Here is a 120380-nt window from a genome sequence, read left to right on the forward strand (position 1 = left end):
AATGCTTTATTGGGTGGTTGTCCTGCACGCTTAGTAAACAAACTACAGCTAGTCCAAAATACAGCAAGAGTTCTTACTAGAACCAGGAAGTATGACCATATTAGCCCGGTCCTGTCATTGCTGCACTGGCTCCCTATCAAACATCGTATAGATTTTAAAATATTGCTTATTACTTATAAAGCCCTGAATGGTTTAGCACCTCAGTATTTGAATGAGCTCCTTTTACATTATAATCCTCTACGTCCGCTACGTTCTCAAAACTCAGACAATTTGATAATACCTAGAATATCAAAATCAACTGCGGGCGGCAGATCCTTTTCCTATTTGGCGCCTAAACTCTGGAATAACCCACCTAACATTGTTCGGGAGGCAGACACACTCTTGCAGTTTAAATCTAGATTAAAGACCATCTCTTTAACCTGGCATACACATAACATACTAATATGCTTTAATATCCAAATCCGTTAAAGTATTTTTAGGCTGCATTAATAAGGTAAACCGGAACCGTAAACACTTCACATTACATGTACCTTCTACATCATTAGAAGAATGGCATCTACGCTAATATTTGTCTGTTTCTCTCTTGTTCCGAGGTCACCGTGGCAACCAGATCCAGTCTATATCCAGACCAGAGGGTCACTGCAGTCACTCGGATCCAGTACGTATCCAGACATGATGGTGGATCAGCACCTAGAAAGGACCTCTACTGCCCTGAAAGACAACGGAGACCAGGACAACTAGAGCCCCAGATACAGATCCCCTGTAAAGACCTTGTCTCAGAGGACCACCAGGACAAGACCACAGGAAACAGATGATTCTTCTGCACAATCTGACTTTGGTGCAGCCTAGAATTGAACTACTGGTTTCGTCTGGTCAGAGGAGAACTGGCCCCCCAACTGAGCCTGGTTTCTCCCAAGGTTTTTTTTCTCCATTCTGTCACCGATGGAGTTTCGGTTCCTTGCCGTTGTCGCCTCTGGCTTGCTTAGTTGGGGTCACTTCATCTACAGCGATATCATTGACTTGATTGCAAATAAATGCACAGACACTACTTAAACTGAACAGAGATGACAACTGAATTCAATGATGAACTTGTGACGGCTGGTGAAAGGACAGTCTGGAAACAATAGCGAGTACAAATATTTAACCCCTTTCTAGGCACCTCCTTTTTTGGCATGGAGACAGAAATGACATACCCAAAATAAAAAGGTTTCTGCTCATGATTCTTTCTGACTAGATACATATTCAACATATGTTCACAAAGCTGACACTTTAAAGTTTACTGTTCAGGAATCAGAATCACTCAGACTGTTATGATAATAGAGATATATAAGCTCAAACATAAAAACAAAAATAAAAATATTAAAAACATATTTTTTAAATGTATTTAAAAATGTGTTTATGTAAGATATGAGTTTAGAAATAGAGTGTAGCTAAAGCCACAAGTCTTTCAAAACTTCATTAGAAATTTCATAATCTAATCTGTAAAACAGCGAATTTTATGAAATATTTTCTAAGGCCATGTCATGTGTGTTTTTTAGAGAAGGCTAATCAGATTGATTTATGGCCCTTGTCATCTCTGTGAGATCTCACATGTAAACTCTCCAGTGTATTTTGTGTGTGTTTGGCTGTGAAAACTGCCCGATTAATCCCTATCTGTTATTCCATTGTTCTCACCAAACGAGTCTTTCACACCTCCGCCAGGTATGATACATTATCCGCATTATTCTTTTATCATTATTCTTTTGTTTTTATTCCACCTTTATTAGCCTTGATTGTGGTTTTTCAGGCTTTACAAAGACACAAAGCAGCGATCTCACTTCAGTCTCTCTTTGCATTTAGCCCTTATTTATCAAAAGTCTTACTATAAAAATACAACAAAACATTTTCCTACGACCTTACGTGAATTATTGTGACAAAAATGCATTATGAAGAAGAAAAGCACCTGCTATTAGTAGCATCGGAGCTAACGTTAGCATCAAGCTACATCAGACAATTTATAAAATTATTAGTACACTTTTACTCAAAACTCACTTTAAACGCCGATCGAGTGTTTATAATAACTTCCTTTAGCGATCAGGGGTGGAATTTGGTCGTTAACTGTTGTAAAAATATGTTATTTGTAGCCTTTTTCATCGCTGCACAAGTTAGCATTTCCGATGTACATTTTCGATTTTTTTTTATAAAAACGCCCCAGATCTCAATAAATTCTCATACCAAGCTTTACTATCGTAATCGCGGGTTTATTATTCGGATATTTCGTGTGTACAGAGGTGTTTCAGTGTTGTTTTGGCCAGATAACTACCAGGAAGTGTGCAGGAAGCATGTGACACGATGTGGCGGTGTCCATATATGACACTCTAAGATTGACACTGACAAGGCCCAATCAGAGTCTGAGCCACACACAGCACGAGCTGTGACCACTGCGCACACACACAGATCGCTGGGAGAGGCTGTTTATCATCAGATCGCGTAAATCCGTGGAAAATGAATAGAAATGACGATTCTGTCTGAAGAAATATGAAGTAAACATCTGTAAATATATCCATATATCTCCGCAGATATGCATCTTTGGTCTATGAATCCTTATTGACGCTGTTCAGTGAGTCTATATGAACACAAATAAACCGCTACAGACGTGACTGAATATGAGTGAGTGGTGAATTTCTATTCAAAATATGGCATAATACGGATTTATTATTTTGCACGGGTGTATTCTGACATAAATAACTAAATATCTGTCACTGCAACAATGTTTTATCAAAATATTGGTCAAATATCGAGGCTAGAGTCTTTAAACTTTCAATTGATGCACAGTTTGTCCAGATGAAGTAAGAGAGTGATGTTTAATGTGCTATGAAAGTGAAACAATAATAAACTGGGACCGTCAGCGATGTTTGCACGTAAAGGGGTTTTAATGAGAGGATAGAAGATGGTACAAAGACACACAATGACGATGATACAGCAACACTCCAGAGGGATGGTTTTGGCGGTGAGAAGTCCAGACGGTGGTGGAGAGAAGCTGAGGAATCCGGGTGTTGACGGCGTGAGGCAACAGGAGAGAGTGGCACATGAACTGCGGGGAACAGAGCCGAAGGTAAGTGTCCGTGGCTGAGTGATCGTGCGGAGAGTGGATGAGGTTCTGGGGAAACACAGACATCCAACGCAAACTACACAGAAGCCAGACTGGGGTAAACACAACGACATGAAACAACGATCTCACAAACACAGGACGTGAGACAAGCCATTATATAGTGGATGGGTAATGAGTGGCAGCTGTTGCTGATACAATTAACGGAGACGCCCACAACTAATCAGTGCAGACGCAGAACACACAGAATTCACCACAAAGTGTAAACAACCCGAGATCACGGTTTACCAATCGTGACAGTACCCCCCCCCCCCCCCCCCCCCAAGAAGGAGGAGTTCCCAGAAGGGCCTACCCCAAGGGAGTGATCCAATATGTCCCTAGCAGGTACCCAACTCCTCTCCACCGGACCGTAACCTTCCCAGTCCACCAGATACTGGAATCCTCGTCCCCTCCGTCTCAAGTCCAGAATGTGATTAACTGAATAAGTCGGTTCCCCATCTACGAGAAGCGGCGGCGGGGGAACCGGAGTAGGTGGATTAATTCTGCATAAAACACGGGTTTAATTTTGGACACATGAAAGGCGGGGTGTATCCTCTTGTACGCAGGAGGTAGTTTGAGGCCTGTCACCAGACTAATGATCTTGGTGGTAGTGAACGGGCCGATAAATTTGGGAGCTAGTTTATTAGAAACGGATTGCAATGGAATGTTACTGGTAGAAAGCCACACTTTTTGACCCACGACGTAGACGGGAGGCTTTGACCGGTGGGGATCGGCCTTGGCCTTAGTGCGCTCCCTCACCCGGAGCAGAGTCTCACGGGCTCTGGTCCAGGTGTGGTGGCACCTCTGGACAAAAGCGTGAGCGGAGGGGACCGCGACTTCAGATTCCAGACTGGGAAACACTGGTGGCTGGTACCCTACACTACACTGAAACGGAGAGAGGCCCGTAGCTGACACTGGCAATGAATTGTGGGCGTACTCCACCATAGAGAGTTGTTGACTCCAGGAAGAAGGATTCTTGGAGACCAAACATCTCAACGTCCTCTCCAAATCTTGGTTGGCTCGCTCAGATTGTCCGTTACTTTGGGGATGATAACCCGACGACAAGCTAACTGACGCTCCTAATAATTTGCAAAATTCTTTCCAAAATTTGGACATAAACTGAGATCCCCTGTCTGAAACCACGTCTACCGGGAGGCCATGAAGCCGAAAGACATGATCTAAAACAGTAACCGCTGTCTCCTTGGCTTTATGTAATTTGGGCAAGGGAATGAAATGTGCCACCTTCGAGAACCGGTCCACTACAGTCAAAACAACTGTCATGCCATTAGAGGGCGGGAGGGTGGTGACAAAATCTAGAGCAATATGTGACCAGGGTCTCGAAGGGACAGACAGCGGTTGAAGAAGCCCATCAGGAGGTCAGTTAGATGACTTACCACTGGCGCAAACTGAACAAGCCAAAACAAAATCGCGGACATCGCGAGCCATACGTGGCCACCAGAATCGTTGTCTAACCAACCCATTAGTTCTACTTATCCCTGGATGACAAGCCATGTTGGAACAATGACCCCACTGGACAACTTCGGACCTTAACTCTTCTGGCACAAATAAGCGGTTCGGTGGGCAACCGGACGGAGGCATTACCCCTTCTAAGGCCGTCTTGTCCTTCGACTCGACCTCCCATATGAGTGCTGAGACTACTAATCTCTCAGGCAAAATACACTCGGGAGTAGCGGGACAGGCGGAGGGATCAAAGAGACGAGACAAAGAATCGGGTTTAACATTTTTTGAACCCGGGCGGTACGATAGGGTAAATTCAAAACGGCCGAAAAAAAGTGCCCACCGAGCCTGCCTGGAATTGAGTCTTTTGGCAGTTCTGATGTACTCTAAACTCAAACAATAAAGGGAACCCCTGAACCCTCTAACCAGTGGCGCCACTCCTCCAAAGCTAATTTGACCGCCAACAACTCTCTATTGCCAATGTCATAATTACGTTCGGCAGGAGATAATCAATGAGAGAAAAACGCGCAAGGGTGTACCTTATCGTCTGAAGCAGCACGTTGGGACAACACTGCTCCTACCCCCACCTCTGATGCGTCGACCTCCACCACGAACTGCCGTGTGGGATCAGGGGCGACAAGGATGGGAGCCGAAACAAAGCAGGAAGGGTTTTAAAGACAATTTCTGCATGAAGGCCTTTAAATGACAAAAGTATAGAGATTTTACAGACAAGTAAAAAAAAAAAAAAGCTAAGCTTACGGTTTACATTTTTACAGTCTTTGTGGGGATCCATTATCATTTGCATTAAGAGACAGACTAAACCAGTTTTCACTCCCTCCAGAAAATTTGTGGCAATATTTGTGGTTAATGTGAGTAAATTTTCCAACCCTTTACCCTTTGACTGATTTGGACTTGTAGGGAGGAACAAAAGTACACTGTAAATGAAAGGAAGCTTTGTTGGATGGAATGCAACAATACACTTATTTCACCTCATTTGTCCTTTTTCATAATTTTTGGAAGTCTTTGAAAACTTATGTATCATTAATTTAAATGGGTTACTTACCTTGAAATGCTTCAGTTAACAGGCAGAAATTCTATTGTTCCATTTTTTCCTCCACAAAAAAAGTCCATTGTCTAAAACATAAGTATAAAGACATTTAGTACAACACATTTAAAAAAACATATCAATCAATCTAGCTTCATAAGAGAAACTGCTGTAATTATAGGGTATTCCAATAGATGCATAACAATATTCAATAATAAATCATAAAAACACTTTTTACAGTAGGCTACAATTAATTAGTGCTGGTGCGCTAAGAAGAAGGAGGTCAGGAGGTCACCCCAGGTGCCCCCCCTATAAGATGTCTTGTGATTGGTTCATTTTATGGCAAATCAGTCTATAGACTCTACTGAAGTTCGGGATTCAAAGAAGTGCAGCGTCTTCAGAGAAACAACGCTCGTCGCGATCTTGGACTTAATTAATTAATTCTTGACCTGGGTCTTCAGTCTGTGATTAACTCACCTCGTGTCTGACAAGTCTTCGGGTTCAAATCATTCCTTAATCACGTGACAGACCCATGCGCTATTTCTGACATTTATGTCAATGTGTTTTTGTTACTGTTTCTTGAGGATCTGTGATGTTATTATTTTATAAATAAATAAAACCTTTTAATAAATAAAATATTGATTAATTTGTCTTTTTGACTGTCTATCAGTAAATAAACACTAGGCTATATAATAATCTAATAATCTAATAAAGTATTTATAGCCTAGTTTAATTTTTAATCCATTTTTAATAATATATGTATAAGATGCTTGCTCAAAAAGGACATAATGACATAAATTAAAAGCAAACAACATTTTGAATCCTAAACAAGTAACACTACAGTTCTATAGTCTAATCTGAAGGGTGAACTCAAAAGATATGAATCATACAACACGGTCATTTTTGAAGATTAGAATCCACTGTAAAAAAAAAAAAAAAAAACAATCAAAGTGATGTCGCCGTCATAGAGACGACTTGTTCTTCCCTAGTCACATTAAAGATTCGTCGTTCAAGAACGACACATCACAAGACACCAAACAAAGAGCTGGTAGGTAACCTTTATGTATGGTTTAAAATGTTTGTATGGTTTTCTCAGATCAATGTTTTTACCCCGTCAGGCTCTGCTCGCGTTGGTCGTGGTTGATTTCAATCGAATGTTCAGTCAACGTTTAATAAAACACAATAAAAGTAAAATACGATGGGGGGCTATCAAACAATAAACATGTCATGTTGATTTGCATATTTTGTATCAGTTTATTTTGTGACAGTGACCACATATAGCAAGATTGCACCAAATGACAATATGCACAGAATGTTCCATAATAATATTTGTCTGGTGACACGTTACTTGTTAATGCATGAGAGTAAGTCAGTTAGAGAGTCAGTTAAATTGTCAGGCCTAACTTAGCCATTTACACATTAAATGTTGTGGATGCATTCTGTGCATTTAATTTACAATTTGAATTTTTTTTTTGAGATTGAGAAAAACAGACACACATAAGTGTTTCTTTTGAAGGCAGGGAAGAGAGCAGTGGCAAGCCATGAAAAGAAGTAAAGATATAGGGAGTTTCTTTCAATGTATTCTCAAATTTAACTTAATGGATATATACAGGGATGACAAAAACTAAAGTAATCAAAAATGTGCTTTATTACTGCATTTGTTTACAAGTAACTTATTCAAGTTAAAAATAATAAAAAAATCAATAAGATACTTAATACAATTTAGAATTTCGCTTTTTTTTGGGGGGGGGGGGGGGCAGTGGCGCCCACCCCATTAGGAGGCAGTGCCCCAGCATGGCCCCCCCACTGAAAATGCTCTAGACACGCCCCTGTGTAGGAGTAACGTTAACGTTATGTAAATTTGGGGCACTGGTATAAACTTTCGCTGAAAGAGCAGATTACCTCACGATTGCGCGCTTTTCTTTCTTCTGTGTTTTTACCTTTTATAACAGAAAATTGCAGGTTCATTCAAACGATTCTCGCGGAGTCTGTCTGTCGCATGACTGATGTGTGCTCAGCTCGAGCAGCTTCTTTCACAGGTCCGATCCGATAAATGGTCCGTGCGGCTTTTCTAACATTTTTATTAACTCTAAGTAATACTTGTCTAAACATTTTTTGCAGCTTATCTTTTAGTGTATTAATACTGGCGAACAAACATGAATAGCATTCATTTACAATCGATCTGATTATCTGGGGGAAACAAACGGACTAAAGGGAATTAAAACTTTTTAACGTATAAAGAAATTAATGTATCAGAACCATTACTTAATGTTATGAAAGTTATATACATCACACGATTATATTAACAAGTTACTTACTCTTCATAATCAGGCAGGCTGCCACACTGATGTCCGAGCTGAGTCTCTGACTGGACCGTTAAAATTTTAACAGGAGTGAAGCGGGAAACATATTTAACCCAACAGATGGGTTATAAATAAAAATAACCCAATGACGAAAAAAAATTACCCAACAAATTTTAAGATAACCCAACACATTGACCCAATATGTGAAACCCAAATGTTGGGTTAAAAAAAACAACCCAACGTTTTTTGCTGGGCTTAAGTACAATAATCAAGTAAAATTACTCAAGTACCATATTTTACACCCCTGCAAACAGGAAACATCTAAAAACAGGCTGGTATTAAAACAAAATTATGGCTTTACAAAAACACATTAAAATAAAACAGTAAATATGATAACATATGATAAATAAAACAACAAATATGTTATTTTCTAACTGTATTTAACATTTTCACAACTGTTGAAAACCTTTAGAATTTTGTTTATAAAAACATGCTTCTGGAAATGGATCTTTTCTATCCCTAATCAGGGTTAATATTTAGCATTTCAGGCTCATATTGACTACAAAGTATGTGCTTTCTGCAAATGTAATTGTGCAAGTTTAACTGATTAGTTTATTATTTTTTATATCATTCATATCAGAGACTTCAGAGTTTAATAGGCCTATTGTGCAATACAATCCCGCAACCTACATGTCTTGTTATACACTGCACAACGGTATTACTTTGTTTTAATATGTTTATAATGCAGTCTCTTTTGATAACTGATGATAATAGCGCTATGCTCTTGTCCAAGCTTTTCATGGCTACAATAACGGCTTGCGAGATGTGACCAAGTAATCGCAATAGTTGCAATCATATGATATCCAGAAGGCTAAATTGGTCTAGCATTTCCAGTGTGTGCGCTGGTTATTTTGAATGGGGACATCTGGTCACGCTAATATAGAATGCAGATATAAACACTTTGTCTCAGTGTTTCAATCGATTTTATATACAAAAATGTATTTCACAACAAATCCAATACATAACTTTTACTGAAATATGTATGTATTGTCCAGTTTAATGACAATTCAATAAATATATTTTATATAAAATACTAATAAAGGCATGACTTTTGCTTTAATAACTTGTGCAGGCTTCTTCCAAATCAAGATTTATTTCTCTCTCTCTCTCTGTGTGTGTGTGTGTGTGTGTGCTGTCTTTGTGTATCTGCTATAGCCTATAGTGTATTATATCAATCAAGTTGTTAATTTCTCCTGATGTCTATAGCTTTTAACATGTTCAGATGGTACTTTACAGTGTTGCAGTCTGTGGTTTTACTTTGTTTGTTTTTTTACTTTATTTAAAAATATTTTATAGTTTGTTATAGAAAATAAAGTTATGCTCAGAGTTCAGAGCCTCCATCATACGATTATAACAGATGCCTTCCGAGTGGAGACCTGCACTATCGAGTGCGGTGTGGGACACTTGATGGGCGAGTAGAGACTTGTGTGTGCGGGATGCAGGAGAATAAGGGTGTATCTAGTGTGATCACTCCGTGCCGTGGTTCGTTTAGCTGGCCCCGGCTCGGTTGGAAGAGGTGGGCCAGAGCACGGTTCAGTTCGGTTCGGGTGTGGTGCACATGTAGTGTGAGCGGACCGCAGAATTTCTAACACATGCAGCGTGATTGTGTGAACATTTCTGAGCAACAAATGTGATAGATCTGTAAAACAATATATTCAAGATTCAAGATTTTATTTTTCACATAAAAGTTATATAACATACAAAAAGCAGTGAATTGTAGGTCTGGCATACTTTTTATAGACTGTGCCAAAAATAAGAAAATTTAATATACACAATATATTAAACTTCTACTCAGATGATGTGCAGAGATGCTACACAGAAAACTGCTTCACGGATGATTTCAGCAGATTTCTGTGTATTGTGAGAGGGCCGTGTTTTACCGCTTCCCAAAAGACTCAAAACAAATCGATGCACTCCACTGTGCTGAGCGAGAGCGCTTCTCTGCTGCCTTTACGTGTTAACAGAAACTTTGGGTTTCCCACTTATGAAGTCCCGAGCACTTCATGTGAGCTGCTGCAGTCTTAGGCCCACCACAAATGCTCTCATTGGTTGAGACACGTGATGACACCCATCCCAAGCCAGTACTGATCAACATCCCACTACTCCTGTGACCCATGCTTTGACTGTATGTGTATTCAGAGCCAGTGAGCAATGGACTTTCATATTAACAAACAACTGTTAACGCGCGATAAAATAATTGTTGCCGTTAATCAATTAAAACGTTAAGGTGACAATAACATTTTAACTTAATATATATTCTAGTTTAAAACAGCTTTTCTGGGATGTTTTGGACTGCAGGGGACAGACGTGGTAGACTGGGCCTCTGATACTGCTGCAACTATTGCAAGAACCATTGGAGAGCTGAAGATACAACAACTTCTGAGGTGGTCTTATGTGGTGGCCTGAAACAAAACAGAAACAAATACAGTATTATTACAAGTGTTAATACACTACGAATGACATTTTATAAGGTAAAACATACAACTTATTAAATCTAACAATAAAAGCAAAGTGAGAAAACTTGATTTGAAAATTGAAAATTGAAAAGAAAAATGTTAAACATGTCAAATTATTTTAAGGTGATCTTAGGTTTAGTACCGTAAACCACTTGTGGGAAAGGATTTCCTCCAGCTGAATTCGGTTCTTTGGCTTTATTTGCAGGAGAGCGCGGAGCAATCTGCAGCATTCTGTGCAGAAAGATGAGAGGGACATCTGAATATTACTTTAAACTTAACACATGCTTTAATTTAATGATCATATTAGCTGTACGATCTGAGTTCAGGCATCAGAAATCAAGAAAACTTCATGCAATTTCTAACGCCATCTTTCAGAAAGCTACTTGTCCTTGTTTTGTATGTTTAAAATGATAACTGAACTCTTACCGTTTGACAGACCAGTTTTGGACCAGAGATGCAGTTTGAGCATGTGCAGATCTAAGAAACCTGGATAATATCCGGCCACTATTTTAAATAACAGAACCCCCAGTGACCAAACCGTCGCAGGCTTGCCGTGGTACTTTCCCTTTATGTGAAACTCAGGAGGGACGTATGTTGCTGTGCCTGGAAGAAAAAGATTTTGTTAGATGTGCAAGTTCGGTTCACAACAGTGACGAGATCCATGACTGTAACAGTGTCGTAATTCTACTGTATATATATCGGGTGCTTCTTGTTGCTTTGGTGACCCACGCCTGGTCAACTCATAATATAATCGTCACTAGAGTTGTAGCTTTTAGATACAGTACATACCAGAGTATGACATGTAGACAGTTGTCCTCAGAATGTCCCCACACCCAAAGTCAATTAGTTTGACTTCAAGTGTCTGGTTGTTGATGAGAAGGTTGCTCGGTTTGATGTCACGGTGGAACACTTGGCGCTGGCAGCACACGTTCGCAGCTTTAGTCACCTGCATCATGACTCGCCGTGCTAAGCTCTCGTTGAGACGTCCACCCTGACGCCCCACAAAGTCTTCCAAAGTCTCACAAGGAGAGGGACATTCAAGGATCATGACGAAATGGTCATTGTAGTCCTTCCAGTCCAGCAGCTGGATGATCTCTGGCACTCTGGGGCCTTTATTAGCCAGGATTGTGAGGGCGATCTCCAGTGGAACGAGTTGCTGATATCCAGGCTAAAAGAAAGACGTTGGTAAGAAAGAAGTTGTTTTCCAAATAAGCACTTAGTCCAGTTTTCCTACTAGTTAGTGAGAGGAGAACAGAGAGAGTGCATCTTACTTACAATGTATAAACTTGGCCTGTAGGTTTCGGTCTTATTAACATATTTGACCGCCACCTGATCAAGAAAACAAACAACAATTAACTTGTGAAGAGGCCACCAATAAATGTATACAGACAAGTTTTGTAAAGTTGAATTGAATTTAAGTTCAACCAGGACAAAAAGATATACTGAGAGGCCTTGCAAACAATAGCATGACATCACAGAAGTATAAAGATGAGATGGGGCAAAATCACTTCGCTAGATAAGTTTTCATCAAGTTTTCACTTACTTTAAGGTCATCCTCCAAACGTCTCGCCTCATACACAGAACCAAATCCACCTTCACCCAGCAGATCACCCAGCTGGTAGTGGTTGGAAATGAAGTCTGTTACAAGATAAAACAACTGCAGTTTTAAACATTTGTTATAGTTATTATTCCATTTGATTTTATATAAAAATCTTAACAGATTTAGTGATATTTTTTCATCAGTAGACACTACATTGAATGTGTTCATGTTATTATTTGTCACCCCTAAACTATGTGCATATAAAATTACAAAAACTATTTTTTTTTTACATTTCCTGGATGAAAGATCTGATCATGGCCTTAATCTATTTTCAAGTTGATTTATATGTGTTGATGTGGATTTTATTTATTTAAAATTTGAGATTTATCACATTTTATAAATTCTTCATTGAAGAAACCTTAAAAATTTGACCAATCAGAGACCAAACAAGATGCTTAAAAGCTATTATAATCTATAATTTAAAACTAGAATGATTCAATTGATTGATTAATGAATGTCCCAGTAATGGATGTGTAGGAATGAATGATGACTGGTCATGCTCATGTCATTTACCATCACTGCATCTGGCTTTCTGTTCTTTCTGGTTCTTCACTTTCTCTCTCTGCTGCTCTTGCTCTTGTTTCAGCTCTTCTTCACCCTGAACTGGGTTCGAGCTGCGCTTCAGATGTTTCTTCACAGCTCCGTAGAAAGAGGCCACCCTCCACCACTTCTTTTTCTTCTTCTCTTTCTCCATCACCTTCCTCTCCTGGTCGTTTCCCTCAGCAGCATCAGCAGTGCTCTCATGAGGATGTTGTTCCTCTGTGCTGCTGCTGGGGTTTGGGGGGGTGTTGAGATCACATCCGTGGCTATCTGGGCCTCTATTTGCCAGGATGTTGAGGTCCTTCTCCTCTGGAAGACGTTGTGGAGATCCAAGCTAAAAGAGAGACAGTTTTTACAACGGTAAGGTGAAAGTTCTTTTCCAAATGTAGTTTGTAGTTTGACTTAATTTAAATCCAACCAGGACAAAAAGATACACTGAGAGGCCTTCCTAACAGTATAATTATATAACCAAATGATGAAGATAAGACAGGACTAAATGTATTTTCTAGCTGGGCAAGTTTTCATTCATCTTTTACTTACTTCAGGGTCATCCTTCAAACGTGTCGCCTCAGCGTCAAATCCACCTTCACACAGCTGATCGCTCACGAGGTTGTGTCTGACAGTGTAGTCTGTTAAAAGATGAAACAACTGCAGTTAACCTAAAAGTTCAAATATTTGTATTATTCAATTTTAATTCATATATAATCTCATATAATTATTTTTAAACATATCCTGAATCTTGCCCTTGATCACTCTTCAAGTTTCTTTATTTATTATTGTGCTTATGTGAATTTTTTTAATTTAACATTCGCCTGATTTGACTTATCTATATTGAGGAAACATTAAAAAGATAGGAAAAGGGTATTGAAGACTAAATAAGACAACCATTATAATCTATCCTCTAGATTAATTTACTACAAATGGATATCCAGGGATGAATGATGGCATTTGATGTAAAGTACAGAGCTTCAGTAAACTGTGCAACATATTCTTATGAGTTGATCATTGATTTACCATCACTGCATCTGTCTTTACACTGGTTCTGGTTCTTCACTCCCTCACTCTGCTCTTGCTCTTGCTGCAGCTCTACTTCACCCTGAACTGGGTTCGAGCTGCGCTTCAGATGTTTCTTCACAGCTCCAAACAAAGAAGACAACCTCCACCACTTCTTTTTCTTCTTCCCTTTCTCCATCACTTTCCTCTCCTGGTCGTTTCCCTCAGCAGCATCAGCAGTGCTCTCATGAGGATGTTGTTCCTCTGTGCTGCTGCTGGGGTTTGGGGGGGTGCTGAGATCACACACCTGACTCTCCGTCAACGGATGAACTCGACAAGGTCGCTGAAACATTGTTGTCAAAATCGATAACAATCGCTGAAAATAACTGCTCAGTTTCACTCACCACTGCTACTAAACCCACAAAATGATTTCTTGGACTTATAAGTTCTACGAAATCGAATTCTTTCTGTGACGTCACGATAACCTGCGCGCCCTTTTTTTTTTCACGCCGCCCGCGCCAGATTCACGAAGCATTCTTAAGAAAAAAATATTCTTAACTGCCATGTTCTCCTTTTAACGTAAGGGGGAAAAAAGTATGCAATTTCTTGCATTTCCACGAATTTTTATTTTTTTACAAAACAAGTCAGAAAGGGAGTTCATTTTTAATTTAAGCCAACAAATAAATGATCAATCTTTGGCGGTATAAAGCACACTCGTGACAGGCTCTTTATTCAAAAACATGCGCGTTTATTGTGATTTTTACGAAGTGTTTTTCATTGAGTTTATCAGCGAGTCTTCAGCAAGAACCAGCACTGATTCAATAATGCATGTCATTTTCTTCTTCGGAATTTTTTTTTACAAGAATCGCATTTCTTAAGAACTTTTTGGAATTTTTCTTAGGACATTTCTTAACTTATTTTTCTTACAGATTTCTTAAGATGATTTTCGTGAATCAGACGCCTGATTTTAATATTTTAAACTGGGATCATAATGAATCCCAGGAGTCTATCATTCAATGACAATAGTAAACTATACCTAAAAGACCGATTAAACAATTGTTAAACAATTCACAATTAAACTAGTAAAGAAAAACATGTTGCCCACCATATGAAACTAAATATATGTATTAAATGTATTTTATGAATTTAAATATTTAAATTTCATATAAATGCAACTCTTATAATTATCTAGGCCTATCTGTCTACAGATATAGAGTAAGGTGACCAGATTTCTGAAATTAAAACCGGGGGCACTTCAGTGGTCAAAATATCACTGAAATCTCACTTGCCATTATCTACGAATTAAAAAACTGGGACAGTATGTTTTTGTGTTTTTATTTGATTGTTGTGGGTTCCATACATTAATTTCATAATTGATACAGTGGTGTTTGAGGATCAAACCTACCCCAGGGTTTTTTTTTTAAATACAATTCACCAAAAATCACACTGAAAAATAATAACCATTGCAAATATCCTGGGGTGTAAAAAGTCCACTCTGGTAAGAACAACACTAAACATTTAAAAAAGCTGTCATGTCTATATATCAAAACATGAATTATATTTAAATTCTTATATATATATATATATATATATATATATATATATATATATATATATATATATATATATATATATATATATTAGGGCTGTAACGGTACTCAAAAATCACGGTTCGGTACGTACCTCGGTTTTAAAGTCATGGTTCGGTTCATTTTCGGTACAGTAAGGGATAGAAATGCATAAACATTAAACTGCAGGTTGTTTATTACTACAAACTTTTTTTTTAACAATTTGTTTTTTAAAATACTTTTTAATGAAATATATATAAAATAAAATAAAAGAATAAGAAATAAAATACTGCTGCAAAGTTCTCCACTAAATAAAATACTCTCAGTCTTAAACCACGCCACGCTCACGCCACGCAGCCAGTGTGTCACAGACCTTAGAATCAGGGCGGGATTTGCGCTGAACGCGGAGACTTCCGCCACTTAATATGTTCATTTGGAAACACGAAAATGTACCCATATTCTGCATACAAAATATTGCATTCGGTACACACATGCTCCATACCGAAAGCCCTGTACTGAAACGGTCCGGTACCAATACACGTACCGTTACACCCCCAATATATATATTTATATATATAAAGAGAGAGAGTGAGAGATATCTTTTAATTATTTATTTATCTATAAATAAAGCACAGAACTTCTAACACATGCAGCGTGATTGTGTGAACATTTCTGAGCAGCAAATGTGATAGATCTGTAAAACAATATATTCAAGATTCAAGATTTTATTTTTCACATAAAAGTTATATAACATACAACAAGCAGTGAATTGTAGGTCTGGAATACTCTTTATAGACTGTGCCAAAAATAAGAAAATTAAATATACACAATATATTAAACTTCTACACAGATGATGTGCAGAGATGCTACACAGAAAACTGCTTCACGGATGATTTCAGCAGATTTCTGTGTATTGTGAGAGGGCCGTGTTTTACCGCTTCACAAAAGACTCAAAACAAATCGATGCACTCCACTGTGCTGAGCGAGAGCGCTTCTCTGCTGCCTTTACGTGTTAACAGAAACTTTGGGTTTCCCACTTATGAAGTCCTGAGCACTTCATGTGAGCTGCTGCAGTCTTAGGCCCACCACAAATGCTCTCACTGGTTGAGACACGTGATGACACCCATCCCAAGTCAGTACTGATCAACATCCCACTCCTCCTGTGACCCATGCTTTGACTGTATGTGTATTCAGAGCCAGTGAGCAATGGACTTTCATATTAACAAACAACTGTTAATGCGCGATAATATAATTGTTGCTGTTAATCAATTAAAACGTTAACGTGACAATAACACTTTAACTTAATATATATTCTAGTTTAAAACAGCTTTTCTGGGATGTTTTGGACTGCGGGGGACAGACGTGGTAGACTGGGCCTCTGATACTGCTGCAACTATTGCAGGAACCATTGGAGAGCTGAAGATACAACAACTTCTGAGGTGGTCTTATGTGGTGACCTGAAACAAAACAGAAACAAATACAGAATTATTACGTGTAAATACACTACGAATGACATTTTATAAGGTAAAACATACAACTTCTTAAATCTAACAATAAAAGCAAAGCGAGAAAACTTGATTCGAAAATTGAAATGTAAAAAAGAAAAATGTTAAATATGTCAAATTATTTTAAGTTGATCTTAGGTTTAGTACCATAAACCACTTGTGGGAAAGGATTTCCTCCAGCTGAATTCGGTTCTTTGGCTTTATTTGCAGGAGAGCGCGGAGCAATCTGCAGCATTCTGTGCAGAAATATGAGAGGGACACATGAATATTACTTTAAACTTAAAACCTGCTTTAATTTAATGATCATATTAGCTGTACGATCTGAGTTCAGGCATCAGAAATCAAGAAAACTTCATGCATTTTCTAACGCCATCTTTCAGAAAGCCACTTGTCCCTGTTTTGTATGTTTAAAATGATAACTGAACTCTTACCATTTGACAGACCAGTTTTGGACCAGAGATGCAGTTTGAGCATGTGCAGATCTAAGAAACTTGGATAATATCCTGCCACTATTTTAAATAACAGAACCCCCAGTGACCAAACCGTCGCAGGCTTGCCGTGGTACTTTCCCTTTATGTGAAACTCAGGAGGGACGTATGTTGCTGTGCCTGGAAGAAAAAGATTTTGTTAGATGCGCAAGTTCGGTTCACAACAGTGACGAGATCCATGACTGTAACAGTGACGTAATTCTACTGAATATATATCGGGTGCTTCTTGTTGTTTTGGTGACTCACGCCTGGTCAACTCATAATATAATCGTCACTAGAGTTGTAGCTTTTAGATACAGTACATACCAGAGTATGACATGTAGACAGTTGTCCTCAGAATGTCCCCACACCCAAAGTCAATTAGTTTGACTTCAAGTGTCTGGTTGTTGATGAGAAGGTTGCTCGGTTTGATGTCACGGTGGAACACTTGGCGCTGGCAGCACACGTTCGCAGCTTTAGTCACCTGCATCATGACTCGCCGTGCTAAGCTCTCGTTGAGACGTCCACCCTGACGCCCCACAAAGTCTTCCAAAGTCTCGCAAGGAGAGGGACATTCAAGGATCATGACGAAATGGTCATTGTAGTCCTTCCAGTCCAGCAGCTGGATGATCTCTGGCACTCTGGGACCTTTATTAGCCAGGATTGTGAGGGCGATCTCCAGTGGAACGAGTTGCTGATATCCAGGCTAAAAGAAAGACATTGGTAAGATAGAAGTTGTTTTCCAAATAAGCACTTAGTCCAGTTTTCCTACTAGTTAGTGAGAGGAGAACAGAGAGAGTGCATCTTACTTACAATGTATAAACTTGGCCTGTAGGTTTCGGTCTTATTAACATATTTGACCGCCACCTGATCAAGAAAACAAACAACAATTAACTTGTGAAGAGGCCACCATTAAATATATACAGACAAGTTTTGTAAAGTTGAATTGAATTTAAGTTCAACCAGGACAAAAAGATACACTGAGAGGCCTTGCAAACAATAGCATGACATCACAGGAGTATAAAGATGAGACTGGGCAAAATCACTTCGTTAGATGCGTTTTCATCAAGTTTTCACTTACTTTAAGGTCATCCTCCAAACGTCTCGCCTCATACACAGAACCAAATCCACCTTCACCCAGCAGATCACCCAGCTGGTAGTGGCTGGAAATGAAGTCTGTTACAAGATAAAACAACTGCACTTTTAAACATTTGTTATAGTTATTATTCCATTTAATTTTATATAAAAAATCTTAAATTACACATGATAGCATTTACATCAGTAGAGACTACAATGAATATGTTCATGTTATTATTTGCCATCCCTAAACTATGTGCATATAAAATTACAAAAACTATTATTATTTTTTTTATTTCCTGGATGAAAGATCTGATCATGACCTTAATCCATTTTCAAGTTGATTTTATATGTGTTGATGTGGATTTTATTTATTTAAAATTTGAGATTTATCACATTTTATAAATTCTTCATTGAGGAAACCTTAAAAATTAGACCAATTAGAGACCGAACAAGATACTTAAAAGCTATTTTAATCTATCATTTAAAACTAGAATGATTCAATTGATTAATTAAGGAATGCCCCAGTAATGGATGTGTAGGAATGAATGATGACTGGTCATGCTCATGTCATTTACCATCACTGCATCTGGCTTTCTGTTCTTTCTGGTTCTTCACTTTCTCTCTCTGCTGCTCTTGCTCTTGCTTCAGCTCTTCTTCACCCTGAACTGGGTTCGAGCTGCGCTTCAGATGTTTCTTCACAGCTCCGTAGAAAGAGGCCACCCTCCACCACTTCTTTTTCTTCTTCCCTTTCTCCATCACCTTCCTCTCCTGGTCGTTTCCCTCAGCAGCATCAGCAGTGCTCTCATGAGGATGTTGTTCCTCTGTGCTGCTGCTGGGGTTTGGGGGGGTGCTGAGATCACATCCGTGGCTATCTGGGCCTCTATTTGCCAGGATGTTGAGGTCCTTCTCCTCTGGAAGACGTTGTGGAGATCCAAGCTAAAAGAGAGACAGTTTTTACAACGGTAAGGTGAAAGTTCTTTTCCAAATGTAGTTTGTAGTTTGACTTAATTTAAATCCAACCAGGACAAAAAGACACACTGAGAGGCCTTCCTAACAATGTAATTATACAACCAAATGATGAAGATAAGACAGGACTAAATGTATTTGCTAGCTGGGCAAGTTTTCATTCATCTTTTACTTACTTCAGGGTCATCCTTCAAACGTGTCGCCTCAGCGTCAAATCCACCTTCACACAGCTGATCACTCACGAGGTTGTGTCTGACAGTGTAGTCTGTTAAAAGATGAAACAACTGCACTTAACCTAAAAGTTCAAATATTTGTATTATTCAATTTTAATTCATATATAATCTCATAGAATTATTTTTAAACATATCCTGGATCTTGCCATTGATCAGTCTTCAAATTTCTTTATTTATTATTGTGCTTATGTGATTTTTTTTAATTTAAGATTCCCCTGATTTGACTTATCTATATTGAGGAAACATTAAAAAGATAGGAAAAGGGTATTGAAGACTAAATAAGAAAGCTATTATAATCTATCCTCTAGATTAATTTACTACAAATGGATATCCAGGGATAACTGATGGCATTTGATGTAAAGTACAGAGCTTCAGTAAACTGTGTAACATATTCTTATGAGTTGATCATTGATTTACCATCACTGCATCTGTCTTTACACTGGTTCTGGTTCTTCACTCCCTCACTCTGCTCTTGCTCTTGCTGCAGCTCTTCTTCACCCTGAACTGGGTTCGAGCTGCGCTTCAGATGTTTCTTCACAGCTCCAAACAAAGAAGACAACCTCCACCACTTCTTTTTCTTCTTCCCTTTCTCCATCACCTTCCTCTCCTGGTCGTTTCCCTCAGCAGCATCAGCAGTGCTCTCATGAGGATGTTGTTCCTCTGTGCTGCTGCTGGGGTTTGGGGGGGTGTTGAGATCACACACCTGACTCTCCGTCAACGGATGAACTCGACAAGGTCGCTGAAACATTGTTGTCAAAATCGATAACAATCGCTGAAAATAACTGCTCAGTTTCACTCACCACTGCTACTAAACCCACAAAATGATTTCTTGGACTTATAAGTTCTACGAAATCGAATTCTTTCTGTGACGTCACGATAACCTGCGCGCCCTTTTTTTTTTTTTTTTTTTTTTTTTTTTTCACGCCGCTCGCGCCGGATTCACGAAGTATTCTTAAGAAAAAAATATTCTTAACTGCCATGTTCTCCTTCTAACGTAAGGGGGAAAAAAGTATGCAATTTCTTGCATTTCCGAGAATTTTAATTTTTTTTACAGAACAAGTCAGAAAGGGAGTTCATTTTTAATTTAAGCCAACAAATAAATGAACAATCTTTGGCGGTATTAAGCACACGTGCAGCGCGCGCACACTTCATCTCGTGACAGGCTCTTTATTCAAAAACATGCGCGTTTATTGTGATTATTACGAAGTGTTTTTCATTGAGTTTATCAGCGAGTCTTCAGCAAGAACCAGCACTATTTCAATAATGCATGTCATTTTCTTCTTCGGATTTTTTTTTTACAAGAATCGCATTTTTTAAGAACTTTTTGGAATTTTTCTTAGGATATTTCTTAACTTATTTTTTTTACAGATTTCTTAAGATGATTTTCGTGAATCAGACCCCTGATTTTAATATTTTAAACTGGGATCATAATGAATCCCAGGGGTCTATCATTCAATGACAATAGTAAACTATACCTAAAAGACCGATTAAACAATTGTTAAACAATTCACAATTAAACTAGTAAAGAAAAACATGTTGCCCACCATATGAAACAAAATATATGTATTAAATGTATTTTATGAATTTAAATATTTAAATTTCATATAAATGCAACTCTTATAATTATCTAGGCCTATCTTTCTAGGTAGATAGAGTAAGGTGACCAGATTTCTGAAATTAAAACCGGGGGCACTTCAGTGGTCAAAATATCACTGAAATCTCACTTGTTATTATCTACGAATTAAAAAACTGGGACAGTATGTTTTTGTGTTTTTATTTGATTGTTGTGGGTTCCATACATTAATTTCATAATTAATACAGTGGTGTTTGAGGATCAAACCTACCCCAGGGTTTTATTTTTATTTTTATACAATTCACCAAAAAACATACCGAAAAATAATAACCATTGCAAATATCCTGGGGTGTAAAAAGTCCACTCTGGTAAGAACAACACTAAACATTTAAAAAAGCTGTCATGTCTATATATCAAAACATGAATTATATTTAAATTCTTGTCACTGACAGTATTTGCACTCAGCCATTTTGTGCATTCAACCAATATACTACAGCTTAAACATATATCAAAATGAACTATATATATATATATATATATATATATATATATATATATATATATATATATATATATATATATATATATATATATTAGGGCTGTAACGGTACTCAAAAATCACGGTTCGGTACGTACCTCGGTTTTAAAGTCATGGTTCGGTTCATTTTCGGTACAGTAAGGGATAGAAATGCAAACATTAAACTGCAGGTTGTTTATTACTATAAACTTTTTTTTTTTAACAATTTGTTTTTTAAAATACTTTTTAATGAAATATATATATAATAAAAAAAGAATAAGAAATAAAATACTGCTGCAAAGTTCTCCACTAAATAAAATACTCTCAGTCTTAAACCACGCCACGCTCACGCCACGCAGCCAGTGTGTCACAGACCTTAGAATCAGGGCGGGATTTGCGCTGAACGCGGAGACTTCCGCCACTTAATATGTTCATTTGGAAACACAAAAATGTACCCATATTCTGCATAGAAAATATTGCATTCGGTACACACATGCTCCATACCGAAAGCCCTGTACTGAAATGGTCTGGTACCAATACACGTACCGTTACACCCCCAATATATATATTTATATATATAAAGAGAGAGAGATATCTTTTAATTATTTATTTATCTATAAATAAAGCACAGAACTTCTAACACATGCAGCGTGATTGTGTGAACATTTCTGAGCAGCAAATGTGATAGATCTGTAAAACAATATATTCAAGATTCAAGATTTTATTTTTCACATAAAAGTTATATAACATACAACAAGCAGTGAATTGTAGGTCTGGAATACTCTTTATAGACTGTGCCAAAAATAAGAAAATTAAATATACACAATATATTAAACTTCTACACAGATGATGTGCAGAGATGCTACACAGAAAACTGCTTCACGGATGATTTCAGCAGATTTCTGTGTATTGTGAGAGGGCCGTGTTTTACCGCTTCACAAAAGACTCAAAACAAATCGATGCACTCCACTGTGCTGAGCGAGAGCGCATCTCTGCTGCCTTTACGTGTTAACAGAAACTTTGGGTTTCCCACTTATGAAGTCCTGAGCACTTCATGTGAGCTGCTGCAGTCTTAGGCCCACCACAAATGCTCTCATTGGTTGAGACACGTGATGACACCCATCCCAAGTCAGTACTGATCAACATCCCACTACTCCTGTGACCCATGCTTTGACTGTATGTGTATTCAGAGCCAGTGAGCAATGGACTTTCATATTAACAAACAACTGTTAACGCGCGATAAAATAATTGTTGCCGTTAATCAATTAAAACGTTAAGGTGACAATAACATTTTAACTTAATATATATTCTAGTTTAAAACAGCTTTTCTGGGATGTTTTGGACTGCAGGGGACAGACGTTGTAGACTGGGCCTCTGATACTGCTGCAACTATTGCAGGAACCATTGGAGAGCTGAAGATACAACAACTTCTGAGGTGGTCTTATGTGGTGGCCTGAAACAAAACAGAAACAAATACAGAATTATTACATGTGTAAATACACTACGAATGACATTTTATAAGGTAAAACATACAACTTATTAAATCTAACAATAAAAGCAAAGTGAGAAAACTTGATTTGAAAATTGAAAATTGAAAAGAAAAATATTAAACATGTCAAATTATTTTAAGGTGATCTTAGGTTTAGTACCGTAAACCACTTGTGGGAAAGGATTTCCTCCAGCTGAATTCGGTTCTTTGGCTTTATTTGCAGGAGAGCGCGGAGCAATCTGCAGCATTCTGTGCAGAAAGATGAGAGGGACATCTGAATATTACTTTAAACTTAATACATGCTTTAATTTAATGATCATATTAGCTGTACGATCTGAGTTCAGGCATCAGAAATCAAGAAAACTTCATGCATTTTCTAACGCCATCTTTCAGAAAGCCACTTGTCCTTGTTTTGTATGTTTAAAATGATAACTGAACTCTTACCGTTTGACAGACCAGTTTTGGACCAGAGATGCAGTTTGAGCATGTGCAGATCTAAGAAACTTGGATAATATCCGGCCACTATTTTAAATAACAGAACCCCCAGTGACCAAACCGTCGCAGGCTTGCCGTGGTACTTTCCCTTTATGTGAAACTCAGGAGGGACGTATGTTGCTGTGCCTGGAAGAAAAAGATTTTGTTAGATGCGCAAGTTCGGTTCACAACAGTGACGAGATCCATGACTGTAACAGTGTCGTAATTCTACTGTATATATATCGGGTGCTTCTTGTTGTTTTGGTGACTCACGCCTGGTCAACTCATAATATAATCGTCACTAGAGTTGTAGCTTTTAGATACAGTACATACCAGAGTATGACATGTAGACAGTTGTCCTCAGAATGTCCCCACACCCAAAGTCAATTAGTTTGACTTCAAGTGTCTGGTTGTTGATGAGAAGGTTGCTCGGTTTGATGTCACGGTGGAACACTTGGCGCTGGCAGCACACGTTCGCAGCTTTAGTCACCTGCATCATGACTCGCCGTGCTAAGCTCTCGTTGAGACGTCCACCCTGACGCCCCACAAAGTCTTCCAAAGTCTCGCAAGGAGAGGGACATTCAAGGATCATGACGAAATGGTCATTGTAGTCCTTCCAGTCCAGCAGCTGGATGATCTCTGGCACTCTGGGGCCTTTATTAGCCAGGATTGTGAGGGCGATCTCCAGTGGAACGAGTTGCTGATATCCAGGCTAAAAGAAAGACGTTGGTAAGATAGAAGTTGTTTTCCAAATAAGCACTTAGTCCAGTTTTCCTACTAGTTAGTGAGAGGAGAACAGAGAGAGTGCATCTTACTTACAATGTATAAACTTGGCCTGTAGGTTTCGGTCTTATTAACATATTTGACCGCCACCTGATCAAGAAAACAAACAACAATTAACTTGTGAAGAGGCCACCATTAAATATATACAGACAAGTTTTGTAAAGTTGAATTGAATTTAAGTTCAACCAGGACAAAAAGATACACTGAGAGGCCTTGCAAACAATAGCATGACATCACAGAAGTATTAAGATGAGACGGGGCAAAATCACTTCGCTAGATACGTTTTCATCAAGTTTTCACTTACTTTAAGGTCATCCTCCAAACGTCTCGCCTCATACACAGAACCAAATCCACCTTCACCCAGCAGATCACCCAGCTGGTAGTGGCTGGAAATGAAGTCTGTTACAAGATAAAACAACTGCAGTTTTACACATTTGTTATAGTTATTATTCCATTTGATTTTATATAAAAATCTTAACAGATTTAGTGATATTTTTTTCATCAGTAGACACTACATTGAATGTGTTCATGTTATTATTTGTCACCCCTGAACTATGTGCATATAAAATTACAAAAACTATTTTTTTTTTTACATTTCCTGGATGAAAGATCTGATCATGGCCTTAATCCATTTTCAAGTGGATTTATATGTGTTGATGTGGATTTTATTTATTTAAAATTTGAGATTTATCACATTTTATAAATTCTTCATTGAAGAAACCTTAAAAATTAGACCAATTAGAGACCAAACAAGATACTCAAAAGCTATTATAATCTATCATTTAAAACTAGAATGATTCAATTGATTAATTAATGAATGTCCCAGTAATGGATGTGTAGGTGTGAATGATGACTGGTCATGCTCATGTCATTTACCATCACTGCATCTGGCTTTCTGTTCTTTCTGGTTCTTCACTTTCTCTCTCTGCTGCTCTTGCTCTTGCTTCAGCTCTTCTTCACCCTGAACTGGGTTCGAGCTGCGCTTCAGATGTTTCTTCACAGCTCCGTAGAAAGAGGCCACCCTCCACCACTTCTTTTTCTTCTTCTCTTTCTCCATCACCTTCCTCTCCTGGTCGTTTCCCTCAGCAGCATCAGCAGTGCTCTCATGAGGATGTTGTTCCTCTGTGCTGCTGCTGGGGTTTGGGGGGGTGTTGAGATCACACCCGTGGCTGTCTGGGCCTCTATTTGCCAGGATGTTGAGGTCCTTCTCCTCTGGAAGACGTTGTGGAGATCCAAGCTAAAAGAGAGACAGTTTTTACAATGGTAAGGTGAAAGTTCTTTTCCAAATGTAGTTTGTAGTTTGACTTAATTTAAATCCAACCAGGACAAAAAGATACACTGAGAGGCCTTCCTAACAGTATAATTATATAACCAAATGATGAAGATAAGACAGGACTAAATGTATTTGCTAGCTAGGCAAGTTTTCATTCATCTTTTACTTACTTCAGGGTCATCCTTCAAACGTGTCGCCTCAGCGTCAAATCCACCTTCACACAGCTGATCGCTCACGAGGTTGTGTCTGACAGTGTAGTCTGTTAAAAGATGAAACAACTGCAGTTAACCTAAAAGTTCAAATATTTGTATTATTCAATTTTAATTCATATATAATCTCATAGAATTATTTTTAAACATATCCTGGATCTTGCCATTGATCAGTCTTCAAATTTCTTTATTTATTATTGTGCTTATGTGATTTTTTTAAATTTAAGATTCCCCTGATTTGACTTATCTATATTGAGGAAACATTAAAAAGATAGGAAAAGGGTATTGAAGACTAAATAAGAAAGCTATTATAATCTATCCTCTAGATTAATTTACTACAAATGGATATCCAGGGATAACTGATGGCATTTGATGTAAAGTACAGAGCTTCAGTAAACTGTGTAACATATTCTTATGAGTTGATCATTGATTTACCATCACTGCATCTGTCTTTACACTGGTTCTGGTTCTTCACTCCCTCACTCTGCTCTTGCTCTTGCTGCAGCTCTTCTTCACCCTGAACTGGGTTCGAGCTGCGCTTCAGATGTTTCTTCACAGCTCCAAACAAAGAAGACAACCTCCACCACTTCTTTTTCTTCTTCCCTTTCTCCATCACCTTCCTCTCCTGGTCGTTTCCCTCAGCAGCATCAGCAGTGCTCTCATGAGGATGTTGTTCCTCTGTGCTGCTGCTGGGGTTTGGGGGGGTGTTGAGATCACACACCTGACTCTCCGTCAACGGATGAACTCGACAAGGTCGCTGAAACATTGTTGTCAAAATCGATAACAATCGCTGAAAATAACTGCTCAGTTTCACTCACCACTGCTACTAAACCCACAAAATGATTTCTTGGACTTATAAGTTCTACGAAATCGAATTCTTTCTGTGACGTCACGATAACCTGCGCGCCCTTTTTTTTTTTTTTTTTTTTTTTTTTTCACGCCGCTCGCGCCGGATTCACGAAGTATTCTTAAGAAAAAAATATTCTTAACTGCCATGTTCTCCTTCTAACGTAAGGGGGAAAAAAGTATGCCATTTCTTGCATTTCCGAGAATTTTAATTTTTTTTACAGAACAAGTCAGAAAGGGAGTTCATTTTTAATTTAAGCCAACAAATAAATGAACAATCTTTGGCGGTATTAAGCACACGTGCAGCGCGCGCACACTTCATCTCGTGACAGGCTCTTTATTCAAAAACATGCGCGTTTATTGTGATTATTACGAAGTGTTTTTCATTGAGTTTATCAGCGAGTCTTCAGCAAGAACCAGCACTATTTCAATAATGCATGTCATTTTCTTCTTCGGATTTTTTTTTTACAAGAATCGCATTTTTTAAGAACTTTTTGGAATTTTTCTTAGGATATTTCTTAACTTATTTTTTTTACAGATTTCTTAAGATGATTTTCGTGAATCAGACCCCTGATTTTAATATTTTAAACTGGGATCATAATGAATCCCAGGGGTCTATCATTCAATGACAATAGTAAACTATACCTAAAAGACCGATTAAACAATTGTTAAACAATTCACAATTAAACTAGTAAAGAAAAACATGTTGCCCACCATATGAAACAAAATATATGTATTAAATGTATTTTATGAATTTAAATATTTAAATTTCATATAAATGCAACTCTTATAATTATCTAGGCCTATCTTTCTAGGTAGATAGAGTAAGGTGACCAGATTTCTGAAATTAAAACCGGGGGCACTTCAGTGGTCAAAATATCACTGAAATCTCACTTGTTATTATCTACGAATTAAAAAACTGGGACAGTATGTTTTTGTGTTTTTATTTGATTGTTGTGGGTTCCATACATTAATTTCATAATTAATACAGTGGTGTTTGAGGATCAAACCTACCCCAGGGTTTTATTTTTATTTTTATACAATTCACCAAAAAACATACCGAAAAATAATAACCATTGCAAATATCCTGGGGTGTAAAAAGTCCACTCTGGTAAGAACAACTCTAAACATTTAAAAAAGCTGTCATGTCTATATATCAAAACATGAATTATATTTAAATTCTTGTCACTGACAGTATTTGCACTCAGCCATTTTGTGCATTCAACCAATATACTACAGCTTAAACATATATCAAAATGAACTATATATATATATATATATATATATATATATATATATATATATATATATATATATATATATATATATATATATATATTAGGGCTGTAACAGTACTCAAAAATCACGGTTCGGTACGTACCTCGGTTTTAAAGTCATGGTTCGGTTCATTTTCGGTACAATAAGGGATAGAAATGCAAACATTAAACTGCAGGTTGTTTATTACTATAAACTTTTTTTTTTAACAATTTGTTTTTTAAAATACTTTTTAATGAAATATATATAAAATAAAAAAAGAATAAGAAATAAAATACTGCTGCAAAGTTCTCCACTAAATAAAATACTCTCAGTCTTAAACCACGCCACGCTCACGCCACGCAGCCAGTGTGTCACAGACCTTAGAATCAGGGCGGGATTTGCGCTGAACGCGGAGACTTCCGCCACTTAATATGTTCATTTGGAAACACAAAAATGTACCCATATTCTGCATAGAAAATATTGCATTCGGTACACACATGCTCCATACCGAAAGCCCTGTACTGAAATGGTCTGGTACCAATACACGTACCGTTACACCCCCAATATATATATTTATATATATAAAGAGAGAGAGATATCTTTTAATTATTTATTTATCTATAAATAAAGCACAAAACTTCTAACACATGCAGCGTGATTGTGTGAACATTTCTGAGCAGCAAATGTGATAGATCTGTAAAACAATATATTCAAGATTCAAGATTTTATTTTTCACATAAAAGTTATATAACATACAAAAAGCAGTGAATTGTAGGTCTGGAATACTCTTTATAGACTGTGCCAAAAATAAGAAAATTAAATATACACAATATATTAAACTTCTACACAGATGATGTGCAGAGATGCTACACAGAAAACTGCTTCACGGATGATTTCAGCAGATTTCTGTGTATTGTGAGAGGGCCGTGTTTTACCGCTTCACAAAAGACTCAAAACAAATCGATGCACTCCACTGTGCTGAGCGAGAGCACTTCTCTGCTGCCTTTACGTGTTAACAGAAACTTTGGGTTTCCCACTTATGAAGTCCTGAGCACTTCATGTGAGCTGCTGCAGTCTTAGGCCCACCACAAATGCTCTCATTGGTTGAGACACGTGATGACACCCATCCCAAGTCAGTACTGATCAACATCCCACTCCTCCTGTGACCCATGCTTTGACTGTATGTGTATTCAGAGCCAGTGAGCGATGGACTTTCATATTAACAAACAACTGTTAACGCGCGCTAAAATAATTGTTGCCGTTAATCAATTAAAACGTTAAGGTGACAATAACATTTTAACTTAATATATATTCTAGTTTAAAACAGCTTTTCTGGGATGTTTTGGACTGCAGGGGACAGACGTTGTAGACTGGGCCTCTGATACTGCTGCAACTATTGCAGGAACCATTGGAGAGCTGAAGATACAACAACTTCTGAGGTGGTCTTATGTGGTGACCTGAAACAAAACAGAAACAAATACAGTATTATTACAAGTGTAAATACACTACGAATGACATTTTATAAGGTAAAACATACAACTTATTAAATCTAACAATAAAAGCAAAGTGAGAAAACTTGATTTGAAAATTGAAAATTGAAAAGAAAAATGTTAAACATGTCAAATTATTTTAAGTTGATCTTAGGTTTAGTACCGTAAACCACTTGTGGGAAAGGATTTCCTCCAGCTGAATTCGGTTCTTTGGCTTTATTTGCAGGAGAGCGCGGAGCAATCTGCAGCATTCTGTGCAGAAAGATGAGAGGGACACATGAATATTACTTTAAACTTAACACATGCTTTAATTTAATGATCATATTAGCTGTACGATCTGAGTTCAGGCATCAGAAATCAAGAAAACTTCATGCATTTTCTAACGCCATCTTTCAGAAAGCCACTTGTCCTTGTTTTGTATGTTTAAAATGATAACTGAACTCTTACCGTTTGACAGACCAGTTCTGGACCAGAGATGCAGTTTGAGCATGTGCAGATCTAAGAAACTTGGATAATATCCTGCCACTATTTTAAATAACAGAACCCCCAGTGACCAAACCGTCGCAGGCTTGCCGTGGTACTTTCCCTTTATGTGAAACTCAGGAGGGACGTATGTTGCTGTGCCTGGAAGAAAAAGATTTTGTTAGATGCTCAAGTTCGGTTCACAACAGTGACGAGATCCATGACTGTAACAGTGTCGTAATTCTACTGTATATATATCGGGTGCTTCTTGTTGTTTTGGTGACCCACGCCTGGTCAACTCATAATATAATCGTCACTAGAGTTGTAGCTTTTAGATACAGTACATACCAGAGTATGACATGTAGACAGTTGTCCTCAGAATGTCCCCACACCCAAAGTCAATTAGTTTGACTTCAAGTGTCTGGTTGTTGATGAGAAGGTTGCTCGGTTTGATGTCACGGTGGAACACTTGGCGCTGGCAGCACACGTTCGCAGCTTTAGTCACCTGCATCATGACTCGCCGTGCTAAGCTCTCGTTGAGACGTCCACCCTGACGCCCCACAAAGTCTTCCAAAGTCTCGCAAGGAGAGGGACATTCAAGGATCATGACGAAATGGTCATTGTAGTCCTTCCAGTCCAGCAGCTGGATGATCTCTGGCACTCTGGGGCCTTTATTAGCCAGGATTGTGAGGGCGATCTCCAGTGGAACGAGTTGCTGATATCCAGGCTAAAAGAAAGACGTTGGTAAGATAGAAGTTGTTTTCCAAATAAGCACTTAGTCCAGTTTTCCTACTAGTTAGTGAGAGGAGAACAGAGAGAGTGCATCTTACTTACGATGTATAAACTTGGCCTGTAGGTTTCGGTCTTATTAACATATTTGACCGCCACCTGATCAAGAAAACAAACAACAATTAACTTGTGAAGAGGCCACCATTAAATGTAAACAGACAAGTTTTGTAAAGTTGAATTGAATTTAAGTTCAACCAGGACAAAAAGATACACTGAGAGGCCTTGCAAACAATAGCATGACATCACAGAAGTATAAAGATGAGACGGGGCAAAATCACTTCGCTAGATACGTTTTCATCAAGTTTTCACTTACTTTAAGGTCATCCTCCAAACGTCTCGCCTCATACACAGAACCAAATCCACCTTCACCCAGCAGATCACCCAGCTGGTAGTGGCTGGAAATGAAGTCTGTTACAAGATAAAACAACTGCAGTTTTACACATTTGTTATAGTTATTATTCCATTTGATTTTATATAAAAATCTTAAATTACAGATGATAACATTTACATCAGTAGAGACTATATTAAATATGTTCATGTTATTATTTGTCACCCCTAAACTATGTGCATATAAAATTACAAAAACTGTTTATTTTACATTTCCCGGATGAAAGATCTGATCATGACCTTAATCCATTTTCAAGTTGATTTATATGTGTTGAAGTGGATTTTATTTATTTATAATTTCAGATTTAACACATTTTATCAATTCTTCATTGAGGAAACCTTAAAAATTAGACCAAATTAGAGACCAAACAAGACGCTTGAAAGCTATTATAATCTATAATTTAAAACTAGAATGATCCAATTGATTAATTAATGTCCCAGTTATGGATGTGTAGGTGTGAATGATGACTGGTCATGCTCATGTCATTTACCATCACTGCATCTGGCTTTCTGTTCTTTCTGGTTCTTCACTTTCTCTCTCTGCTGCTCTTGCTCTTGCTTCAGCTCTTCTTCACCCTGAACTGGGTTCGAGCTGCGCTTCAGATGTTTCTTCACAGCTCCGTAGAAAGAGGCCACCCTCCACCACTTCTTTTTCTTCTTCTCTTTCTCCATCACCTTCCTCTCCTGGTCGTTTCCCTCAGCAGCATCAGCAGTGCTCTCATGAGGATGTTGTTCCTCTGTGCTGCTGCTGGGGTTTGGGGGGGTGCTGAGATCACATCCGTGGCTATCTGGGCCTCTATTTGCCAGGATGTTGAGATCCTTCTCTTCTGGAAGACGTTGTGGAGATCCAAGCTAAAAGAGAGACAGTTTTTACAACGGTAAGGTGAAAGTTCTTTTCCAAACGAGGATTTAGTTACTCTACTGAAATAAATAACTGTTTGTTTTAAAAGAGAGAAGAAGTGCATCCTACTAACAGTGTATAAACCTTCCACATCTTCATCAGTCTTGTTAAGATGTTTCACAGACACCTGATCAAGAAAATGAACAACTTACCTCATGTGTAGCCGCCTCATCATTCCTGTCATGAAATCTATGCTACATTTTGTAAAGTTTGATTTAATTTAAACCCAACCAGGACAAAAATATACACTGAGAGGCCTTCCTAACAATATAATTATATAACCAAATGATGAAGATAAGACAGGACTAAATGTATTTTCTAGCTAGGCAAGTTTTCATTCATCTTTTACTTACTTCAGGGTCATCCTTCAAACGTGTCGCCTCAGCGTCAAATCCACCTTCACACAGCTGATCACTCACGAGGTTGTGTCTGACAGTGTAGTCTGTTAAAAGATGAAACAACTGCAGTTAACCTAAAAGTTCAAATATTTGTATTATTCAATTTTAATTCATATATAATCTCATAGAATTATTTTTAAACATATCCTGGATCTTATCCTTGATCAGTCTTCAAGTTTCTTTATTTATTATTGTGCTTATATGAATGTTTTTATTTAAGATTCCCCTGATTTGACTTATCTATATTGAGGAAACATTAAAAAGATAGGAAAAGGGTATTGAAGACTAAATAAGACAACTATTATAATCTATCCTCTAGATTAATTTACTACAAATGGATATCCAGGGATAAATGATGGCATTTGATGTAAAGTACAGAGCTTCAGTAAACTGTGTAACATATTCTTATGAGTTGATCATTGATTTACCATCACTGCATCTGTCTTTACACTGGTTCTGGTTCTTCACTCCCTCACTCTGCTCTGGCTCTTGCTGCAGCTCTACTTCACCCTGAACTGGGTTCGAGCTGCGCTTCAGATGTTTCTTCACAGCTCCAAACAAAGAAGACAACCTCCACCACTTCTTTTTCTTCTTCCCTTTCTCCATAACCTTCCTCTCCTCGTCTTTTCCCTCAGCAGCATCAGCAGTGCTCTCATGAGGATGTTGTTCCTCTGTGCTGCTGCTGGGGTTTGGGGGGGTGTTGAGATCACACACCTGACTCTCCGTCAACGGATGAACTCGACAAGGTCGCTGAAACATTGTTGTCAAAATCGATAACAATCGCTGAAAATAACTACTCAGTTTCACTCACCACTGCTACTAAACCCACAAAATGATTTCTTGGACTTATAAGTTCTACGAAATCGAATTCTTTCTGTGACGTCACGATAACCTGCGCGCCCTTTTTTTTTTTTTTTTTTTTTTTTTTTTTTTTCACGCCGCTCGCGCCGGATTCACGAAGCATTCTTAAGAAAAAAATATTCTTAACTGCCATGTTCTCCTTCTAACGTAAGGGGGGAAAAAGTATGCAATTTTCTTGCATTTCCGAGAATTTTATTTTTTTTTACAGAACAAGTCAGAAAGGGAGTTCATTTTTAATTTAAGCCAACAAATAAATGAACAATATTTGGCGGTATTACGCACACGTGCAGCGCGCGCACACTTCATCTCGTGACAGGCTCTTTATTCAAAAACATGCGCGTTTATTGTGATTACGAAGTGTTTTTCATTGAGTTTATCAGCGAGTCTTCAGCAAGAACCAGCACTGATTCAATAATGCATGTCATTTTCTTCTTCGGAATTTTTTTTTACAAGAATCGCATTTTTTAAGAACTTTTTGGAATTTTTCTTAGGACATTTCTTAACTTATTTTTCTTACAGATTTCTTAAGATGATTTTCGTGAATCAGACCCCTGATTTTAATATTTTAAACTGGGATCATAATGAATCCCAGGGGTCTATCATTCAATGACAATAGTAAACTATACCTAAAAGACCGATTAAACAATTGTTAAACAATTCACAATTAAACTAGTAAAGAAAAACATGTTGCCCACCATATGAAACAAAATATATGTATTAAATGTATTTTATGAATTTAAATATTTAAATTTCATATAAATGCAACTCTTATAATTATCTAGGCCTATCTGTCTATAGATATAGACTAAGGTGACCAGATTTCTGAAATTAAAACCGGGGGCACTTCAGTGGTCAAAATATCACTGAAATCTCACTTGTTATTATCTACGAATTAAAAAACTGGGACAGTATGTTTTTGTGTTTTTATTTGATTGTTGTGGGTTCCATACATTAATTTCATAATTGATACAGTGGTGTTTGAGGATCAAACCTACCCCAGGGTTTTATTTTTATTTTTATACAATTCACCAAAAATCACACCGAAAAATAATAACCATTGCAAATCCTGGAGTGTAAAAAGTCCACTCTGGTAAGAACAACACTAAACATTTAAAAAAGCTGTCATGTCTATATATCAAAACATGAATTATATTTAAATTCTTGTCACTGACAGTATTTGCACTCATTTTGTGCATTCAACCAATATACTACAGCTTAAACATATATCAAAATGAAATATATATATATATATATATATATATATATATATATATATATATATATATATATATATATATTAGGGCTGTAACAGTACTCAAAAATCACGGTTCGGTACGTACCTCGGTTTTAAAGTCATGGTTCGGTTCATTTTCGGTACAATAAGGGATAGAAATGCAAACATTAAACTGCAGGTTGTTTATTACTATAAACTTTTTTTTTTAACAATTTGTTTTTTAAAATACTTTTTAATGAAATATATATAAAATAAAAAAAGAATAAGAAATAAAATACTGCTGCAAAGTTCTCCACTAAATAAAATACTCTGTCTTAAACCACGCCACGCTCACGCCACGCAGCCAGTGTGTCACAGACCTTAGAATCAGGGCGGGATTTGCGCTGAACGCGGAGACTTCCGCCACTTAATATGTTCATTTGGAAACACAAAAATGTACCCATATTCTGCATTCGGTACACACATGCTCCATACCGAAAGCCCTGTACTGAAATGGTCTGGTACCAATACACGTACCGTTACACCCCCAATATATATATTTATATAAAGAGAGAGAGATATATCTTTTAATTATTTATTTATCTATAAATAAAGCACAAAACTTCTAACACATGCAGCGTGATTGTGTGAACATTTCTGAGCAGCAAATGTGATAGATCTGTAAAACAATATATTCAAGATTCAAGATTTTATTTTTCACATAAAAGTTATATAACATACAAAAAGCAGTGAATTGTAGGTCTGGAATACTCTTTATAGACTGTGCCAAAAATAAGAAAATTAAATATACACAATATATTAAACTTCTACACAGATGATGTGCAGAGATGCTACACAGAAAACTGCTTCACGGATGATTTCAGCAGATTTCTGTGTATTGTGAGAGGGCCGTGTTTTACCGCTTCACAAAAGACTCAAAACAAATTGATGCACTCCACTGTGTTGAGCGAGAGCACTTCTCTGCTGCCTTCACGTGTTAACAGAAACTTTGGGTTTCCCACTTATGAAGTCCCGAGCACTTCATGTGAGCTGCTGCAGTCTTAGGCCCACCACAAATGCTCTCATTGGTTGAGACACGTGATGACACCCATCCCAAGTCAGTACTGATCAACATCCCACTCCTCCTGTGACCAATGCTTTGACTGTATGTGTATTCAGAGCCAGTGAGCAATGGACTTTCATATTAACAAACAACTGTTAACGCGCGATAAAATAATTGTTGCCGTTAATCAATTAAAACGTTAAGGTGACAATAACATTTTAACTTAATATATATTCTAGTTTAAAACAGCTTTTCTGGGATGTTTTGGACTGCAGGGGACAGACGTTGTAGACTGGGCCTCTGATACTGCTGCAACTATTGCAGGAACCATTGGAGAGCTGAAGATACAACAACTTCTTTCTGAGGTGGTCTTATGTGGTGGCCTGAAACAAAACAGAAACAAATACAGTATTATTACAAGTGTTAATACACTACGAATGACATTTTATAAGGTAAAACATACAACTTATTAAATCTAACAATAAAAGCAAAGCGAGAAAACTTGATTTGAAAATTGAAAAGAAAAATTTTAAACATGTCAAATTATTTTAAGTTGATCTTAGGTTTAGTACCGTAAACCACTTGTGGGAAAGGATTTCCTCCAGCTGAATTCGGTTCTTTGGCTTTATTTGCAGGAGAGCGCGGAGCAATCTGCAGCATTCTGTGCAGAAAGATGAGAGGGACATCTGAATATTACTTTAAACTTAACACATGCTTTAATTTAATGATCATATTAGCTGTACGATCTGAGTTCAGGCATCAGAAATCAAGAAAACTTCATGCAATTTCTAACGCCATCTTTCAGAAAGCCACTTGTCCATGTTTTGTATGTTTAAAATGATAACTGAACTCTTACCGTTTGACAGACCAGTTTTGGACCAGAGATGCAGTTTGAGCATGTGCAGATCTAAGAAACTTGGATAATATCCGGCCACTATTTTAAATAACAGAACCCCCAGTGACCAAACCGTCGCAGGCTTGCCGTGGTACTTTCCCTTTATGTGAAACTCAGGAGGGACGTATGTTGCTGTGCCTGGAAGAAAAAGATTTTGTTAGATGCTCAAGTTCGGTTCACAACAGTGACGAGATCCATGACTGTAACAGTGTCGTAATTCTACTGTATATATATCGGGTGCTTCTTGTTGTTTTGGTGACCCACACCTGGTCAACTCATAATATAATCGTCACTAGAGTTGCAGCTTTTAGATACAGTACATACCAGAGTATGACATGTAGACAGTTGTCCTCAGAATGTCCCCACACCCAAAGTCAATTAGTTTGACTTCAAGTGTCTGGTTGTTGATGAGAAGGTTGCTCGGTTTGATGTCACGGTGGAACACTTGGCGCTGGCAGCACACGTTCGCAGCTTTAGTCACCTGCATCATGACTCGCCGTGCTAAGCTCTCATTGAGACGTCCACCCTGACGCCCCACAAAGTCTTCCAAAGTCTCGCAAGGAGAGGGACATTCAAGGATCATGACGAAATGGTCATTGTAGTCCTTCCAGTCCAGCAGCTGGATGATCTCTGGCACTCTGGGGCCTTTATTAGCCAGGATTGTGAGGGCGATCTCCAGTGGAACATGTTGCTGATATCCAGGCTAAAAGAAAGACGTTGGTAAGATAGAAGTTGTTTTCCAAATAAGCACTTAGTCCAGTTTTCCTACTAGTTAGTGAGAGGAGAACAGAGAGAGTGCATCTTACTTACAATGTATAAACTTGGCCTGTAGGTTTCGGTCTTATTAACATATTTGACCGCCACCTGATCAAGAAAACAAACAACAATTAACTTGTGAAGAGGCCACCATTAAATCTAAACAGACAAGTTTTGTAAAGTTGAATTGAATTTAAGTTCAACCAGGACAAAAAGATACACTGAGAGGCCTTGCAAACAATAGCATGACATCACAGAAGTATAAAGATGAGACGGGGCAAAATCACTTCGCTAGATACGTTTTCATCAAGTTTTCACTTACTTTAAGGTCATCCTCCAAACGTCTCGCCTCATACACAGAACCAAATCCACCTTCACCCAGCAGATCACCCAGCTGGTAGTGGCTGGAAATGAAGTCTGTTACAAGATAAAACAACTGCAGTTTTACACATTTGTTATAGTTATTATTCCATTTGATTTTATATAAAAATCTTAAATTACAGATGATAACATTTACATCAGTAGAGACTATATTAAATATGTTCATGTTATTATTTGTCACCCCTAAACTATGTGCATATAAAATTACAAAAACTGTTTATTTTACATTTCCCGGATGAAAGATCTGATCATGACCTTAATCCATTTTCAAGTTGATTTATATGTGTTGAAGTGGATTTTATTTATTTATAATTTCAGATTTAACACATTTTATCAATTCTTCATTGAGGAAACCTTAAAAATTAGACCAAATTAGAGACCAAACAAGACGCTTAAAAGCTATTATAATCTATAATTTAAAACTAGAATGATTCAATTGATTGATTAATGAATGTCCCAGTAATGGATGTGTAGGAATGAATGATGACTGGTCATGCTCATGTCATTTACCATCACTGCATCTGGCTTTCTGTTCTTTCTGGTTCTTCACTTTCTCTCTCTGCTGCTCTTGCTCTTGCTTCAGCTCTTCTTCACCCTGAACTGGGTTCGAGCTGCGCTTCAGATGTTTCTTCACAGCTCCGTAGAAAGAGGCCACCCTCCACCACTTCTTTTTCTTCTTCTCTTTCTCCATCACCTTCCTCTCCTGGTCGTTTCCCTCAGCAGCATCAGCAGTGCTCTCATGAGGATGTTGTTCCTCTGTGCTGCTGCTGGGGTTTGGGGGGGTGCTGAGATCACACCCGTGGCTGTCTGGGCCTCTATTTGCCAGGATGTTGAGGTCCTTCTCCTCTGGAGGACGTTGTAGAGATCCAAGCTAAAAGAGAGACAGTTTTTACAACGGTAAGGTGAAAGTTCTTTTCCAAACGAGGATTTAGTTACTCTACTGAAATAAATAACTGTTTGTTTTAAAACAGAGGAGAAGTGCATCCTACTAACAGTGTATAAACCTCCCACATCTTCATCAGTCTTGTTAAGATGTTTCACAGACACCTGATCAAGAAAATGAACAACTTACCTCATGTGTAGACGCCTCATCATTCCTGTCATGAAATCTATGCTACATTTTGTAAAGTTTGATTTAATTTAAACCCAACCAGGACAAAAAGATACACTGAGAGGCCTTGCTAACAATATAATTATATAACCAAATGATGAAGATAAGACAGGACTAAATGTATTTGCTAGCTAGGCAAGTTTTCATTCATCTTTTACTTACTTCAGGGTCATCCTTCAAATGTGTCGCCTCAGCGTCAAATCCACCTTCACACAGCTGATCACTCACGAGGTTGTGTCTGACAGTGTAGTCTGTTAAAAGATGAAACAACTGCAGTTAACCTAAAAGTTCAAATATTTGTATTATTCAATTTTAATTCATATATAATCTCATAGAATTATTTTTAAACATATCCTGGATCTTGCCCTTGATCAGTCTTCAAATTTCTTTATTTATTATTGTGCTTATGTGATTTTTTTTTAATTTAAGATTCCCCTGATTTGACTTATCTATATTGAGGAAACATTAAAAAGATAGGAAAAGGGTATTGAAGACTAAATAAGAAAGCTATTATAATCTATCCTCTAGATTAATTTACTACAAATGGATATCCAGGGATAACTGATGGCATTTGATGTAAAGTACAGAGCTTCAGTAAACTGTGTAACATATTCTTATGAGTTGATCATTGATTTACCATCACTGCATCTGTCTTTACACTGGTTCTGGTTCTTCACTCCCTCACTCTGCTCTTGCTCTTGCTGCAGCTCTACTTCACCCTGAACTGGGTTCGAGCTGCGCTTCAGATGTTTCTTCACAGCTCCAAACAAAGAAGACAACCTCCACCACTTCTTTTTCTTCTTCCCTTTCTCCATCACCCTCCTCTCCTGGTCGTTTCCCTCAGCAGCATCAGCAGTGCTCTCATGAGGATGTTGTTCCTCTGTGCTGCTGCTGGAGTTTGGGGGGGTGCTGAGATCACACACCTGACTCTCCGTCAACGGATGAACTCGACAAGGTCGCTGAAACATTGTTGTCAAAATCGATAACAATCGCTGAAAATAACTGCTCAGTTTCACTCACCACTGCTACTAAACCCACAAAATGATTTCTTGGACTTATAAGTTCTACGAAATCGAATTCTTTCTGTGACGTCACGATAACCCGCGCGCCCTTTTTCTTTTTTTCACGCTGCTCGCGCCGGATTCACGAAGCATTCTTAAGGAAAACTGCCATGTTCTCCTTCTAACGTAAGGGGCTAAAAAGTATGCAATTTTCTTGCATTTCCACGAATTTAATTTTTTTTTTTTACAAAACAAGTCAGACAGGGAGTTCATTTTTAATTTTAGCCAACAAATAAATCAATAATCTTTGGCGGTATTAAGCACACCTGCAGCGCGCGCACACTTCATCTCGTGACAGGCTGTTTATTAAAAAACATGCGCGTTTATTGTGATTATTACGAAGTGTTTTTCATTGAGTTTATCAGCGAGTCTTCAGCAAGAACCAGCACTGATTCAATAATGCATTTCATTTTCTTCTTCTGATTTTTTTTTTTTACAAGAATTACATTTCTTAAGAACTTATTGGAATTTATCTTAGGAAATTTCTTAACATATTTTTCTTACATATTTCTTAAGATGATTTTCGTGAATCAGACCCCTGATTTTAATATTTTAAACTGGGATCATAATGAATCCCAGGAGCCTATCATTCAATGACAAGAGTAAACTATACCTAAAACACCCAGATTAAACAATTGTTAAACAATTCACAATTTAAGAAGAAAAGAAATACATGTTGCCCACCATATGAAACAAAATTTATCTATTAAATGTATTTTATGAATTTAAATATTTAAATTTCATATAAATGCAACTCTAATTATCTAGGCCTATCTGTCTACATAGATAGAGTAAGGTGACCAGATTTCTGAAATTAAAACTGGGGGCAGATCCTACTTCAGTGGTCAAAATATCACTGAAATCTCACTTGTCATTATCTACGAATTTACATATGACAGTATGTTTTTGTGTTTTTTATTTGATTGTTGTTGGTTGCATACATTAATATCATAATTGATACAGTGGTGTTTGAGGATCAAACCTACCACAGGGTTTTTTATTTTATTTTTTATACAATTCACCAAAACTCACACTGAAAAATAATAACCATCGCAAATATCCTGGGGTGTAAAAAGTCCACTCTGGTAAGAACATACATCACTAAACATCATTTATAATAAATATAACATACGAGGCTCATTTAAACACGTTTTGGAAATTTGTAACATTTCATTTAAAAAAGCTGTCATCTCTATACCAAAACATGAATTGTATTTGAATTTGTGTCACTGATAGTATTTCAGCCAATATGTACAGCTTAAAAATATATCAAAATGAACAATATATATAGAGAGAGAGAGATTTTTTATATATTTATTTTATTTATTTATTGAGGGAAAAAACAGCAACTTTGTTACCTCAAAATGCTTTGAGCTAAAGTTATGCTGAAATGTGTGTGCTTGATGTGTGAAAATAAACCTCATTGGATTTTGCACATCAAAGGCACATTTGAATTTCTGTTAACCATATTTAATGTACATGAGATAAAATAAAAAAATAAAAATGAATGAGTACTTCTTAAGAGAACGTGTAAAAATACAACTGACATTTTCAAGATTTACAAATGTGTCGATTCATATTCATATCAAAACACACAAATGTGCTAATACAGTTCACAGCTGTGGCCTAATGGTTAAGAGTTGGACCTGTAACCCAAAAGTTGCAGGTTTGAGTCTCGGTGCTGGCAGGAGTTGTAGGTGGAGGGAGTGAATGAACAGTGCTCTCTCCCACCCTCAATACTCATGACTGAATTGCCCTTGAGCAAGGCACTGAACCCCCAGTTGCTCCCCAGGTGCTGGATCTATAGCTGCCCACTGCTCTAGGTGTGTGTTCACTTTTCACTGCTGTGTGTGTGCACTTGGACGGGTTAAATGCAGAGCACCAATTCCGAATATGGGTTACCACACTTGGCAAATATTAAGACTTTCAAATAAAATGAACATAACATATAATAAAACAAAAAATAATCATAAAATCAAGTAATAATAATAAAAAATATACTGCTGGACCTACTGATGATCAATAAAATAAAATAAAAATTACTGATTACTAAATACAAAGTTTTTCAGGAGGAGACACTGTGCAGAAGAAACTATTAAAGACTGTGTGTTACAAAAACTCTCAAATATGAGCAGAGGGCTTTGGGTAGTAGATGTCATATACGAAGAAAAGTTTGAAACACAGATCGACTGCTTGTAGTATCGTCTCCTGTTCCATCGCCCCCCCCCCCCCCCCCCCCGTTTAAATTAATAAAATCTTGGGAGGAGTTTTCCTTGTCACCAAGCACCAGGACATGTGGAAAAATGGTATATGTGAGGATTTCCAGTCAGGATTTAGACCGTATCATAGTACTGAGACTGCTCTCCTTAGAGTTACAAATTATCTGCTCTTATCATCTGATTGTGGGTGTATCTCTCTATTAGTTTTATTGGATCTTAGTGCCGCGTTTGACACAACTGACCACAGCATTCTTTTGCATAGACTTGAACAATTTGTTGGTATCAGTGGAAGTGCATTAGCATGGTTTAAATCGTACTTATATGACCACCATCAGTTCGTAGCAGTGAATGAAGATGTATCATATCGATCACAAGTGCAGTATGGAGTACCTCAAGGCTCAATACTAGGGCCGCTACTCGTCACGCTTTATATGTTACCCTTGGGAGATATCATCAGGAAACATGGTGTTAGCTTTCACTGTTATGCTGATGATACTCAGCTCTATATTTCTTCGCGGCCCGGTGAAACACACCAATTTGAAAAACTAATGGAATGCATAGTCGATATAAAAAATTGGATGACGAGTAATTTCTTACTGCTAAATTCAGAAAAAACAGAGATGTTAATTATAGGACCTAAGAACTCTGCTTGTAATAACCTAGAACACTGTCTAAGACTTGATGGTTGCTCTGTCAATTCTTCGTCATCAGTTAGGAACCTAGGTGTGCTATTTGATCGCAATCTTTCCTTAGAAAGCCACGTTTCTAGCATTTGTAAAACTGCTTTTTTCCATCTCAAAAATATATCTAAATTACAGCCTATGCTCTCAATGTCAAATGCAGAAATGTTAATCCATGCATTTATGACCTCAAGGTTAGATTATTGTAATGCTTTATTGGGTGGTTGTTCTGCACGCTTAGTAAACAAACTACAGCTAGTCCAAAATACAGCAGCAAGAGTTCTTACTAGAACCAGGAAGTATGACCATATTAGCCCGGTCCTGTCATTGCTGCACTGGCTCCCTATCAAACATCGTATAGATTTTAAAATATTGCTTATTACTTATAAAGCCCTGAATGGTTTAGCACCTCAGTATTTGAATGAGCTCCTTTTACATAATACTCCTCTACGTCCGCTACATTCACAAAACTCAGACAATTTGATAATACCTAGAATATCAAAATCAACTGCGGGCGGCAGGTCCTTTTCCTATTTGGCGCCTAAACTCTGGAATAACCCACCTAACATTGTTCGGGAGGCAGACACACTCTTGCAGTTTAAATCTAGATTAAAGACCATCTCTTTAACCTGGCATACACATAACATACTAATATGCTTTTAATATCCAAATCCGTTAAAGTATTTTTAGGCTGCATTAATAAGGTAAACCGGAACCGGAAACACTTCACATTACATGTACCTTCTACATCATTAGAAGAATGGCATCTACGCTAATATTTGTCTGTTTCTCTCTTGTTCTGAGGTCACCGTGGCAACCAGATCCAGTCTATATCCAGACCAGAGGGTCACTGCAGTCACTCGGATCCAGTACGTATCCAGACATGATGGTGGATCAGCACCTAGAAAGGACCTCTACTGCCCTGAAAGACAACGGAGACCAGGACAACTAGAGCCCCAGATACAGATCCCCTGTAAAGACCTTGTCTCAGAGGACCACCAGGACAAGACCACAGGAAACAGATGATTCTTCTGCACAATCTGACTTTGGTGCAGCCTAGAATTGAACTACTGGTTTCGTCTGGTCAGAGGAGAACTGGCCCCCCAACTGAGCCTGGTTTCTCCCAAGGTTTTTTTTCTCCATTCTGTCACCGATGGAGTTTCGGTTCCTTGCCGTTGTCGCCTCTGGCTTGCTTAGTTGGGGTCACTTCATCTACAGCGATATCATTGACTTGATTGCAAATAAATGCACAGACACTACTTAAACTGAACAGAGATGACATAACTGAATTCAATGATGAACTTGTGACGGCTGGTGAAAGGACAGTCTGGAAACAATAGCGAGTACAAATATTTAATGAGAGGATAGATGATGGTACAAAGACACACAATGACGATGATACAGCAACACTCCAGAGGGATGGTTTTGGCGGTGAGAAGTCCAGACGGTGGTGGAGAGAAGCTGAGGAATCCGGGTGTTGATGGCGTGAGGCAGCAGGAGAGAGTGGCACAGGAACTGCGGGGAACAGAGCCGAAGGTAAGTGTCTGTGGCTGAGTGATCGTGCGGAGAGTGGATGAGGTTCTGGGGAAACACAGACATCCAACGCAAACTACACAGAAGCCAGACTGGGGTAAACACAACGACATGAAACAACGATTTCACAAACACAGGACGTGAGACAAGCCATTATATAGTGGATGGGTAATGAGTGGCAGCTGTTGCTGATACAATTAACGGAGACGCCCACAACTAATCAGTGCAGACGCAAAACACACAGAATTCACCACAAAGTGTAAACAACCCGAGATCACGGTTTACCAACCGTGACAGTACCCCCCACCCCCCCCAAGAAGGAGGAGTTCCCAGAAGGGCCTACCTGCTGATTGAATTCATCAATAAGGGAGTGATCCAATATGTCCCTAGCAGGTACCCAACTCCTCTCCTCCAGATCGTAACCTTCCCAGTCCACCAGATACTGGAATCCTCATCCCCTCCGTCTCGAGTCCAGAATGCGATTAACTGAATAAGTCGGTTCCCCATCTACGAGAAGCGGCGGCGGGGGAACCGGAGTAGGCGGATTAATACTGCATAAAACACGGGTTTAATTTTGGACACATGAAAGGCGGGGTGTATCCTCTTGTACGCAGGAGGTAGTTTGAGGCGGACTGTCACCGGACTAATGATCTTTGTGGTAGTGAACGGGTCGATAAATTTGGGAGCTAGTTTATTAGAAACGGATTGCAATGGAATGTTACTGGTAGAAAGCCACACTTTTTGACCCACGACGTAGACGGGAGGCTTTGACCGGTGGGGATCGGCCTTGGCCTTAGTGCGCTCCCTCACCCGGAGCAGAGTCTCACGGGCTCTGGTCCAGGTGCGGTGGCACCTCTGGACAAAAGCGTGAGCGGAGGGGACCGCGACTTCAGATTCCAGACTGGGAAACACTGGTGGCTGGTACCCTACACTACACTGAAACGGAGAGAGGCCCGTAGCTGACACTGGCAATGAATTGTGGGCGTACTCCACCATAGAGAGCTGTTGACTCCAGGAAGAAGGATTCTTGGAGACCAAACATCTCAACGTCCTCTCCAAATCTTGGTTGGCTCGCTCAGATTGTCCGTTGCTTTGGGGATGATAACCCGACGACAAGCTAACTGACAAAATTTAGATATAAACTGAAATCCCCTGTCTGAAACCACGTCTACCGGGAGGCCATGAAGCCGAAAGACATGATCTAAAACAGTAACCGCTGTCTCCTTGGCTTTATGTAATTTTGGCAAGGCAATGAAATGTGCCGCCTTCGAGAACGGGTCCACTACAGTCAAAACAACTGTCATGCCATTAGAGGGCGGGAGGGCGGTGACAAAATCTAGAGCGATATGTGACCAGGGTCTCGAAGGGACAGACAGCGGTTGAAGAAGCCCATCAGGAGGTCAGTTAGATGACTTACCACTGGCGCAAACTGAACAAGCCAAAACAAAATCGCGGACATCGCGAGCCATACGTGGCCACCAGAATCTATTCTATTGTTCTATTTTTTCCTCCACAACAAAGTCCATTGTCTAAAACATAAGTATAAAGACATTTAGTACAACACATTTAAAAAACATGTCAATCAATCTAGCTTCATAAGAGAAACTGCTGTAATTGTAGGGTATTCCAATAGATGGATAACAATATTCAATAATAAATCATAAAAACACTTTTACAGTACAATTAACTAGTGCTGGTGCGCTAAGAAGAATATGGCTTCTGTTTTACGCTCCCCTCTTAAAGGTTTGTTGTAGGAGTAACGTTAACGTTATGTAAATTTGGGGCACTGGTATAAACTTTCGCTGAAAGAGCAGATTACCTCACGACTGCACGCTTTTCTTTCTTCTGTGTTTTTACCTTTTATAACAGAAAATTGCAGGTTCATTCAAACAATTCTCGCGGAGTCTGTCTGTCGCATGACTGATGTGTGAGCTCAGCTCGAGCAGCTTCTTTCACTGGTCCGATCCGATAAATGGTCCGTGCGGCTTTTCTAACATTTTTATTAACTCTAAGTAATACTTGTCTAAACATTTTTTGCAGCTTATCTTTTAGTGTATTAATACTGGCGAACAAACATGAATAGCATTCATTTACAATCGATCTGATTATCTGGGGGAAACAAACGGACTAAAGGGAATTAAAACTTTTTAACGTATAAAAAACCAAGAAATTAACGTATCAGACACATTACTTAATGTTATGAAAGTTATGTACATCACACGATTATATTAACAAGTTACTTACCCTTCATAATCAGGCAGGCTGCCACACTGATGTCCGAGCTGAGTCTCTGACTGGACCGTTAAAATTTGAACAGGAGTGAAGCGGGAAACATATTTAACCCAACAGATGGGTTATAAATAAAAATAACCCAATGACGAAAAAAAAATTACCCAACAAATTTTAAGATAACCCAACACATTGACCCAATATGTGAAACCCAACCGTTGTGTTAAAAAAAACAACCCAACGTTTTTTGCTGGGCTTAAGTACAATAATCAAGTAAAATTACTCAAGTACCATATTTTACACCCCTGCAAACAGGAAACATCTAAAAACAGGCTGGTATTAAAACAAAATTATGGCTTTACAAAAACACATTAAAATAAAACAGTAAATATGATAACATATGATAAATAAAACAACAAATATGTTATTTTCTAACTGTATTTAACATTTTCACAACTGTCGAAAACCTTTCGAATTTTGTTTATAAAAACATGCTTCTGGAAATGGATCTTTTCTATCCCTAATCAGGGTTAATATTTAGCATTTCAGGCTCATATTGACTACAAAGTATGTGCTTTCTGCAAATGTAATTGTGCAAGTGTAACTGATTAGTTTATTATTTTTTATATCATTCATATCAGAGACTTCAGAGTTGTTTCGCTGACTTTCAGGAATGTTTAATAGGCCTATTGTGCAAAACAATCCCGCAACCTACATGTCTTGTGCAATACACTGCACAACGGTATTACTTTGTTTTAATATGTATATAATGCAGTCTCTTTTGATAACTGATGATAATAGCGCTATGCTCTTGTCCAAGCTTTTCATGGCTACAATAACGGCTTGCGAGATGTGACCAAGTAATCGCAATAGTTGCAATCATATGATATCCAGAAGGCTAAATTGTTCTAGCATTTCCAGTGTGTGCGCTGGTTATTTTGAACGGGGACATCTGGTCACCCTAATATAGAATGCATATATAAACACTTTGTCTCAGTGTTTCAATCGATTTTATATACAAAAATGTATTTCACAACAAATCCAATGCATAACTTTTACTGGAATATGTATGTATTGTCCAGTTTAATGACAATTCAATACATATATTTTATATAAAATACTAATAAAGGCATGACTTTTGCTTTAATAACTTGTGCAGGCTTCTTCCAAATCAAGATTTATTTCTCTCTCTCTCTGTGTGTGTGTGTGTGTGCTGTCTTTGTGTATCTGCTATAGCCTATAGTGTATTATATCAATCAAGTTGTTAATTTCTCCTGATGTCTATAGCTTTTAACATGTTCAGATGGTACTTTACAGTGTTGCAGTCTGTGGTTTTACTTTATTGTTGTTTTTTTTTACTTTATTTAAAAATATTTTATAGTTTGTTATAGAAAATAAAGTTATGCTCAGAGTTCAGAGCCTCCATCATACGATTATAACAGATGCCTTCCGAGTGGAGACCTGCACTATCGAGTGCGGTGTGGGACACTTGATGGGTGAGTAGAGACTCGTGTGTGCGGGATGCAGGAGAATAAGGGTGTATCTAGTGTGATCACTCCGTGCCGTGGTTCGTTTAGCTGGCCCCGGCTCGGTTGGAAGAGGTGGGCCAGAGAACGGTTCAGTTCGGTTCGGTACATGTAGTGTGAGCGGACCGCAGAATTTCTAACACATGCAGCGTGATTGTGTGAACATTTCTGAGCAGCAAATGTGATAAATCTGTAAAACAATATATTCAAGATTCAAGATTTTATTTTTCACATAAAAGTTATATAACATACAAAAAGCAGTGAATTGTAGGTCTGGCATACTTTTTATAGACTGTGCCAAAAATAAGAAAATTTAATATACACAATATATTAAACTTCTACTCAGATGATGTGCAGAGATGCTACACAGAAAACTGCTTCACGGATGATTTCAGCAGATTTCTGTGTATTGTGAGAGGGCCGTGTTTTACCGCTTCCCAAAAGACTCAAAACAAATCGATGCACTCCACTGTGCTGAGCGAGACCGCATCTCTGCTGCCTTTATGTGTTAACAGAAACTTTGGGTTTCCCACTTATGAAGTCCTGAGCGCTTCATGTGAGCTGCTGCAGTCTTAGGCCCACCACAAATGCTCTCATTGGTTGAGACACGTGATGACACCCATCCCAAGCCAGTACTGATCAACATCCCACTACTCCTAAAGCGTTAACATGACAATAACACTTTAACTTAATATATATTCTAGTTTAAAACAGCTTTTCTGGGATGCTTTGGACTGCAGGGGACAGACGTTGTAGACTGGGCCTCTGATACTGCTGCAACTATTGCAGGAACCATTGGAGAGCTGAAGATACAACAACTTCTGAGGTGGTCTTATGTGGTGACCTGAAACAAAACAGAAACAAATACAGTATTATTACATTTGTGAATACACTAAAAAATGACATTTTATAAGGTAAAACATACAACTTATTAAATATAACAATAAAAGCAAAGCGAGAAAACTTGATTTGAAAAATTGAAAATTGAAAAGAAAAATGTTAAACGTCAAATTATTTTAAGGTGATCTTAGGTTTAGTATCGTAAACCACTTGTGGGAAAGGATTTCCTCCAGCTGAATTCGGTTCTTTGGCTTTATTTGCAGGAGAGCGCGGAGCAATCTGCAGCATTCTGTGCAGAAAGATGAGAGGGACATCTGAATGTTACTTTAAACTTAACACCAGCTTTAATTTAATGATCATATTAGCTGTACGATCTGAGTTCAGGCATCAGAAATCAAGAAAACTTCATGCATTTTCTAACGCCATCTTTCAGAAAGCCACTTGTCCATGTTTTGTATGTTTAAAATGATAACTGAACTCTTACCGTTTGACAGACCAGTTTTGGACCAGAGATGCAGTTTGAGCATGTGCAGATCTAAGAAACTTGGATAATATCCTGCCACTATTTTAAATAACAGAACCCCCAGTGACCAAACCGTCGCAGGCTTGCCGTGGTACTTTCCCTTTATGTGAAACTCAGGAGGGGAGTATGTTGCTGTGCCTGGAAGAAAAAGATTTTGTTAGATGCTCAAGTTCGGTTCACAACAGTGACGAGATCCATGACTGTAACAGTGTCGTAATTCTACTGTATATATATCGGGTGCTTCTTGTTGTTTTGGTGACTCACGCCTGGTCAACTCATAATATAATCGTCACTATATATATAAAATATAATCGAGTTGTAGCTTTTAGATACAGTACATACCAGAGTATGACATGTAGACAGTTGTCCTCAGAATGTCCCCACACCCAAAGTCAATTAGTTTGACTTCAAGTGTCTGGTTGTTGATGAGAAGGTTGCTCAGTTTGATGTCACGGTGGAACACTTGGCGCTGGCAGCACACGTTCGCAGCCTTAGTCACCTGCATCATGACTCGCCGTGCTAAGCTCTCGTTGAGACGTCCACCCTGACGCCCCACAAAGTCTTCCAAAGTCTCGCAAGGAGAGGGACATTCAAGGATCATGACGAAATGGTCATTGTAGTCCTTCCAGTCCAGCAGCTGGATGATCTCTGGCACTCTGGGGCCTTTATTAGCCAGGATTGTGAGAGCGATCTCCAGTGGAACGAGTTGCTGATATCCAGGCTAAAAGAAAGACGTTGGTAAGATAGAAGTTGTTTTCCAAATAAGCACTTAGTCCAGTTTTCCTACTAGTTAGTGAGAGGAGAACAGAGAGAGTGCATCTTACTTACAATGTATAAACTTGGCCTGTAGGTTTCGGTCTTATTAACATATTTGACCGCCACCTGATCAAGAAAACAAACAACAATTAACTTGTGAAGAGGCCACCATTAAATATATACAGACAAGTTTTGTAAAGTTGAATTGAATTTAAGTTCAACCAGGACAAAAAGATACACTGAGAGGCCTTGCAAACAATAGCATGACATCACAGAAGTATAAAGATGAGACGGGGCAAAATCACTTCGCTAGATGCATTTTCATCAAGTTTTCACTTACTTTAAGGTCATCCTCCAAACGTCTCGCCTCATACACAGAACCAAATCCACCTTCACCCAGCAGATCACCCAGCTGGTAGTGGCTGGAAATGAAGTCTGTTACAAGATAAAACAACTGCAGTTTTAAACATTTGTTATAGTTATTATTCCATTTGATTTTATATAAAAAATCTTAAATTACACATGATAGCATTTACATCAGTAGAGACTATATTAAATATGTTCATGTTATTATTTGTCATCCCTAAACTATGTGCATATAAAATTACAAAAACTGTTTATTTTACATTTCCTGGATGAAAGATCTGATCATGACCTTAATCCATTTTCAAGTTGATTTTATATGTGTTGATGTGGATTTTATTTATTTAAAATTTGAGATTTATCACATTTTATAAATTCTTCATTGAGGAAACCTTAAAAATTAGACCAAATTAGAGACCAAACAAGATACTTAAAAGCTATTATAATCTATCATTTAAAACCAGAATGATTCAATTGATTAATTAATGAATGTCCTAGTAATGGATGTGTAGGTATGAATGATGACTGGTCATGCTCATGTCATTTACCATCACTGCATCTGGCTTTCTGTTCTTTCTGGTTCTTCACTTTCTCTCTCTGCTGCTCTTGCTCTTGCTTCAGCTCTTCTTCACCCTGAACTGGGTTCGAGCTGCGCTTCAGATGTTTCTTCACAGCTCCGTAGAAAGAGGCCACCCTCCACCACTTCTTTTTCTTCTTCTCTTTCTCCATCACCTTCCTCTCCTGGTCGTTTCCCTCAGCAGCATCAGCAGTGCTCTCATGAGGATGTTGTTCCTCTGTGCTGCTGCTGGGGTTTGGGGGAGTGCTGAGATCACATCCGTGGCTGTCTGGGCCTCTGTTTGCCAGGATGTTGAGATCATTCTCCTCTGGAAGACGGTGTGGAGATCCAAGCTAAAAGAGAGACAGTTTTTACAACGGTAAGGTGAAAGTTCTTTTCCAAATGTAGTTTGTAGTTTGACTTAATTTAAATCCAACCAGGACAAAAAGATACACTGAGAGGCCTTCCTAACAGTATAATTATATAACCAAATGATGAAGATAAGACAGGACTAAATGTATTTGCTAGCTAGGCAAGTTTTCATTCATCTTTTACTTACTTCAGGGTCATCCTTCAAACATGTCGCCTCAGCGTCAAATCCACCTTCACACAGCTGATCACTCACGAGGTTGTGTCTGACAGTGTAGTCTGTTAAAAGATGAAACAACTGCAGTTAACCTAAAAGTTCAAATATTTGTATTATTCAATTTTAATTCATATATAATCTCATAGAATTATTTTTAAACATATCCTGGACCTTGCTCTTGATCAGTCTTCAAATTTCTTTATTTATTATTGTGCTTATGTGAATGTTTTTATTTAAGATTCGCCTGATTTGACTTATCTATATTGAGGAAACATTAAAAAGATAGGAAAAGGGTATTGAAGACTAAATAAGAAAGCTATTATAATCTATCCTCTAGATTAATTTACTAAAAATGGATATCCAGGGATAACTGATGGCATTTGATGTAAAGTAGAGAGCTTCAGTAAACTGTGCAACATATTCTTATGAGTTGATCATTGATTTACCATCACTGCATCTGTCTTTACACTGGTTCGGGTTCTTCACTCCCTCACTCTGCTCTTGCTCTTGCTGCAGCTCTACTTCACCCTGAACTGGGTTCGAGCTGCGCTTCAGATGTTTCTTCACAGCTCCAAACAAAGAAGACAACCTCCACCACTTCTTTTTCTTCTTCCCTTTCTCCATCACTTTCCTCTCCTGGTCGTTTCCCTCAGCAGTATCAGCAGTGCTCTCATGAGGATGTTGTTCCTCTGTGCTGCTGCTGGGGTTTGGGGGGGTGTTGAGATCACACACCTGACTCTCCGTCAACGGATGAACTCGACAAGGTCGCTGAAACATTGTTGTCAAAATCGATAACAATCGCTGAAAATAACTGCTCAGTTTCACTCGCCACTGCTACTAAACCCACAAAATGATTTCTTGGACTTATAAGTTCTACGAAATCGAATTCTTTCTGTGACGTCACGATAACCTGCGCGCCCTTTTTTTCACGCCGCTCGCGCCGGATTCACGAAGCATTCTTAAGAAAAAAATATTCTTAACTGCCATGTTCTCTTTCTAACGTAAGGGGGGGAAAGTATGCAATTTTCTTGCATTTCCTCGAATTTTTATTTTTTTACAAAAAAAGTCAGACAGGGAGTTCATTTTTTATTTAAGCCAACAAATAAATGAATAATCTTTGGCGGTATTAAGCACACATGCAGCGCGCGCACACTTCATCTCGTGACAGGCTCTTTATTCAAAAACATGCGCGTTTATTGTGATTATTAAGAGTTAATCAGCGAGTCTTCGGCAAGAACCAGCACTGATTCGATAATGCATGTCATTTTCTTCATCAGATTTTTTTTTTTACAAGAATCGCATTTCTTTAGAACTTATTGGAATTTATCTTAGGAAATTTCTTAACTTATTTTTCTTACATATATCTTAAGATGATTTTCGTGAATCAGACCCCTGATTTTAATATTTTAAACTGGGATCATAATGAATACCAGGAGCCTATCATTCAATGACAAGAGTAAACTATACCTAAAAGACCCAGATTAAACAATTGTTAAACAATTCACAATTTAAGTAGAAAATAAATACATGTTGCCCACCATATGAAACAAAATGTATCTATTAAATGTATTTTATGAATTTAAATATTTAAATTTCATACAAATGCAACTCTAATTATCTAGGCCTATCTGTCTACATAGATAGAGTAAGGTGACCAGATTTCTGAAATTAAAACCGGGGGCACCTTCAGTGGTCAAAATATCACTGAAATCTCACTTGTCATTATCTACGAATTTACATAAGACAGTGTGTTTTTGTGTTTTTTATTTGATTGTTGTTGGTTGCAAACATTCATATCATAATTGATACAGTGGTGTTTGAGGATCAAACCTACCACAGGGTTTTTTATTTTATTTTTTATACAATTCACCAAAACTCACACTGAAAGATAATAAACATCGCAAATATCCTGGGGTGTAAAAAGTCCACTCTGGTAAGAACATACATCACTAAACATCATTTATAATAAATATAACATACGAGGCTCATTTAAACACGTTTTGGAAATTTTTAACATTTCATTTAAAAAAGCTGTCATCTCTATACCAAAACATGAATTGTATTTGAATTTGTGTCACTGATAGTATTTCAGCCAATATGTACAGCTTAAAAATATATCAAAATGAACAATATATATAGAGAGAGAGAGATTTTTTATATATTTATTTTATTTATTTATTGAGGGAAAAAACAGCAACTTTGTTACCTCAAAATGCTTCTTCAGATTCGACATTTGATGCCAGAAATGTACCTGGTTAAAGTTATGCTGAAATGTGTGTGCTTGATGTGTGAAAACAAACCTCATTGGATTTTGCACATCAAAGGCACATTTGAATTTCTGTTAACCATATTTAATGTACATGAGATAAAATAAAAAAAATAAAAATGAATGAGTACTTCTTAAGTTAATATAAAATTTAATGGAGTAAAAAGTACAGTATTTTTTCTTCAGATATGTAATCAAGTAAAAGTACAAGTAATCAGTTTACATTTTGCATGAATAAAGTACAAATACCCCCAAAATAATCCTCACACTAAAAAATGTTGATTTAAAAATAACCCAACCTGTAATCCAGCTACGGGTTGGTATAGCACCTTCCCATCTGTGGGTTATTTCAACCCAACCCATTGGGTTAAAAGTTACCCAACAGTTGAGTTAATTATTTATATTAATTAACATCAGTATTTTTATTTAAAAAAATTACTTAATACAACCATATTTTGAAACTACTTTGTTGTAACTTACAGATTTTATATTGATATGCAAGCAACACATTTACAAATATATTTTAAAATATTTTATTTAAATGTACAAGAACGTGTAAAAATACAACTGACATTTTCAAGATGTACAAATGTGTCGATTCATATTCATATCAAAACACACAAATGTGCTAATACAGTTCACAGCTGTGGCCTAATGGTTAAGAGTTGGACCTGTAACCCAAAAGTTGCAGGTTTGAGTCTCGGTGCTGGCAGGAGTTGTAGGTGGAGGGAGTGAATGAACAGTGCTCTCTCCCACCCTCAATACTCATGGCTGAAGTGCCCTTGAGCAAGGCACTGAACCCCCAGATGCTCCCCAGGTGCTGGATCTATAGCTGCCCACTGCTCTAGGTGTGTGTTCACTTTTCACTGCTGTGTGTGTGCACTTGGACGGGTTAAATGCAGAGCACCAATTCCGAATATGGGTTACCACACTTGGCAAATATTAAGACTTTCAAATAAAATGAACATAACATATAATAAAACAAAAAATAATCATGAAATCAAGTAATAATAATAAAAAAATATACTGCTGGACCTACTGATGATCAATAAAATAAAATAAAAATTACTGATTACTAAATACAAAGTTTTTCAGGAGGAGACACTGTGCAGAAGAAACTATTAAAGACTGTGTGTTACAAAAACTCTCAAATATGAGCAGAGGGCTTTGGGTAGTAGATGTCATATACAAAGAAAAGTTTGAAACACAGATCGACTGCTTGTAGTATCGTCTCCTGTTCCATCGCCTCCCCGTTTAAAATAATAAAATCTTGGGAGGAGTTTTTCTTGTCACCAAGCACCAGGAATTTCCACCATGTGGAAAAATGGTATATGTGAGGATTTCCAGTCAGGATTTAGACCGTATCATAGTACTGAGACTGCTCTCCTTAGAGTTACAAATGATCTGCTCTTATCATCTGATCGTGGGTGTATCTCTCTATTAGTTTTATTGGATCTTAGTGCCGCGTTTGACACAACTGACCACAGCATTCTTTTGCATAGACTTGAACAATTTGTTGGTATCAGTGGAAGTGCATTAGCATGGTTTAAATCGTACTTATATGACCACCATCAGTTCGTAGCAGTGAATGAAGATGTATCATATCGATCACAAGTGCAGAATGGAGTACCTCAAGGCTCAATACTAGGGCCGCTACTCGTCACGCTTTATATGTTACCCTTGGGAGATATCATCAGGAAACATGGTGTTAGCTTTCACTGTTATGCTGATGATACTCAGCTCTATATTTCTTCGCGGCCCGGTGAAACACACCAATTTGAAAAACTAATGGAATGCATAGTCGATATAAAAAATTGGATGACGAGTAATTTCTTACTGCTAAATTCAGAAAAAACAGAGATGTTAATTATAGGACCTAAGAACTCTGCTTGTAATAACCTAGAACACTGTCTAAGACTTGTTGGTTGCTCTGTCAATTCTTCGTCATCCGTTAGGAACCTAGGTGTGCTATTTGATCGCAATCTTTCCTTAGAAAGCCACGTTTCTAGCATTTGTAAAACTGCTTTTTTCCATCTCAAAAATATATCTAAATTACAGCCTATGCTCTCAATGTCAAATGCAGAAATGTTAATCCATGCATTTATGACCTCAAGGTTAGATTATTGTAATGCTTTATTGGGTGGTTGTTCTGCACGCTTAGTAAACAAACTACAGCTAGTCCAAAATACAGCAGCAAGAGTTCTTACTAGAACCAGGAAGTATGACCATATTAGCCCGGTCCTGTCATCGCTGCACTGGCTCCCTATCAAACATCGTATAGATTTTAAAATATTGCTTATTACTTATAAAGCACTGAATGGTTTAGCACCTCAGTTTTTGAATGAGCTCCTTTTACATTAAACTCCTCTACGTCCGCTACGTTCACAAAACTCAGACAATTTGATAATACCTAGAATATCAAAACCAACTGCGGGCGGCAGGTCCTTTTCCTATTTGGCGCCTAAACTCTGGAATAACCTACCTAACATTGTTCGGGAGGCAGACACACTCTTGCAGTTTAAATCTAGATTAAAGACCATCTCTTTAACCTGGCATACACATAACATACTAATATGCTTTTAATATCCAAATCCGTTAAAGGATTTTTAGGCTGCATTAATAAGGTAAACCGGAACCGGAAACACTTCACATTACATGTACCTTCTACATCATTAGAAGAATGGCATCTACGCTAATATTTGTCTGTTTCTCTCTTGTTCCGAGGTCACCGTGGCAACCAGATCCAGTCTATATCCAGACCAGAGGGTCACTGCAGTCACTCGGATCCAGTACGTATCCAGACATGATGGTGGATCAGCACCTAGAAAGGACCTCTACTGCCCTGAAAGACAACGGAGACCAGGACAACTAGAGCCCCAGATACAGATCCCCTGTAAAGACCTTGTCTCAGACGACCACCAGGACAAGACCACAGGAAACAGATGATTCTTCTGCACAATCTGACTTTGGTGCAGCCTAGAATTGAACTACTGGTTTCGTCTGGTCAGAGGAGAACTGGCCCCCCAACTGAGCCTGGTTTCTCCCAAGGTTTTTTTTCTCCATTCTGTCACCGATGGAGTTTCGGTTCCTTGCCGTTGTCGCCTCTGGCTTGCTTAGTTGGGGTCACTTCATCTACAGCGATATCATTGACTTGATTGCAAATAAATGCACAGACACTACTTAAACTGAACAGAGATGACATAACTGAATTCAATGATGAACTTGTGACGGCTGGTGAAAGGACAGTCTGGAAACAATAGCGAGTACAAATATTTAATGAGAGGATAGATGATGGTACAAAGACACACAATGACGATGATACAGCAACACTCCAGAGGGATAGTTTTGGTGGTGAGAAGTCCAGACGGTGGTGGAGAGAAGCTGAGGAATCCGGGTGTTGACGGCGTAAGGCAGCAGGAGAGAGTGGCACAGGAACTGCGGGGAACAGAGCCGAAGGTAAGTGTCCGTGGCTGAGTGATCGTGCGGAGAGTGGATGAGGTTCTGGGGAAACACAGACATTCAACGCAAACTACACAGAAGCCAGGCGGGGGTAAACACAACGACATGAAACAACGATCTCACAAACACAGGACGTGAGACAAGCCATCATATAGTGGATGGGTAATGAGTGGCAGCTGTTGCTGATACAATTAACGGAGACGCCCACAACTAATCAGTGCAGACGCAGAACACACAGAATTCACCACAAAGTGTAAACAACCCGAGATCACGGTTTACCAACCGTGACAGTACCCCCCACCCCCCCCCAAGAAGGAGGAGTTCCCAGAAGGGCCTACCTGCTGATTGAATTCATCAATAAGGGAGTGATCCAATATGTCCCTAGCAGGTATCCAACTCCTCTCCTCCGGACCTTAACCTTCCCAGTCCACCAGATACTGGAATCCTCGTCCCCTCCGTCTCGAGTCCAGAATGCGATTAACTGAATAAGTCGGTTCCCCATCTACGAGAAGCGGCAGCGGGGGAACCGGAGTAGGCGGATTAATACTGCATAAAACACGGGTTTAATTTTGGACACATGAAAGGCGGGGTGTATCCTCTTGTACGCAGGAGGAAGTTTGAGGCGGACTGTCACCGGACTAATGATCTTGGTGATAGTGAACGGGCCGATAAATTTGGGAGCTAGTTTATTAGAAACGGATCGCAATGGAATGTTACTGGTAGAAAGCCACACTTTTTGACCCACGACGTAGACGGGAGGCTTTGACCGGTGGCGATCGGCCTTGGCCTTAGTGCGCTCCCTCACCCGGAGCAGAGTCTCACGGGCTCTGGTCCAGGTGCGGTGGCACCTCTGGACAAAAGCGTGAGCGGAGGGGACCGCGACTTCAGATTCCAGACTGGGAAACACTGGTGGCTGGTACCCTACACTACACTGAAACGGAGAGAGGCCCGTAGCTGACACTGGCAATGAATTGTGGGCGTACTCCACCATAGAGAGCTGTTGACTCCAGGAAGAAGGATTCTTGGAGACCAAACATCTCAACGTCCTCTCCAAATCTTGGTTGGCTCGCTCAGATTGTCCGTTGCTTTGGGGATGATAACCCGACGACAAGCTAACTGACACTCCTAATAATTTGCAAAACTCTTTCCAAAATTTAGATATAAACTGAGATCCCCTGTCTGAAACCACGTCTACCGGGAGGCCATGAAGCCGAAAGACATGATCTAAAACAGTAACCGCTGTCTCCTTGGCTTTATGTAATTTTGGCAAGGCAATGAAATGTGCCGCCTTCGAGAACGGGTCCACTACAGTCAAAACAACTGTCATGCCATTAGAGGGCGGGAGGGTGGTGACAAAATCTAGAGCGATATGTGACCAGGGTCTCGAAGGGACAGACAGCGGTTGAAGAAGCCCATCAGGAGGTCAGTTAGATGACTTACCACTGGCGCAAACTGAACAAGCCAAAACAAAATCGCGGACATCGCGAGCCATACGTGGCCACCAGAATCGTTGTCTAACCAACCCATTAGTTCTACTTATCCCTGGATGACAAGCCATGTTGGAACAATGACCCCACTGGACAACTTCGGACCTTAACTCTTCTGACACAAATAAGCGGTTCGGTGGGCAACCGGACGGAGGCATTACCCCTTCTAAGGCCGTCTTGTCCTTCGACTCGACCTCCCATATGAGTGCTGAGACTACTAATCTCTCAGGCAAAATACACTCGGGAGTAGCGGGACGGGCGGAGGGATCAAAGAGACGAGACAAAGAATCGGGTTTAACATTTTTTGAACCCGGGCGGTACGATAGGGTAAATTCAAAACGGCCGAAAAAAAGTGCCCACCGAGCCTGCCTGGAATTTACTCTTTTGGCAGTTCTGATGTACTCTAAATTCTTGTAATCGGTCCAAACAATAAAGGGAACCCCTGAACCCTCTAACCAGTGGCGCCACTCCTCCAAAGCTAATTTGACTGCCAACAACTCTCTATTGCCAATGTCATAATTACGTTCGGCAGGAGATAATCGATGAGAGAAAAACGCGCAAGGGTGTACCTTATCGTCTGAAGCAGCACGTTGGGACAACACTGCTCCTACCCCCACCTCTGATGCGTCGACCTCCACCATGAACTGCCGTGTGGGATCAGGGGCGACAAGGATGGGAGCCGAAACAAAGCAGGAAGGGTTTTAAAGACAATTTCTGCATGAAGGCCTTTAAATGACAAAAGTATAGAGATTTTACAGACAAGTAAAAAAAAAAAAAGCTAAGCTTACGGTTTACATTTTTACAGTCTTTGTGGGGATCCATTATCATTTGCATTAAGAGACAGACTAAACCAGTTTTCACTCCCTCCAGAAAATTTGTGGCAATATTTGTGGCTAATGTGAGTAAATTTTCCAACCCTTTACCCTTTGACTGATTTGGACTTGTAGGGAGGAACAAAAGTACACTGTAAATGAAAGGAAGCTTTGTTGGATGGAATGCAACAATACACTTATTTCACCTCATTTGTCCTTTTTCATAATTTTTGGAAGTCTTTGAAAACTTATGTATCATTAATTTAAATGGGTTACTTACCTTGAAATGCTTCAGTTAACAGGCAGAAATTCTATTGTTCCATTTTTTCCTCCACAAAAAAAGTCCATTGTCTAAAACATAAGTATAAAGACATTTAGTACAACACATTTAAAAAACATGTCAATCAATCTAGCTTCATAAGAGAAACTGCTGTAATTATAGGGTATTCCAATAGATGCGTAACAATATTCAATAACAAATCATAAAAACACTTTTTACAGTAGGCTACAATTAATTAGTGCTGGTGCGCTAAGAAGAATATGGCTTCTGTTTTACACTCCCCTCTTAAAGGTTTGTTGTAGGAGTAACGTTAACGTTATGTAAATTTGGGGCACTGGTATAAACTTTCGCTGAAAGAGCAGATTACCTCACGACTGCGCGCTTTTCTTTCTTCTGTGTTTTTACCTTTTATAACAGAAAATTGCAGGTTCATTCAAACGATTCTCGCGGAGTCTGTCTGTCGCATGACTGATGTGTGAGCTCAGCTCGAGCAGCTTCTTTCACTGGTCCGATCCGATAAATGGTCCGTGCGGCTTTTCTAACATTTTTATTAACTCTAAGTAATACTTGTCTAAACATTTTTTGCAGCTTATCTTTTAGTGTATTAATACTGGCGAACAAACATGAATAGCATTCATTTACAATCGATCTGATTATCTGGGGGAAACAAACGGACTAAAGGGAATTAAAACTTTTTAACGTATAAAAAACCAAGAAATTAACGTATCAGACACATTACTTAATGTTATTGTAACCCCCACAAACTCCCTCTACCCAGGGTTTACAGGTTCTCTATTGGACTAGATACTTTAAGTGGGACACAATCCAAGAAAACACTCAAATACCCAAAACTCCTTGACTTATAGTTTTATTATTTTACAATCATAATATTAAAACCCAGGGGCAGCAGGTTAATGCAGTCATAACAGGTTGGATTTAATTAAGAAGCAATGAATGATTTCAAAGATGTTAACTTCCAGCATAATAAAAAGTAACAACCAACAGGATCTACTCAGCACAAGATTTCAGTAGTTAGTCAATACATGCATTAAATATATTCACGTGATCACCTCTCACACATAAGTTCATTACACTGCAAAACCTAATAATCATAAACACCACACCAATAAATGTATATCAAATATTAATCACCACAAACCGTCAATCATACTCGTGCTAAATATCTAGCCGTCGTCAACTGTATAGGAGGCGTATGGGAAAAGATAACCTGCCCACCCCCTTACCCACGCACTCACTCTACACACAAATAGCGCCGGGGGACCATTAGGTTCATACATACATCAGGGCCTCCCCGGCAAACACAGCAGAAACAGACATTAACATCCAACACAATAATAAAAACAACATGTACTGCTGGCTTTCTTACCCGCTACCGGACGTGGGTCCCGCGTTCAGTGAACTCAACGGCGGCCGCCAAACGTAAACGGGGAAAACCCCAGCAAGATATCCCTCCCGATCGATTCGCACGGGTCGCACAACAATCCTAAACCCACGTCCCGGCACGGCAGCTCTGGCAAGGAACTCAGCAGTAACAAACCAAACAACCCTCCCGCAACAACAAACACATCATACATTTATAATGCTTCCCTCTAATTACTAATGCCACACAGGTGTTCCTTTTCCCCAGCGCATCATGAGGAACACAGAGGACGCTCTCAGTATTGCCACTCCCTTTCTTTAGGCATGAGCAGCTTACATTATGAAAGTTATATACATCACACGATTATATTAACAAGTTACTTACCCTTCATAATCAGGCAGGCTGCCAATGATGTCATTGAGTCTCTGACTGGACCGTTAAAATTTGAACAGGAGTGAAGCAGAAACATATTTAACCCAACAGATGGGTTATAAATAAAAATAAGCCAATGACGAAAAAAGAATTACCCAACAAATTTTAAGATAACCCAACACATTGACCCAATATGTGAAACCCAACCGTTGTGTTAAAAAAAACAACCCAACGTTTTTTGCTGGGCTGAAGTACAATAATCAAGTAAAATTACTCAAGTACCATATTTTACACCCCTGCAAACAGGAAACATCTAAAAACAGGCTGGTATTAAAACAAAATTATGGCTTTACAAAAACACATTAAAATAAAACAGTAAATATGATAACATATGATAAATAAAACAACAAATATGTTATTTTCTAACTGTATTTAACATTTTCACAACTGTCGAAAACCTTTCGAATTTTGTTTATAAAAACATGCTTCTGGAAATGGATCTTTTCTATCCCTAATCAGGGTTAATATTTAGCATTTCAGGCTCATATTGACTACAAAGTATGTGCTTTCTGCAAATGTAATTGTGCAAGTGTAACTGATTAGTTTATTATTTTTTATATCATTCAAATCAGAGACTTCAGAGTTGTGTCGCAGAGTTTCAGGAATGTTTAATAGGCCTATTGTGCAAAACAATCCCGCAACCTACATTTTAATATGTATATAATGCAGTCTCTTTTGATAACTGATGATAATAGCGCTATGCTCTTGTCCAAGCTTTTCATGGCTACAATAACGGCTTGCGAGATGTGACCAAATAATCGCAATAGTTGCAATCATATGATATCCAGAAGGCTAAATTGTTCTAGCATTTCCAGTGTGTGCGCTGGTTATTTTGAACGGGGACATCTGATCACCCTAATATAGAATGCATATATAAACACTTTGTCTCAGTGTTTCAATCGATTTTATATACAAAAATGTATTTCACAACAAATCCAATGCATAACTTTTACTGGAATATGTATGTATTGTCCAGTTTAATGACAATTCAATACATATATTTTATGTAAAATACTAATAAAGGCATGACTTTTGCTTTAATAACTTGTGCAGGCTTCTTCCAAATCAAGATTTATTTCTCTCTCTCTGTGTGTGTGTGTGTGTGTGTGTGCTGTCTTTGTGTATCTGCTATAGCCTATAGTGTATTATATCAATAAAGTTGTTAATTTCTCCTCATGTCTATAGCCTTTAACATGTTCAGATGGTACTTTACAGTGTTGCAGTCTGTGGTTTTACTTTGTTTGTTTTTTTACTTTATTTAAAAATATTTTATAGTTTGTTATAGAAAATAAAGTTATGCTCAGAGTTCAGAGCCTCCATCATACGATTATAACAGATGCCTTCCGAGTGGAGACCTGCACTATCGAGTGCGGTGTGGGACACTTGATGGGCGAGTAGAGACTTGTGTGTGCGGGATGCAGGAGAATAAGGGTGTATCTAGTGTGATCACTCCGTGCCGTGGTTCGTTTAGCTGGCCCCGGCTCGGTTGGAAGAGGTGGGCCAGAGCACGGTTCAGTTCGGTTCGGGTGTGGTGCACATGTAGTGTGAGCGGACCGCAGAATTTCTAACACATGCAGCGTGATTGTGTGAACATTTCTGAGCAGCAAATGTGATAGATCTGTAAAACAATATATTCAAGATTCAAGATTTTATTTTTCACATAAAAGTTATATAACATACAAAAAACAGTGAATTGTAGGTCTGGCATACTCTTTATAGACTGTGCCAAAAATAAGAAAATTAAATACACACAATATATTAAACTTCTACACAGATGATGTGCAGAGATGCTACACAGAAAACTGCTTCAAGGATGATTTCAGCAGATTTCTGTGTATTGTGAGAGGGCCGTGTTTTACCGCTTCACAAAAGACTTAAAACAAATCGATGCACTCCACTGTGTTGAGCGAGAGCACTTCTCTGCTGCCTTTACGTGTTAACAGAAACTTTGGGTTTCCCACTTATGAAGTCCCGAGCACTTCATGTGAGCTGCTGCAGTCTTAGGCCCACCACAAATGCTCTCATTGGTTGAGACACGTGATGACACCCATCCCAAGTCAGTACTGATCAACATCCCACTCCTCCTGTGACCCATGCTTTGACTGTATGTGTATTCAGAGCCAGTGAGCAATGGACTTTCATATTAACAAACAACTGTTAACGCGCGATAAAATAATTGTTGCCGTTAATCAATTAAAACGTTAAGGTGACAATAACATTTTAACTTAATATATATTCTAGTTTAAAACAGCTTTTCTGGGATGTTTTGGACTGCGGGGGACAGACGTGGTAGACTGGGCCTCTGATACTGCTGCAACTATTGCAAGAACCATTGGAGAGCTGAAGATACAACAACTTCTGAGGTGGTCTTATGTGGTGGCCTGAAAAAAAACAGAAACAAATACAGTATTATTAAAAGTGTTAATACACTACGAATGACATTTTATAAGGTAAAACATACAACTTATTAAATCTAACAATAAAAGCAAAGCGAGAAAACTTGATTTGAAAATTGAAAATTGAAAAGAAAAATGTTAAACATGTCAAATTATTTTAAAGTGATCTTAGGTTTAGTACCGTAAACCACTTGTGGGAAAGGATTTCCTCCAGCTGAATTCGGTTCTTTGGCTTTATTTGCAGGAGAGCGCGGAGCAATCTGCAGCATTCTGTGCAGAAAGATGAGAGGGACATCTGAATATTACTTTAAACTTAACACATGCTTTAATTTAATGATCATATTGTGACGTCACGATAACCTGCGCGCCCTTTTTTTTTTTTTTTTTTTTTTTTCACGCCGCTCGCGCCGGATTCACGAAGCATTCTTAAGAAAAAAATATTCTTAACTGCCATGTTCTCCTTCTAACGTAAGGGGGAAAAAAGTATGAAATTTCTTGCATTTCCGAGAATTTTAATTTTTTTTACAGAACAAGTCAGAAAGGGAGTTCATTTTTAATTTAAGCCAACAAATAAATGAACAATCTTTGGCAGTATTAAGCACACATGCAGCGCGGGCACACTTCATCTCGTGACAGGCTCTTTATTCAAAAACATGCGCGTTTATTGTGATTATTACGAAGTGTTTTTCATTGAGTTTATCAGCGAGTCTTCAGCAAGAACCAGCACTGATTCAATAATGCATGTCATTTTCTTCTTCAGATTTTTTTTTACAAGAATCGCATTTTTTAAGAACTTTTTGGAATTTTTCTTAGGATATTTCTGAACTTATTTTTCTTACAGATTTCTTAAGATGATTTTCGTGAATCAGACCCCTGATTTTAATATTTTAAACTGGGATCATAATGAATCCCAGGGGTCTATCATTCAATGACAATAGTAAACTATACCTAAAAGACCGATTAAACAATTGTTAAACAATTCACAATTAAACTAGTAAAGAAAAACATGTTGCCCACCATATGAAACAAAATATATGTATTAAATGTATTTTATGAATTTAAATATTTAAATTTCATATAAATGCAACTCTTATAATTATCTAGGCCTATCTGTCTATAGATATAGACTAAGGTGACCAGATTTCTGAAATTAAAACCGGGGGCACTTCAGTGGTCAAAATATCACTGAAATCTCACTTGTTATTATCTACGAATTAAAAAACTGGGACAGTATGTTTTTGTGTTTTTATTTGATTGTTGTGGGTTCCATACATTAATTTCATAATTGATACAGTGGTGTTTGAGGATCAAACCTACCCCAGGGTTTTATTTTTATTTTTGTACAATTCACCAAAAATCACACCGAAAAATAATAACCATTGCAAATATCCTGGGGTGTAAAAAGTCCACTCTGGTAAGAACAACACTAAACATTTAAAAAAGCTGTCATGTCTATATATCAAAACATGAATTATATTTAAATTCTTGTCACTGACAGTATTTGCACTCAGCCATTTTGTGCATTCAACCAATATACTACAGCTTAAACATATATCAAAATGAACTATATATATATATATATATATATATATATATATATATATTAGGGCTGTAACGGTACTCAAAAATCCCGGTTCGGTACGTACCTCGGTTTTAAAGTCATGTTTCGGTTCATTTTCGGTACAGTAAGGGATAGAAATGCAAACATTAAACTGCAGGTTGTTTATTACTATAAACTTTTTTTTTTAACAATTTGTTTTTTAAAATACTTTTTAATGAAATATATATAAAATAAAAAAAGAATAAGAAATAAAATACTGCTGCAAAGTTCTCCACTAAATAAAATACTCTCAGTCTTAGACCACGCCACGCTCACGCCACGCAGCCAGTGTGTCACAGACCTTAGAATCAGGGCGGGATTTGCGCTGAACGCGGAGACTTCCGCCACTTAATATGTTCATTTGGAAACACGAAAATGTACCCATATTCTGCATACAAAATATTGCATTCGGTACACACATGCTCCATACCGAAAGCCTTGTACTGAAATGGTCTGGTACCAATACACGTACCGTTACACCCCCAATATATATATTTATATATATAAAGAGAGAGAGATATCTTTTAATTATTTATTTATCTATAAATAAAGCACAGAACTTCTAACACATGCAGCGTGATTGTATGAACATTTCTGAGCAGCAAATGAGATAGATCTGTAAAACAATATATTCAAGATTTTATTTTTCACATAAAAGTTATATAACATACAAAAAGCAGTGAATTGTAGGTCTGGAATACTCTTTATAGACTGTGCCAAATATAAGAAAATTAAATATACACAATATATTAAACTTCTACACAGATGATGTGCAGAGATGCTACACAGAAAACTGCTTCACGGATGATTTCAGCAGATTTCTGTGTATTGTGAGAGGGCCGTGTTTTACCGCTTCACAAAAGACTCAAAACAAATCGATGCACTCCACTGTGCTGAGCGAGAGCACTTCTCTGCTGCCTTTATGTGTTAACAGAAACTTTGGGTTTCCCACTTAGGAAGTCCTGAGCACTTCATGTGAGCTGCTGCAGTCTTCGGCCCACCACAAATACTCTCATTGGTTGAGACACGTGATGACACCCATCCCAAGCCAGTACTGATCAACATCCCACTACTCCTAAAGCGTTAACATGACAATAACACTTTAACTTAATATATATTCTAGTTTAAAACAGCTTTTCTGGGATGTTTTGGACTGCAGGGGACAGACGTTGTAGACTGGGCCTCTGATACTGCTGCAACTATTGCAGGAACCATTGGAGAGCTGAAGATACAACAACTTCTCAGGTGGTCTTATGTGGTGGCCTGAAACAAAACAGAAACAAATACAGTATTATTACAAGTGTTAATACACTACGAATGACATTTTATAAGGTAAAACATACAACTTCTTAAATCTAACAATAAAAGCAAAGCGAGAAAACTTGATTCGAAAATTGAAATGTAAAAAAGAAAAATGTTAAATATGTCAAATTATTTTAAGTTGATCTTAGGTTTAGTACCGTAAACCACTTGTGGGAAAGGATTTCCTCCAGCTGAATTCGGTTCTTTGGCTTTATTTGCAGGAGAGCGCGGAGCAATCTGCAGCATTCTGTGCAGAAAGATGAGAGGGACATCTGAATATTACTTTAAACTTAAAACCTGCTTTAATTTAATGATCATATTAGCTGTACGATCTGAGTTCAGGCATCAGAAATCAAGAAAACTTCATGCAATTTCTAACGCCATCTTTCAGAAAGCCACTTGTCCCTGTTTTGTATGTTTAAAATGATAACTGAACTCTTACCATTTGACAGACCAGTTTTGGACCAGAGATGCAGTTTGAGCATGTGCAGATCTAAGAAACCTGGATAATATCCGGCCACTATTTTAAATAACAGAACCCCCAGTGACCAAACCGTCGCAGGCTTGCCGTGGTACTTTCCCTTTATGTGAAACTCAGGAGGGACGTATGTTGCTGTGCCTGGAAGAAAAAGATTTTGTTAGATGTGCAAGTTCGGTTCACAACAGTGACGAGATCCATGACTGTAACAGTGTCGTAATTCTACTGTATATATATCGGGTGCTTCTTGTTGTTTTGGTGACTCACGCCTGGTCAACTCATAATATAATCGTCACTAGAGTTGTAGCTTTTAGATACAGTACATACCAGAGTATGACATGTAGACAGTTGTCCTCAGAATGTCCCCACACCCAAAGTCAATTAGTTTGACTTCAAGTGTCTGGTTGTTGATGAGAAGGTTGCTCGGTTTGATGTCACGGTGGAACACTTGGCGCTGGCAGCACACGTTCGCAGCTTTAGTCACCTGCATCATGACTCGCCGTGCTAAGCTCTCGTTGAGACGTCCACCCTGACGCCCCACAAAGTCTTCCAAAGTCTCGCAAGGAGAGGGACATTCAAGGATCATGACGAAATGGTCATTGTAGTCCTTCCAGTCCAGCAGCTGGATGATCTCTGGCACTCTGGGGCCTTTATTAGCCAGGATTGTGAGGGCGATCTCCAGTGGAACGAGTTGCTGATATCCAGCCTAAAAGAAAGACGTTGGTAAGATAGAAGTTGTTTTCCAAATAAGCACTTAGTCCAGTTTTCCTACTAGTTAGTGAGAGGAGAACAGAGAGAGTGCATCTTACTTACAATGTATAAACTTGGCCTGTAGGTTTCGGTCTTATTAACATATTTGACCGCCACCTGATCAAGAAAACAAACAACAATTAACTTGTGAAGAGGCCACCATTAAATGTAAACAGACAAGTTTTGTAAAGTTGAATTGAATTTAAGTTCAACCAGGACAAAAAGATACACTGAGAGGCCTTGCAAACAATAGCATGACATCACAGGAGTATAAAGATGAGACGGGGCAAAATCACTTCGCTAGATAAGTTTTCATCAAGTTTTCACTTACTTTAAGGTCATCCTCCAAACGTCTCGCCTCATACACAGAACCAAATCCACCTTCACCCAGCAGATCACCCAGCTGGTAGTGGCTGGAAATGAAGTCTGTTACAAGATAAAACAACTGCACTTTTAAACATTTGTTATAGTTATTATTCCATTTGATTTTATATAAAAAATCTTAAATTACACATGATAGCATTTACATCAGTAGAGACTACAATGAATATGTTCATGTTATTATTTGTCATCCCTAAACTATGTGCATATAAAATTACAAAAACTATTATTATTTTTTTTATTTCCTGGATGAAAGATCTGATCATGACCTTAATCCATTTTCAAGTTGATTTTATATGTGTTGATGTGGATTTTATTTATTTAAAATTTGAGATTTATCACATTTTATAAATTCTTCATTGAGGAAACCTTAAAAATTAGACCAATTAGAGACCGAACAAGATACTTAAAAGCTATTATAATCTATCATTTAAAACTAGAATGATTCAATTGATTGATTAATGAATGTCCCAGTAATGGATGTGTAGGTATGAATGATGACTGGTCATGCTCATGTCATTTACCATCACTGCATCTGGCTTTCTGTTCTTTCTGGTTCTTCACTTTCTCTCTCTGCTGCTCTTGCTCTTGCTTCAGCTCTTCTTCACCCTGAACTGGGTTCGAGCTGCGCTTCAGATGTTTCTTCACAGCTCCGTAGAAAGAGGCCACCCTCCACCACTTCTTTTTCTTCTTCTCTTTCTCCATCACCTTCCTCTCCTGGTCGTTTCCCTCAGCAGCATCAGCAGTGCTCTCACGAGGATGTTGTTCCTCTGTGCTGCTGCTGGGGTTTGGGGGTGTGCTGAGATCACATCCGTGGCTATCTGGGCCTCTATTTGCCAGGATGTTGAGGTCCTTCTCCTCTGGAAGACGGTGTGGAGATCCAAGCTAAAAGAGAGACAGTTTTTACAACGGTAAGGTGAAAGTTCTTTTCCAAATGTAGTTTGTAGTTTGACTTAATTTAAATCCAACCAGGACAAAAAGATACACTGAGAGGCCTTCCTAACAGTATAATTATATAACCAAATGATGAAGATAAGACAGGACTAAATGTATTTGCTAGCTAGGCAAGTTTTCATTCATCTTTTACTTACTTCAGGGTCATCCTTCAAACGTGTCGCCTCATCATCAAATCCACCTTCACACAGCTGATCACTCACGAGGTTGTGTCTGACATTGTAGTCTGTTAAAAGATGAAACAACGGCAGTTAACCTAAAAGTTCAAATATTTGTATTATTCAATTTTAATTCATATATAATCTCATAGAATTATTTTTAAACATATCCTGGATCTTGCCCTTGATCAGTCTTCAAATTTCTTTATTTATTATTGTGATTATGTGATTTTTTTTTTATTTAAGATTCGCCTGATTTGACTTATCTATATTGAGGAAACATTAAAAAAATAGGAAAAGGGTATTGAAGACTAAATAAGAAAGCTATTATAATCTATCCTCTAGATTAACTTACTACAAATGGATATCCAGGGATAACTGATGGCATTTGATGTAAAGTAGAGAGCTTCAGTAAACTGTGCAACATATTCTTATGAGTTGATCATTGATTTACCATCACTGCATCTGTCTTTACACTGGTTCTGGTTCTTCACTCCCTCACTCTGCTCTTGCTCTTGCTGCAGCTCTACTTCACCCTGAACTGGGTTCGAGCTGCGCTTCAGATGTTTCTTCACAGCTCCAAACAAAGAAGACAACCTCCACCACTTCTTTTTCTTCTTCCCTTTCTCCATCACCTTCCTCTCCTGGTCGTTTCCCTCAGCAGCATCAGCAGTGCTCTCATGAGGATGTTGTTCCTCTGTGCTGCTGCTGGGGTTTGGGGGGGTGTTGAGATCACACACCTGACTCTCCGTCAACGGATGAACTCGACAAGGTCGCTGAAACATTGTTGTCAAAATCGATAACAATCGCTGAAAATAACTGCTCAGTTTCACTCACCACTGCTACTAAACCCACAAAATGATTTCTTGGACTTATAAGTTCTACGAAATCGAATTCTTTCTGTGACGTCACGATAACCTGCGCGCCCTTTTTTTTTCACGCCGCTCGCGCCGGATTCACGAAGCATTCTTAAGAAAAAAATATTCTTAACTGCCATGTTCTCCTTCTAACGTAAGGGGAAAAAAAGTATGCAATTTCTTGCATTTCCACGAATTTTTATTTTTTTACAAAACAAGTCAGAAAGGGAGTTCATTTTTAATTTAAGCCAACAAATAAATGAACAATCTTTGGCGGTATAAAGCACACTCGTGACAGGCTCTTTATTCAAAAACATGCGCGTTTATTGTGATTTTTACGAAGTGTTTTTCATTGAGTTTATCAGCGAGTCTTCAGCAAGAACCAGCACTATTTCAATAATGCATGTCATTTTCTTCTTCGGAATTTTTTTTTTACAAGAATCGCATTTCTTAAGAACTTTTTGGAATTTTTCTTAGGACATTTCTTAACTTATTTTTCTTACAGATTTCTTAAGATGATTTTCGTGAATCAGACCCCTGATTTTAATATTTTAAACTGGGATCATAATGAATACCAGGAGCCTATCATTCAATGACAAGAGTAAACTATACCTAAAAGACCGATTAAACAATTGTTAAACAATTCACAATTTAAGTAGAAAAGAAAAACATGTTGCCCACCATATGAAACTAAATATATGTATTAAATGTATTTTATGAATTTAAATATTTAAATTTCATATAAATGCAACTCTTATAATTATCTGGGCCTATCTGTCTATAGATATAGACTAAGGTGACCAGATTTCTGAAATTAAAACCGGGGGCACTTCAGTGGTCAAAATATCACTGAAATCTCACTTGCCATTATCTACGAATTAAAAAACTGTGACAGTATGTTTTTGTGTTTTTATTTGATTGTTGTGGGTTCCATACATTAATTTCATAATTGATACAGTGGTGTTTGAGGATCAAACCTACCCCAGGGTTTTTTTTTTTAATACAATTCACCAAAAATCACACCGAAAAATAATAACCATTGTAAATATCCTGGGGTGTAAAAAGTCCACTCTGGTAAGAACAACACTAAACATTTAAAAAAGCTGTCATGTCTATATATCAAAACATGAATTATATTTAAATTCTTGTCACTGACAGTATTTGCACTCAGCCATTTTGTGCATTCAACCAATATACTACAGTTGAAACATATATCAAAATGAACTATATATATATATATATATATATATATATATATATTAGGGCTGTAACGGTACTCAAAAATCACGGTTCGGTACGTACCTCGGTTTTAAAGTCATGGTTCGGTTCATTTTCGGTACAGTAAGGGATAGAAATGCATAAACATTAAACTGCAGGTTGTTTATTACTATAAACTTTTTTTTAACAATTTGTTTTTTAAAATACTTTTTAATGAAATATATATAAAATAAAAAAAGAATAAGAAATAAAATACTGCTGCAAAGTTCTCCACTAAATAAAATACTCTCAGTCTTAAACCACGCCACGCTCACGCCACGCAGCCAGTGTGTCACAGACCTTAGAATCAGGGCGGGATTTGCGCTGAACGCGTAGACTTCCGCCACTTAATATGTTCATTTGGAAACACGAAAATGTACCCATATTCTGCATACAAAATATTGCATTCGGTACACACATGCTCCATACCGAAAGCCCTGTACTGAAACGGTCCGGTACCAATACACGTACCGTTACACCCCCAATATATATATTTATATATATATATATATATATATATATAGAGAGAGAGAGAGATTTCTTTTAATTATTTATTTCTATAAATAAAGCACAGAACTTCTAACACATGCAGTGTGATTGTGTGAACATTTCTGAGCAGCAAATGTGATAGACCTGTAAAACAATATATTCAAGATTCAAGATTTTATTTTTCACATAAAAGTTATATAACATACAAAAAGCAGTGAATTGTAGGTCTGGCATACTCTTTATAGACTGTGCTAAAAATAAGAAAATTAAATATACACAATATATTAAACTACTACACAGATGATGTGCAGAGATGTTACACAGAAAACTGCTTCACGGATGATTTCAGCAGATTTCTGTGTATTGTGAGAGGGCCGTGTTTTACTGCTTCACAAAAGACTCAAAACAAATCGATGCACTCCACTGTGCTGAGCGAGAGCGCTTCTCTGCTGCCTTTACGTGTTAACAGAAACTTTGGGTTTCCCACTTATGAAGTCCTGAGTGCTTCATGTGAGCTGCTGCAGTCTTAGGCCCACCACAAATGCTCTCATTGGTTGAGACACGTGATGACACCCATCCCAAGCCAGTACTGATCAACATCCCACTACTCCTAAAGCGTTAACGCGACAATAACACTTTAACTTAATATATATTCTAGTTTAAAACAGCTTTTCTGGGATGTTTTGGACTGCAGGGGACAGACGTGGTAGACTGGGCCTCTGATACTGCTGCAACTATTGCAGGAACCATTGGAGAACTTCTGAGGTGGTCTTATGTGGTGGCCTGAAACAAAACAGAAACAAATACAGTATTATTACGTGTAAATACACTACGAATGACATTTTATAAGTTAAAACATACAACTTCTTAAATCTAACAATAAAAGCAAAGCGAGAAAGCTTGATTTGAAAATTGAACAGAAAAATGTTAAACACGTCAAATTATTTTAAGGTGATCTTAGGTTTAGTACCGTAAACCACTTGTGGGAAAGGATTTCCTCCAGCTGAATTCGGTTCTTTGGCTTTATTTGCAGGAGAGCGCGGAGCAATCTGCAGCATTCTGTGCAGAAATATGAGAGGGACATCTGAATATTACTTTAAACTTAACACATGCTTTAATTTAATGATCATATTAATTGTACGATCTGAGTTCAGGCATCAGAAATCAAGAAACTTCATGCATTTTCTAACGCCATCTTTCAGATAGCCACTTGTCCTTGTTTTGTATGTTTAAAATGATAACTGAACTCTTACCATTTGACAGACCAGTTTTGGACCAGAGATGCAGTTTGAGCATGTGCAGATCTAAGAAACTTGGATAATATCCGGCCACTATTTTAAATAACAGAACCCCCAGTGACCAAACCGTCGCAGGCTTGCCGTGGTACTTTCCCTTTATGTGAAACTCAGGAGGGACGTATGTTGCTGTGCCTGGAAGAAAAAGATTTTGTTAGATGCTCAAGTTCGGTTCACAACAGTGACGAGATCCATGACTGTAACAGTGTCGTAATTGTACTGTATATATATCGGGTGCTTCTTGTTGTTTTGGTGACCCACGCCTGGTCAACTCATAATATAATCGTCACTAGAGTTGTAGCTTTTAGATACAGTACATACCAGAGTATGACATGTAGACAGTTGTCCTCAGAATGTCCCCACACCCAAAGTCAATTAGTTTGACTTCAAGTGTCTGGTTGTTGATGAGAAGGTTGCTCGGTTTGATGTCACGGTGGAACACTTGGCGCTGGCAGCACACGTTCGCAGCTTTAGTCACCTGCATCATGACTCGCCGTGCTAAGCTCTCGTTGAGACGTCCACCCTGACGCCCCACAAAGTCTTCCAAAGTCTCGCAAGGAGAGGGACATTCAAGGATCATGACGAAATGGTCATTGTAGTCCTTCCAGTCCAGCAGCTGGATGATCTCTGGCACTCTGGGGCCTTTATTAGCCAGGATTGTGAGGGCGATCTCCAGTGGAACATGTTGCTGATATCCAGGCTAAAAGAAAGACGTTGGTAAGATAGAAGTTGTTTTCCAAATAAGCACTTAGTCCAGTTTTCCTACTAGTTAGTGAGAGGAGAACAGAGAGAGTGCATCTTACTTACAATGTATAAACTTGGCCTGTAGGTTTCGGTCTTATTAACATATTTGACCGCCACCTGATCAAGAAAACAAACAACAATTAACTTGTGAAGAGGCCACCATTAAATATATACAGACAAGTTTTGTAAAGTTGAATTGAATTTAAGTTCAACCAGGACAAAAAGATACACTGAGAGGCCTTGCAAACAATAGCATGACATCACAGGAGTATAAAGATGAGACGGGGCAAAATCACTTCGCTAGATACGTTTTCATCAAGTTTTCACTTACTTTAAGGTCATCCTCCAAACGTCTCGCCTCAAACACAGAACCAAATCCACCTTCACCCAGCAGATCACCCAGCTGGTAGTGGCTGGAAATGAAGTCTGTTACAAGATAAAACAACTGCACTTTTAAACATTTGTTATAGTTATTATTCCATTTGATTTTATATAAAAAATCTTAAATTACACATGATAGCATTTACATCAGTAGAGACTACAATGAATATGTTCATGTTATTATTTGTCATCTCTAAACTATGTGCATATAAAATTACTAAAACTATTTTTTTTTTATATATTTCCTGGATGAAAGATCTGAATGTCCCAGTAATGGATGTGTAGGTATGAATGATGACTGGTCATGCTCATGTCATTTACCATCACTGCATCTGGCTTTCTGTTCTTTCTGGTTCTTCACTTTCTCTCTCTGCTGCTCTTGCTCTTGCTTCAGCTCTTCTTCACCCTGAACTGGGTTCGAGCTGCGCTTCAGATGTTTCTTCACAGCTCCGTAGAAAGAGGCCACCCTCCACCACTTCTTTTTCTTCTTCTCTTTCTCCATCACCTTCCTCTCCTGGTCGTTTCCCTCAGCAGCATCAGCAGTGCTCTCATGAGGATGTTGTTCCTCTGTGCTGCTGCTGGGGTTTGGGGGGGTGCTGAGATCACATCCGTGGCTATCTGGGCCTCTATTTGCCAGGATGTTGAGATCCTTCTCTTCTGGAAGACGTTGTGGACATCCAAGCTAAAAGAGAGACAGTTTTTACAATGGTAAGGTGAAAGTTCTTTTCCAAATGTAGTTTGTAGTTTGACTTAATTTAAATCCAACCAGGACAAAAAGATACACTGAGAGGCCTTCCTAACAGTATAATTATATAACCAAATGATGAAGTGAGACAGGACTAAATGTATTTGCTAGCTAGGCAAGTTTTCATTCATCTTTTACTTACTTCAGGGTCATCCTTCAAACGTGTCGCCTCAGCGTCAAATCCACCTTCACACAGCTGATCACTCACGAGGTTGTGTCTGACAGTGTAGTCTGTTAAAAGATGAAACAACTGCAGTTAACCTAAAAGTTCAAATATTTGTATTATTCAATTTTAATTCATATATAATCTCATATAATTATTTTTAAACATATCCTGGATCTTGCTCTTGATCAGTCTTCAAGTTTCTTTATTTATTATTGTGCTTATATGAATTTTTTTTATTTAAGATTCCCCTGATTTGACTTATCTATATTGAGGAAACATTAAAAAGATAGGAAAAGGGTATTGAAGACTAAATAAGACAACTATTATAATCTATCCTCTAGATTAATTTACTACAAATGGATATCCAGGGATAAATGATGGCATTTGATGTAAAGTACAGAGCTTCAGTAAACTGTGCAACATATTCTTATGAGTTGATCATTGATTTACCATCACTGCATCTGTCTTTACACTGGTTCTGGTTCTTCACTCCCTCACTCTGCTCTTGCTCTTGCTGCAGCTCTACTTCACCCTGAACTGGGTTCGAGCTGCGCTTCAGATGTTTCTTCACAGCTCCAAACAAAGAAGACAACCTCCACCACTTCTTTTTCTTCTTCCCTTTCTCCATCACCCTCCTCTCCTGGTCGTTTCCCTCAGCAGCATCAGCAGTGCTCTCATGAGGATGTTGTTCCTCTGTGCTGCTGCTGGGGTTTGGGGGGGTGTTGAGATCACACACCTGACTCTCCGTCAACGGATGAACTCGACAAGGTCGCTGAAACATTGTTGTCAAAATCGATAACAATCGCTGAAAATAACTGCTCAGTTTCACTCACCACTGCTACTAAACCCACAAAATGATTTCTTGGACTTATAAGTTCTACGAAATTGAATTCTTTCTGTGACGTCACGATAACCCGCGCGCCCTTTTTTTATCACGCCGCTCGCGCCGGATTCATGAAGCATTCTTAAGAAAAAAATATTCTTAACTGCCATGTTCTCCTTCTAACGTAAGGGGAAAAAAGTATGCAATTTTCTTGCATTTCCACGAATTTTTATTTTTTTACAAAACAAGTCAGACAGGGAGTTCATTTTTAATTTAAGCCAACAAATAAATGAATAATCTTTGGCGGTATTAAGCACACATGCAGCGCGCGCACACTTCATCTCGTGACAGGCTCTTTATTCAAAAACATGCGCGTTTATTGTGATTATTACGAGTTTATCAGCGAGTCTTCAGCAAGAACCAGCACTGATTCGATAATGCATGTCATTTTCTTCATCAGATTTTTTTTTTTTTTTTACAAGAATCGCATTTCTTTAGAACTTATTGGAATTTATCTTAGGAAATTTCTTAACTTATTTTTCTTACATATTTCTTAAGATGATTTTCGTGAATCAGACCCCTGATTTTAATATTTTAAACTGGGATCAATGAATCCCAGGAGCCTATCATTCAATGACAAGAGTAAACTCTAGCTTACCTAAAAGACCCAGATTAAACAATTGTTAAACAATTCACAATTTAAGTAGAAAATAAATACATGTTGCCCACCATATGAAACAAAATGTATATATTAAATGTATTTTATGAATTTAAATATTTAAATTTCATATAAACGCAACTCTTATAATTATCTAGGCCTATCTTTCTAGGTAGATAGAGTAAGGTGACCAGATTTCTGAAATTAAAACCGGGGGCAGTTCCTACTTCAGTGGTCAAAATATCACTGAAATCTCACTTGTCATTATCTACGAATTTACATAGGACGGTATGTTTTTGTGTTTTTTATTTGATTGTTGTTGGTTGCATACATTAATATCATAATTGATACAGTGGTGTTTGAGGATCAAACCTACCACAGGGTTTTTTATTTTATTTTATTTTTTATACAATTCACCAAAAATCACACTGAAAAATAATAACCATCACAAATATCCTGGGGTGTAAAAAGTCCACTCTGATAAGAACATACATCACTAAACATCATTTATAATAAATATAACATACAGGGCTCATTTAAACACTTTCTGGAAATTTGTAACATTTCATTTAAAAAAAGCTGTCATCTCTATACCAAAACAGCTTAAAAATATATCAAAATGAACAATATATATATAGAGAGAGAGAGAGAGAGATTTATTTTATTTATTGAGGGAAAAAACAGCTACTTTGTTACCTCAAAATGCTTCTTCAGATTCGAGATATAATAAAAAAAATAAAAATGAATGAGTACTTAAGTTAATATAAAATTTAATGGAGTAAAAAGTACAGTATTTTTCTTCAGAAAGGTAATCAAGTAAAAGTACAAGTAATCAGTTTACATTTTGCATGAAATAAAAGTACAAATACCCCCAAAATAATCCTCACACTAAAAAATGTTGGGTTAAAAATAACCCAACCTGTAATCCAGCTACGGGTTGGTACACTCTAAAAATGGCTGGGTTAAAAATAACCCAATTGGCAACCCAGCACTGGGTAAATATTGGACAGAACACATGCTGGGTTAAAGTAACCCAGCATGCTGGTTTACACATTTTAACCCAGCATGCTGGGTTATTGAGAAAACCCAAGATAGAGTCATTTTTACCATTTGTGGGTTTGCATTTTTATGATTCTGGGTTATTCTTGCTGGGTTATTCTCATAATTTCACTTTTGCTTAACAAAGCAATCATGGATTAATAAATAATGAAGAATACAGGTTATTTAGACTGTAAAAAAATATTTTTAATGCCATCTGACATTAAAAAATTTGTACCAATGACAAACAACATGGAATTTTCCCTTTTTTTGTTTCCAGCAAATGCAAAATAAATAAATAAAAATCACAGAAATAAATTTGCAATAAATAAGAAAATTATTTCTGAATGACCTGTGTCTAGCTGTTTAACTATTACATTTTGAGATTTTTAGCTATTTAAATACACAGTGAAATGACATTGACAATTAACATTCTTTAAATTTAAATGTAAAATCATTTAAAGATGTCCTTAAATTTATATCAAGTTTATAAAGACTCCTACGTAGGTAGATGTGCACTGCTTAGGGTAGTTCAACATATAGTTCACCCAAATATGAAAATTCTGTCATTTATTACTCAACTTCATGTCGTTACAAACCCGTAAGCCCTTCGTTCATCTTCAGAACACAAGTTAAGATATTTTCGTTGATATTCGAGAGCTTTCAGACCAGGGTGAATAATTAGTGACAATTTTCATTTTGGGGTGAACTATTGTCAAACACTTAAGCTCTGAAGCAAAGATCTACACCTCAGAGCAGTGTACTCCGTTATAGAGCCTGTCTATGGAAGGACAATTTTCAAAAGGAATTGCTAATTATATTTTCAATTGCGTTTTCCACATGTGACAAATTGTGACAATCCAAACACAATTGCAAATCTTGAACAAAAACAGTTTCAAAAACACTGAACAAAAATTACGGTTTCAGTTTTCATGAATGCACAGTGACTGCCAAATTTCAAATGGAAAAACAAAGTCAGTTTGTAGCTGTATTTTCCATGTATTATGAGTAATAAGCCTGTCATATTGATCAAATACTGCATCATAGCAGCTTTACAGTATTAAATAGGAAAATAGTGTGTAATAATGCAAAGGGACAAAAGTAAACACTCAGTTTTCAGTTAAAGTCAATTCGTCATTGATTCAGTGATGTATCGTCCCTCTGTGCAATCAAGTGGATGATATCGCTTGATATTAATTGTCCCCAACTAAAGAAAAACAAGGAACCAAAACTCCATCGGTGACAGAATGGAGAAAAATCCTTGGGAGAAACCAGGCTCAGTTGGGGGTCAGTTCTCCTCTGACCAGACGAAACCAGTAGTTCAATTCCAGGCTGCAGCAAAGTCAGATTGTGCAGAAGAATCATCTGTTTCCTGTGGTCTTGTCCTGGTGCTCCTCTGAGACAAGGTCTTTACAGGGGATCTGTATCTGGGCTCTAGTTGTCCTGGTCTTCGCGGTCTTTCAGGGATGTAGAGGTCCTTTCTAGATGATGATCTCCATCTGATCTGGACACAGACTGGATACGGGTGGCTACGGTGACCTTGGAATAAGAGAGAAACAGACTAATGTTAGCATAGATGCATCATAAGAACAAGTACATGAGGTTTTATGAATTACCATGTCTGTTTTTTCACTGTGTCGCACATGTTACCTGCCAAAACTCAAATGGAATCTTTAGCATCTGAATTTCCAATGCCTCACATTGAAAACTGTCAATTTTTGTCAGAGGTGGGACCATACTATGGAGAGTGTTTGTATTGGGAGGTGACGTCACTCAAAGACAATTGTGCCAAATGCTTTGAACAATGGAGGTTAAGGCACTACTAAAGGCAGCTGCCGCTCCGAGAGATGTGTGATAAAGAACAGACAGTGCAACCCGGATCTACCTATATTCTTGGCACCTCACACAATAAATAATTCTGTCATTTTTACCCCAAATGCAGCTACTATCCCCTGCTAACCGTTAGAGCCACATGGTACTATTGGTCAATATTCACCATTAACCAAATGCTTTTCACCGGAGGAATAAAATATAGGGTAAGATGCAGCTAGGTAAATAAGAGTAGAACTGCAATGTTGTTTGCTGACGTGCATCAGAGTGCAAACAGTGAGAGATTTGGGGTAAAAACTACAAAATATCTCCCAATACAAACACGCCCCATAGTATAGTCCCACCCTTGACACAAATTGACAGCTTTCTGTGTAAGGCATCTGAAATAAAAATGCTTTTCAATTGAGTTTGGACTATTTCACAATGTATATGTCCACATGTGGAAAAATACAATTAAATATACAATTTGCAATTCCTTTTGAAAATAGTGCAGAATATCCTTACCTTTCCATTGATTATGATCAATGCCTGAGAGATCTGCTGTCATTTTTAAATCACCACAACAATTGGATGGGGTTTTGTGGACTCTGCTCAGTTAAGGAATTCCATGTTTGTTCCAACCTTTAAAATAAAATTTAAAAAAAAAGAAAAAATACAAATTGTTTTAATAACAGTGATTCAGTTCAATTAACTGTGTGAAGTTAATCATGAAATTGACCCATCATGATTATGAGTTAAATTCACCTATGAGTTGGTCTACAGAAGCAGAATATGATATAGTGATTGGCTGAAAGGTGTGCTTTCAAACTGTCTAATCAATGGGATGTTCCAGTCATTATAAATCACAGTTTTATGTTAATATGCTGGCTATATCAAACACACACAGTCACTGGCACAGATAAGGGAGATCACACTGCATGCGCGCACACAGACATTTCTATGACAAGTCACGTAGGTAAAACAGTCCATATATAAAAACTTATAGATGTACCAAAGTGATAAGGACAAGTCAAAAACACGATCTGGAAAATTAATATATGATGTTTACGCTCATAAATTAGGTACATTCTGGTGCAGCTTTATAGCACGAATTAAAAATATATGTGCGTTTAAGTTACGTGAGGGTTAACGTTAGTTGATTATCACAGACAAACAATTATGTAAAATGTATAATAAACACGAACTTACCGTTAGACGCCTCAATAAGACTGCACTCGACGAGTTTTTCTCTCACAAATGTATCCATGCGCTTTTCTGACAGGAAAAAAACACATTTTGAATTATAATTTGTATGTAAAAAGACTTTATAAACCACAAAAGCATCAAATCACTTCACTAACGCGGCCAGCGTCACTCGCTGTGCGTGCGCGCACTTTGAAATGCCCTGAGACGTCGATTCTTTTCCGGGAATCACTTTGTTCGAGAATTACTGAACCGGTTTACTTGAACTGGGTCGTTGGTTCTTTTAGACCTGCGATCCGACTATATTGTACGTAATTTGTATGATTTAAATGTCGATATGGACAACTGCAGGCGTTTACATTAGAGCAGAAAGTCGTATTCACTTTTTGAACTCATTTGACTCACTTAAATATCAAATTCACTTTTTCAGTGTCAGAAACTACTTTTTCCTCTATTTTCACAGGTATTCGCATATTTCAGCCATCAGTCACTGTCTGAAACTTAATAAAACTTTATTAATCTGTCGTCTCAGATACCTTAACACGATTATGCGAGTCGCGTAGGTTGGCCGTTTGAGGTAAACAGTTCATCATTTAACGTAAATAATGTTGGCCTGTAGACGTTTAACAGTATTGTTGCTGCAAAAAAAAGTTATAATTCTGCCAATTTAAAATAATTATTATTGAAAACATTAAATAAACTTACCTTAAAACAGTTGAAAGCCGTGGCTTTGCCCCATTGTTCTTCCAAAATGACAGTTGGGGAGCGATTTAAACATCTTCAAGGCGCGTTAAATAACCCAGCGCTGGCCTGAAACAACCCAGCGACGCAACCCAGCAGGTTTAACCCAACACCTGGTAAATTGAAACTACCCAAAAGTGTTTAAAAACAAATTAAATAACCCAACAAAATGACCCAACAGACTCAACCCAGCATTTTGGGTTAAAAAATAACCCAGCCGTTTTTAGAGTGTATAGCACCTTCTCATCTGTGGGTTATTTCAACCCAACCCATTGGGTTAAAAGTTACCCAACCGTTGAGTTAATTTATATTAATTAACATCAGTATTTTTATTAAAAATTATTTAACACAACCATATTTTGAAACTTTGTTGTAACTTACAGATTTTATATTGATATGCAAGCAACACATTTACAAATATTTTAAAATATTTTATTTAAATGTACACGACCGTGTAAAAATACAACTGACATTTTCAAGATGTACAAATGTGTCGATTCATATTCATATCAAAACACAGAAATGTGTAAATATAGTTCACAGCTTAATGTTTAGAATTGAACCTGTAACCCAAAAGTCGCAGGTTTGAGTCTCGGTGCTGGCAGGAGTTGTAGGTGGAGGGAGTGAATGAAGAGTACTCTCTCCCACCCTCAATACTCATGACTGAAGTGCCCTTGAGCAAGGCACTGAACCCCCAGTTGCTCTCCGGACGCTCGTGATTCAAATACAGCACTAATTAGTGCCAGCCTTAAAAGAATTTTTAAAAAAAGTTAAGTTAACATGCATTGTGATGATATTTCACTGATCCTCACTTTACGAATGAGTGAATTTAAATGAGTTAAAAGCTATAGCGAATTTAAATAGGTTAAAGTGATACTTCACCCATACATTAAAATTCTGTCATCATTTTATTAAAAATCTCTTCTTGGAACTGTTTGTATTCTACAATGTGTGTCTTATACAAAATAAATAAAGGTGACTTGACTAAACAGGGCACTGTAATTTTAAGCGTTGCTTTTACTTACAGGTTGAATGTCAATGAAGGACCGCTTCATTTCAGTGTATGATGTGCACACCATTTTTCCATTTGTGTGGTATGGTGCAGATGGCAGGAAGGGTTTTAAAGACAATTTCTGCATGAAGGCCTTTAAATGACAAAAGTATAGAGATTTTACAGACAAGTAAAAAAAAAAAAAAAAATGCTTACAGTTTACAGTCTTTGTGGGGATCCACTATCATTTGCATTAAGAGACAGACTAAACCAGTTTTCACTCCCTCCAGAAAATTTGTGGCAATATTTGCGGCTAATGGGAGTACATTTTCCCACCCTTTTGTTGTGTGGAGGGGTTTGGGATGAACTCAGATGCAGACAGGAAGTACCAAAACACAGGATTTATTAAATACAAAAGGGGGAAACAAAACCCACGAGGGGGAAAACAACGACTAGGGCTGAGACTAAACGATTCAACAAGACTTGGTCAACACGATAAACAAAGACTCTTAACACAAAAACACTAACTTCAGATACACAAACACAGGACTCACAACGTCTTCTTCCAGGATACAGAAACATATAGAGACACTTACGATATGGTAAACAATCATATATGTGGAACAATGAACTGACGAAAGACAGAGCACACTATGGGATCTAAATAGGGGAACTAATTAAGACACAACAGGTGGCACAGATAAGGCAATCACGACAAGACTAGGATGACAAGGGGGCGGGGCAAGGGAACGAGACAACACAAGCACATGGCCCAAAGACAAAGAAAAAACCCAACAAGACATAACAAATAACAACAAAGGCAAACATGAATACACAACGGCAGGGTTAGGGTGACAAATCAATAAAAACAAACAGGGAAGGGGAGGAGGCGGGACAACAAAGTTCATGGGGGACAGACCAGGGTGGGTGGGTTAGGAGTCTTAGAAGGACGGGACGAAAGCTGACGGGGAGGGGTCCGGGCAGGTCTGGGTGGTGAGGGGTGGGGAGTGGTCTCAGGACAACTGACAGAGGACATGACAGGAGAAGTCACAGGACACGGGAAGACAACAGCTGGACACGGGGAGACAACAGCTGGACACTCAACAACATCAGCCAGACAAGGGGCAACATCAACGGGACACGGGGCAACATCAGTGGAGACGGAAACTGGGTCAGGAACTGCGCTAACTGCGGCTGGCTCGGGATCTCTGGGGACAGGGTCTGGGGAAAAGACAGGACTGGTAGGGACTTGAAGGATCTGAACAAGACGAGACAAATAATTAGACAGAGTATTGTCAGCGATTACAACAGGCATCTCCTTACGAGATGAGACAGACTGTAGGAATGCTTCTGCTGCAGAGTCGGCCGCGGCTCTCTCCTCCGCCCTCACGACTGCGGACTTGGAAACAGTTCTCTTAGTCGCCGGTTCGGGGTCAAGGGTCACCGCTGCTGGCTCAGGCATGCCAGCGCTCACCGCTGCTGGCTCGGGCAGCCTCGCCGGGTCAGGAGGAGACAGAGACGCAGTGTTAATTTTGACACGAAATTTTAATTTAGTTTTAGTCTTAGTCTTTTGACTATAATTCTTTTTAGTTTTAGTCAAGTTTTAGTCATCTGATTTGTTTTAATTTTAGTCTTATTTTAGTCGACTAAAATTGCTTGGTATTTTAGTCGACTAAAATTGCTTGGTATTTTAGTCGACTAAAATTGCTTGGTATTTTAGTCGACTAAAATAAGACTAAAATCAATAACAGATTTACTAGACAATTTTTTACAGCTGGTATAGGAAACAAACTTAACCAAAATATATAAAACACAAATTCAACTTTATTTCAACACAACTGTGTCTTTATTTCGATTCAAAAGCTTTTATGCAGCAACAAACACTGTCATGATAATGTAAACAATAACTAGCTGCCAATTGACCATCAATAAAAGAAAAATAATGTTAGGTCCAGGACCTTAAAGCTTACAGCTGAGCTGAACAATAAGTGCATACATTTAAAGTAAATATTTAATAAGTTGGCAGCTAGGTGGATAAAAAAAGTAACAAGATTTTATAAGGTATTCATTTGTCTAGCAATATTGTATGTTTTAAATACTACATTATTGCTAGATTTGTATGTATAATGATAGGATGTGAACATTCATGTTTCACATGACTAATATAGAAATATTTGTGATATTGTCAACAAGTGGAACATTATAAAATATACTAAACATTAGTATTAATCAAATGTATTTATCATGATATTACGTATTAGTATTGTGCTCGCATCTAATTTGAAGAAGGGGCTATTTTACAGTACTTTTCAGTTCGTAATATTTAATGCTACAACATCTACGCACTGCACTATTCCAATTTTGCTTAGCTCAATAAACAAAAGAACATCGTTGTGAAATTACATTTGAGAAAATGTCCGGGTGGCTCGTCTGTAAATGTATTTTCAAATTGGTTGTGTTCTTGCCACGAATGAGCGCTCTGCGTGCTTTACACTTTGTTTTGTTTTGTTTGTCGTCAAACGTGAAGTGAGCTGTGGACATTTTGTCGCTCTTTTAAGACAGTAGGGACTTTAAGCAACAGCTGCGAATGGAACGGCTACAGCGACCGGAAGTTTGCCGTCACACCGCTGTAGCCAAGAACGTAAAAGTCACTAAGCAACGGTAAAACAGAACAGCGCAACGCAGCATTAATTCATTTATTGAGATCCAAAAAAATATATAATTTAAAAAAGCAGGAGAAGGATTGCTTTTGGCGTTAAATGACAATCTTTTGTCAGAAGAGGAGTTTTTAATATTGTATGATGTAAATAAGTCTAAAAACATAACATTTATTTACCTAACCTCTCACGTTGTAGCGACTCTGGCAAATCAGCTGTTCTCCCGTAGTAGACCGTTAAATTAGAACGTCACAAAGTAGCAGTTAAATTCGCGCAGGCAATACAACGCCAGAATGGCTTTGCCGTTCCACCAGAGGCTGTTGCTTAAAGTCCCTATCACCTCTTCGAATGCCGACTTCCCGGGAGCTCATAAAAACTGAAAACCTTCGCTTCACGTCTCAATAAGTCAGGCTCTGATTGGTTCTCTTCTCTCATGCAGTCTGTTCTTTTTTGCCGGTTCTTTTGCTCATTCCTCGCATCTCTCCCGTCTGCTGATTTGATTTTCGTCACAGTCTATTTTCGTCTCGTCCTTTATTCGTTGACGATAATGTCAATCAATTTAGTCATAGTTTTAGTCTCCATCAGTGCCTTCTATTTTAGTTTTCGTTTCGTTTTCGTCGGCAAAAATATATTCGTGACGAAAATAATGACGAAAATATTTAGTCAACGAAATTAACACTGCAGAGACGCAGGACCGGAAGACCCATTCTTCCTCTTCCTCCTTGGCCGCGGTGCAGAGGTCATAGCTGGGTCAGAGAAAGGTTGGGGGAGTATTGTCTCAGGCAGGGCAGACTCTGACGCCGACGATTCCGAAGCTGACTCCCACGAAAATAGTCTCACTCGCTTCCTGGGGAGACTGATGGCTGTGGAAGGCGCCTTAGGACTCTGGGAGGGATCTGCCTGTTCCCCCAGTGTAGTAACAGCTAGGAGATGACCTTCTGGGATCACTGGCAGCTGGGTCGATGGTGGGGACCTCTGGGGTGAAACCTGCGGCTCCTCCTGGGAGAACTTCTCCCACAGCTGGGCATAATTGTGAAGGATCCACTCGCCTTCTGACGAACATGGGAGGGCAACCCTCCTGTCTGCTGAGTTCTTAAGTGGTCGGTTCATTCTGTTGTGTAGGGGTTGGGATGAACTCAGATGCAGACAGGAAGTACCAAAACACAGGATTTATTAAACACAAAAGGGGAAAACAAAACCCACGAGGGGGAAAACAACGACTAGAGCTGAGACTAAACGATTCAACAAGACTTGGTCAACACGATAAACAAAGACTCTTAACACAAAAACACTAACTTCAGATACACAAACACAGGACTCACAACGTCTTCTTCTAGGATACAGAAACATATAGAGTAGAGCTGTAGTCAAGTCCAGCTTTGTCGAGTCCAAGTCAAGTCCAAGTCCAGGACTAGTCGAGACCGAGTCAAGACCGAGTCCAAAGAGGTTCGAGTCCAAGTCAAGTCCAAGTCCAAAAGTTTCGAGTCCAAGTCAAGTCCGAGTCCAAATGAGAGAAAAAAGGGTCCTCTTCAAGACCACATACTTAACTACTGATGCGAGAGACAGCATATCTCCTATTCTAAGAAAATAAATGTACATTATTATTTGTAATGATCAAAAAGCATGTGCAAAGTAACAACTCTGTAGGACAGGGGTCTCCAAACTACATCCTGGAGGGCCAATGTCCTGAAAAGTTTATCTCCACCTGGCCTTAACACACCTGGAAGATTAGTGTTTATAGTAAGAGCTTGATTAGCTGGTTCAAGTGTGTATAATTAGGGTTAAAGCTAACAGGGGCGTTACACAAGATCCCGGGCTCTATGCATAGGCAGTCCTGATGGGCCATCATGCCCCCCACCCATGAAAATATCCAGGTAAAATAAAATATATTTCAGATTCCTACTTTTCAAGGGCCCTCTCTTCCTTTGGGGCCCTGGTAATCAGTACTGGTTTTACCCCCAGTCCGACCCTGGGAGCTAAACTATAAAGGACACTGGCCCAGAACAGAGTTTGGAGCTGTAAGGTCAAATTATTTTTATGTACTTTATTTTCATTTTAATTACTTAATAATGCTGCTTTTGCTGACATTATGTCTGTGTTCAAAAATTTAAATGACTGATGCCTTGCCTTGGCACAGTGCACAGACGCATGCAAAGCTCGGGATATGACAAATGCGCGCAGCAAGCAAGGTATACGTTTGGCTCTACTGGGCATGCGCACATAAATACATCGACATACTGTACTTAGTGCTTGCATAGACTACTCTGCGCTGTCGGAAACACTCAACTACTCCAGCATGCATTAACCATAATTCACACAAAGTGTTTGCAAGTGCGACGTGAATTTTAGAATTATAATATTGCGTGGAGCTGTTACTATATGACCCTAATCTATGTTGCATGTAAAAATAAAATATGTAATGTAATAATTAGGGTTGTGCCTGAAGCCGAATACCTTATTCGGAATGGCAAGGATAATGGCTTAAAAAACGAATAACGCACAAGGAATAATTCTGCCTGAATACTCGGCTGAAGCTGACACAGTCTGGTGTTTGCTAGATAACAGGTGAGCATGGGCGTAGGTTTGGTCTCAGCTTAGGTGGGGACACCCCCCAGTGATTTAATGGTAAAGATACCAGTTATTTAATGGTGATTAAGGCTAGTATAACTGTATAATCTCAAAAATGCATTCTCAAAAAATAAACATCTGAGACTGTGTAATGCTGAACAACCAAACGTTTTATTAAGATAAATTATTACGTACATTAGTATTTACACTAACAAAAAATACTCTGCCACAAGGAGTTAAGGTAACTTCCAGGCTAATTGACATTCAGTTACTTGCTAACGTAGCATTCTATCATCCTGGGTAATACTATCATCAGTTAATACTATTTTCCACAGAATAAGCATTTGAAAGTCACTACTGCTAGTTTATTTGTGTGGCTAGCTAGTTATTTTGCCTACTTACACTCTGACTCTGCTTTATGAAAAAGCTTTTTATGTCCCCTTTCTTCTTCTTGGGTGGCATCTACAAAGTACAAAAAGGGGCAAAAAAAACCCCCCGGAATATTAAAATGTTTTTACTCTGGCCTTTGTATGTGGCAGAGAGACAGCTCTTGTAACTTAACGTCGGCGTCGTCAACGTCAACATGCGCGCGCACACAAACCACCCGCTCGCTGCTAGTGCAAGCACAAAAGCAGTCCTGGCCCTCGCGTGTAGCCTGTCAGATACCCCGTCGCCAATCAAATTACGGTGTTTCTTGTACTGTCGTCGTCCTGGCCGCTAGAATCGATCCAAATAGCAGTTCAAAGTAACTTGCTAAATATTGGTGGGGACAAATTTGTCATCTCAAAATATTGATAGGGACTAGTAGTACCTAGCGTCCCCCCCTAAACCTACACCCATGCAGGTGAGCCAGGGGATCAGCGCCAGAAGTGAATGAATGTAAACTGAGTGAAAAGAGCGCAAATCAAACACCGCATTGTTGTCGCCTCTCTGTGCATCTCTCAGAAATCAGAGCGTTGCAAAAGTAATTTTACCTATAATAATACATCATACACGTTATAGTATTTGTAAATATTTAAAAGGCAATGCTTTAAAGCTTAGGCTACGATATGATACAAATGAATGGAATAAGCACAGCGCGCTCACCAATCAAACAGCAACGTTGCGCGTCTCAGTCTCTCAAAAACCAAACCATTTCCCTCTCAAGAGTAGGCTAATAATCAGCTTAGATACGGATACATTTTCTACTGGTCCTACATGTTTGCATCTTTACCTTTTGCTGGTTTGCGCGGCACACACACATTTGTTTAGTGAAGTTCACTAAACATTATAGACTCGCTTAAAGTGTTCTGCGTACTGAAAGTGTGCCCATTGAATGGATTCAGTCGTGTTCAAATGATCACTAAACATTTGTCATGACATCTCTCTGCTTGCATGATAAATATTATTTTAGAAATTACTAATTATTTTAGTTTAACACGACATACTTGTTCAGTGATAACTACGAAAAAAATATAAAAAGTCATAACAGTCTTATCAAGTAACTGTACGATGTTGTATCCGAATGCAGATAGGAAAAATTTTGTGATTGTTACAGATACAAATACTGGGTGTTACATGACAATTTAAATATGTAATGTCATAATTATAAAGTTTTTAAAATTTATATATGTAACTGTTGCATAAGGCTATACATTAATAAGCGTTTATCAATTAAAAAAAAGATTTAGTGTTTTCATTTACAATAGCATGAACCACGAGTCGAGTAGCTTACTCAAGCATATTTTTTTATAAAAAAATCGACTAGTAGAAATCAGTAGTCTTGCAACCCCTATACTGTACAACAATAATTAGTATTTCATTATTGTAAAGGGGACGTTTGAGGCGATCTAGGTGTAGACGTAAATAAAACACAATCTAACATATAGAAAATTAAATTAGAAACATCTAAACTTTTCAGGTCGCAGTAAGTGCACCGCTGGTCATGCACATCCTTTCCCGGAACAATACTGAAAGCTAAGATGGAGAAACAGATGATAATAGCTGTACAAGGATAGCCATTTTTTAAAATGAATTTATTATCAGAGCTGGAAATCCATTTATTCTTTGCTGAAACTTCTGCGTCATCATGGAGAGCGGGTCATGGTTGCCCAGCAACAGCAGACGCCACTGGAGCGCAAGCACAGATTACAGTGCTTTGGAAATAAGGAGAGCGGCGCGCCTAGCGTTTTCCACACGTTTTCAGTCGCGACATCATGCAAAAGTGGTTTTGTTTTGAAGGATACTTTTTTTTTTTTTTTTTTTGCTGGACTCGGTCGAGACCAACTAGAAGACTTGGCGAGTCCAATGGCCAAGTCCGAGAGCAAATGCAACGAGTCCGAGACAAGTCCGAGACGACAGAAAAATGTCTCGAGTACTACAGCCCTAATATAGAGACACTCACGATATGGTTAGCAATCATATATGTGGAACAATGAACCTGACAAAAGACAGAGCACACTAGGGGATCTAAATAGGGGAACTAATTAAGACACAACAGGTGGCACAGATAAGGCAATCATGACAAGACTAGGATGACAAGGGGGGCAGAGCAAGGGAACGAGACAACACAAGCACATGGCCCAAAGACAAGGCCATGTGCTTGTACACAAAACACGGGTCTGTCATGATCCTGCCTCAAGATTAGAAAAAAGTCAGGACATGAAGGCAGAATCATGACACCTTTACCCTTTGACTGATTTGGACTTGTAGGGAGGAACAAAAGTACACTGTAAATTAAAGGAAGCTTTGTTGGACGGAATGCAACAATACACTTATTTCACCTCATTTGTCCTTTTTTCATAATTTTTGGAAGTCATAGGTCTAAGTAAAATTAAAAACTTATGTATCATTAATTTTAATAGGTTACTTACCTTGAAATGCTTCAGTTAACAGGCAGAAATTCTATTGTTGCATTTTTTTCTTTCACAAAAAAGTCCATTGTCTAAAACACAAGTATAAAAACACATTTAGTACAACACATTTAAAAAACATGTCAATCAATCTAGCTTCATAAGAGAAACTGCTGTAATTGTAGGGTATTCCAATAGATGCATAACAATATTCAATAATAAATCATAAAAAAACTTTTACAGTACAATTAACTAGTGCTGGTGCGCTAAGAAGAATATGGCTTCTGTTTTACGCTCCCCTCTTAAAGGTTTGTTGTAGGAGTAACGTTAACGTTATGTAAATTTGGGGCACTGGTATAAACTTTCGCTGAAAGAGCAGATTACCTGACGACTGCGCGCTTTTCTTTCGTCTGGGTTTTTACCTTTTATAACAGAAAATTGCAGGTTCATTCAAACGATTCTCGCGGAGTCTGTCTGTCGCATGACTGATGTGTGAGCTCAGCTCGAGCAGCTTCTTTCACAGGTCCGATCCGATAAATGGTCCGTGCGGCTTTTCTAACATTTGTATTAACTTTAAGTAATATTTGTCTAAACATTTTTTGCAGCTTATCTTTTAGTGTATTAATACTGGCGCACAAACATGAATAGCATTCATTTACAATCGATCTGATTATCTGGGGGAAACAAACGGACTAAAGGGAATTAAAACTTTTTAACGTATAAAGAAATTAACGGATCAGACACATTAATGTTATGAAAGTTGTATACATCACACGATTATATTAACAAGGAACTTACCCTTCATAATCAGGCAGGCTGCCACTGATGTCATTGAGTCTCTGACTGGACCGTTAAAATTTGAACAGGAGTGAAGCAGAAACATATTTAACCCAACAGTTGGGTTATAACTAAAAATAACCCAACGACGAAAAAAAAATTACCCAACAAATTTTAAGCTAACCCAACACATTGACCCAATATGTGAAACCCAAATGTTGGGTTAAAAAAACAACCCAACGTTTTTTGCTGGGCTTAAGTACAATAATCAAGTAAAATTACTCAAGTACCATATTTTACTCCTCTGCAAACAGGAAACATCTAAAAACCGGCTGGTATTATAACAAAATTATGGCTTTACAAAAACACATTAAAATAAAACAGTAAATATGATAACATATGATAAATAAAACAACAAATATATTATTTTCTAACTGTATTTAACATTTTCACAACTGTTGAAAACCTTTCGAATTTTGTTTATAAAAACATGCTTCTGGAAATGGATCTTTTCTATCCCTAATCAGGGTTAATATTTAGCATTTCAGGCTCATATTGACTACAAAGTATGTGCTTTCTGCAAATGTAATTGTGCAAGTGTAACTGATTAGTTTATTATTTTTTATATCATTCAAATCAGAGACTTCAGAGTTGTGTCGCAGAGTTTCAGGAATGTTTAATAGGCATATTGTGCAAAACAATCCCGCAACCTACATTTTAATATGTATATAATGCAGTCTCTTTTGATAACTGATGATAATAGCGCTATGCTCTTGTCCAAGCTTTTCATGGCTACAATAACGGCTTGCGAGATGTGACCAAGTAATCGCAATAGTTGCAATCATATGATATCCAGAAGGCTAAATTGGTCTAGCATTTCCAGTGTGTTCGCTGGTTATTTTGAACGGGGACATGTGGTCACCCTAATATAGAATGCATATTGTGACGACCTGGGTATTCATTGGGCTTTTTTCCAGTAGACGTCGGATGACTCCGCCCCCCGTAACCTGGTTGCATCCGTGACACCTGTGCCCAATTTCCCTTGCCTCTTTATAAGAAGCAAGCTTGATGGCAGAAGGGGGGCGGCCAACTTGATTGTTTTTCGTTATAGTTTGATGTTTCTTTTTTGCACACATCACGAGACCACACCACAGGATATTACATTTTCGCACATATCTTTAGGATGCCATTACTGACTTTGAATACTATCTGAAGACGTTTTGGTATATTTGTTTGAGCTAAATAAAACGTTTTTTTTACGAATTGGCTTTCTTATGTCCCAGTTTTTGTTGCGTCCCCTTTTTGAGTCACGGGACGTAACACATATATAAACACTTTGTCTCAGTGTTTCAATCGATTTTATATAAAAAAAATGTATTGCACAACAAATCCAATGCATAACTTTCACTGGAATATGTATGTATTGTCCAGTTTAATGACAATTCAATGAATATATTTTATATAAAATACTAATAAAGGCATGACTTTTGCTTTAATAACTTGTGGCTAGTTTACATTTTCATTTGTCTGCAGGCTTCTTCCAAATCATACCTGTCAAATTTTGGTTTTGAAAATAAGGGAAGACAGGTGTTATAGCCCAAATGAAAACACAAAAGGGTATATATGAAGAGCATTTATTTAAAGGCTTATTTGCATATTTTCTGTTAATTTAACATTGCTTGTCTTTACATTTACATTTTATTTTCATTCCACACATTCTTTTCATTTCATATTGCTTTTCTTTTACAGTTTTTCTTTTTATTTCACATAACTTTTCTTTTACTCTTTTAGTGAGTTGTTGTACAAATTTGTTGCAGACTTTGCATGCTTTAAAAAAGTAAATTCGCTGTCCCATTTATCCTGGTATTTACAAATGGGGTTTGGTTCTTTGGCAGGTGTGCCTTCACTCTCTATCGTAGCATCCTTCATCCGTCTCTGTTTTTTCTTTTGTTGTTGTTGTTTTTCCCGCGTTATAACTCATGTCATCTGACCTCACACACTCCTCGCGACAGGCTACTACAGGTGGCAGTTATCGCTAGACTAGTAACAGAGCTCAGATTGGGAATGTTTTTTTTATTAATATTTTATTAATAACGCAGGTTAAAATAAAAAAATTAAAAATTAAAATACAGGAGATTTACGGGAAAATACTAATACGGGAGGACGACGGGAAAGAAGGGTAAAATATGTGACTTTCCTGGCCAAAACGGGATACTTGACAGGTATGTAAATCAAGATTTATTTTTCTCTCTCTCTGTGTGTGCTGTCTTTATGTATCTGCTATAGCCTATAGTGTATTATATCAATCAAGTTATTAATTTCTCCTGATGTCTATAGCTTTTAACATATTCAGATGGTACTTTACAGTGTTGCAGTCTGTGGTTTTACTTTATTGTTTTTTTTTTTTACTTTATTTAAAAATATTTTATAGTTTGTTATAGAAAATAAAGTTATGCTCAGAGTTCAGAGCCTCCATCATACGATTATAACAGACGCCTTCCGAGTGGAGACCTGCACTATCGAGTGCGGTGTGGGACACTTGATGGGCGAGTAGAGACTCGTGTGTGCGAGATGCAGGAGAATAAGGGTGTATCTAGTGTGATCACTCCGTGCCGCGGTTCGTTTAGCTGGCCCCGGCTCGGTTGGAAGAGGTGGGCCAGAGCACGGTTCAGTTCGGTTCGGGTGTGGTGCACATGTAGTGTGAGCGGACCGCAGAATTTCTAACACATGCAGCGAGATTGTGTGAACATTTCTGAGCAACAAATGTGATAGATCTGTAAAACAGTATATTCAAGATTCAAGATTTTATTTTTCACATAAAAGTTATATAACATACAAAAAGCAGTGAATTGTAGGTCTGGCATACTCTTTATAGACTGTGCTAAAAATAAGAAAATTAAATATACACAATATATTAAACTACTACACAGATGATATGCAGAGATGCTACACAGAAAACTGCTTCACGGATGATTTCAGCAGATTTCTGTGTATTGTGAGAGGGCCGTGTTTTACCGCTTCACAAAAGACTCAAAACAAATCGATGCACTCCACTGTGCTGAGCGAGAGCGCTTGTCTGCTCCCTTTACGTGTTAACAGAAACTTTGGGTTTCCCACTTATGAAGTCGTGAGTGCTTCATGTGAGCTGCTGCAGTCTTAGGCCCACCACAAATGCTCTCATTGGTTGAGACACGTGATGACACCCATCCCAAGCCAGTACTGATCAACATCCCACTACTCCTAAAGCGTTAACGCGACAATAACACTTTAACTTAATATATAGGATTTCCTCCAGCTGAATTCGGTTCTTTGGCTTTATTTGCAGGAGAGCGCGGAGCAATCTGCAGCATTCTGTGCAGAAATATGAGAGGGACATCTGAATATTACTTTAAACTTAACACATGCTTTAATTTAATGATCATATTAGCTGTACGATCTGAGTTCAGGCATCAGAAATCAAGAAAACTTCATGCATTTTCTAACGCCATCTTTCAGAAAGCCACTTGTCCCTGTTTTGTATGTTTAAAATGATAACTGAACTCTTACCGTTTGACAGACCAGTTTTGGACCAGAGATGCAGTTTGAGCATGTGCAGATCTAAGAAACTTGGATAATATCCGGCCACTATTTTAAATAACAGAACCCCCAGTGACCAAACCGTCGCAGGCTTGCCGTGGTACTTTCCCTTTATGTGAAACTCAGGAGGGACGTATGTTGCTGTGCCTGGAAGAAAAAGATTTTGTTAGATGCTCAAGTTCGGTTCACAACAGTGACGAGATCCATGACTGTAACAGTGACGTAATTCTACTGTATATATATCGGGTGCTTCTTGTTGTTTTGGTGACTCACGCCTGGTCAACTCATAATATAATCGTCACTAGAGTTGTAGCTTTTAGATACAGTACATACCAGAGTATGACATGTAGACAGTTGTCCTCAGAATGTCCCCACACCCAAAGTCAATTAGTTTGACTTCAAGTGTCTGGTTGTTGATGAGAAGGTTGCTCGGTTTGATGTCACGGTGGAACACTTGGCGCTGGCAGCAAACGTTCGCAGCTTTAGTCACCTGCATCATGACTCGCCGTGCTAAGCTCTCGTTGAGACGTCCACCCTGACGCCCCACAAAGTCTTCCAAAGTCTCGCAAGGAGAGGGACATTCAAGGATCATGACGAAATGGTCATTGTAGTCCTTCCAGTCCAGCAGCTGGATGATCTCTGGCACTCTGGGGCCTTTATTAGCCAGGATTGTGAGGGCGATCTCCAGTGGAACGAGTTGCTGATATCCAGGCTAAAAGAAAGACGATGGTAAGATATAAGTTGTTTTCCAAATAAGCACTTAGTCCAGTTTTCCTACTAGTTAGTGGGAGGAGAACAGAGAGAGTGCATCTTACTTACGATGTATAAACTTGGCCTGTAGGTTTCGGTCTTATTAACATATTTGACCGCCACCTGATCAAGAAAACAAACAACAATTAACTTGTGAAGAGGCCACCATTAAATATATACAGACAAGTTTTGTAAAGTTGAATTGAATTTAAGTTCAACCAGGACAAAAAGATACACTGAGAGGCCTTGCAAACAATAGCATGACATCACAGGAGTATAAAGATGAGACGGGGCAAAATCACTTCGCTAGATACGTTTTCATCAAGTTTTCACTTACTTTAAGGTCATCCTCCAAACGTCTCGCCTCAAACACAGAACCAAATCCACCTTCACCCAGCAGATCACCCAGCTGGTAGTGGCTGGAAATGAAGTCTGTTACAAGATAAAACAACTGCAGTTTTAAACATTTGTTATAGTTATTATTCCATTTGATTTTATATAAAAATCTTATAATTTAAGATTTTTATATAAAATCAAATGGAATAATAACTATAACAAATGATGATAACATTTACATCAGTAGAGACTACAATGAATATGTTCATGTTATTATTTGTCATCCCTAAACTATGTGCATATAAAATTACAAAAACTATTTTTTTTTATATTTCCTGGATGAAAGATCTGAATGTCCCAGTAATGGATGTGTAGGAATGAATGATGACTGGTCATGCTCATGTCATTTACCATCACTGCATCTGGCTTTCTGTTCTTTCTGATTCTTCACTTTCTCTCTCTGCTGCTCTTGCTCTTGTTTCAGCTCTTCTTCACCCTGAACTGGGTTCGAGCTGCGCTTCAGATGTTTCTTCACAGCTCCGTAGAAAGAGGCCACCCTCCACCACTTCTTTTTCTTTTTCTCTTTCTCCATCACCTTCCTCTCCTGGTCGTTTCCCTCAGCAGCATCAGCAGTGCTCTCATGAGGATGTTGTTCCTCTGTGCTGCTGCTGGGGTTTGGGGGGGTGCTGAGATCACATCCGTGGCTATCTGGGCCTCTGTTTGCCAGGATGTTGAGATCCTTCTCCTCTGGAAGACGTTGTGGACATCCAAGCTAAAAGAGAGACAGTTTTTACAATGGTAAGGTGAAAGTTATTTTCCAAATGTAGTTTGTAGTTTGATTTAATTTAAATCCAACCAGGACAAAAAGATACACTGAGAGGCCTTGCTAACAATATAATTATATAACCAAATGATGAAGATAAGACAGGACTAAATGTATTTGCTACCTAGGCAAGTTTCATTCATCTTTTACTTACTTCAGGGTCATCCTTCAAACGTGTCGCCTCAGCGTCAAATCCACCTTCACACAGCTGATCGCTCACGAGGTTGTGTCTGACAGTGTAGTCTGTTAAAAGATGAAACAACTGCAGTTAACCTAAAAGTCAAATATTTGTATTACTCAATTTTAATTCATATATAATCTCATAGAATTATTTTTAAACATATCCTGGATCTTGCCCTTGATCAGTCTTCAAATTTCTTTATTTATTATTGTGCTTATATGAATTTTTTATTTAAGATTCCCCTGATTTGACTTATCTATATTGAGGAAACATTAAAAAGATAGGAAAAGGGTATTGAAGACTAAATAAGACAACTATTATAATCTATCCTCTAGATTAATTTACTACAAATGGATATCCAGGGATAAATGATGGCATTTGATGTAAAGTACAGAGCTTCAGTAAACTGTGTAACATATTCTTATGAGTTGATCATTGATTTACCATCACTGCATCTGTCTTTACACTGGTTCTGGTTCTTCACTCCCTCACTCTGCTCTTGCTCTTGCTGCAGCTCTTCTTCACCCTGAACTGGGTTCGAGCTGCGCTTCAGATGTTTCTTCACAGCTCCAAACAAAGAAGACAACCTCCACCACTTCTTTTTCTTCTTCCCTTTCTCCATCACTTTCCTCTCCTGGTCGTTTCCCTCAGCAGTATCAGCAGTGCTCTCATGAGGATGTTGTTCCTCTGTGCTGCTGCTGGGGTTTGGGGGGGTGTTGAGATCACACACCTGACTCTCCGTCAACGGATGAACTCGACAAGGTCGCTGAAACATTGTTGTCAAAATCGATAACAATCGCTGAAAATAACTGCTCAGTTTCACTCGCCACTGCTACTAAACCCACAAAATGATTTCTTGGACTTATAAGTTCTACGAAATCGAATTCTTTCTGTGACGTCACGATAACCCGCGCGCCCTTTTTTTTTTTTTTTTTTCACGCTGCTCGCGCCGGATTTACGAAGCATTCTTAAGGAAAACTGCCATGTTCTCCTTCTAACGTAAGGGGGTAAAAAGTATGCAATTTTCTTGCATTTCCACGAATTTTTTTTTTTTTTTTTTTACAAAACAAGTCAGACAGGGAGTTCATTTTTAATTTTAGCCAACAAATAAATCAATAATCTTTGGTGGTATTAAGCACACCTGCAGCGCGCGCACACTTCATCTCGTGACAGGCTCTTTATTCAAAAACATGCGCGTTTATTGTGATTATTACGAGTTTATCAGCGAGTCTTCAGCAAGAACCAGCACTGATTCAATAATGCATGTCATTTTCTTCTGATTTTTTTTTTTTTTTTTACAAGAATTACATTTCTTAAGAACTTATTGGAATTTATCTTAGGAAATTTCTTAACATATTTTTCTTACATAATTCTTAAGATGATTTTCGTGAATCGGACCCCTGATTTTAATATTTTAAACTGGGATCATAATGAATCCCAGGAGCCTATCATTCAATGACAAGAGTAAACTATACCTAAAACACCCAGATTAAACAATTGTTAAACGATTCACAATTTAAGTAGAAAAGAAATACATGTTGCCCACCATATGAAACAAAATTTATCTATTAAATGTATTTTATGAATTTAAATATTTAAATTTCATATAAATGCAACTCTAATTATCTAGGCCTATCTTTCTAGGTAGATAGAGTAAGGTGACCAGATTTCTGAAATTAAAACCGGGGGCACCTTCAGTGATCAAAATATCACTGAAATCTCACTTGTCATTATCTACGAATTTACATAGGACAGTATGTTTTTGTGTTTTTTATTTGATTGTTGTTGGTTGAATACATTCATATCATAATTGATACAGTGGTGTTTGAGGATCAAACCTACCCCAGGGTTTTTTATTTTATTTTTTATACAATTCACCAAAACTCACACTGAAAAATAATAAACATCGCAAATATCCTGGGGTGTAAAAAGTCCACTCTGGTAAGAACATACATCACTAAACATCATTTATAATAAATATAACATACGAGGCTCATTTAAACACGTTTTTGTAATTTGTAACATTTCATTTAAAAAAGCTGTCATCTCTATACCAAAACATGAATTGTATTTGAATTTGTGTCACTGATAGTATTTCAGCCAATATGTACAGCTTAAAAATATATCAAAATGAACAATATATATATAGAGAGAGATTTTTTATATATTTATTTTATTTATTTATTGAGGGAAAAAACAGCAACTTTGTTACCTCAAAATGCTTCTTCAGATTCGACATTTGATGCCAGAAATGTACCTGGTTAAAGTTATGCTGAAATGTGTGTGCTTGATGTGTGAAAACAAACCTCATTGGATTTTGCACATCAAAGGCACATTTGAATTTCTGTTAACCATATTTAATGTACATGAGATAAAATAAAAAAATAAAAATGAATGAGTACTTCTTAAGTTAATATAAAATGTAATGGAGTAAAAAGTACAGTATTTTTCTGCAGAAAGGTAATCAAGTAAAAGTACAAGTAATCAGTTTACATTTTGCATGAATAAAGTACAAATACCCCCAAAATAATCCTCACACTAAAAAATGTTGATTTAAAAATAACCCAACCTGTAATCCAGCTACGGGTTGGTATAGCACCTTCCCATCTGTGGGTTATTTCAACCCAAAAAGTTAAAAGTTACCCAACAGTTGAGTTAATTATTTATATTAATTAACATCAGTATTTTTATAAAAAAAAATTACTTAATACAACCATGTTTTGAAACTACTTTGTTGTAACTTACATATTTATATTGATATGCAAGCAACACATTTACAAATATATTTTAAAATATTTTATTTCAAATGTACAAGAACGTGTAAAAATACAACTGACATTTTCAAGATGTACAAATGTGTCGATTCATATTCATATCAAAACACACAAATGTGCTAATACAGTTCACAGCTGTGGCCTAATGGTTAAGAGTTGGACCTGTAACCCAAAAGTTGCAGGTTTGAGTCTCGGTGCTGGCAGGAGTTGTAGGTGGAGGGAGTGAATGAACAGTGCTCTCTCCCACCCTCAATACTCATGACTGAAGTGCCCTTGAGCAAGGCACTGAACCCCCAGATGCTCCCCAGGTGCTGGATCTATAGCTGCCCACTGCTCTAGGTGTGTGTTCACTTTTCACTGCTGTGTGTGTGCACTTGGACGGGTTAAATGCAGAGCACCAATTCCGAATATGGGTTACCACACTTGGCAAATATTAAGACTTTCAAATAAAATGAACATAACATATAATAAAAAAAAAAAAATCATAAAATCAAGTAATAATAATAAAAAATATACTGCTGGACCTACTGATGATCAATAAAATAAAATAAAAATTACTGATTACTAAATACAAAGTTTTTCAGGAGGAGACACTGTGCAGAAGAAACTATTAAAGACTGTGTGTTACAAAAACTCAAATATGAGCAGAGGGCTTTGGGTAGTAGATGTCATATACAAAGAAAAGTTTGAAACACAGATCGACTGCTTGTAGTATCGTCTCCTGTTCCATCGCCTCCCCGTTTAAAATAATAAAATCTTGGGAGGAGTTTTCCTTGTCACCAAGCACCAGGACATGTGGGAAAATGGTATATGTGAGGATTTCCAGTCAGGATTTAGACCGTATCATAGTACTGAGACTGCTCTCCTTAGAGTTACAAATGATCTGCTCTTATCATCTGATCGTGGGTGTATCTCTCTATTAGTTTTATTGGATCTTAGTGCCGCGTTTGACACAACTGACCACAGCATTCTTTTGCATAGACTTGAACACTTTGTTGGCATCAGTGGAAGTGCATTAGCATGGTTTAAATCGTACTTATATGACCACCATCAGTTCGTAGCAGTGAATGAAGATGTATCATATCGATCACAAGTGCAGTATGGAGTACCTCAAGGCTCAGTACTAGGGCCGCTACTCTTCACGCTTTAAATGTTACCCTTGGGAGATATCATCAGGAAACATGGTGTTAGCTTTCACTGTTATGCTGATGATACTCGGCTCTATATTTCTTCGCGGCCCGGTGAAACACACCAATTTGAAAAACTAATGGAATGCATAGTCGATATAAAAAATTTGATGACGAGTAATTTCTTACTGCTAAATTCAATTGAAAACATTGTTTTTGCTGCTATATATTTTTGTAGCAAACAATATATTTTTCTAAATTATTTTATGAATAGGAAGTTCAAACGAACAACATTTATTTGAAATGGAAAACTTTTGCAACATTATATATAATGTTGCATATATTATATCTGTGACTTTTGGTCATTTTAATGTGTCCTTACCAAATAAAATAAGAACTGTTTCTTAAGCAGAAAATCAGCATATTAGAATGATTTCTGAATGATCACGTGACACTGAAGACTGGAGTAGTGACAGATGAAAATACTTTTTTTTTTTTTTTTCAAAAAAAAAAAAAAAACTTAATTATTAAAAATTTTTTGACCTGCAGTTTATAATTACCAAGCAGTTTGTGTGCAATATTTTCTATGCATTAGTTTCATGTGAGCCCAAATATTTGTGGCCAAAACAAATACAGTTTTCCTTTTCAATTTTTCAGCTTCAAAAATCTCAAATAAATTCCACTGGAACACAACTCAAAGTATTTTAAGCAAATGACAGCAACACTTGAGCTAAAAAACAGTGCACTGAAAAAAAGGAAGTAGCTAAAGGAAACAACCATGTTTTGTTCTGCTAACCACATATGACTTTTGAAGCATTTTGATGCTATCTTGTTTGAAAACAGGTTTTGTTTGTTTGTTTGTTTTTGGCACAGAGTATTGGGTGACTTGTATGTAAAATGCCAAGAGACTGACTGCATGTTTCTGTCTGGTGCTTTTCCATGTGTTAGGTGTTTCGGTTCCTTGCCGTTGTCGCCTCTGGCTTGCTTAGTTGGGGTCACTTCATCTACAGCGATATCATTGACTTGATTGCAAATAAATGCACAGACACTACTTAAACTGAACAGAGATGACATAACTGAATTCAATGATGAACTTGTGACGCCTGGTGAAAGGACAGTCTGGAAACAATAGCGAGTACAAATTTTTAATGAGAGGATAGATGATGGTACAAAGACACACAATGACGATGATACAGCAACACTCCAGAGGGAGGGTTTTGGCGGTGAGAAGTCCAGACGGTGGTGGAGAGAAGCTGAGGAATCCGGGTGTTGATGGCGTGAGGCAGCAGGAGAGAGTGGCACAGGAACTGCAGGGAACAGAGCCAAAGGTAAGTGTCCGTGGCTGAGTGATTGTGCGGAGAGTGGATGAGGTTCTGGGGAAACACAGACATCCAACGCAAACTACACAGAAGCCAGACGGGGGTAAACACAATGACATAAAACAGTTCCCAGAAGGGCCTACCTGCTGATTGAATTCATCAATAAGGGAGTGATCCAATATGTCCCTAGCAGGTACCCAACTCCTCTCCTCTGGACCGTAACCTTCCCAGTCCACCAGATACTGGAATCCTCGTCCCCTCCATCTCGAGTCCAGAATGCGATTAACCGAATAAGTCGGTTCCCCATCTACGAGACGCGGCGGCGGGGGAACCGGAGTAGGCGGATTAATACGTGCATAGAACACGGGTTTAATTTTGGACACATGAAAGGCGAGGTGTATCCTCTTGTATGCAGGAGGTAGTTTGAGGCGGACTGTCACCGGACTAATGATCTTGGTGATAGTGAACGGGCCGATAAATTTGGGAGCTAGTTTATTAGAAACGGATCGCAATGGAATGAAATGTGCCGCCTTCGAGAACCGGTCCACTACAGTCAAAACGACTGTCATGCCATTAGAGGGTGGGAGGGCGGTGACAAAATCTAGAGCGATAAGTGACCAGGGTCTCGAAGGGACAGACGGTTGAAGAAGCCCATCAGGAGGTCGGTTAGATGGCTTACCACTGGCGCAAACTGAACAAGCCAAAACAAAATCGCGGACATCGCGAGCCATACGTGGCCACCAGAGTGCTGAGAGTACTAATCTCTCAGGCAAAATACACTCGGGAGTAGCGGGACGGGCGGAGGGATCAAAAAGACGAGACAAAGAATCGGGTTTAACATTTTTGGAACCCGGGCAGTACGATAGGGTAAATTCAAAACGGCCGAAAAAAAGTGCCCACCGAGCCTGCCTGGAATTGAGTCTTTTGGCAGTTCTGATGTACTCTAAATTCTTGTGATTGGTCCAAACAATAAAGGGAACCCCTGAACCCTATAACCAGTGGCGCCACTCCTCCAACGCTAATTTGACCGCCAACAACTCTCTATTGCCAATGTCATAATTAAGTTTGGCAGGAGATAATCGATGAGAGAAAAATGTGCAAGGGTATACCTTATCGTCTGAAGCAGCACGTTGGGACAACACTGCTCCTACCCCCACCTCTGATGCATCGACCTCCACCACGAACTGCCGTGTGGGATCAGGGGCGACAAGGATGGGAGCCGAAACAAAGCGGTTCTTGAGGTTAGAGAACGCAGCCTCAGCTGCGTCAGACCACCTGAACGGAGTACTGGGGGAGGTCAAGGCTGTCAGAGGTGAGGCTAGTTGGCTGTAATTTACAAATAAAACGCCGATAGAAATTGGCAAACCCCAGAAACTGCTGTAGGGCCTTATGGGAATCTGGAGATGGCCAATCTATCACAGCTCTGACCTTGTCAGGGTCCATACGTATTCCCTCGGATGAGACGATGTACCCTAGGAAGGGAACAGACTGTGCATGGAATACGCATTTCTCCGTCTTGACAAAAAGCCCATTCTCAAGTAACCTCTGGAGCACTCGTCTGACGTGTTGAACGTGTTCCTGGAGAGATGAAGAAAAAATCAGTATGTCATCCAGGTAAACATATATAAACTGATCTACCATATCTCTCAACACGTCATTCACGAGTGCTTGGAAAACCCCGGGCGAGTTGGATAGCCCGAAACGGCATCACCAAGTACTCAAAGTGCCCTCTAGGGGTATTAAAGGCGGTTTTCCATTCATCCCCCTTCCTGATGCGGACCAAATGATAAGCATTACGTAAATCTAATTTTGTGAATTTGCTCCCTGCAACCTCTCGAAAGCTGAAGACATGAGTATTAAAGGATAAGTATTCTTAATAGTAATGTTGTTCAGCTCTCGGTAATCAATGCAAGGTCGCAGAGAACCATCCTTCTTACCCACAAAAAAGAACCGCGCCACCGCTGGAGAAGAGGAAAGACGGATGAACTCAGAGGCTAAGGAATCAGAAATTTATTTCTCCATGGCCTCCCTCTCAGGAATAGAAAGAGAGTATAACTTGCTCTAGGGTGGAGACTTACCTGACACTAAGTCTATGGCACAGTCGTAGGGACGATGCGGAGTGAGAGAAGCAGCACGGGACTTACTGAACACCTCCTTCAGGTCCAGATACTCAACGGGCACGTTTGGCAAAACTATGTTCTCCTTCTGAAAGACAGAAACAGGGACAACAGAACAAGCAGAAACCAGACAAGACTCATGACATCTTTCACTCCACAACGTGACAGTGTTAGAACCCCATTCCACTCGTGGATTATGTTTGGACAACCAGGGGTGACCTAAAACAATGGGAGCAACAGGGGAGTCCATGAGGAAAAAGGATATGGTTTCTTGATGGTTTCCAGATGTGATCAGTGTGATAGGTTCACTATGGTGTGTGACGTGAGGTAGTTCCTGGCCGTTGAGTGCGGTGACATGGATGGGGAGAGACACAGGAAGGACATGAATGTTCAGGTGATGTGCAAGTGAAGAATCCATGAAATTACCTTCGGCTCCGGAGTCCAGAAGGGCGTGACACTCGTGATGTTGATTCTTCCACCGCAGTTTCACCGGAAGGAGGGTCGATGATGTAGGTGAGGACTTCTCAGCGGAGATCCCACCCGATAGTAGCCTCAAATTTACTACCGGGTTGGCTCTTTTAACCGGGCATGAGTTGATGTTATGAGTAGAGCCTCCACAGTACAAGCACAGTCTTTGGGACCTCCGCCGTTCCCTCTCTCTCCGGGACAGCCGAGCTCTACCCACCTGCATGGGCTCGTGATCGTCGACAGAACCGACCGTGTTCTCTCTACTCAAGCGCCCCCTAAAAGGAGAGACGGTAGATCTAGAAGGACTGTGTTGGCGGCCCAGGCGATTAAACCTAGCGTAAACTCGTAACACCAGTTCAATTAGTCCATTGAGAGTAGTGGGCAGCTCGAGGAGGTAGATCTCCTGCTGAACACGGTCGGATAACCCATGCAGGAATATATCCCACTGCGCCGCCTCATTCCACTGGCACGCGGCTGCCAGGGTGCGGAACTCGATGGAGTAGTCGGTGACGGAAGAAGATCCTTGCCGGAGTTCCGAGAGGCAATGGGCGGCCTCCTGCCAGGACGTGGAATGAAGCACAAAACAGGTGTTGATTCTCCCACACTGCCGTCCCCCATAAGGTAGCCTTGCCAGACAGTAGTGTGAGCGTAAACGCTACTTTAGACTCTTCAGTAGTAAAAGTGCGGGGCTGTAGGGCGAAATGCATCGAACACTTGCTTAGAAATGTTCTACAAAACGCTGGCTCACCCGCATAGTCCTCTGGCGCCGGAAGTCGTGGCTCTAGCCGGAAGTGGTCCTGGGGAATCTCCCGGGGGACGGACGGCACAGGCGGTGCGATGGGCGCAGTGGGAGATTTGAGCTAATGGATCCGCTGGGTGAGCTCTGACACCTGTGCCACCAGCACTCGGATAGCGCGTCTGGTGTTAGAGATGCTCTCCTGCTGCTGATCCATGCGTTGACCACTGTGATGCATAAAATATGTGAGGGTGTTGGTGCTTGCTGCTACCGTGGTATGTGACGGTGGGTGAAAGGACAGTATGGAAGCAATTGCAAGTTGACGGATTTAATGAGAAGATATAAAATGAGTACATAAACAAACAATGACGATGAGACAGCGACACTCCGAGGAGATGGTGAAGAGGAGAGGAATCCAGCTGATGGTGGAGAGAAGGTGAGTAATCCGGATGATGACGGCGTGAGGCAGCAGGAGAGGATGGCACAGGAACTGCGGGGAATAGAGCCGAAGGTAAGTGTCCTTGGCTGAGTGAACGTGCGGAGAGTGGATGAGGTTCTAGGGAAAACACAGACATCCAAACGCAACAACACTGAGATCCAGACGAACAGGGTAACCACATCAAACATTAGACAACGATCTTACAAACACAATACATGAGACAAGCCAGTATATAGTGGATGAGTAATGAGTGGAAGCTGTTGCTGATACAATTAACGGAGACGCCCACAACTGATCAGTGCAGACGCGGAACACACAGAATTCATCACAGTGAGTGTAAACACCCCGAGATCACGGTTTACCAACCGTGACAACCAGCCTCCTCCATATCTCTCTCACTCTCTCTTTTCTGGGGGATAGTTTGGAGAGGTTTTCCGTCACATGTGTACGAGGTGCAAGCCCTTTGTCTCGAGGCTGTTTAGCATTTAAGTGAGTGCTCTGCCTTAAGCATTGGATGAAGTGAGTGGAGCGATAAACAGAGAGAGAGAGAGAGAGAGAGAGAGAGAGAGAAAGAGAGACAGTAGAACAAAACTTGTAGATGATGGAGCCTTCCGTGGGATTAGCTGGTACGAGAGGCCTAAAAAACAAACGTGTTTTTTACCGCTTCACAAAAGACTCAAAACAAATCGATGCACTCCACTGTGCTGAGCGAGAGCGCATCTCTGCTGCCTTTACGTGTTAACAGAAACTTTGGGTTTCCCACTTATGAAGTCGTGAGCACTTCATGTGAGCTGCTGCAGTCTTAGGCCCACCACAAATGCTCTCATTGGTTGAGACACGTGATGACACCCATCCCAAGTCAGTACTGATCAACATCCCACTCCTCCTGTGACCCATGCTTTGACTGTATGTGTATTCAGAGCCAGTGAGCAATGGACTTTCATATTAACAAACAACTGTTAATGCGCAATAATTTTTGCTGTTAATCAATTAAAGCATTAACGTGACAATAACACTTTAACTTAATATATATTCTAGTTTAAAACAGCTTTTCTGGGATGTTTTGGACTGCGGGGGACAGACGTGGTAGACTGGGCCTCTGATACTGCTGCAACTATTGCAGGAACCATTGGAGAGCTGAAGATACAACAACTTCTGAGGTGGTCTTATGTGGTGGCCTGAAACAAAACAGAAACAAATACAGTATTATTACATTTGTAAATACACTACGAATGCCATTTTATAAGGTAACACATACAACTTATTAAATCTAACAATAAAAGCAAAGCGAGAAAACTTGATTTGAAAATTGAAAAGAAACATTTTAAACATGTCAAATTATTTTAAGTTGATCTTATGTTTAGTACCGTAAACCACTTGTGGGAAAGGATTTCCTCCAGCTGAATTCGGTTCTTTGGCTTTATTTGCAGGAGAGCGCGGAGCAATCTGCAGCATTCTGTGCAGAAAGATGAGAGGGACATCTGAATATTACCTTAAACTTAACACCTGCTTTAATTTAATGATCATATTAGCTGTACGATCTGAGTTCAGGCATCAGAAATCAAGAAAACTTCATGCATTTTCTAACGCCATCTTTCAGAAAGCCACTTGTCCCTGTTTTGTATGTTTAAAATGATAACTGAACTCTTACCATTTGACAGACCAGTTTTGGACCAGAGATGCAGTTTGAGCATGTGCAGATCTAAGAAACTTGGATAATATCCGGCCACTATTTTAAATAACAGAACCCCCAGTGACCAAACCGTCGCAGGCTTGCCGTGGTACTTTCCCTTTATGTGAAACTCAGGAGGGACGTATGTTGCTGTGCCTGGAAGAAAAAGATTTTGTTAGATGTGCAAGTTCGGTTCACAACAGTGACGAGATCCATGACTGTAACAGTGTCGTAATTCTACTGTATATATATCGGGTGCTTCTTGTTGTTTTGGTGACTCACGCCTGGTCCACTCATAATATAATCGTCACTAGAGTTGTAGCTTTTAGATACAGTACATACCAGAGTATGACATGTAGACAGTTGTCCTCAGAATGTCCCCACACCCAAAGTCAATTAGTTTGACTTCAAGTGTCTGGTTGTTGATGAGAAGGTTGCTCAGTTTGATGTCACGGTGGAACACTTGGCGCTGGCAGCACACGTTCGCAGCTTTAGTCACCTGCATCATGACTCGCCGTGCTAAGCTCTCGTTGAGACGTCCACCCTGACGCCCCACAAAGTCTTCCAAAGTCTCGCAAGGAGAGGGACATTCAAGGATCATGACGAAATGGTCATTGTAGTCCTTCCAGTCCAGCAGCTGGATGATCTCTGGCACTCTGGGGCCTTTATTAGCCAGGATTGTGAGGGCGATCTCCAGTGGAACATGTTGCTGATATCCAGCCTAAAAGAAAGACGTTGGTAAGATAGAAGTTGTTTTCCAAATAAGCACTTAGTCCAGTTTTCCTACTAGTTAGTGGGAGGAGAACAGAGAGAGTGCATCTTACTTACAATGTATAAACTTGGCCTGTAGGTTTCGGTCTTATTAACATATTTGACCGCCACCTGATCAAGAAAAGAAACAACAATTAACTTGTGAAGAGGCCACCATTAAATCTAAACAGACAAGTTTTGTAAAGTTGAATTGAATTTAAGTTCAACCAGGACAAAAAGATACACTGAGAGGCCTTGCAAACAATAGCATGACATCACAGGAGTATAAAGATGAGACGGGGCAAAATCACTTCGCTAGATACGTTTTCATCAAGTTTTCACTTACTTTAAGGTCATCCTCCAAACGTCTCACCTCATACACAGAACCAAATCCACCTTCACCCAGCAGATCACCCAGCTGGTAGTGGCTGGAAATGAAGTTTGTTACAAGATAAAACAACTGCAGTTTTAAACATTTGTTATAGTTATTATTCCATTTGATTTTATATAAAAATCTTAACAGATTTAGTGATATTTTTTCATCAGTAGACACTACATTGAATGTGTTCATGTTATTATTTGTCACCCCTAAACTATGTGCATATAAAATTACAAAAACTATTTTTTTTTTACATTTCCTGGATGAAAGATCTGATCATGGCCTTAATCTATTTTCAAGTTGATTTATATTTGTGGTGATGTGGATTTTATTTATTTAAAATTTGAGATTTATCACATTTTATAAATTCTTCATTGAAGAAACCTTAAAAATTTGACCAATCAGAGACCAAACAAGATGCTTAAAAGCTATTATAATCTATAATTTAAAACTAGAATGATTCAATTGATTGATTAATGAATGTCCCAGTAATGGATGTGTAGGTGTGAATGATGACTGGTCATGCTCATGTCATTTACCATCACTGCATCTGGCTTTCTGTTCTTTCTGGTTCTTCACTTTCTCTCTCTGCTGCTCTTGCTCTTGCTTCAGCTCTTCTTCACCCTGAACTGGGTTCGAGCTGCGCTTCAGATGTTTCTTCACAGCTCCGTAGAAAGAGGCCACCCTCCACCACTTCTTTTTCTTCTTCTCTTTCTCCATCACCTTCCTCTCCTGGTCGTTTCCATCAGCAGCATCAGCAGTGCTCTCATGAGGATGTTGTTCCTCTGTGCTGCTGCTGGGGTTTGGGGTGGTGCTGAGATCACATCCGTGGCTATCTGGGCCTCTATTTGCCAGGATGTTGAGATCCTTCTCCTCTGGAAGACGGTGTGGAGATCCAAGCTAAAAGAGAGACAGTTTTTACAACGGTAAGGTGAAAGTTCTTTTCCAAATGTAGTTTGTAGTTTGACTTAATTTAAATCCAACCAGGACAAAAAGACACACTGAGAGGCCTTCCTAACAATATAATTATATAACCAAATGATGAAGATAAGACAGGAATAAATGTATTTTCTAGCTGGGCAAGTTTTCATTCATCTTTTACTTACTTCAGTGTCATCCTTCAAACGTGTCGCCTCAGCGTCAAATCCACCTTCACACAGCTGATCACTCACGAGGTTGTGTCTGACAGTGTAGTCTGTTAAAAGATGAAACAACTGCAGTTAACCTAAAAGTCAAATATTTGTATTACTCAATTTTAATTCATATATAATCTCATATAATTATTTTTAAACATATCCTGAATCTTGCCCTTGATCAGTCTTCAAGTTTCTTTATTTATTATTGTGCTTATATGATTTTTTTTATTTAAGATTCCCCTGATTTGACTTATCTATATTGAGGAAACATTAAAAAGATAGGAAAAGGGTATTGAAGACTAAATAAGACAACTATTATAATCTATCCTCTAGATTAATTTACTACAAATGGATATCCAGGGATAAATGATGGCATTTGATGTAAAGTAAAGAGCTTCAGTAAACTATGTAACATATTCTTATGAGTTGATCATTGATTTACCATCACTGCATCTGTCTTTACACTGGTTCTGGTTCTTCACTCCCTCACTCTGCTCTTGCTCTTGCTGCAGCTCTACTTCACCCTGAACTGGGTTCGAGCTGCGCTTCAGATGTTTCTTCACAGCTCCAAACAAAGAAGACAACCTCCACCACTTCTTTTTCGTCTTCCCTTTCTCCATCACCTTCCTCTCCTGGTCGTTTCCCTCAGCAGCATCAGCAGTGCTCTCATGAGGATGTTGTTCCTCTGTGCTGCTGCTGGGGTTTGGGGGGGTGCTGAGATCACACACCTGACTCTCCGTCAACGGATGAACTCGACAAGGTCGCTGAAACATTGTTGTCAAAATCGATAACAATCGCTGAAAATAACTGCTCAGTTTCACTCACCACTGCTACTAAACCCACAAAATGATTTCTTGGACTTATAAGTTCTACGAAATCGAATTCTTTCTGTGACGTCACGATAACCCGAGCGGCCCTTTTTTTTATTTATTTATTTATTTATTTTTTCCACGCCGCTCGCGCCGGATTCACGAAGCATTCTTAAGAAAAAAATATTCTTAACTGCCATGTTCTCCTTCTAACGCAAGGGAAAAAAGTATGCAATTTTCTTGCATTGCCACGAATTTTTATTTGTTTTACAAAACAAGTCAGACAGGGAGTTCATTTTTAATTTAAGCCAACAAATAAATGAATAATCTTTGGCGGTATTAAGCACACATGCAACGCGCGCACACTTCATCTAGTGACAGGCTCTTTATTCAAAAACATGCGCGTTTGTTGTGATTTATTAAGAGTTTATCAGCGAGTCTTCAGCAAGAACCAGCACTGATTCAATAATGCATGTCATTTTCTTCTTCGGAATTTTTTTTACAAGAATCACATTTCTTAAGAACTTCTTCTTTTCTTACAGATTTCTTAAGATGCTTTTCGTGAATCAGATCCCTGATTTTAATATTTTAAACTGGGATCATAATGAATCCCAGGAGCCTATCATTCAATGACAAGAGTAAACTATACCTAAAACACCCAGATTAAACAATTGTTAAAAAATTCACAATTAAAGTAGTAAAGAAAAAAATGTTGCCCACCATATGAAACAAAATATATGTATTAAATGTATTTTATTAATTTAAATATTTAAATTTCATATAAATGCAACTCTAATTATCTAGGCCTATCTGTCTACATAGATAGAGTAAGGTGACCAGATTTCTGAAATTAAAACCGGGGGCACTTCAGTGGTCAAAATATCACTGAAATCTCACTTGTCATTATCTACGAATTTAAAAACATGGACAGTATATTTTTGTGTTTTTTATTTGATTGTTGTGGGTTCCATACATTAATTTCATAATTGATAGTGGTGTTTGAGGATCAGACCTACCCCATGTTTTTTTTTTTTTTATAAAATTCACCAAAAATCACACTGAAAAAAAATGTATATCTGTATATATATATATATATATATATATATATATATATATATATATATATATATATATATATATATATATTAGGGGTGTAACGGTACTCAAAAATCACGGTTCGGTACGTACCTCGGTTTTAAAGTCACGGTTCGGTTCATTTTCAGTACAGTAAGGGATAGAATTGCAAACATTAAACTGCAGGTTGTTTATTAATAGAAACTTTTTTTTTAACAATTTTTTTTTTTTTAATACTTTTTAATAAAATATATATAAAATAAAAAAATAAGAAATAAAATACTGCTGCAAAGTTATTCACTAAATAAAATACTCTCAGTCTCAAACCAATATCATATAATAAAATATAATGAAAAATATAAATAAATAACTATGATTACAGTGCAGCATTACCAATCCCATATGGAGTTAGAAATGTGTCTTTATTACATGCGAGAAAATAAAAGATCTGAGAGAAAAAAAAAAGTTTGAGAGAAAAAGTTATCACACTGATAGCAAAAAAACATTTCATGAGAGAAAAAAGAATATTTGAGAGAAAAAGTTTTCATGCCAATAGCAAAAAATAATAATAATTGAGACTAAAAAAAGTTTTGAGAGAAAGTATTTTCTCATAGAACATAAAAAAATATACATTTGAAATTTAAAAAATTATTTCTGAGAAAAAAAATCTCTCTCAAAATACTTTGAAAAAAACTCTCAAATATATATTTTTTGCTATCAGTGTGAAAATATTTTCTCAAAAAAAAAAAGTGTTTATCTCGAAACGCTTTTCTTTGCTCTTGATGCAATTTCTTGCTCTCGTGTCAGGATTTTGCTTTCACTGTGAGAATTGTGTCATGGGCGGGGCCACGTTCCTATTGGCCAGTCGGGTGAGCATCGTCTTGTCTTGGGAGTCGAACTGAATCATTACACCATTGTTCGGTTCGTTCACCTGCATAGGTGCCGCCTCTGCCTTATGGCTGGTTAAGTTGAGCACGGACACTCCAATGTTTGGGCAAGATGATGACACACAGCTGGCTGAGCAAGTTCAGTATCACTGAAGATTAAACATTAAAATATAGCACTCATATTCATGAATGAATGTGTATTATATTATTTGCTTGCTAATTGCTAGTAAAGCTAACCAGCCATCATGCTAGGTAAACTTGCCAACTCACCTGGTTTATACTATGTTTAAATCAAATGCCAAATTAATGTTTTGATTTAGATAGTTTCACGCCTTATTTAGTGAGTAATGATTGATATACCGTTTGAAAGTGTCCCACCTAGTTTTGTTTAAAATAGTCTTTGTATGGTTGTTGCACATGTTTAGCTACACTGCATGTATAGCTCACAAACTCAGCTACACGGGGCTTATTCTAAATATTTTTTACCATCTAGTCGAGGTCTAGAGCTGACAAGGTAAATTGCAGGTCTAGGACTAACTCTTACATTAGCAACCCACAAATATGTTTGTGCCTGTACTGTCATGGTAATTATTTTTTCTTTTAAATCTTTCAAACGGTATGTCAATCATTGTCTAACGTTAGCTAGTTGTAGGGTTGCCACCTTCCATGCATACTAACGTTAGTTGAAAGTTGTGCGGGAGGTTGTAAGAACAAGCAGTTACTCTTCAGGTGCTTTGAGGCTAGCAAGTGCAAAGGTAGAAACTAGCTCACTACTCACCAAATAAGGCGTGAAACTATCTAAATCAAAACATTAATTTGGCATTTGATTTAAACATAGTTTAAACCAGGTGAGTTTGCAAGTTTACCTAGCATGATGGCTGGTTAGCTTTACTAGCGATTAGCAAGCAAATAATATAATACACGTTCATTCATGAATATGAGTGCTATTTTTTAATGTTTAATCTTCAGTGATACTGAACTTGCTCAGCCAGCTGTGTGTCATCATCTTGCCCAAACATTGGAGTGTCCGTGCTCAACTTAACTAGCCATTAGGCAGAGGCGGCATCTATGCAGGTGAACCGAACAATGGTGTAATGATTCAGTTCGACTCCCAAGACAAGACGATGCTCACCCGACTGGCCAATAGGAACGTGGCCCCGCCCATGACACAATTCTCACAGTGAAAGCAAAATCCTGACACGAGAGCAAGAAATTGCATCAAGAGCAAAGAAAAGCGTTTCGAGAGAAACACTTTTTTTTTTAGAGAAAATATTTTCACACTGATAGCAAAACATATATATTTCAGAGTTTTTTTCAAAGTATTTTGAGAGAGATTTTTTTTCTCAGAAATAATTTTAAAAATTTCAAATGTATATTTTTTTATGTTCTATGAGAAAATACTTTCTCTCAAAACTTTTTTTAGTCTCAAATATTATTATTTTTTGCTATTGGCATGAAAACTTTTTCTCTCAAATATTCTTTTTTCTCTCATGAAATGTTTTTTTGCTATCAGTGTGATAACTTTTTCTCTCAAACTTTTTTTTTTCTCTCAGATCTTTTATTTTCTCGCATGTAATAAAGAATCAAAACTCACTCCATAATCCCACCTTGTAGGCCTGCTCATATTAAAAAAAAAATATATATATATAACTTTTCCAAAGTGTAAAGTGCAGCATTAACCGTTTCAGTTTTAAGACCTGCTCAGATTTCGTTATTGCCTTGGACCGATCGGAATTAAGAGCAAAGGTCTGTTTAAATGCCGACGGGAGCTGCATTTGAATCACGGTCGTTTTTTTCCTAGTTGTAGTGATGTTCACACTCGCGTGATGCCTTTTGAAAACCTTAGGCCGGTGACACACTGGCATATTGCACCTGTCAAACATAGTCTATTTTGCTGGTGTCATTTATCAGTAGGCTTTATATTTATGCTCAACATGAAGTATAGATATTGTTGTCGTGAAGACAAGATCCTGGTCTGTCAGAGTCCTCCCTCTATGTCACCTACAGTAGCAGCAGCACGCCAGTGCCGCGTCAGGCCTGATTCTGGTGTGTAAAGACAGAGAAAATGCGAAGCAGCCGTCACGCAACTGACACACAGCAGAAACGCCACACTCACAGCATGCCACGCAGCCATTGTGTTACCGGCCTTAGAATCAGCTGCAGGGCGGGATTTGAGCTGAACGCTGAGACTTCTGCCACTTAATATGTTCATTTGGAAACACGAAAATGTACCCATGTTCCGCATACAAAATATTGTACACATATGTACACACATGCTCCATACCGAAAGCCCTGTACTGAAACGGTCCGGTACCAATACACGTACCGTTACACCCCTAATATATATATATATATATAGAGAGAGAGAGAGAGAGAGAGAGAGAGAGAGAGAGAGAGAGAGAGAGAGAGAGAGAGATCTTTTAATTATTTATTTATCTATAAATAAAGCACAGAACTTCTAACACATGCAGCGTGATTGCGTGAACATTTCTGAGCAGCAAATGAGATCGATCTGTAAAACAATATATTCAAGATTCAAGATTTTATTTTTCACATAAAAGTTATATAACATACAACAAGCAGTGAATTGTAGGTCTGGCATACTCTTTATAGACTGTGCCAAAAATAAGAAAATTAAATATACACAATATATTAAACTTCTACACAGATGATGTGCAGAGATTCTACACAGAAAACTTCTTCACGGATGATTTCAGCAGATTTCTGTGTATTGTGAGAGGGCCGTGTTTTACCCCTTCACAAAAGACTCAAAACAAATCGATGCACTCCACTGTGCTGAGCGAGAGCGCTTCTCTGCTGCCTTTACGTGTTAACAGAAACTTTGGTTTTCCCACTTATGTTTAAAACAGTTTAAAACAGCTTTTCTGGGATGTTTTGGACTGCAGGGGACAGACGTTGTAGACTGGGCCTCTGATACTGCTGCAACTATTGCAGGAACCATTGGAGAGCTGAAGATACAACAACTTCTGAGGTGGTCTTATGTGGTGAGCTGAAACAAAACAGAAACAAATACAGTATTATTACATGTGTAAATACACTACAAATGACATTTTATAAGGTAAAACATACAACTTATTAAATCTAACAATAAAAGCAAAGCGAGAAAACTTGATTTGAAAATTTAAATGTAAAAAAGAAAAATGTTAAATATGTCAAATTATTTTAAGGTGATCTTAGGTTTAGTACCGTAAACCACTTGTGGGAAAGGATTTCCTCCAGCTGAATTCGGTTCTTTGGCTTTATTTGCAGGAGAGCGCGGAGCAATCTGCAGCATTCTGTGCAGAAAGATGAGAGGGACATCTGAATATTACTTTAAACTTAACACATGCTTTAATTTAATGATCATATTAGCTGTACGATCTGAGTTCAGGCATCAGAAATCAAGAAAACTTCATGCAATTTCTAACGCCATCTTTCAGAAAGCCACTTGTCCATGTTTTGTATGTTTAAAATGATAACTGAACTCTTACCGTTTGACAGACCAGTTTTGGACCAGAAATGCAGTTTGAGCATGTGCAGATCTAAGAAACTTGGATAATATCCGGCCACTATTTTAAATAACAGAACCCCCAGTGACCAAACCGTCGCAGGCTTGCCGTGGTACTTTCCCTTTATGTGAAACTCAGGAGGGACGTATGTTGCTGTGCCTGGAAGAAAAAGATTTTGTTAGATGCGCAAGTTCGGTTCACAACAGTGACGAGATCCATGACTGTAACAGTGTCGTAATTCTACTGTATATATATCGGGTGCTTCTTGTTGCTTTGGTGACTCACGCCTGGTCAACTCATAATATAATCGTCACTAGAGTTGTAGCTTTTAGATACAGTACATACCAGAGTATGACATGTAGACAGTTGTCCTCAGAATGTCCCCACACCCAAAGTCAATTAGTTTGACTTCAAGTGTCTGGTTGTTGATGAGAAGGTTGCTCGGTTTGATGTCACGGTGGAACACTTGGCGCTGGCAGCACACGTTCGCAGCTTTAGTCACCTGCATCATGACTCGCCGTGCTAAGCTCTCGTTGAGACGTCCACCCTGACGCCCCACAAAGTCTTCCAAAGTCTCGCAAGGAGAGGGACATTCAAGGATCATGACGAAATGGTCACTGTAGTCCTTCCAGTCCAGCAGCTGGATGATCTCTGGCACTCTGGGGCCTTTATTAGCCAGGATTGTGAGGGCGATCTCCAGTGGAACGAGTTGCTGATATCCAGGCTAAAAGAAAGACGTTGGTAAGATAGAAGTTGTTTTCCAAATAAGCACTTAGTCCAGTTTTCCTACTAGTTAGTGAGAGGAGAACAGAGAGAGTGCATCTTACTTACAATGTATAAACTTGGCCTGTAGGTTTCGGTCTTATTAACATATTTGACCGCCACCTGATCAAGAAAAGAAACAACAATTGACTTGTGAAGAGGCCACCATTAAATATATACAGACAAGTTTTGTAAAGTTGAATTGAATTTAAGTTCAACCAGGACAAAAAGATACACTGAGAGGCCTTGCAAACAATAGCATGACATCACAGGAGTATAAAGATGAGACGGGGCAAAATCACTTCACTAGATACGTTTTCATCAAGTTTTCACTTACTTTAAGGTCATCCTCCAAACGTCTCGCCTCATACACAGAACCAAATCCACCTTCACCCAGCAGATCACCCAGCTGGTAGTGGCTGGAAATGAAGTCTGTTACAAGATAAAACAACTGCACTTTTAAACATTTGTTATAGTTATTATTCCATTTGATTTTATATAAAAATCTTAAATTACAGATGATAACATTTACATCAGTAGAGACTACAATGAATATGTTCATGTTATTATTTGTCATCCCTAAACTATGTGCATATAAAATTACAAAAACTATTTTTTTTTTTTATATTTCCTGGATGAAAGATCTGAATGTCCCAGTAATGGATGTGTAGGTATGAATGATGACTGGTCATGCTCATGTCATTTACCATCACTGCATCTGGCTTTCTGTTCTTTCTGGTTCTTCACTTTCTCTCTCTGCTGCTCTTGCTCTTGCTTCAGCTCTTCTTCACCCTGAACTGGGTTCGAGCTGCGCTTCAGATGTTTCTTCACAGCTCCGTAGAAAGAGGCCACCCTCCACCACTTCTTTTTCTTCTTCTCTTTCTCCATCACCTTCCCCTCCTGGTCGTTTCCCTCAGCAGCATCAGCAGTGCTCTCATGAGGATGTTGTTCCTCTGTGCTGCTGCTGGGGTTTGGGGGGGTGCTGAGATCACATCCGTGGCTATCTGGGCCTCTATTTGCCAGGATGTTGAGATCCTTCTCCTCTGGAAGACGGTGTGGACATCCAAGCTAAAAGAGAGACAGTTTTTACAATGGTAAGGTGAAAGTTCTTTTCCAAATGTAGTTTGTAGTTTGATTTAATTTAAATCCAACCAGGACAAAAAGATACACTGAGAGGCCTTGCTAACAATATAATTATATAACCAAATGATGAAGATAAGACAGGACTAAATGTATTTGCTAGCTAGGCACGTTTTCATTCATCTTTTACTTACTTCAGGGTCATCCTTCAAATGTGTCGCCTCAGCGTCAAATCCACCTTCACACAGCTGATCACTCACGAGGTTGTGTCTGACAGTGTAGTCTGTTAAAAGATGAAACAACTGCAGTTAACCTAAAAGTTCAAATCAAAGTCTTCAAATTTCTTTATTTATTATTGTGCTTATATTAATTTTTTTATTTAAGATTCCCCTGATTTGACTTATCTATATTGAGGAAACATTAAAAAGATAGGAAAAGGGTATTGAAGACTAAATAAGACAACTATTATAATCTATCCTCTAGATTAATTTACTACAAATGGATATCCAGGGATAAATGATGGCATTTGATGTAAAGTCCAGAGCTTCAGTAAACTGTGCAACATATTCTTATGAGTTGATCATTGATTTACCATCACTGCATCTGTCTTTACACTGGTTCTGGTTCTTCACTCCCTCACTCTGCTCTTGCTCTTGCTGCAGCTCTACTTCACCCTGAACTGGGTTCGAGCTGCGCTTCAGATGTTTCTTCACAGCTCCAAACAAAGAAGACAACCTCCACCACTTCTTTTTCTTCTTCCCTTTCTCCATCACTTTCCTCTCCTGGTCGTTTCCCTCAGCAGCATCAGCAGTGCTCTCATGAGGATGTTGTTCCTCTGTGCTGCTGCTGGGGTTTGGGGGGGTGTTGAGATCACACACCTGACTCTCCGTCAACGGATGAACTCGACAAGGTCGCTGAAACATTGTTGTCAGAATCGATAACAATCGCTGAAAATAACTGCTCAGTTTCACTCACCACTGCTACTAAACCCACAAAATGATTTCTTGGACTTATAAGTTCTACGAAATCGAATTCTTTCTGTGACGTCACGATAACCCGCGCGCCCTTTTTTTTTTCACGCCGCTCGCGCCGGATTCACGAAGCATTCTTAAGAAAAAAATATTCTTAACTGCCATGTTCTCCTTCTAACGTAAGGGGAAAAAAGTATGCAATTTTCTTGCATTTCCACGAATTTTTATTTTTTTACAAAACAAGTCAGACAGGGAGTTCATTTTTAATTTAAGCCAACAAATAAATGAATAATCTTTGGCGGTATTAAGCACACATGCAGCGCGCGCACACTTCATCTCGTGACAGGCTCTTTATTCAAAAACATGCGCGTTTATTATGATTATTACGAGTTTATCAGCGATTCTTCAGCAAGAACCAGCATTGATTCGATAATGCATGTCATTTTCTTCATCAGATTTTTTTTTTTTTTTACAAGAGTCGCATTTCTTTAGAACTTATTGGAATTTATCTTAGGAAATTTCTTAACTTATTTTTCTTACATATTTCTTAAGATGATTTTCGTGAATCAGACCCCTGATTTTAATATTTTAAACTGGGATCATAATGAATCCCAGGAGCCTATCATTCAATGACAAGAGTAAACTCTAGCTTACCTAAAACACCCAGATTAAACAATTGTTAAACAATTCACAATTTAAGTAGAAAATAAATACATGTTGCCCACCATATGAAACAAAATGTATCTATTAAATGTATTTTATGAATTTAAATATTTAAATTTCATATAAATGCAACTCTTATAATTATCTAGGCCTATCTTTCTAGGTAGATAGAGTAAGGTGACCAGATTTCTGAAATTAAAACCGGGGGCACCTTCAGTGGTCAAAATATCACTGAAATCTCACTTGTCATTATCTACGAATTTACATAGGACGGTATGTTTTTGTGTTTTTTATTTGATTGTTGTTGGTTGCATACATTAATATCATAATTGATACAGTGGTGTTTGAGGATCAAACCTACCACAGGGTTTTTTATTTTATTTTATTTTTTATACAATTCACCAAAAATCACACTGAAAAATAATAACCATCACAAATATCCTGGGGTGTAAAAAGTCCACTCTGATAAGAACAT

General features: G+C 38.4%; 5 protein-coding genes across 5 annotated transcripts; all 5 read right to left on the reverse strand.

Moving 5' to 3' along the window:
- Nucleotides 1-10300: 10300 nt before the first annotated feature.
- On the reverse strand, nt 10301-13934 carry LOC127934416 (serine/threonine-protein kinase pim-2-like). The gene is made up of 9 exons (XM_052531790.1): nt 13604-13934; nt 13130-13218; nt 12563-12923; nt 11993-12087; nt 11725-11778; nt 11239-11617; nt 10876-11052; nt 10592-10680; nt 10301-10395 (listed from the first exon to the last, which is right to left on the reverse strand). The coding sequence occupies exons 1-9, from the start codon at nt 13932-13934 to the stop codon at nt 10384-10386; spliced, it is 1587 nt and encodes a 528-aa protein (XP_052387750.1). The 3' UTR covers nt 10301-10383.
- A 2661-nt stretch (nt 13935-16595) lies between these two features.
- LOC127934417 (serine/threonine-protein kinase pim-1-like) lies at nt 16596-20149 on the reverse strand. The gene is made up of 9 exons (XM_052531791.1): nt 19819-20149; nt 19345-19433; nt 18778-19138; nt 18204-18322; nt 17936-17989; nt 17450-17828; nt 17087-17263; nt 16803-16891; nt 16596-16607 (listed from the first exon to the last, which is right to left on the reverse strand). The coding sequence occupies exons 1-9, from the start codon at nt 20147-20149 to the stop codon at nt 16596-16598; spliced, it is 1611 nt and encodes a 536-aa protein (XP_052387751.1).
- A 2607-nt stretch (nt 20150-22756) lies between these two features.
- LOC127934418 (serine/threonine-protein kinase pim-2-like) lies at nt 22757-26485 on the reverse strand. Its single transcript, XM_052531793.1, has 9 exons — nt 26155-26485; nt 25681-25769; nt 25154-25474; nt 24542-24655; nt 24274-24327; nt 23788-24166; nt 23425-23601; nt 23141-23229; nt 22757-22944 (listed from the first exon to the last, which is right to left on the reverse strand). The coding sequence occupies exons 1-9, from the start codon at nt 26483-26485 to the stop codon at nt 22933-22935; spliced, it is 1566 nt and encodes a 521-aa protein (XP_052387753.1). The 3' UTR covers nt 22757-22932.
- A 9199-nt stretch (nt 26486-35684) lies between these two features.
- On the reverse strand, nt 35685-68485 carry LOC127934289 (serine/threonine-protein kinase pim-3-like). The gene is made up of 7 exons (XM_052531568.1): nt 68376-68485; nt 68108-68161; nt 49640-49861; nt 36606-36762; nt 36243-36419; nt 35959-36047; nt 35685-35769 (listed from the first exon to the last, which is right to left on the reverse strand). Exons 3-7 carry the CDS (start codon nt 49739-49741, stop codon nt 35758-35760), a joined length of 537 nt encoding a protein of 178 aa, XP_052387528.1. The 5' UTR covers nt 49742-49861; nt 68108-68161; nt 68376-68485; the 3' UTR covers nt 35685-35757.
- Nucleotides 68486-72689: 4204 nt separating this feature from the next.
- LOC127934419 (serine/threonine-protein kinase pim-1-like) lies at nt 72690-119194 on the reverse strand. The gene is made up of 10 exons (XM_052531794.1): nt 118864-119194; nt 118466-118554; nt 117899-118259; nt 117529-117647; nt 117261-117314; nt 116775-117153; nt 116412-116588; nt 116128-116216; nt 107297-107391; nt 72690-72846 (listed from the first exon to the last, which is right to left on the reverse strand). Exons 1-9 carry the CDS (start codon nt 119192-119194, stop codon nt 107380-107382), a joined length of 1611 nt encoding a protein of 536 aa, XP_052387754.1. The 3' UTR covers nt 72690-72846; nt 107297-107379.
- Nucleotides 119195-120380: the final 1186 nt, after the last annotated feature.

The sequence above is a fragment of the Carassius gibelio genome, chromosome A18 (assembly GCF_023724105.1).
Source record: "Carassius gibelio isolate Cgi1373 ecotype wild population from Czech Republic chromosome A18, carGib1.2-hapl.c, whole genome shotgun sequence".
NCBI lineage: Eukaryota > Metazoa > Chordata > Actinopteri > Cypriniformes > Cyprinidae > Carassius > Carassius gibelio.

Coding starts and splice junctions, on each gene's coding strand:
- LOC127934417 (XM_052531791.1), bottom strand. CDS start 20,149: ATGTTTCAGCGACCTTGTCGAGTTCATCCGTTGACGGAGAGTCAGGTG. Junction 18,323..18,777: donor GAAAGCCAGATGCAGTGATG/GTAAATGACATG, acceptor AATGTTTAAAAG/TGCAGTTGTTTTATCTTGTA. Junction 17,829..17,935: donor ACAGGCCAAGTTTATACATT/GTAAGTAAGATG, acceptor TCTTTCTTTTAG/CCTGGATATCAGCAACTCGT.
- LOC127934289 (XM_052531568.1), bottom strand. CDS start 49,741: ATGATCCTTGAATGTCCCTCTCCTTGCGAGACTTTGGAAGACTTTGTG. Junction 36,763..49,639: donor CACGGCGAGTCATGATGCAG/GTGACTAAGGCT, acceptor GTCATGATGCAG/GTGACTAAAGCTGCGAACGT. Junction 36,420..36,605: donor TGTCTACATGTCATACTCTG/GTATGTACTGTA, acceptor TTTTTCTTCCAG/GCACAGCAACATACGTCCCT.
- LOC127934416 (XM_052531790.1), bottom strand. CDS start 13,934: ATGTTTCAGCGACCTTGTCGAGTTCATCCGTTGACGGAGAGTCAGGTG. Junction 13,219..13,603: donor TAAAGACAGATGCAGTGATG/GTAAATCAATGA, acceptor ATCTTTTAACAG/ACTACACTGTCAGACACAAC. Junction 11,618..11,724: donor ACAGGCCAAGTTTATACATT/GTAAGTAAGATG, acceptor TCTTTCTTTTAG/CCTGGATATCAGCAACTCGT.
- LOC127934419 (XM_052531794.1), bottom strand. CDS start 119,194: ATGTTTCAGCGACCTTGTCGAGTTCATCCGTTGACGGAGAGTCAGGTG. Junction 118,555..118,863: donor TAAAGACAGATGCAGTGATG/GTAAATCAATGA, acceptor ATCTTTTAACAG/ACTACACTGTCAGACACAAC. Junction 117,154..117,260: donor ACAGGCCAAGTTTATACATT/GTAAGTAAGATG, acceptor TCTTTCTTTTAG/CCTGGATATCAGCAACTCGT.
- LOC127934418 (XM_052531793.1), bottom strand. CDS start 26,485: ATGTTTCAGCGACCTTGTCGAGTTCATCCGTTGACGGAGAGTCAGGTG. Junction 25,475..25,680: donor GTTTGAAGGATGACCCTGAA/GTAAGTAAAAGA, acceptor TCTCTCTTTTAG/CTTGGATCTCCACAACGTCT. Junction 24,656..25,153: donor AAGAGCAGCAGAGAGAGAAA/GTGAAGAACCAG, acceptor GTAAAACTGCAG/TTGTTTTATCTTGTAACAGA.